The sequence below is a fragment of the Podarcis vaucheri genome (assembly GCF_965113315.1).
Source record: "Podarcis vaucheri genome assembly, chromosome: 18".
Classification (NCBI taxonomy): domain Eukaryota; kingdom Metazoa; phylum Chordata; class Lepidosauria; order Squamata; family Lacertidae; genus Podarcis; species Podarcis vaucheri.
The window spans coordinates 3,030,947-3,171,918 of NC_138756.1; the positions used below are offsets into that span (position 1 = coordinate 3,030,947).

General features: G+C 48.5%; 5 protein-coding genes and 1 long non-coding RNA gene across 13 annotated transcripts in view; 3 read left to right on the top strand and 3 right to left on the bottom strand.

Moving 5' to 3' along the window:
* DOT1L (DOT1 like histone lysine methyltransferase) overlaps positions 1–5,312 on the bottom strand; it is an 83,629-nt gene extending 78,317 nt beyond the window's left edge. For 2 of the 5 annotated variants that reach the window (XM_082206228.1, XM_082206227.1), the window contains exon 1: positions 4,948–5,311. In XM_082206228.1, coding sequence (XP_082062354.1) covers positions 4,948–5,028 — 81 coding nt within the window. In that variant the 5' untranslated portion in view covers positions 5,029–5,311. Of the gene's footprint in view, positions 1–4,947 lie in introns of all 5 variants that reach the window. The other 3 variants (XM_082206231.1, XM_082206230.1, XM_082206229.1) reach the window with 2 other exon arrangements.
* An 8,409-nt stretch (positions 5,313–13,721) lies between these two features.
* AP3D1 (adaptor related protein complex 3 subunit delta 1) lies at positions 13,722–66,924 on the top strand. 3 transcript variants are annotated; one of them, XM_082206257.1, is made up of 33 exons: positions 13,722–13,870; positions 23,631–23,726; positions 25,404–25,484; positions 27,693–27,773; positions 28,765–28,872; positions 32,331–32,460; positions 33,218–33,357; positions 34,356–34,429; positions 39,717–39,766; positions 39,874–39,923; positions 40,071–40,119; positions 40,833–40,978; positions 42,372–42,520; positions 44,018–44,248; positions 45,146–45,377; positions 46,396–46,541; positions 47,591–47,732; positions 48,618–48,689; positions 48,861–48,936; positions 49,863–50,074; positions 52,105–52,178; positions 53,145–53,168; positions 54,668–54,896; positions 55,255–55,317; positions 56,925–57,026; positions 57,717–57,863; positions 59,561–59,608; positions 59,728–59,917; positions 61,181–61,269; positions 62,332–62,417; positions 63,892–64,013; positions 64,546–64,625; positions 64,782–66,924. In XM_082206257.1, exons 1-33 carry the CDS (start codon positions 13,775–13,777, stop codon positions 64,875–64,877), a joined length of 3,711 nt encoding a protein of 1,236 aa, XP_082062383.1. In that variant the 5' UTR covers positions 13,722–13,774; the 3' UTR covers positions 64,878–66,924. The 3 variants fall into 3 exon arrangements, with proteins under 3 accessions (XP_082062383.1, XP_082062384.1, XP_082062385.1); XM_082206258.1 differs by having other exon boundaries at positions 55,258–55,317; XM_082206259.1 differs by lacking the exon at positions 53,145–53,168.
* A 1,060-nt stretch (positions 66,925–67,984) lies between these two features.
* IZUMO4 (IZUMO family member 4) lies at positions 67,985–89,768 on the bottom strand. The gene is made up of 11 exons (XM_082206708.1): positions 89,467–89,768; positions 88,759–88,839; positions 88,361–88,432; positions 85,904–85,930; positions 83,469–83,544; positions 79,181–79,228; positions 76,577–76,591; positions 75,649–75,696; positions 74,956–74,973; positions 68,948–68,970; positions 67,985–68,153 (listed from the first exon to the last, which is right to left on the bottom strand). Exons 1-11 carry the CDS (start codon positions 89,741–89,743, stop codon positions 68,053–68,055), a joined length of 786 nt encoding a protein of 261 aa, XP_082062834.1. The 5' UTR covers positions 89,744–89,768; the 3' UTR covers positions 67,985–68,052.
* A 4,440-nt stretch (positions 89,769–94,208) lies between these two features.
* Positions 94,209–106,291, top strand: MOB3A (MOB kinase activator 3A). 2 transcript variants are annotated; one of them, XM_082206761.1, is made up of 4 exons: positions 94,209–94,572; positions 98,194–98,741; positions 100,877–101,079; positions 103,753–106,291. In XM_082206761.1, the coding sequence occupies exons 2-4, from the start codon at positions 98,327–98,329 to the stop codon at positions 103,780–103,782; spliced, it is 648 nt and encodes a 215-aa protein (XP_082062887.1). In that variant the 5' UTR covers positions 94,209–94,572; positions 98,194–98,326; the 3' UTR covers positions 103,783–106,291. The 2 variants fall into 2 exon arrangements, with proteins under 2 accessions (XP_082062887.1, XP_082062886.1); XM_082206760.1 differs by lacking the exon at positions 94,209–94,572 and adding an exon at positions 94,596–94,718.
* On the bottom strand, positions 94,612–120,453 carry LOC309523114. The gene is made up of 2 exons (XR_014215263.1): positions 120,314–120,453; positions 94,612–94,732 (listed from the first exon to the last, which is right to left on the bottom strand). It is a non-coding gene; the product is annotated as an uncharacterized lncRNA (long non-coding RNA).
* Positions 120,454–134,809: 14,356 nt separating this feature from the next.
* The window catches only part of MKNK2 (MAPK interacting serine/threonine kinase 2), a 42,515-nt gene continuing 36,352 nt past the window's right edge, over positions 134,810–140,972 (top strand). The window contains exons 1-2 of the mRNA XM_082206499.1: positions 134,810–134,933; positions 136,784–136,941. Coding sequence (XP_082062625.1) covers positions 136,894–136,941 — 48 coding nt within the window. The 5' untranslated portion in view covers positions 134,810–134,933; positions 136,784–136,893. The remainder of the gene's footprint in view (positions 134,934–136,783; positions 136,942–140,972) is intronic.

Genomic DNA, 140,972 nt, shown 5'->3' on the forward strand with positions numbered 1-140,972 from the left:
ACAATTCCCATCATCCCTGACCACTGGTCCTGTTAGCTAGGGATGATGGGAGTTGTAGTCTCAAAACAGCTGGAGGGCTGAGTTTGGGGATGCCTGTTCTAGGGGACTTACACACACTTTAAAAAAAAAAGTTTAACAAAAAGAGCTTTACAGATTCTTAATTCCACCCCACAGCCAGATTTTGCTCTAAAATAAAAGTTTACATTTTAAAAAATGCATTGGGTTGGAATGTCAACAAACTGAGATGGTCTTTTGAAATGAGATTTATTACTCTGTGCAAACCAAGCTTGAAAAAACCCAGTGATGAAAAGAAACTAAGCAGAGAGGCAACTGCACTTTCGATTTCTGCGAAAGCGTTAGGAACACACACGAACACAGAGAGCTGCCCAAACAGGAAAGGGGACATTAACCACCATGCACTGCTCCCTGGGAACAGCCTAACAAGACGATCAAAAATAGCGCGCCCTCCTAAACGGGCAGGATGTTTTGGAAACCGGAGTATCCACAGCACCAAAATGACAGAAAGCCAAGGCTAACATCAGCGTGCAGCGGGGCTTGCCCTTCTCTCCTTAAAAACAAACAAACTGTCATTCCTCAACCACTCACACACTTAACAGCTGACCTGTGCAGTGCGGATCTCTTACAGCCACTCGGGTCTCCATGTGCGACCCTGCCTCATTTTAACCGCTGAAAGGCATGGAAACACAGCTGACGGAAATGCCATAGGCCACAGAAATACGGTACTCAAATAAGCTCCGTGCCAGCTAGAAGGAGGAGGAAGAGGAGGAGGAGGAGGAAGAAGAAGAGGCCCATTCTCTGGCAAGAGAATGCAAGTCCTCTGACCCAGCTGAGATGCTGAGCACAGCAGCCTTTTGAGCAGCGGTTCTCTCTTTCACGCCCACCATATTATACTTCCAAAAATGTTATTTCTCTGGGGTTAGATCCTCCCCAAACACTATTATTCATAAGAGGGAGGGAGGGGGCAGCCACATTCGTGAGATGTTTAGAATGCTACACAGATGCACCATTGCAAAAATGAAATGAGGCGTCATCGCCAGCAGGCTCCAAAATAACCAAACATGGATCACAGCGGGGAGAAATTTGCAGGCATGTCTCTTCCATGAAGGAACGGGAACTGAAGAACATTCTTTACTTAAGTCTGCGTCCCTCGTTTCGCTCCTCGTCCCCACTGCACATCTTCTTCCAACCAGTGGAAAACCCACAGGTAGAAAATGACCTTAGGGTTGCTTTTTATTCAACAACAACATCATGAGAAAGTTACAAGCATTTCCACATATCCTGTGGGATAGCCCAATCAGTAGAGCAGAGACTCTTAATCTCAGGGTTGTGGGTTTGAGCCCCTCACTGGGCAAAAAGGTTCCTGCATTGCAGGGGGTTGGACTGGATGACCCTTGTGATCCCTTTCCAACTCTACAATTCTATTATTCATCTCTCGGTCCAAAGCCACTCCAGAAAATACAGCTAATTAATTCTATTAATTTGTTTTTCTGCACTTTATCACCTCCCTAAAACAGAAGGGCCCTGTTACCTAGCGCTGAAGAAACAAAAAAGGAACCTAATCCTTTATATCAGTTTTGCACAATCCATGCAGCCACAGAGTATTAATTGTTCCTTGCAGCAGCTTATCCAAAATGAGTGACTGAGTCCAAATGTTGGGGGAAAGGAGGCATGTAACACTGGATTTGGGTTTGGACGAAGAAGAAGTCTGGAAGGGGAAACCCTTAATTATCCCGTAATAATTTAATGCTCTTGGGAAACAGATGAAACACGCCTCTCCAAGAGCACACATTACAGCAGGCAAAGGATTGCGAGGTGTGGAAGTGTCAAAGGGAGGAACAGGAGGCAAGAAAGATGTTTGGGGTGTGGACCTAGAGGAGTATCTGCAAGTGGGTGAGTCATCCACAAACAGGAAAAGTAGGATTACTTTGAAATGGCTGGCCTGGGATGCAAAGAATGTCTGGGACTCAAAAGAGTGTGTATGTGGGGGAGCAAGATAGGGTGGGGAGAGCTGAACAGAAAAGGTTGGCAAAGGACCAAGCAGGCAACAGCTCTGTGTCCTGAGCAATGGGGTCAGGACAGAGAGAGCAAAGACAGTGACAGTTGCATTCAGTGGGTCAACTGAGGATTTGGGAGGTTAAAGCAAGGAGATTACTGGGTGCAAAATAATAATAATGTTTTGGTTACACTAAGTAATGAACACACCACACCAGGATAGCATCTGACCGCAAACGGGAGGGGTTAATGAGAAGCAGGGGGGAGATTTCCAAACAATCTACACACACAAAAATATCTTATCAAAGATGATAAAGGGCAGGGAGGAGTTTCTATTTACACTAGAGGTGGCGGCAGCAGGAGGATCTCTTTATCTCTTGGGCAACTGCCCAAGCCATCCCTCCTCCTCCTGCCAGTGGTGGGCAGAGATAAAAGCAGTTGGGACAATTAATGTCAATTTTACCAGGGGGTGGGGTGGGGGACATCTCAAGGTTCCCCAGCCCTGGTGTATTATGTATTTATCAGCAACTTTACTCAAATGACTCAAACTTACAAACCTAACAGAAACACTGAAGCCAATTGCAACACACACACACACACACACACCCCACATCTATAGAAATGAAAGGCAGGTCTAGCAGATGCTGTCTCAGCAAAGGAGGCCACAAATACTTTAAATCTTGAGGGCCAAAAGCATGGGAGAAAGGGGAAAGCTTTCATGCCACACAAGCCGTATCTCATCACTGCTCCCCTACAACTGGAGTGCAGAGATATGAAACCCTCACATGTTTACAGAGTCAGCCCATGGTAAGCATAATGACTAGCAGCCAAGATGCGTTTCCCTCCAGAAACGTGTCTAATTTTCCACTTAAAAGCCATCTAAGCTAGATGTCCCTGGCAAACTGCAAGCAAGTCAGGAAGCAAGGAGCACGCACAGGAAGATGTACCAAGCTGTGTGTGGAAGGCAAGCCCGGAAGGGGAAGGGATGACAGCAAGTGGGTGCAAGGAAGTAGAGATCGGTTTGTCAGGAGTTGAGAAGCAGAAAAGGGGAGGGTGGTGTGTGTTCAGCCCCAGAGAAGCTGTTCTGCGCAGGAGATTCAAATGGAAGAGGTTTCCTTGTGGAGGATTTCTGAAGGGGGAAAAGTCAAGATCAAAACACTGGGGGAAGACATAAAAGCACACAGAACAGAGGAAAGCACTCAAGGATAAAGGACGAGTGTGGCAAAGACACCCCTGAGCCCTGTAGTCAGACTGGCTTAATTTCACATCAGGATCATCTCCAGGAAAAAGTTTTGAGAACGGGAAAGTTTAAATATTAGAGCAGGGGTGCTTGTGTGGCAGTGCGTGTGCCTCATGTCCTGCACAAAAGGCAAAATTTGCATCCATTGCTCCTCTTACTTTCACCTCTGCCCCCACCCACCCCTGGTATGTGGCCCTCGGCAGATTACAGGGAAGGTAACATGGCCCTTGGGGTGCAAACAGTTCACCACTCCACCTGGCATTATAAGGGGGGTCAAATTTTAACAGGGGAACACGTAGAATGCTGAGACAGAGTTCTGCAGGAGTGAGGAGCTGATGCAGTCCAAGTGAGACATCATGTGGATGAGAAGCTCTGGGGAGTTGAACCAATTTCTAATGCACATGTCTGTATAAAGAGTGTGAAGCGTTCGGTGTGAAGGGCGACCTTCAGAGAAAAACACTGCATGTATGACCTCCTTGCCCTTTGCATAACATTCTCTGTTTCCTCTCTAAGAAACATCCAGTTGCATCCCACATCCGTCCCCCCCCCAACGTAATACCTGCCCTGGCAGGAAGACCCCCACCCCACCAACTTAACACACACAGTTTCTGGATAGCCCCATTGTGTAATAACCCCAACCCAAATTCACCCAGAGAAGTTCCCCCATGGAAGTTCCATTTCCAAGCAGCCAAACTTCCCCCATATAACAGCCCCCCCAATGCAACCCACTCAAGAGGCAAAGCGCTCCCCATTCACATAGCCCCCCACCCCCCCATGTTTTTGCACAGTGGAGTTCCTGACATAATTTTGTCATATTCCTTCTCCCCCCCCCGCCGCTTCTTAACACTTCCAATTGCTCTCTACCTCCTCCTTATAACCAACTAAGCTGCCCTCTCCAAGTCCCCCCAAATAATAACCCCAATACCATAGCAGCCCCCAAAATCTCCCTCCCGAACTCCCAATATAGGAACCATCTCCCGCCCCAACTCGTCCCCACATAATCCTACAAACTGACACTGCGTCCCCCAACCCCCCCATACGGCAACCCCTGAACCTTATACACCCCCCTTCCCAATATAGCAACCCCTCAAAATCCGTCTCCCCAACTCCCCCATTTGTGACCCCCCAAAAAACTTACACATCCCCCAAATACCCCATATGGCAACTCCCTAAACGCTCCTCCCCACATATAACAACCCCTCAAAATCCCTCCCCCCAACTTCCCCCTACGGCAACCCCCCCTGAACTTACATATCCCCCAGATGACAACTCCCCCAAAATATCTCCCTACATAGAGCAACCCCACCCCATCAGCACAACTGCCCCCCAATGCACTCAAATCCCCAAATACCCCATATGGCAACCCCCCCGTACCCCTCCCCGCATACAGCAACCTCTCAAAAGAAAAGCAGAAAAACTCAGGTGACACAGCAGCCCATCAAATCCCCCACCCCAAATGGCAACCCCCCAAATACCCCTCCCCACAACTAGCAACCTTCCCCCCCCCACAAAAAACCCCCCACAACCAAAAGCCTCCTATAACCCCCCAGGTGACACCACAGCCGCTCGAATCCCCCCATAAAAATGCAGGAGATAGGACAGTGCCCCCCGTCCGCTCCCTCGAGCCCCCCACCCCTGCCCCCTTCGCGGGGGGGGCTCCCCTCCCTGGGCCTCCCGCCTCCCCCACCACTCACGTAGACGGGCAGGGGCCACGGGTAGACGGCCGGCTCGGCTCCCACGGGCGACTTGAGCCGCAGCTCCAGCCTCTCGCCCATGTTGGCGGCCGAAGGGGCCCCGGCGCGGCGGCGGCGTCGAGGGAGCAGGCGAGGTCAGGTCGGGGCGGCGGAGGGGGCCCAGCGGCGGCGGACCCGCACCATGCTAGACCGGCGGCGGCGGCTGAGGAGGAGCACCAGCGAGAGGCGAGGAAGGAGGGGGCGGGAGGCAGAGAGGGGAGGCCGCTCCTTCCCCTGCTCTCTATTGTCGTCGCTCGCGCCGGGCCGGGCGCCTCGTCAGCCGCACCAAGAGCGACGCGGCCGCCATTTTGGGCCGCTCGCCCCCCCCACCCTCGCACGCCCGGCGGCGTCAGGGAAGGGAGGGGCCGCGGAGGAGGGCAACGGCGGCGCAGCTAACAGGGGCGCCAAGGGAAAGCAGGCGGGCGGGAGATGCCAACCAATGTTATTTCCATAGGTTGTTTCGCTACTGTCGTGGTGGTGAGATAGGTCGCGGGCGGGCGGGAGCGCGCGCAGGGAAAGAAAGCGCGAACGCACGACAATGCACGGAGGGGCGCGCACGGGCGGGGGGCGGGACCAACCACGAAAGTGGGCGGGGCTTCTCAGCTTACCCCCAAAATTAAAAAAAAAAGTAGGCAGGCGGGTGGCCAGGAGGTGGGCGGGGCCACCCACGAGAGTGGGCGGGGTTTGTCTTCTCCCTCCCTCGACATACCCAATAAAATAGTAATGAAAAGCGCGGCGCGCGGGAAAATGTGAGGGGTCGCGCGTGCGCGCTGAGGAGAGGCACGCTTAAGGGGCGCGGGCGGCCGAAGAGAGAGAGCGCGCTTCTGAGGAGTGACACCGCGCGTGCGCGAGCGAAACCTCCCGCGCGCGCTCTCGCCTCTGCGCGTGCGTGCCTTGTCCTCAGTTGCCCTCAGCGACGGCGCTGCCTGTCAGGAGGCGTCGGGCGCGCGCCTCGCTCCAGGTGTCTCCCTCACACGCCGGGAGGGCGCGCGCGGGGGGGCGCGCTCCGAGCACAGAGGCGGAGACACGCGTTTCTTCCTCAGAGGCGGGTTCACACGAGACGGACAGAGATGCGGGTCGGGTTCAAACGAACAAAAACCCTCCTCGCAACCTCTGATAAAAATGCCTGAAGTGGTTAGGATGCATATATATAAAATGATATCAATGTATTTATTTCAGTGGGTGTCCTCCAGGGTATACTTTAACTGCATACAACCCAGAATGTGCCCCCTGAGTGCAAACCTTCTAGGATCTCATTTCATTTCCATTTTTTTAATTGAAGTTACTAGTCCTCAATACTATTTATCTATTTTATTTTAAACATTTATATACCAGCTCGCTTATATTTCCATTTATATACTAACTTAGTATATGAATAAGTTAGTAGAGGGTGAGTCCTTTAAAAGAGGCCCCATAGATACAGGGTGCACATGTTCCACAGGGCCTCTTTTAAAAGACTCACCCTGTATATAAAGATAAAGATAAAGATATAAATATGGTGGTATATGAATTATAAGCAAGTATAAACTTATATGCTAATTTAGGCCAGTTAATTTAAGCAGGCCTGATCATGAATATAGCCCAGTTATATAACATCAGGAGGTGGGGAAGTGTGGCCCCCCCAGGCCTCTCTATCTGGCCCTTGGAACTCTCTGTAAGCCACACCCCTCGCTGATCTGGCGCCACACCCGCCTTAAATGTTTCCTGCTTGGCTGGGATGGCCTTGGATTCTACTAATGCCTCTGGGTGACATCCCACCGTACAAAGGTCAAATCCACATTGCATGTGGCCCCCAGAAGCTTCCCCAGAAAGGAATTCGGCCCCCAGGCTGGAAAAGCTTCCCCATCCGTCATAATCAATATGTTACCAATATGTTAGCAAATCAATATGTTATCTGTCAAACAAGCAGATTTTTCTGGTCCTTCCGTATTCCTTTGCATGCAGATTTGTTAAATTTTGTGGGGCTGGGGGAGTGCGGGCGCACGGCTTGCAGCGGAGGGTTTGAGAGCAACGTTTTGGACGTGCGGCAGATGCTCCGTCTGCAGCTGCTGGAACAGAACATTGCAAGGGGGGCGTCTTTGGAAGGGAAAATAGCAGATCAGATTGTCTCAGCAGCTCTAGTCCAGCAGGGGGAGGAAATCTGGTTATCGGTGCTTCCAAGGTCTGCAGAGGAAAACTGCGAGGTGGGGGGTAAGGATAAGAGAAATGTGAGTTTCCAGATCCAGGAACATCACTTCATCTCCAGGAATTGGCTGCAGGTGTGGAACAGACCTGTGCATCGCCATGCGAAGCACCTTTCACTTTGAAAACGCGAAGGCGACTGGCTTGTTTCTTTTCTTTTGCAGAAGTCCATTCTGCAGCATTGCAAACACCGCTCCCTGTACCAAAATAGGCTTTTTCTATTGTAAATTTAAGTTGTGGACCACACTGAGATTTGCAGGGCAGGAGCCGCTGTTGGCATCCCTTCCCTGGAGACAAGCCAGAAAAGCTTTTGTGGGCGGAAGGAGACATGTGTGGGGACAGGCCTCACGGCCGCCAGAGCAGGAAATACTGATCAACGTGAACCAGTGGTCTGAGCCTATAGAAGGCCACTTCCTAGGTTCCTCGTTAGCCAGGCCTTTGGTTGATTAACATCTGGTGCCCTTTTAAAATGTGTTGTGGGGGACATTATTGGGTTGTTTTTGTTTTATCTTGATTGTGAATCTTGGGTTTTTATATTGTGATTTCATCCTGTGAACCGCCCTGAGACCTTCATGTATAGGGTGATATGATGATGATAATAATAATAATAATAACAACAACAATAATGTAAAGGGACCCCTGACCATTAGGTCCAGTCATGGCCGACTCTGGGGTTGCAGCGTTTGTCTCACTTAATTGGCCAAGGGAGCCGGCGTACAGCTTCTGGGTCATGTGGCCAGCAGGACTAAGCTGCTTCTGGCAAACCAGAGCAGCGCATGGAAATGCCATTTACCTTCCCGCCGGAGTGGTACCTATTTATCTACTTGCGCTTTGACGTGCTTTTGAACTGCTAGGTTGGCAGGAGCAGGGACCAAGCAACGGGAGCGCACCCCATCAGATTCAAACCACCGACCTTCTGATCAGCAAGTCCTAGGCTCTGTGGTTTAACCCACAGCACCACCCACGTCCCATAATAATAATAATAATAATAATAATAATAATAATAATAATAATAATTTCATTTAGAGCAAAGGATCCTAAATTCAGTCCTTGCCATTTCCAGACAGTGTACGGAGGGTGAATTTCTGGAAATATTCACATGCATACATATTTTAGGTGCACATATTTTCACATACAGCATCAGTCAGCAACTGGTTGCCAAGCAAGCTCTCTGAAGGGGGGAAGTCCTCAGCCAAGGAAAGCCCTCTCTGGAGCATAGCTGTCAACCTTCCCTTTTTTTGCGGGAAATTCCCTTATTCCAGCGCCGTTTCCCGCTGCTTCCTGCTGCTAACCCAGATTTTTAGATATCCCGTAGACTGTCCCCGGGACAGGTGAGGCTGCTGATCCCTTATTTTCAAATCTGAAAGTTGACAGCTATGCTCTGGAGTAATCTAGGTCACCGATTAGGGCAGCCCAGAATGCAAATCAAAAGTTATTTCTCCCCCACCTCTTTCTTGCCTCTTACAGATTCCTTCCCTGCCTGCGGCTGCACAATTGGACTGGTGGCTGTGAGGCATGTCCCCACACATGTCTACCTCCGCCCACAAAAGCTTTTCTGGCTTGTCTCCAGGGAAGGGATGCCAACAGCTGCTCCTGGCCCGCCTTGCCCGGCTGGCAGGCATGTTATCAAAACACCCCCTGCCGCCTCACCGCCGCCTTTCAAGCTGCTGCGGAGAGCCACGAAGGCTGAAATTTGGTTCCCTCCCAGTTGAACATCCTATTGCAGGGGTCAGCAACCTTTTTCAGCCGTGGGCCGGTCCACCGTCCCTCAGACCATGTGGTGGGGCAGACTATATTTTGAGGGGGGAAATGAACAATTTCCTATGCCCCACAAATAACCCAGAGATGCATTTTAAATAAAAGGACACAATCTACTCATGTAAAAACCACGCTGATTCCCAGACCGTCCACGGGCCAGATTTAGAAGGCGATTGGGCCGCATCTGGCCCACGGGCCTTAGGTTGACTACCCCTGTCCTATCACATCCCTTGGTCTGTTTTAACAGGGCGGCAACATGTGGCTTTCCTGTGGCAGAAAAGTTAACTGGACCACCCTGACACCCTGATTGACTGGACCTTTTACTGTCTGTGGTCTGTTAAGTGCTTCGCTTTCCGGGATGAAATATGGAGAGAGGTGTGTGTGCATACAGATTACACAGGAGAGCTGCCTTCTACTTGTCAGACCCGTTGCTCAATCTAGCTCAGCACGTCCTACACTGACTTGCAGCGGCTCCCCAGGGTTTCAGGACAGAAGCCATTCCCAGCCCTATCTGGAAACTGAACCTGAGGCTGGAAAGCAGGTGCAGCCTTCCCTGAAATTAGGAAGCAGCCTACAGTACAAAGGGCGACATTTACACTCAGCGCTCTGCCCACCTCTGTCTCCAACCGGTTGGCTCTCATATAGCTCAGCTGGCAGAGCATGAAACTCTTAATCTCAAGGTTGTGGGTTTGAGCCCAAGCGTTGGGCAAGATCCTCCTGCATTGCAGGGGGTTGGAGTAGATGACCCTTGTAGTCCCTTCCAACCCTACAATTCTATGTTATCCATTTGAAAGCTGTGTCTCCAACCGCACACGTGTGACCCTCAGAAGGTTCCCTGGGAAACAGTGGCGCTCAGACGCATTACTGCCTCTGACCGTGCAGCTGGAACATAGTTATTCTGGCTAGAAGCCATTGAGAAGCCTTACTTTCCCTGAATTTGTCCAGTCCTCTTTTAATGGCAAGTTGGTGGCTGTCCTTACCTTCTGCGGGAGTGAGTTCCACAATTTACCGTATTTTTCACGCCATAAGACGCACCTAGTTTTTAGATGAGGAAAACAATAAAAAGAATATTCTGAACGAAACAGTGGGTGTATGATTTTCAATAAAAAGAATATTCTGAACGAAACAGTGGATGTATGCTTCCTGCGACAGGGAGTTCCAGTTTATGCACTGTCCTTTATCTGTCCTGAATCTTCTCCTAACATTCGCACTTGGACTACTGCCATGCGCTCTACATGGGGCTCCCTTTGAAAGTGACCTTGGCTCCCAGTACTGTATGTTTCTAAGCACAATTCAGAGGGTTGGTGCTGACCTTTAAAGCCCTAAACGGCCTCTGTCCAGTATACCTGAAGGAGCGTCTCCACCTCCATCGTTCTGCCTGGACACTGAGGTCCAGCGCCGAGGGCCTTCTGGTGGTTCCCTCCCTGTGATAAGCCAAGTTACAGAGAACCAGGCAGAGGGCCTTCTTGGTGGTGGCACCCGCCCTGTGGAACGCCCTCCCAGCAGATGTCAGAGAGATAAACAACTACCTGACATTCAGAAGACATCTGAAGGCAGCCCTGTTCAGGGAAGCTTTTAATGTGTGACATTTTAGTGTATTTTTGGTCTTTTTTGGAAGCCACCCAGAGTGGCTGGGGAAACCCAGCCAGAGGGGCGGGGTACAAATAATAAATTATTATTATTATTATTATTATTATTATTATTATTATTATTCAGCTTCATTGGATGCCCACGAGTTCTAGAGTTCTGACAGGTGGGTAAAAACTTCCATCTATCCACTTTCTCAATGCCCTTTGTCATTTTCTAAACTTCTGCCATGTCTCTTATTCTCCATTTCTCTAAACTAAAGGGTAAAGGGACCCCTGACCATTAGGTCCAGTTGTGACTGACTCTGGGGTTGTGGCGCTCATCTCACTTTACTGGCCGAGGGAGCCGGCGTACAGCTTCCGGGTTGTGTGGCCAGCATGACTAAGCCGCTTCTGGCGAACCAGAGCAGCACACAGAAACACCGTTTACTTTCCCGCCGGAGCAGTACCTATTTATCTACTTGCACTTTAACATGCTTTCGAACTGCTAGGTTGGCAGGAGCAGGGACTGAGCAACAGAAACTCACCCCGTCGCAGGGATTCGAACCGCCGACCTTCTGATCGGCAAGCCCTGGGCTTTGTGGTTTAACCCACAGCGCCAGCCACGTCCCTTTCTCTAAACTAAAAGGACCTAAATTCTGCCATATTTCCTCATGGGGAGACACTCCATCTCCTGCTGCCTCCAACAGTACAGGCAAGACAGAGCCAAGACAGAGCCATTGTAGCTACTACATACTGATTTCCCTCGTGCCCATGAATATATCGGATCCACTTTTTAAGCTGCCAACCAGCGCTGCCTCCCGGGGGGAAATTCCATCATTCAAACATATACAAGTCCTTTCTTGTATCTGTATGAATCTTCCAACTTTGGGCTTCATCGAATGCATGCCCATGAGTCCTGGAGACAGGCATAAGGTTGCAACCAGCTCAGTTCTACTCAAGAGTAGACCAATCCAAAAGAATGGCTGTGAAGTTTGCAATTTCCATTAATTTCAAGGGCTGTACCGCCTGGGATGAAAGGTTGTGTTGGCCTGCCCTCTGCTGGAGGAGATGCCAAACAGGAAAGGAAGCTTAATTCTCCGAATAAAGTTTTTCCATCTCAAATTCTTCCCCTCCTCCCCAAACCTCCATTGGGTTAATTTTCCAGACCTGTTATTCTGAATTACTGTTGCAAGGCATTCTGGACGTTCTCATTTGTAATTGGAAAGGCAAGACAACAAACGTTTCAAATCAATCAGTCTTGCCAATGTGGCATGTGGGCATATAAAATGGGTATTTATTTGTTTTGATTCAACTCCGGTGATGAGTGGTGGCCCATGAAAGGCCTCAAAGTGATCTCGTGAAGAAATAATTCAAGATGTAAAAGTGATTGTGTGTATTCAAGATAATGAAGAACAATTCCATACGCTGAAAACCAAAAAAACCCACCCAGCTTTCAATGCAGAACAGACATAGAGACCCAATCTGCACTATGAACTTGTAGCAGGTATCATGTCATTAGAAACACTTACGGTTTTCCCTGAAAAGGATCCCAGATCTAAATATGTGTGTGTGTTTAGAGAGAGAAAGTTCAGTTCTTCCATTTATTGTTCCAGCCAAAGGCAATAGCAAACTTGTAGCAACAGTATTAATAAAGTAATACACAACATGCATCCACAATCTAAGGTAACATTCATGATGTAAATGAGAATAATAATAATTTTATTATTTATACCTCGCCCATCTGGCTGGGTTTTCCCCCCAGAGGCAACAACCTTAAATCTATCTTAATTTCAGATTAAACATCCACATTACTAAAACAATTAATTGTGACTTTATCTAACTACTTTTTCCAGGGTTTTTTTTCTGATGCTGCACAGAGAATCACTCTCCATGCCATGTAGCTGTTATTGTCACTCAAAAGAAGCCAAACCGACCAGTTATGAAATAAAAACACAAAAGAAAGTAGAAAGGTAGAGCTAAGTGAACATGATAAAAAAGTAGATAAAATATTTTAAAATAAAGAATGATAATAGATCCAATATTAATAGTGCTATAACAGCTTGGCATTAGCAGTAAATGATTTGGTTATATGATTAATATTAAAAAAATATTTTCAGCATTACAGTTTGCTGCTCCCCAGATAAATGTAATTATGTATTAAAAATAATAAATATAAAATCAGCAATGGTACGTTATAGTAAAGTGTTGATCATGCGCTCAGTCTTCACAGGTTATATTCATTGTTATATTGCTGTCTAAAAAAATCCTATTAATATTTTTACAAGCTTATTTATAATTATTTATAATTTAATTTCTATACCTACCTTCATCCGAAGATCACAGGGTATTTTGCAATATGAAAACACACAAATGCATACCATAATAACTAAAGCAACACCCAGTCCAGAGTTTAAAAGGCTATGGATTGTTTAATTAGTCGGATGGGAGGCGAACTTACTCTCTTTTTTGTGTGTTGATCGTTGTGAACCACTGATATTTTTATAAAATAAAAATACTCTATCCATGTAATTACTGATCAATCAGGCGTACCGCAAATATTAAAACATGCTTCTCTTACAACATGCTTATTATTATTATTATTTATAAAATAAAAATTATAAAATAAAACTATATTGTTGTTGTTGTTATTGTTAATATTATTATTATTATTATTACATAATCATTATCCTTTATAGGGCAATTACAGCCAGACATAGGAAGGTTGAGGGCGTGGCTATACCTTCCCCTGGGCGGAGCCAAGAAGGCGAGAGGGCGTGGCTCAAGCGACGCCTCGGAATCCCCTTCGGGAGCGCCACGGAGGAAGCCGAGCGGGCGAACCATAGAGGTGGCTCGTCTCGGGGGAGAACGCCCCTGTGCGGGGTGAGCTTAGAAACGCCCAACCGGACGTGACGTCCTCTCCCTCTCCTTCCCTCGCTCTCTCTATGGGCAAGGAGGACCCGCCGCCTCAACTGGCGGAGCTAGAGAAGGACGTGGAACCTGGGTGGCGCGGCGTGGTGACGCAAGCGCGCCGGAGGAGAAAGGGGGCGTGGCGCGAGCGCTCCCTCAGCTGACCGCCGGCCATTTTGTCGCCGCTCCGGCTCTTTCCCGCCGCCGCCGCCGCCCCGCGAAGCCCCCTCAGAGCAGCGCCGGCGGGGCCCGCCAGGGAGAGCGAGCGCCAGGGGCGGGAAGGAGGCATGTGAGGCGCCTTCGCCCGCCGCCTTCGCCTTCGCCTCCCTCCGCCTCTTCTCCCCCCCCCCCGCTCGCCCCTCACCGCCGCCGCCATGGCGCTGAAGATGGTGAAAGGCAGCATCGACCGCATGTTCGACAAGAACCTCCAGGACCTGGTGCGCGGCATCCGCAACCACAAGGAGGACGAGGTGAGGCGGGCGCTAGTCCTCATGGAGGAAGCCCGGGTTCCCAGGTTCCCCGCCAGTCCCTCGCGATGCTTCCCTTCGGGGCGCTAGTCCTCGTGATTCCCGAACACGAACGGAGACGAAGGGTTGGGTCTCAAACCTACAACTCCCACCCCTGCTGACTAGGGGCGGTGGGAGTTGGGAGGAAGGCTCAAGGTGCTAGTCCTCCTCGTGATTCCTGGGTTGGGAGCTCTCCTCCGTTGGGGTGGAGTGACGGCGTCCCTGCAGGGTTTGGGGGACAGGCCTCTCTCGCCCAGCCCTACCTAGCATCACCAGGAATCGAACCCAGGACCTCCTGCAAGCAGAGCATCTGCACTGCCACTGAGCTGGGGCCCGAAAGGCGTCCAGACCTCAAGAGTTGCAGACAAAAAGGCTGCTTGAAACATGAATTTTAGGGCAGTGTTCGAAATTAGCCTGGTTTTGCCAGGCTCTTTTTGCTACTGGCACAGGGTCCGGTTATGACAACGCGGAGGTTTCTGGGCAAAACCACCGTTTAAAAACCTCTGCTTTAGTCCATAGCTATTTCCATTTCCACTCTGTGCGTTTCTCTTCCTTGCATACTGGGACAAGTGGATTGTTGTAAGAGCAAGCTAGAAGCCAAGCAATGTAGCTGAGATTGTAGAATTGTAGGGTTGGAAGCGATCCCGAGGATCATTTAGCCCCAACTCCCTGGCAAACAAGACATTCTGTTGTAGCGACCGCAACATCAATTCAACGTATCATTGGGCGCCTGGCTTATATATCTCAGTTTCTAACACTGAACCTAGGCAGCTTGGTCATACAGAGTTGGACCATAGGTCTACCGGACTGACAGGAGCTCTTCAGGATTTGCGACCCACAGGAGTGCATAGGCGTTCACTGCACAGCACCCAAGTGTGCTGAGGAGCAAAGCAGAATTTCCTTTCTCAAGCTTTCAGCAGGGGGCACTCTCAGTTTCCGCAAAGACCACGTAACTGGCGGATAGGAATACCTGGTGCAGGGCACCCACCACTAGAAACTTAGATATATAACCCAGGTGCCAAATGGCTCCTTCGACCAGGGTTACAGTCACCAAAATGGAATGCCTAGTTGCCATTTTTGGAGCTTGAAAGTTGTATATTTTTCAATGCAACTTTTTGGTTCCTGAAATTCATTCTGATTGAGCAGATAGATAGAATTCTATAGGATGTGTTGCTAGTGTGCGAAAACAGTCTGGACCCAAGGATCCCCAGGCATGCACTTCCAGATGGTGGAGACGTCAGCATCTTAACTTGGTTGCAAGTAGACAATAGCCAGGTGCAAAATGTGCCTGGTGCCTGGCGAATTTCAAAGGCTGGAGGTATCCTCAGCCACCAGGAGGCTTAGCTGAGGTTGGTGTTAAGGTTCTAGTCCTTTGTGTGTGGGGGGGGGGTGTCTCCAAGCTTCAAAATCGCTCTCAACGAGATGGTTCATGGTGGTGGGGGAAAAACAAATTTTGCATGTACGCTATAAGAAGTGGGGTCCCCCAAGTAAACAAGTTTGAGGGGGACAGAACTTCATGGGGCGTGTCTCTGTTTATCACCATCAATATTTATATTTACCCTGATGTCAGTGATGGAGAACCTCTGGCCCTCCAGATGTTGCTTGACTGCAACACCCGTCAGTTGCAGCCAGTGATCAGAGACAGTGGGAGCTCTGGGCAAAAATGATCTGGAGCGATATAGGTTCCCCCTTCAGTCCAGGGCTTAAGGCAGGCCTGGAAGACCGGTGGCCCTCCAGGAGCTGTTCAACTCCCATCAGCCATTATGGTCAGGGTTGATGGGAGTTGGAGTCAGACAACAGCATCTGAAGGAACGCAGGTTCCCCATTCCTCTGCCAGAACCTGGAATAGAGAGGCAATTATGAATGCTTATGTACATCTGGAAGATCTCCCAGTGTCCCACTTATCTACAGTTATACCGACTGCTGCTCTTCAGGGTTTTAGATGGGGAAGCTGGGTCCAAGTTTTGTAGGACTATAACTTCCATGATCCTTGGCCATTGTGGCAGAGGGGTGCCGGGAATCTTGGCAAACCTGGTTGGCTGCAGGCTCCCCATACCCACCCAAACTAAAGATGGCAGAGGACCCCCCAGGACCTTCTGCAATCAAAGCATGTGCTCTACCACTGAAGCACCGCCCTTTCCCCATGACCGATCCCGCCTTACTTCCACTTTGCAAGAAAGCTTGGCGTATCTGTCGGCTGATGAGAGTAAGGACCAAGCAAATGCCTTTCGACTGCAGACCTGAAAGAGGAACTGCCACAGAATATCTGCAAGAAAACGGGTGGGCTGGGTGAAGGAAGTTGCAGGAATCACAGAATTGTAGAGCTGTGGAATTGGAAGGGACCCCAATGGTCATCTAGTCCAACCCCCCTGCAATGCAGGAATCTCAGCTAAAGCATCCATGACAAATGGCCATTTAGCTTCTGTTTAAAAACCTCCAAGGAAAGGGAGTTTAGTTGGAATCTCCTTTCTTGTTACTTGAAGCCATGGGTTCAGGTCCTACCCTCCAGAGCAGGAGAAAACAAGCTGGCTCCCTCTTCCATGTGAGAGCCCTTAAGATTCTTGAAGATGTCTATCATATCTCCTCTCAGTCTCCTCTCTTCCAGGCTAAACATCCCCGGCTCCTTCAACTGTTCCTCATAAGGGCAGCATCAGGCAGAGCCACAGTGGGGCGACTGGCCCCCTGCTCACCTGCCTCTAGGCCACGGGTCCAGCTTGTCAAAGGACTCGGGGTGGCAGACTGGGCATTGAGCTGCAGCAAGGTCTGGAAGAGGGAGGGGAGACACCAGGGCAAGGGACTTATGTAAGAATATTTGCAAGCGGGGAAGCTGAAAGAGTGCCACCCGTTTTCAGAATTGTAGCAAAACAGCGTTGTCTCCGAGGACTCTTCCATGATGAAATAAATTTTTGTTTTCAAAGTGATTCTTGGATTGCAACATCTTTTCTCTCCCCCTTACCCTGAGATCCCATTTGCTGACTAACTTTCAGGTGAAACCTTTGTCAATGCCTGATAAAAGTTCCAGGCTGCTCCTCAACTGAGAGAGTCTCCCACTTTCAACCCTCCCTTTTGATCATACCAGTTTCGTCCTATCTAGACCCATTTGGGGAGCTCTCTGTCTCAGAAGAGGAAGCCACTTGCTGCAAGAGAGCCTTTCTGGAAATCTCATTGTGTTTCTTTGGAGAGCTTTGCGGCGCTGGCCTTGAAGTGTTTGTGATGTGGTCAGAGAGTTAAAACAAGTGTCCATTGTGTGAAGGCACAGAGATAACAGATGGTTTTTTATCAGGAAGGAGGTGGCGGTCTGTAAATATATTGCTTTTTCTTCTTTTAGCTGCCCTTGACTAGATTGGGTGGTGGGTGGGGAGCTGGTCTGCAGCCCTTTAAGAAGCATACCTTTGCTATCAACATACAATTTTGAATGCATATATTAAGTTCGTAGCCTGAGCAGTCCAGCTCGCTTGTAAATAATCATGCACTTACTGCAAATTGGTGTGTGTGGCTGGGGGAGAGATTCAGGGAAGTAACCAAGAACCTCCACCCCTTTCATTTAGTTCTCCTTTCCTCATTCCTGAAATGAGATTGTGAGCTCCAGCGCAGCATGTGCCATTTTAACTTTGTTTACAGTGCTTGGATGCTAAATATTGGAGGAATTTTTATTACACATCTGCAGATAGAAAGAGGGTGTGTGGTTTTTTTCAGGCCATGAATGGCCAAACATTGGTATGGCCTGCACTTTTGTGTCCAGGTTTGGGGTCTTTGGTAAGCTGTATAAAGAATATAAGATGTTGGATTCGGCAAGTGGTCCAACTAGTCCACCAAAGCGTTCAGAATTTGCCAGGTGCATTCTGCACCTGCTAATGGCCACTTGCAACCAACTGAAGCTGCCAGGATGGCACCTGACGTTTCCACCATCTGGAGCTGCACACCTGGGGATCCTTGGAATTTGACTGTTTTCCCACACTAGCAATGCATCCTTCAGAATTCTATCCATTATATTTTATCTACACAGTCGGAATGAAGCAGGAACCAAAAAGTCATATACACAACTTTTGAGCCATCCGGCACCAAAGTGGCAGCTAGGCATTGAATTTTGGTGACTCTAAGGAGCCATTTGGTGCCTAGCTTATACAAATATCTGTGTTTCTAACACTGCTCATTTGGGGGGGGGGGTTCAGAGTGAAATCGGGAAAAGCAGCACCTACAAAAGGACACGCATCGTTGCCTCTGCTTACATGTGGGGAAAGCAATCTGCTGGTGTTAAAAAATCAACAATATTGGGAGGCTGGCGAGAGGGTGAGGTGTTTGTTTGGGGAGCGCTTTTAAGGACTCCAGGGATGATATGGCACTTCTCACGGTGCTGAGCCACCCAAGTGCTTCTGCTCAGGAAATTAGTCATCCCCTCCTTTTTTTAAAAAAAAGAAAAAGTGTTCATGTTGACTGAAGGATTGGTTCCCAGTGGCAGATAGCAGAAGGCCTGCTCTCTTGTGAGCTTTTAACTTCTGGACACGTCACTCCTAGTCCATTGGGAAGCCTCCTGAAATGGGGGGAGAGAGGAGCAACAAATTCCTGCCAATGAAGAGCAGCCGCTGGCTCAGTTTCATAGCAGAAACGCCAGGAAGGACTTTGCTGTGCTGGCCAAGGGGACAAGTGGGTTCTAGATGCAGAAGCTAGCCTCCTGTGGAAAAAATAAGCTTGACTCTGGCAGTTTGAAGCTGCAAAATGAGCTGTGTCGGGTGTGCTGGAAGCCCCCTCTAGGACTGACCAATCACAAAGTGTACCTTATGTGAAACCTCTTATACAGTGGTGCCCCGCAAGACGGAAAACCCGCTAGACGAAAGGGTTTTCCGTTTTTGAGCTGCTTCGCAAGACGATTTTCCCTATGGGCTTGCTTTGCAAGACGAAAACGTCTTGCGAGTGTTCCGATTTTTTTTCCGCTTCCCCCCCTTTTTTCTAAGCCACTAATAGCCTTTTAGCCGCTAATCCGCTAAGCCTTTAATAGCCGCTAAACTGCTCATAGCACTAAGCCGCTAATAGGGTTGCTTCGCAAGACGAAAAAACCGCTAGACGAAGAGACTCGCGGAACGGATTAATTTCGTCTTGCGAGGCACCACTGTAGCTGCAGAGACATACCATTATGAAAATGGCTATACATTATTCCCCCATTGCAGGGATAACCCTTGGGGTCCCTTCCAACTCTACAATTCTATGATTCTAAGACATGTTCCCATGCTCAAGCTGTGTGCCCAGTGTAGTCTTCCCTTGAAGTGTATGTCTAGCTTACCTGAACAAGTGGGTTCAACTTCCAAGAAAGTAGATTCTGATTCAATGCTAGGAAGCACTTTCTGGCAGTAAGAGCTGTTTGGCAGTGACATGCCCTCCCTTGAAAAGTGGACTCTCCTTCCTTGGAGGCTTTAAACAGAGGTTGGTTGGATGCCTGTCCGTCAGGGATTTTAAAGCTGTGATTCCTGCATTGCAAGGGGCTGGATTTGATGACCCTTGGAGGTCCTTCCAACACTCTTATGATTCTATGTAGGGTTGTGTTCCTTTGGGGTCATGGTGGTCATCACAGCACTTCATGCCTTAGGTGCATCTAGCCTTCACTGCCAACCATCTTGGGTTGTGGTCAGTATTAGAAATTCCCAGTATATAAGCTAGATGCCTAAAGGTAAAGAGACCGCTGACTGTTAGGTCCAGTCGTGGCCAACTCTGGGGTTGCGGCGCTCATCTTGCTTTACTGGCCAAGGGAGCCAGCGTACAGCTTCCGGGTCATGTGACCATCATGACTAAGCCGCTTCTGGCGAACCAAAGCAGCGCATGGAAACGCCATTTACCTTCCCACCGGAAGGTGGGCTTTTGAACTGCTAGGTTGGCAGGAGCAGGGCCCGAGCAACGGGAACCAAACAGCTCCTTAAACCACGGTTACAGTCGCCAAAATGGAATGTCTAGTTGCCATTTGAGAGCAAGATGGCTCTAAAGCCTTCCTTTTCAAATGACGGACTGACTGTGATTGATTCTCAGCTAAATATCTGGCTAGTTCAGAGGACAACCTTGATCTCGTTTAAGAGCTTTGAGAACTTGAAAGAAGGAAAGTCACTTGATCCAGGGGCAGTCCAGATACCCACAATCCACTCATTGCAATTAGGACAGAAGATTAAAGAGGGCCGTCGACCGCGCCCTGTGCAAAGAGCAAGAATAGACTTCCCTGTCTCTGATTCCTGTTGAAAGTGCTGGCAGTAGCTTGGCCTGGTAGCCTCTAAAATGTTCTTGCTCCATTCTGTGGTTTATGCTCCTCCGCTAGCCGGCTTGAGATCTGCCTCCTGTCCACACCCACGGAGCTCTTTTAGCAGCCTCTCCTTGCAAAGATTTAACGCAAGCCCAACATGCTCCCAGTCACAGGGTTTTGTCCCATCGTGGGAGCCAGGCGAGGCCATTATTGAAAACGGCTGCTCGAGGCAAGCAGCACTGAGGTCAGCCGCCTTCAAGGAGTTGCTAAATGTCAAGGGAAAGGTAGAGAGTCCCCATGTTAAGCCAACACATTTCAGAATTCTGGGATAGGAGCACTGGACCTGCTGAACACATACTCTGAATATGGCGCATTTGAGACTCAGACCCCTAACAGCTTCGGTTGAGGTCAGCGGGGTAAAAAATGGTCTCCTGCCTGAGTCCCTGGAGAGCTGCTGCTAGTCAGAATAGAGAATTATGAGCTAGATGAACCTGGTATAAATAAAGCCGCTTCCCAGATCTTAAGATCCACAGAAACGCCGCCCCCCTCTTTTTTGCATTTCCCATTTCAATTTGGCCACCTTACACCCAGAAGGACTGAAGCAGGAGTTGACTGACCTCATGCCATTCCTGACTGTTGGCTGTGGGGCTTGTATTCAGTCAGTGTTGGGGGGGGGGCACTGATATAATATACTGCCTACAATCAGAGATGCCCACCCACTGATCCTCTGTAGGAAACGGCATGCTCACTTGACAGCTTTGTAATCTCTGCATGGGGAGAGATCTTGTTTGAATGAGAGACAGAGCAGGAGTTACCTGCCCCAGCCCCAGGGAGGCTGTATGGCCAGACCAGTAAATCATACAGAAGTGCAGCAGGCAGCCTCGGGTTTTTTGGGGGGGGAATCCAATTCCACATGGCATAACGTGTGGGAGCAACTGGTTTCAGGATTTTACATTCAAAACAGCAGCCATGCAACAGAGTTTGCTTCCCTTTTTATATAAGGTAAAACGTAAGTCTGTCCCATCACGTGACCCCCCCTTGGGAGGATTTGTAGTGCCACATCATAACTCTGGATTTGCCTGAAGAAATGCGGCTTCAGAAGGTGAAAAATGATCTTTGTAGTTGCATGGTGCAAGAAGGGGAAGCTCTGGAAGGTGGATGGCAAGATGGTTGGTGAGCAGAGCACGCAGGGGCACAGAAGAGGGTCCGAATTAGTTATCTCACTGCCCTCCATGTGGCAAGGCAGTCCCCCAACTCCCATCAGCCCAGGCGGCCACCGTGGCCCCATGGTCAGATAACAGATGCCAAAAGCAGCAACAGATTGGCCTACTGCTTTATGCAAAATATTTTAAAAAGTCTGAATAATGGAGCATAAAACTCAGTTAAGATGAAACTAAGGTGATAACTCTTCCATTGAGCTGTCAGGGTCCCATAAGTCAGAGCTGAATTATTCTCTCCCCCCTGCCCCCCCCCAATCGCTTGTTGGCTGTGCAATGGATCTCTGAACACATTGTTAACTTGCACTAAATATTTGATGGCCATGTCGCGGCAGGAAAAGACAGATGTCATGGAATCCATCAGGCACGTATCTAATTTCCCAGGCCCCACTGCTCACTTGTGGGGAGCAGAGTGGGAAGTACCCAGGGACAAAAATGTGCCAGGTTAAAGATTTGGTAACCGGGGAAGACAAGAGAAACCAATTATCTGGCAATGTTTATTAAAAGCCACAGTACTTTCTAGAGCAGGGATGGAGAAGTTTACTTTAGAATGCGTTTCTGACTAGCCCTCAAAACTGTGCCCAGGTCATACATTTCACGGGCTGCCGCCGCCTCCCCCCCGGGCTGGGATGTTTCATTGAAATATGATGATGCTTCTTGATTGACTGGATGAAGGATAAAGAGTGTGTGTGTTAAGAAACTGGACAAAAGCACACAGATAGAATTTACATCAGTTGCCCCGCCCACCTTTAGTAGCATTGGTCATGCAAATGAGGTCGTCAAACTTGGGTCTTGTTAATCAAGGGGGAAAAGAAATTGAGGACACCAGAAGGATATGGAGCCCACATTCACATGATGTCCTGGTTGTTTCCCGCTTGGACTCCTGCAATGTTCTCTGTGTGGGGCTGCCTTTGAAGGTGACTCAGAAACTACAACTAATGCAGAGTGCGACAGCTAGACTGGGGACTGGGAGTGGCCGCTGGGACAATATAACACTGGTCCTGCAAGACCTGCATTGGCTCCCGGTACATTTCCAAGCCCAATTCAAAGTGTTGGTGCTGACCTTTAAAACCCTAAACAGCCTGGGTCCTGTATACCTGAAGAAGTATCTCCACCCCATTGTTCAGCCTGGACACTGACGTCCTCCTCTGAGGGTCTTCTGGCGGTTCCCTCACTGAGAGAAGTGAGGTTACAGGGAACCAGACAGAGGGCCTTCTTGGTGATGGCACCCGCCCTGTGGAACGCCCTCCCATCAGATGTCAAGGAAATAAATAACTACAGTCATACCTTGGTTGTCGAACGCCTTGGTACTCGTCTGTTTTGGCCCCTGAACGCAGCAAACCCAGAAGTGAGTGCTCCGGTTTGCGAACTTTTTTGGAAGCCAAGTGTCCAATGCGGCTTACGCGGCTTTCGATTGAGTGCAAGAACCTTCTGCAGCCAATCAGAAGCCTCGCCTTGGTTGTCGAACATTTTCAGAAGTCAAACGGACTTCTGGGACAGATTCCATTCGACAACCAAGGTACAACTGTATCAGACTTTTAGAAGACATCAGAAGGCAGCCCTGTATAGTGAAGTTTTTTCAATGTTTGATGTTTTAGTACGTTTTTATATATGTTGGAAGCCGCCCAGAGTAGGGCTTCCGACAGTCGGATGGGCGGGATACAAGTAATAAAATGATGATGATTGATGATGTAATCAGGACCCCACAAAACCTCCCCTTGAGGTGTGAGCTTCAGTATCGTGGCAGGAACCATGTACACAGAGGGTGATATTTTGACTCCCTTCCTAAATTATTTCCGCTTCTCTTCTGTCTCCCCTTCCCTCCCCTCCCAAATCGCACTTTGCTTTATCATGCGAAGCTGGCTTTTAGCAAGCTTAATTAACGAAGTCTAAATCAGTAACTGTGCAACACCTTTGGAGAGGGAATGTTAATTGCCTTTTGCATGCAGATCTGCTAGTGACCCACAAAGGGGAGGGGTGCCTAACATTTATATCATGTCAGCGGTGTGACCTGCCTATCCCCAGCTCCAGGTAGAGCTTGGTGTGTCCTCTTGAAGCCCTGGATAGCTGCTGCCGGTCAGTGCAGACAGTACTATGCTAGATTGACCAGTCTGGCATAAGGCAGCATCCTTTGTTTGACGTGCGCGCTTGGGGGGGCCAGACAAAACTTTCCGTGCCTAAGAACGAAATGTGTGCTGGGTACTGGATCTTTGGGGACAATCTTTCCTGAGCAAGAGATTTCCAGTGACTTCCTTAACCCGCAACTCCTTCCTCTCCATCCCTCCAGGCAAAGTACATCTCTCAGTGCATCGATGAGATCAAGCAGGAACTGAAGCAGGATAACATTGCCGTGAAAGCCAATGCCGTCTGCAAGCTCACCTACGTAAGTGTCTCCCTCACCTGTGGGTCGGGTTTCTGCCGTGTGGCCTGCGGGGCAGGCAAGTGAGCCTGTTCCGCGAGGAGCCTCCCGAGGCGAGGTGGCCCTCTTTGTTTCCGACTGCATCCCATAATTCTGTCTCCCCATAATAGAGGTGGGGAGTAAACAGAAGAAGTTCAGAATTTCCCAGTTGGATCAGGCCAGTGGCGCTTCTGGTTCTCAAAAGAAGCCAACCAGATGCTCACAACAGGCTCTGAACACAGCAGCACTTTCCCCTCCAGCAAGTGGTATCTGCTGCCTCCAGCTGCGGAACATACATTGTGTTCCTGTATCACTGTTACTTCCATGGAATGTGAGGTGGTGTCAAACTGCAAACTTGACAACTCTTAAAACCTTAGTATATACAGTGCCAAAATAAAAAAGACATTGTACAGTGGTACCTCTGGATACGAACGGGATCTGTTCCGGAGCCCCGTTCACATCCTGAAGTACAGTGGTGCCCCGCAAGACGAATGCCTCGCAAGACGGAAAACCCGCTAGACGAAAGGGTTTGCCGTTTTTGAGCTGCTTCGCAAGACGATTTTCCCTATGGGCTTGCTTTGCAAGACGAAAACGTCTTGCAAGTGTTCCGATTTTTTTTCGCTCCCCCCCCCTTTTTCTAAGCCGCTAATAGCCTTTTAGCCACTAAGCCGCTAAGCCTTTAATAGCTGCTAAACCGCTAATAGCGCTAATCTGCTAAGCCGCTAATAGGGTTGCTTCGCAAGACGAAAAAACCACTAGACGAAGAGACTCAGAGACTCGCGGAACGGATTAATTTCGTCTTGCGAGGCACCACTGTAAATGTAACACGTGACTGACGTCATTTTGAGCGCATGTGCGAGCGGCGAAACCCTCTCCGTTACTTCCGGGTCACCGCAGACCGCATCTCGAAAATATTCATCCCAAAGCTACTTCAACCTGAGGTATGACTGTATGAGGTTTGCATATACAAGCGTGTTTTCAGGCTGACCATGAAACAGATCGAAATCCGGATATCTCACTGTTGCACTTGTCATTTTCATTTTGTCATTGTACGTATTACCGTATTTACTCAAATCTAATGCTCACCTTTTTTTGGCCAAATTACGCTGTGAAAATTATGGTGCGCATTAGATTCGATGGCGCGTTAGACTTGAGTAAATACGGTAATTAAGATTTCATGTATTAGAGATTGTTGAAATGCCGCACGTTATTAATGAATTTGCATAAACTACGTACAGAATTGTCAAGTTTTTGATTTATCTCTATTCCTTGGGCGTGGCATTGAGCTTGGCACAGGGGTGTCAAATTGGGCAGGTGTAAGAAACCTCAGGCCTGTGTGCGCGCAGGCTGAATATGGCCCTCCAGTCCTCTCCATCTGGCTGTCCGTAGGTGGCTGGACGCAGAGGATTGCTGAGAGGAAACCCCCAAGGGAAGATTTCTGTATTGCAGGGGGTTGGACTAGATGACCCTTGGGGTCCCTTCCAACTCTACAGTTCTACGATCCTGTGATCCTGTACCATCAACTACTTTTGGCCTAGGGCAAAAGCGTCTTGGGTGCCACATACAAAGGCAAGAGGCCTTTTCTCCTGCTAATCATGATAATGTCCCACCCTTGCTGTCCCAAGACTCACACTCTGGCCTTTGTTCCTCCTCCCCTCACAGTTGCAAATGCTGGGCTACGACATCAGCTGGGCAGCCTTCAACATCATCGAAGTCATGAGTGCCTCAAAGTACACCTTCAAAGTAAGTGGCCTGCGTGGGAACCTGGGCTGCCAGGGGGGAAAGGCACCAGGGGGTTCCTGGCAGCTGCCGTGGAAACATATTTCCTCTAAAACGGAGGTTCCCAATCCTATTTGGCCTGCCAAATTCATTCAGAAAATGAAAAAATATATATACTCGGCGCCCCTCTGGAAACCTACTGCCTTTAAGCGAAGAAAGAGAAAGATGCAGTGACAAATTCGCGTTCTTTGATGTACAGTGGTACCTTGGGTTACAGACGCTTCAGGTTACAGACTCTGCTAACCCAGAAATAGTACCTCAGGTGAAGAACTTTGTTTCAGGATGAGAACAGAAATTGTGCGGCAGATTAAGAATGGACCTCCAGAACGAATTAAGTGCTTAACCCAAGGTTTCTCTGCATGAGAGAAACTGTCATTCCTCTTTCCTTTTAAGAAGAATGAATATTCTTTCAATGCTATAAAAATAAGGAGTTTTCAGGGCCACCTGCCTTGGAGTAGAGGCTGAGTGGTAGTATATTTCTCCTACATTAAAATGGGTGGAATGCATATCTACCATAATCCATAGTCCTTGGGAGGTTATAGCTGTGGAAATATTAGTGTTCTTCAGGGTGGATTTGATTTAAATCACGATTTGAACCACTAGTAAGTAAGACTTGATTTAAATCATTTTTTTACAGAAAGGTTTAATCTTGCTGGCATCCTCTTCATATTGAGAACCAGAGGAAGGTTTCCTTTTTGGAATCTTAAATTTTCAGTCATTTTTACAGTCACATCAGAAATGACTGATTGGTTCTACTATCAGAAATAAGCAGATCATTGTTTCTGTTTGGACAACTTTTCTGCTGTACTTGATTGGAAGGAGAAAAATAATCATTTCCTTCATAACAATTTAAACCATTTATTTTACTAAAACAATAACATAGTACATGGATCCATGGATCCATGTTTGTTAACTGATGTGGTTAAACTATTAGACATACATTGAAAGATAATCAGGGAATCCTGATCAAATTTGCAGATGACACCAAACTGGGAGTGGTGGCTAACACCCCAGAGGACAGGATCACACTTCAAAATGACCTTGACAAATTAGAGAACTGGGCAAAAACAAACAAGATGAATTTTAACAGGGAGAAATGTAAAGTATTGCACTTGGGGGGAAAAAATGAGAGGCACAAATACAAGATGGGGGACACCTGGCTTGAGAGCAGTACATGTGAAAAGGATCTAGGAGTCTTGGTTGACCACAGACTTGACATGAGCCAACAGTGTGACGTGGCAGCTAAAAAAGCCAATGCAATTCTGGGCTGCATCAATAGGAGTATAGCATCTAGATCAAGGGAAGTAATAGTGCCACTGTATTCTGCTCTGGTCAGACCTCACCTGGAGTACTGTGTCCAGTTCTGGGCACCACAGTTCAAGAAGGACACTGACAAACTGGAACGTGTCCAGAGGAGGGCAACCAAAATGGTCAAAGGCCTGGAAACGATGCCTTATGAGGAACGGCTAAGGGAGCTGGGCATGTTTAGCCTGGAGAAGAGGAGGTTCAGGGGTGATATGATAGCCATGTTCAAATATATAAAAGGATGTCACATAGAGGAGGGAGAAAGGTTGTTTTCTGCTGCTCCAGAGAAGCGGACACGGAGCAATGGATTCAAACTACAAGAAAGAAGATTCCACCTAAACATTAGGAAGAACTTCCTGACAGTAAGAGCTGTTTGACAGTGGAATTTGCTGCCAAGGAGTGTGGTGGAGTCTCCTACTTTGGAGGTCTTTAAGCAGAGGCTTGACAACCATATGTCAGGAGTGCTCTGATGGTGTTTCCTGCTTGGCAGGGGGTTGGACTCGATGGCCCTTGTGGTCTCTTCCAACTCTAGGATTCTATGATTCTATGATCACTGTATGTATATTTCTACCTACCCCCTATAAGATAGCGAAGGAAGACGTTGTTGTAAATAAGACACCTTGAGATCTTGAAATTATACAATTATTTATTAAAACCAAACATAGCAACGTTTGCATTACACCCAAAAAAGTAAGATAATTAAGGATAACATTAAAATAAAAATTATGAATAACATTAAAAATAGTCTGTGAAGGACAGATTACATCAATTTTTAAGAATGTTTTTTGACCATTCCTGTACACAGTGGCAATGATTCCCTTTCAGCCTTCAATACTGACTCTCTTTCTCTCTTTCCTAACCCTGCAGAGGATTGGGTACCTGGCAGCCTCGCAGTGCTTTCACGAAGGGACCGACGTCATCATGCTGACAACGAACCAGATCCGAAAGGTGAGTGTCGCCATTCCAGAAGAGCTGCTGCCTGTTACTAGTGTCTCCTCCTGCGAGACCACCGGCCTGTTTTCTTCCTTATGACTTAAGAAATGTAGGTCACGCCCTTCAGTTTGATTGATTGATTACATTTTACACCATCCTATACCCATAGCTCTCAGGACAGTTCACAACACAAAGTTACAATACGAAAGCACGAAATACATAATGAAAATAATTACTAATTAATTATGTGCAAACTTGCAGAACTCACACTCCCCAACAAAAGCGCCTAACCAGCCCTCCAGCCCACAAATAACAAAAATCAAATTTAACATGTAAAAACAATTTTAAACAACAGCTTTTAAAAATCTAACAGCAGCAGTCTTTAGCTACTACAGTGGTACCTCGGTTTAAGAGCAGGCCAGTTTAAGAACTCCGCAAAACTGGAAATAGTGTATTGGTTTGAGAACTTTACCTTAGTCTAAGAACAGAATCCGAACAGTGGGAAGGGCGGCGGGAGGCCTCATTAGGGAAAGCGTGCCTTGCTTTAAGAACGGTTTCAGTTTAAGAATGGACTTCTAGAACGGATTAAGTTCGTAAACCAAGGTACCACTGTACTTGCATTAGAATACAGGTCTCCCCACATGGTCCTGCTAGCTAGGGATGATGGGAGCTGCCCCAAAACATCTGGAGACCCAAGTTTCAGAAACGCTGGGTCAGAGCATTGAGCCTGGGAGAGACCAGGGTCTGACTCCCCACTCAGCCATGAACCTCACTGGGTGACCTTGGGCCCGTCACTCACTCTCAGCCTAGCCTATTGCACTGGGCTATTGTGAGGATAAAAAGGTTAGGGGAGAGCTGTGTTCTCCACTCCTTGGAGGAAAAGTGGGATATGAAGACTTCGTCTTTCTAGGTTGAACTCAACTAAGGACTCTTCTCCCTCCTCTTCCCACGCCTCTCTCCCCTCCTCACCCACCGACACTCCTTTCCATCTCCCCTCCTATTCTAGGACCTGAGTAGCCCCAACCAGTATGACACCGGCGTTGCACTGACTGGTTTGTCCTGCTTTGTGACTCCTGATCTGGCCAGAGACTTGGCCAACGACATCATGACCCTGGTGAGTTGGGCGGGGGGGGAGCGGAGCACCTGGTCTACAATGGTTGCATTGTCCGCTCTTTTTTCTGCCAAGCCATTGGGGTTTTTAAAGCTGTTCAGAAGTCCTTGTCCCACAACTGAGCTCTGTGCTTTGCTCCTCGAGTGCGTAAGAACCATCTCGAAAGCATACGGTTTCAGTCGAAATTATTCAGCCCCCATTGCAAATCTGGTTTATTATCAAAATTTACAGACTCCTTGTTTGTGAAGGGCTCTCATCTCTTAGCTTTTTGGACCATTCTCTTGACTTAGAGATATTTCTAACATGCAGCCAAATTTGACACTCAGCAAACCCCTAGGTATTTCATGTGTTCCAGCTCAAGCACGTCAGGTGTGCTTGAGACAACACCTGTTGTATTTGTAGTGTTGTGAGGGATTCTGTTCAGGGACTGAATAATAGCGAGACTGGAGAAGCCAGTATAAGTTGCATTTTCAGCTGAATTTGGGGAAACCATCGTGTTGAGCTATTTCAATTGCTTTTGTTTTATTTGCTCATTGCAAACAGCTGAAAGTCTGATAATAAACCTGATTTGCAGTGGGAGTTGAATAATTTTGATTGCAACTGTAGATGGCAACAATTGGACAAATCCCCGGAGAAAATCATCAACGTCCAGTAGCCACGATGGTTATGCTCTGCCCCCAGATTCTTCTGGATAGCAGTTTCTGGAAACTGCTGGAGAGAACTGCAATCTCATTCTTTGCTTACTAGCAGTACCTGTGAAAAGGTTGGTCGGCCACAAGCTAAACATGTGTCAAGCGTGTGATGCAGCAGCAAAAAAAGCGAACACTTTCTAGGCTGCATCAACAGAAGACTAGTGTCCACTCCGAATCTGACCGGACACAGGTTAGAGCTCAACGTCGAGCCTACCAAGTGGCGATAGCGATAGCGACGGCGAAGAAGACTTTCTTCGCCGCCTCTATTGCATCTGCAGAAAATAGTAGCAGGAGACTCTTTCAGGTGGTCCGCAATTTAACGGAACCACCTTTACCACCGGGGCCTTGTAAAGACCCCAAGATCTCCTGCAACGATTTTGCAAAGTTTTTTGCAGATAAAATCACTCATATTCGGAAGGAGCTAGACACCACCGTGGGAGCAGGGCCGGGGCGGGAGAGTGCTAGAGCCCTGTCTGGTCAAGTTGCATGGAATCAATTTCAACCCGTTACCCCCGAGGATGTGGACAGGCTGCTTGGACGCGTGAAACCAACCACCTGTCTCCTTGATCCTTGCCCATCCTGGCTAATAAAAGCAAGCCGGGAAGGGCTGGGCGATGGGCTCTGCGGGGTGGTGAATGCTTCCCTCTGTGAGGGAACATTCCCAGATCCGCTGAAAGAGGCGGTCATTAAACCGCTTCTTAAAAAACCATCTTTAGACCCGGCCAGTATGGCCAACTATCGCCCAGTCTCAAATCTGCCATTCTTGGGCAAGGTGATTGAGCGTGTGGTTGCTGAACAACTCCAGGCACGCCTGGAGGATGCGGACCATTTGGATCCCTTCCAATCAGGGTTCAGGCCTCATCATGGGACTGAAACTGCCTTGGTCGCACTGGTTGATGATCTCCGGCGAGCTAGGGACAAAGGTGAGAGTTGTTTCCTAGTTCTGCTGGATCTCTCAGCGGCCTTTGATACAATCGACCATAACATCCTTCTGGACCATCTAGAGGGGTTGGGAGCTGGGGGCACTGTTATACAGTGGTTTCGCTCCTTCCTCCTGGGCCGTGTTCAGAAAGTGGTGGTGGGGGATGAGTGTTCAGACCCTTGGGCCCTCACTTGTGGGGTGCCTCAGGGTTCCGTCCTTTCCCCCATGCTTTTTAACATCTATATGAAGCCGCTGGGAGAGATCATCAGGGGGTTTGGACTGGGTGTCCATCAATATGCAGATGATACCCAGCTCTACCTTTCTTTCAAATCAGAACCAGTGAAGGCGGTGAAGGTCCTGTGTGAGTGCCTGGAGGCGGTTGGAGGATGGATGGCGGCTAATGGATTGAAGTTGAATCCTGACAAGACAGAAGTACTGTTTTTGGGGGACAGGAGGCGGGCTGGTGTGGAGGACTCCCTGGTCCTGAATAGGGTAACTGTGCCCCTGAAGGACCAGGTGCGTAGCCTGGGAGTCATTTTGGACTCACAGCTGTCCATGGAGGCGCAGGTCAATTCTGTATCCAGGGCAGCTGTCTACCAACTCCACCTGGTACGCAGGCTGAGACCCTACCTGCCCGCGGACTGTCTGGCCAGAGTGGTGCATGCTCTAGTTATCTCCCGCTTGGACTACTGCAATGCGCTCTACGTGGGGCTACCTTTGAAGGTGACTCGGAAACTACAGCTAATCCAGAATGCGGCAGCTAGACTGGTGACTGGGGGCGGCCGCCGAGACCACATAACACCGGTCTTGAAAGACCTACATTGGCTCCCAGTACGTTTCCGAGCACAATTCAAAGTGCTGGTGTTGACCTTTAAAGCCCTAAATGGCTTCGGCCCAGTATACCTGAAGGAGCGTCTCCACCCCCATCGTTCTGCCCGGACACTGAGGTCCAGCGCCGAGGGCCTTCTGGCGGTTCCCTCATTACGAGAAGCGAAGCTACAGGGAACCAGGCAGAGGGCCTTTTCGGTGGTGGCGCCCGCCCTGTGGAATGCCCTCCCATTGGATGTCAAGGTGATGGACAACTACCTGACATTCAGAAGACATCTTAAGGCGGCCCTATTCAGGGAAGCTTTTAATGTATGATATTTTAGTGTTTTTTTGGTTTCTGTGGAAGCCGCCCAGAGTGGCTGGGGAAACCCAGCCAGATGGGCGGGGTACAAATAATATTATTATTATTATTATTATTATTATTATTATTATTATTATTATTATAATAGAACCCCTCTGTTCTGCCTTAGTCAGACCACACTTGGAATACGGTGTCCAATTCTGGGCACCACAGTTTGAGAAGGATGTGGACAAGCTGGAAGGTGTGCAGCCAGCGGTCATTCCTCCTCTGGTCACTGCCATGGATGCGCCACTTCACTTCCTGCCTCCAGGCACTGGAGCCGTCTGCAAGCGATTCCCACATGGCGGGGTTAATGTTGCCAGCCTTCAGGTCATGTTTGCAGACATCTTTGTAATGCAGCCTTGGTCTGCCGATGGGCCCAGTGCCTGGAGCCAGCTCCTGATTTAATAGTATTGTGATTTTATAATACTGCCCACGCTGGCTGGCGAAAGCTCTCTACGTTTTTAGGCAGGGGGCATTCGCATCCCTACCTGGAGATGTTGTCGGGGCTTGAACCTGGGACCTTCTGCATGCAGCTCAGCTCTATGGCTGAGCTACAGCCCTTCCCAGTGCTGCTGGTTTGCTGTGGTGCAAAAGAAGAGACCTTGATGCCCTTGTTGTGGAAAAAATGTGCGCTTATTCTCCTCTCCCTTCTTCCTCTCCCTGCCCTCCCCAACAGATGTCTCACACAAAGCCTTACATCAGGAAGAAGGCAGTGTTAATCATGTACAAAGTGTTCTTGAAATACCCGGAGTCCCTTCGCCCTGCATTCCCCCGCCTTAAGGAGAAGTTGGAAGACCCAGATCCCGGTTAGTAAGCTGGATGAAACAGGATCCAGAAGATTGCAGAGACTGTGTGTTTTGGGGGTGGGGAAGGGAAGAGAGTGGCTCCAGGTAGCCTTTCATTGGGTTGTTTTTCTTTTTATCTTGTAATGTTGTGTATTTATATTGTGCTTTTGTGCTGTAACCACCCCGAGACCTGCAGGTATAGGGCGGTATACAAATGTTAAAATAATTTTTAAAAACCCTGTGGTGGCACATAAATTGAGGGGCACAGGGCTCTCCTAAGTACTGCCAGCACCCCGAACAAACTACTTTCCCCAGGATAGCTCAGTTGATCAGAGCATGGTGCTGATCACGCCAAGGTTGCAGGTTCGATCTCTGTATGGGACAGCTGCACGTTCCTGCATTGCTGGAGGTTGAACTAGATCAGAGCTTTCCAAACTTTAAATGTTGGTGACACACTTTTCAGACATGCATCACTTTTACTAGCAACCTGGAGGTTAAGCCAACCCCTGTCCGGGAGGAGCACAGGACGTGTTCACATGACATACCTACACACTGCAGCCAACACACTAAGGAGCCATGACACAAAGATCTGGACCAGATGATCCACAGGCTCCCTTCCAACTCTGATTCTATGACTCCTTGCGGGAAGCCATGTCTCTTTAAAGTGATACCCTAGTGCTTTAAGTTTATGGAGAAGATGTGTCTTAAATCCGTCAGCCGTTTTGCTCCACAACTCACTCGGACCCCCTCTTCCCTTTATTCCTCCCCTCTCCCCCAGGTGTCCAGTCAGCCGCCGTGAACGTCATCTGCGAGCTGGCCAGGCGCAACCCGAAAAACTACCTTTCCCTTGCTCCGCTCTTTTTTAAGCTGATGACGTCGTCCACCAACAACTGGGTCCTCATTAAAATTATCAAGCTGGCAAGTACAGGCGGCTTCCTTCGCTCGTAGTGTGAAGACACACACTCTGTCACTTAAGAGGTGAAGAGTTGATGTGAAACAGAGAGGAAAGGAGGAGACACAGCAGGCAGCCTGCTTAATTGGTTTGTGCGGGGAGGTGGTGGCGAAGTGTCTTCTGATTCTCAGGCTGCAAAGGATTCTGGGAGAGGCTGAAATGTGAGCAAGAGTGTGCAGGGAAGCTGCCATATACTCTGTTGCGGCACGGATTTTATTTATTTACAGGTGACTCCAGTTGCATTACGGGTTGGGAGCACCTCTGGAGAGGGTCTCCTCGTGAGCCGGAGCAGGGCTTTGTTGATGCCTCCCATTGGGGCATCTGTTTAGCCCCTGTGAGGGCAGGATGCCTGACTACATGGGCCCCTTTGGGCCTCATCCAGCAGGACTGCTCCTATGTTCAATTTTCAAAAGGGATCAGGAAAATTAATGGAGGAGAAGGCTGTCAAAAGCAGAGGGGAAAGCGGACACAACTCTCACCAGTGTAAATTGGGCTACATTCAATTTCACGCATTCTGATGGGGCAAAAAGAACTCAAGGAGGGTGTGGTCTGGGGAGAAGCACCGCCCCCCAGGGCTGGTGGGCTGGCTGGATTAGTTAGTTAATTGCTTCCCATCTAACTGGATTGCCCCAGCCACTCTGGGCGGCTTCCAACAAATTGAAAACATCAAGCGCAGTAAAGCATCAAACATTAAAAACATCCCTATACAGGGCTGCCTTCAAGTGTCTTCCAAAAGCCAGATAGTTGTTTATTTCCTTGACATCTAACGGCAGGGTGCAACTACAAAGAAGGCCCTCTGCCTGGGTTCATGCATCCTCACGTCTTGCAGTGAGGGAACCGCTAGAAGGCCCTCGGAGCTGGACCTGAGTGTCCGGGCTGAACAATGGGGGTGGAGACGCTCCTTCAGTCCCTGCAGCTGTTGTCATCCAGCCATTCAAACATTCTCTCTCCTTTCTTCCTGCAGTTTGGTGCTCTCACTCCTTTGGAACCCAGGCTAGGGAAGAAGCTCATTGAGCCCCTCACCAACCTCATCCACAGGTGAGTGAGTCAGTTCTTTGGTGATGCTAGTCCTTACGCCGTTTGCGCAAAGCGCCTCTCGCGCCTCAGCTGCTGATAGCCAAGAATCCCAGCCCCTTGCCTTTGTGTTTCCACTCAAGCACACACTTCTGCCTCTGGGACAGGGTTGCCAGGACACTCTTCACCCCATAGCCAGCCTCCTGTCACCATTGGGGGGGCGGGGTCTTGTAAAAAGTGCAGCACGCCCTCTCCACCTTTGCCAAGGGAGCACCCCATCCGTTTTTTAAAAGGACACGTAGATCCCGTGCGAAGTGTTCCACTTAACCCTCCTTTCTCTCCCCAAACAGCCAGCGCGCCCTCTTCCAATTCCCCAAAGAGGGTAGAGTTCATGACAGCCCCTCCAAAGATAAAAAGCTAGTCCTCTTCCAAGAAATGCGCCCAAGTGGACAGTATGTATACTTCAAAGCAAAGACAAACCCACCCACCCCCAAAACTCCACCACCCCCGTGCTCTGGTCTCCTCCCTCTCTTCTTCACCCTAATTCTGCTGTAGTTGAGTAGCTGTTGGGGCCAGGGGTGGGGGTCGGGTGGGGGGCTACTGGCCGAGAAAACCCTGCGAGGTCCCAAGTTGACGCTCGAACCCTGACCGTTCTTTGATTCTGTGTTAACGGGAGCAGAGCCAGCCGACTTTGAAGATGGTGGTGGCAGGGGTTGGTCTGGAATGAGCAGCCTTCAACTTTTTCAGACCCAGACTTGCCTTTTAACCCAGATATGTTTTGAGACCAATTTATTATTATTATTAATGTGTTTAATTTGTTGGAAGCCACCCAGAGTGGTTGCGGCAACCCAGTCAGGTGGGCGGCATATAAATAATAATAATAATAATAATAATAATAATAATAATAATAATAATAGTAATTTTTTATTTTCTTTCTTTCTTTCTTTCTTTCTTTCTTTCTTTCTTTCTTTCTTTCTTTCTCTATTTGGCCATGTATTTCATATGGTCAGAGTGCTGCTGCTGCAACCCACCTTAGATTAGGCCAGTAGTGAGTACCCAGTGGTTTAGAGAAGGGGCTGTGGCTCTGTCCTACAGCCCACCCCTTTGCCCCAATTTGGCCAGTAAAGCCATTTTGCCCAAGCCACAGCCACCCACCTCGCACCGGGCACCTTATGCAATGTTAAGTGTGGAGCAGAGAAAACTCTGGCTCAATTTTTTATTATTAAAAACACACCATATTTTATTCTTATACCACCTTTTTCTCCAGTGTGGTTCTCAAATCCCTTCCCATTTTATCCTCACAACAACCCTGTAAGTAGGTTAGGCTAAGACGGTGAATGCTCCCCAAGATGAGCTTGGGGGCTGAGTGGGGGATTTGAGCCCTGGTCTCTCCCAGGTCCTAGTAACCCTTTAACTGTTATGCTGTGCCAGCTTGCCAGGGAGTGAGGGACACAGGAACCTGCTATATATGAAGCCAGACCATTAGTCCCTCCATCTGCCTGCTCTGGTTGGCAGAGGCTCCCCAGAGGGGACAGTTCCCAGTCCTACTTAGAGATGCTGGCAGAGATTGAACCTGGACGACCTGCCCACAAAACAGGTGATCTAACCATTTAGCAAGCTGGAAGGAGGTTTGAGGGCCCTGCTGACAGGGAGTGTCTGCTGAGCCCTGCAGCTCCTTGCAGAAATAGCCCTTTGAAAGCTTTGCAAGTGGCTGCCAGCTCTCACCTGTGCAGAGAAAAAAAGGTCACCTGGCTTTATTGGGAGGTCAGGGGATTGGCGGTTGAGCAGCCCCTGTCGAACTCTGCCCACAAGTGCTGGGGTAAGGATCCAGTTTGCCACCCCTGCCCTAGAAGTTAAAACAGAGCAAGGTGCATAACCCAACAATAGAACATGGTTTCAGACTGTAGTTTGTTGGCGGCAGAAACACCATAGTTAAGCACATGAACGCACACCAAGACATATTTAAACTGTAGCTGCACAAACCATGGTTTAGCATTAGGTGGGAATCAAGACATGGTTTTATACCATGGGCAATTTAATGGCTCCGCATTCTCTATGTTGCGTAAACCTAATCTCTGCTTCCCAGAGCTGTTCACTTGCTGCCTGCGGAACGGCGTCGGAAATGGGTGCCAGTTCTGCAACATGGATTAGATCAGGGGTTCCAAAATGTGAAAGAAGCAATTAAAGACCAGACCAGCATCTAGCACAGCTGACAAATCATTCTGCAGTCCAGCAAGCCCCCTCGATCCTTTTCAGGTGGGGCAGGGAGTTTGGGAACCACTTGCTTAGGTGCTGCTGCTGTTGTCTATTTTTTAAAAAAGGAGAAGTGCGTATCTAGCTAGCGCCATTTTCACTGGGTGGACCTCAGCCTGGGGGCTGCTGTGTGGGATGTGGTCCTTGAAGAGGGGGGAGAGTTGCCACCTGGGATGTTGACGCAGCAGTGGAGTGGGGTGGGTTTTTGGGGTTCGTTCCGTTTTTGCTTTTGTGCTCCTCCCACTTCTCGCACCTCACGGCGATCCCATTCCTCTCTCAAGCGTGCAAAGCTGCATAAATCCCCACGTGGTCCCCACTTCTGGATTCTCCGTAGATGCGGCCAGTTTGGGTGGCGATTGGTACCAGGCCTATGGAGCTTGCCCATCTCCCCCCCCCCCACTCCTCTAGGGTAGATTGGCTCCTCCCCTATCAGCACTATGATCCCACCCCATTAAAATAGCCGCCTTCCAGCAGGAACCAGAAGAGGGCGCTCTGCCCCTCTGTTTGTGTGTCGCTCTAGGCCTTTCTCCTTAGCTCTGTGGAAAGTATGTCGTGGCTCTTCATCCCTTGCGTTCTCCCTCACCTCTCTATGGTTTGGGGCGGGTTGTCTGTGCTGTGGATCTTGCAAATCCAGCTGTCAGAACAGCTTTGCGCTTCCTGAAACAGCCAGTCCATGTGCTGACCTGGGGAAGCAACTGACCTTCAGCCAGGGTTTTTGTTCGACCTGGTTGACAAAACACGGGGCGTTTTGATTTCTTAAATCATGATATTTAAACCTGAACAGGCACGCAGGCTGATTGCTTGTGCGAATTTGAAAAGTGTTGGTCCCCAACAAAATAGCAACCGTTTGGCTTCCAATAATATAGATCTGCAAAGATCTGCGCTGCCTGGTGACTTGTTAGTGGGGCAGATTCAAGGGGGCACATGAAACCCATCCACAACTTGGGGCTACTTCATCAGAAGGACTGGCCTTGCCCCATCGTGTTCCCACTGCTTTGGTCTGCAGAACTGACTCTTTTTTTTCCAGGGCAGCACCATGTTTGTTCCACGTTCCAATCTTTTAGCAAGACAGCATCTGCTCTCTGCCTTCATTCTATCATGCTTTAAAATGTTTCATCCTGACATGTAGTCATTACGCATCTTGGCTTTTGAAACTGTTTACATTCTTCCTTTATATTTTGCTAGTTTTATCATGTCTCTGGATTTTATAGTAGTCTTTAAGTGGTGTGCCGTATTTTTCTGTGTATAATACACCCCCTATTTTGGGGGACTCAGATTTAAGAAAATGGGGGGAGATGGTCCCATGTATAACATGGGACATTTTAAAGGGAAAAAGCCTAGTCTTATACACGAAAAAATATGGTACGTGTTTTTCTAAATAATGAACCTGTAATATTGGAAGCTGGGGAATGTGGGGTGTTCACAGGAGGGGTTGCACCTCTAGTGGGGGACACGTCATGTTCCTTCTGGGGTGCTAGGTCCATCTTTGGTCCCCCACTCTGCTCTCACCTGTGGCTCCTGGAAGCTGTCAGAAATGCAACAGCGGGTGCAATCCCGGAAATGGCTTTGACTGGCCGGCTGAACCAGGCAAGGGGAGCCGATGGGTCTCAAGCCCTCGGTGAGTTAGGAACTTCCCCTCCGTGTGAAGATAGGCTCCAGGGAAGGGAGCGGACGAGACCAAGGGCAGGTCCAGCGGTCAAGATGTCAGTTTCACAAAGTGGCTCACAATAAAAAACAATAACTGGCTCAGGACCGCAATACTGTACATTGAGTACCGCCTCTCCCTATATAAAACAACCCATTCACAAGAGCAGGGCCTTTTCTGAGTGGCTCCCCGATTGTGGAATGCTCTCCCCAGGGAGGTTTGCTTGGTCCCTTCATTATACACCTTTAGGCGCCAGGCAAAAACTCTCCTCTTCTCTTCTTTTGGCTGATTCATATTATACAGCCTTTTAAATGTGTTTGTGAGAAGGGGGAGGGCATTACTGTTTTGTTGCTTTGTTTTACATATTTTCATGTTTTTATCCTGTATTTTATTCTGTGACCTGCCCTGAGGTCTTACGATGAAGGGCGGTATGCCAATCAGATAAATAATAGAACAACACGAATGCAAAATAAATTGTATGGAATACTTAACAGATCATCAGCAAAACAATCACTATTAACAAAAGAACTTTTTTAAAAAGCTAAACAGCACAGCCACAACAAAAAAGTCGTAATATATGATTCACAAAGCACTGCAGCACTCATATTCCGCAAAACAATGCTAACAGCATTAGCAAACCAGCAGCCAAAATCACACTAAGCCCTGCTGAATTTGCGCACTCCCATGACTCACGACCTTCCACTTCATTTATCACATGTACCGTATTTTTCGCCCCATAGGGTGCACCGGCCCATAGGGCGCACCTAGTTTTTGGGGGGGGAATAAAGAAAAAAATATATCCCCCCCCCTCACCGGCACGGGGCTGGGGCGGGGGAAGCCCGAGCTTCCCCCGACCCCAGCCCCCAGAACAGGCTGCTTCGGGCGAAGTCACGCCGGGCTTCCGCGGCTTGTGGAGAGTTGCCCGAAGCCCGGAGCGCACTTCTCAGCACGCCCCAGGCTTCGGGATGCAGGCAGCTCTCCACAAGCCTTGGGAGCCCACGGGAACTCCGCGGATAGCTTCCTGAAGCCTGGAGAGCGAGAGGGGTCAGTGCGCACCGACCCCTCTCACTCTCCAGGCTTCAGCAAAAGCCTGCATTTGCCCCATAGGACGCACACACATTTCCCCTTCATTTTTGGAGGGGGAAAAGTGCGTCCTATAGGGCGAAAAATACGGTGCTTAATGCTCGTGGCAGCAACTCCTTTCTGAAGGCTGCTAGGACTGGAGTGTGGGTGGAAAAAGCCATTGCCTTGATGGCCCTAAAGTCTCGCGCTGCCTCCAAAAACAGAGGTAAAACCCGGTCAGCCGGCTAGTGGACACCCATAGCCTTTCTCCTCCATAAATGTGCAATGCTGCAGTACTTTCCTGCGAGCTTTCCAGAGTGCAATAACTCTCTCTTTCCCCCCCCCCCTCAGCACTTCCGCCATGTCGCTGCTTTACGAATGTGTGAATACAGTGATTGCAGGTAAGGAAAGACATTGCCAAGCACGCCATTATTGTTTACCCCTCCTGACTTGCGTGTTTTGCACCGTACCAATTTAAACTCCCTTTTCTCCCCCCTCCTTCCTCCAGTGTTGATCTCTCTCTCCTCGGGGATGCCCAACCACAGTGCCAGCATCCAGGTAAATTCCCATCTTGGCCTGCCAGCCCTCGCGGCAGCAGCTGAAATTTTGCTGGAGCGCAGAGTGCTTTCCTTGATTGCAGAGGGAGGTGGAAGGTGTCATCCTCTCTGCCGCTTGCAAAAAAACTTGTGCGTCATTTCTTTACAGCTCTGCGTTCAGAAGCTGAGGATACTGATAGAAGATTCGGACCAGAACTGTAAGTCTCGAGCCTGTGGGGTGGGGGGGAAGTCCTTGGCACCAGGGGCAAGGGAGGGGACACGCTTAAAATCCTGCTAAATACTAATATGAGTGAGCAGTTGCATTGGCTTAGTCATTTTATGATTGTGATTGATTGGTTGAATTTATATACCACCCTATACCCAGAGGTCTCAGGGCAGCTCACAAAATAAAATCAAAATACAAAACCACAAAATACATAATCAGAATATAAACAACAACCCAATAACCTCCCCCACCCCCACATTTAAAAAGGGTATAGGATGTCAATCAAATCAACCAAAGGTCTGGTTAAAAAGGAATGTTTTTACCTGGCACCTAAAGGTGTATAATGAAGGCACCAGGCGAACATTCCTGGGGAGAGCAGACGGTGAGCCACTGCAGAGAAGGCCCCGTTCTCATGTTGCCACCCTCCGGACCTCTCGAGGAGGGGACACACGAAGGAGGGCCTTGCGTGATGATCTCAGGGTCCGGGTGGGTTCATAAGGAAAGAGGCAGTCCTTAAGGTATTGCAGTCCTGAGCCGTTTAAGGCTTTATAGGTCTGTTGAAATCCACTGGGCTTTCCCAACTTGAGTCCGTTGATTTCGCGGAATCTGCTCTTGAGTGCAGCTCAGCTTCCCTGGCCTCCACCGCTGCCCCTGGAAATCTTATGTGGCCTTTGTGTGTGTTTGTGTCTCCTCCTCTCCACGTAGTGAAATATTTGGGGCTGCTGGCGATGTCCAAGATCCTGAAAACCCACCCCAAATCGGTCCAGTCCCACAAGGACCTCATCCTGCAGTGCTTGGATGATAAAGACGAGTCCATCCGCCTCCGGGCCTTGGATCTTCTCTATGGGATGGTACGTTCACCTGCCGCCGCAACATAACGGAGGTCTTTTAACTTTTAGAAATATAGAGAGCATACCCGAAAACCCTTAGGAGCCCTGCAGCAAGAACACTATCCTTGGAGGCAGGAGGGAGATCAAGCTGGGGAAGGTCCATGGCTCATTGGTAGGGTGCCTGCTTTGCTACTCCCAGGTAGGACTGGGCAAGAGCCCCTTCTGAAACCCCAGAGAGCTGCTGCCGGTCAGTGTCAACCGTACTGAGTTAGATGGGGCCAACTGTCTGGCTCTGCATAGGGCAGCTTCCTGCATTCCTAAAGCAAACCGTGCTTCGTGGGGTGACAGGTGTTGCACCCAGAACCCTCTCAAAAGCAATAGAAGGCAGTTGTAGAGTTGAAAGGGACCTTCAGCTTCATCCAGCCCAGCCCCCTGCAGTGCCAGAATCACGGCTCAAGAACCCCTGGCAGGTGGCCACCCAGCCTCTGCTTAAACGCCTCCAAGGAAGGAGCGTCCACCCCCTTTATACTGTTGAACTTCATTAGATTGAACTGTTTCATTAGATACTCTTTTCTTGCCATCTGAATCCATTGTCTGGGGTCCACCCCACCAGAGCAGTAGAAGACAACCTGGCTCCACCTTCCATTGAGATATTTGAAGGTGGCTCCACCTTCCATTGAGATATTTGAAGGTGGCTCCACCTTCCATTGAGATATTTGAAGGTGGCTCCATCTTCCATTGAGATACTTGAAGGTGGCTCCACCTTCCATTGAGATATTTGAAGGTGGCTCCACCTTCCATTGAGATACTTGAAGGTGGCTCCACCTTCCATTGAGATACTTGAAGGTGGCTCCACCTTCCATTGAGATACTTGAAGGTGGCTCCACCTTCCATTGAGATATTTGAAGGTGGCTCCATCTTCCATTGAGATATTTGAAGGTGGCTCCACCTTCCATTGAGATACTTGAAGGTGGCTCCATCTTCCATTGAGATATTTGAAGGTGGCCATCTTCCCACCTCTCACTTCTCCTCTTCTTTAGCCAAAACATCCCCAACTCCTTCAGCTGCTCCTCAAAAGGCTTGGTTTCCAGGCCCTTCATCATCTTGGTTGCCAGTGATGTGCAGATTAGGGGAACTAGGCTATGTTCCCAGTTAATTGTTCATGTATTAAAGCCCGGGATGCTTCTGCCTGACTTAGGGAGGTGCGATGGTCATGCACACAACATCAACATGTTGGGACATCACAACATGATGTTCACCCCCCCCAATCGCCCCCACAAGCTGGCACCATTGTTCCCCGACAAAAAACTTCACTCCGCTGTTGGTCACCCTCCTCCTACCACACTCCAGCTTGTCAATATCCTCCTTAATTTCTTGCCCCTCCCTCCCCACCAACCGCCCTCTATAATTTCAGGTGTCCAAGAAGAACTTGATGGAGATTGTGAAGAAGCTGATGATCCACGTGGACAAAGCGGAAGGGACAACCTACAGGGACGAGCTGCTGACCAAAATCATTGACATATGTAGCCAGTCCAATTACCAATACATCACCAATTTCGAATGGTCAGTATTTCTGTTTACCTACAGGGCTTCACACATTGCATCTAATACGTGGTCCTCTGTTTCATATATTACCATTTTCTTCCCGTTGCTCAAGTTTCAAATCCTGACGGCGATTTGATTATGATATTCTTCCATAAATTGCCCATTGTATCGACCTCTTATTTTCACTGTTAGCTTTGCCAGTTCCGCATAGTCCGTTAATTTTAAGAGCCGTTCATCTTTCTCTAGACTTTTCTTTCCAGTTCTGGTTGTATACGGTTCTGGCTGCTGTTTCTTGCATACATAAATAAGTTGATCAGCTTATTTATTTATTATATTTATTTATTATATTTATATTATATTTATTCGTTATATTATTTATTATATTATTATTATTATAATCAACTTATAAGTTGATTAACTTATTCTTTGTGACCTCTGACCCAATTACCCCTAGGAGAAAAGCTTCAGGTTGGGGGGATAACCAGTTTAAATATCTTTTTCATTTCGTTTTGTTTTTATTACTTTGTTTTTTAAGGAAAAAACCATAGCTCAGTGGTAGAGCAATCCACCTTGCGTGCAGGTCCCTTCCCCAGCAACTCCCGTTAGGTCTGAACTAGAAACCCTGGAGAGCCACTTTCAGTCACTGTAGACCAGGGCTTCCCAAACTTGGTTCTCCAGCTGTTTTTGGACTACAACTCCCATCATCCCTAGCCGAAGAACCAAGTTTGGAAAACCCTGCCTGTAAGGGTCAGATGGGATTACCATGAGGAATTATAAAATATATATCAAGCCATCGTGTCCACGATGAAGACATTGTGTTGACTGGGTTTGATATATTGATGATAATTTCTGATTAAATCCCATAAGATTCATGCCCTTTTGATGCCCTTTTGCCTCTGCTGCCCATTTCTCTCTCCTCACATGTCACGTACTCAGCAGTACACAGCAGTTGCTTCACCAGGCAGGCCATAAAGATAGTGGGCAAGTTTCTTTGATGTATATTAATCTTAGGATGTTAATCTTAGGGCCAGGAAACAGATCTCACATTAAGGGGATAATGGTCACTGTCCTCCTGGCTAGCCTTCTTATCATATGTATTGATTGCTTATTACCTCCGGGGTTGCCAGATGCTCTTCTTTGTAGTTCTGTTCTTTGTTTACCCCAGAAATATTTGAGCTTAATTAGTTTTAGTAGTTTAACTTGTCCCCACGTGGGTTTGTGGAAATGCTCAGAAGAAATCTGATTGGTTCTTAGGAACACTCTGTAAAAAGTTCTTTTGTGAATAAAAACTACCTGGGCCAGGAGGCTGCAGACACGGAGAGGCACAGAGAGACACGATTATACGCACCCTTCCCAGAGTCTTGCTGGTTCAAGCCTCTGTGTGCATTCTTATTAATCAGAGTTCAATCCTTCCTTTACTTTGCGAACGCAACACCTGCCGAAGACAGTCCTGAGCTTGAGGGACCCAATTGTCTGACTGGGTCTAAGGCCCTTTCCTGTTTTCTCGTGATCCAGGTACATCAGTATCCTGGTGGAGCTCACCCGCCTGGAGGGGACCCGCCACGGCCACCTCATCGCTTCCCAGATGCTTGACGTGGCCATTCGCGTCAAGGCCATCCGCAAGTTCGCCGTCTCCCAGATGGCCATGCTGTTGGACAATGCCCACCTCCTGGCCAGCAACACCCAGCGCAACGGGATCTGCGAGGTCTTGTACGCCGCGGCCTGGATCTGCGGGGAGTTCTCCGAGTAAGTTCCCAGCTGCATGGTGGCATCTGTCACGCAGGAGCTCCCAAGCGGTAGCCTGCAGACAACCAGTGGGCCTGCAAGATGGGGGTCAAGAGAGCGACAGGTTCCCCAGCCCTTTTCTAAGAAGCAGTGTCTGCTATGGGATGCTTGAGATGGAGGAGTGTCTCTGTTAAGAAGAGGCATTCCCTCCTCAGTGGGGAATGCCTCTTCTTAGACCAGGGATGGGGAACATCTGTCAGGGCCCTCCCAGATGTTGCTAGTCTCCAACAACCAACATGGCCAGTTGCCAACATCTGTAAAGACATGGTGCCGGTATCACCTGTGTGGGGAGGCAGTTCCTGTTAGGATATTTCCGTTCCACCTTAAGAGGGAGCAGGATGTTTGCGTCACAGCCTGCGTATTTCCTGTTCACAGGATGTTTCTCTTGTGTCTATGCTTTCGTTCTCTCTCTGTGTCTGAGACACTGAAGCAGGCAGTCATGTTTTCTCTTTGTTCTGACCAACGCTGAATAAACTTGTAAATAATGCTCTCCTGCGTGCATCTTTCGCTGTGTGAATTCTGCTGATAGAGCGTGCATGAGCTCTGGAATGTGGCAAGCTATTTCTGGAGCTCGTGTCGCTAATTGCTGATACTGTATCTACGGGAGATCGATGGATCGTCCGGAGGCGACGTGGAGTCATGATGGACTTTGTCTCCCTGGCAGTATCCCAACAGTTCCTTGCCCTTGGGGCCACCACCACAAAGGCTGTCTCACGAACCACCAGGGAGGCCTCGCAGCCGGGAGAGGGCCGAGTTCTCCCCTTGCTGCCTCTTGTGGTTTCCTCGCATTCCCTCCTGGAAGGAGGATTTGGGGCACCCCGCCTCTAAGCACCTTCTCCCCCTCCTCCTCCTCCTCAGGCACCTCGAGGAGCCTCACCAGACTCTCGAAGCCATGCTGCGGCCCAAGGTCACCACGCTGCCCGGCCACATCCAGGCTGTGTACGTCCAAAACATGGTGAAATTGTACGCCGCAATCCTGCAGCAGAAGGAGCAGGCTGGCGAGAAGGAGGTGGCGCAGGAGGCGACACAGATGATGATAGAGCGCCTGCCGCAGTTCGTGCAGAGTGCGGACCTCGAGGTCCAGGAAAGGGTAAGCAAAAATCCTCCCAAGATTCCATCTCTCTCTCTCTTTTTACATTATTATTTTCTATTAAATTTCTAAAATTTCACAGACTTCAAATCGAATAATTGCTTCGATTCATAAATTGTCTTCCCATCCCCAACTTCACAGTGTTTCTGTTCAAACCTTTTTCCTCAAATTAAAGTTTTCACAATAAAATAAGATCATATCTAGAACAAATGAAGTCAGAAATATCGAAAAGGAAAGGGAAAACGCAGCCCTTTTCATACCCTTTTCTATTGTGATATATCAAACTCTCATCTATTGCAGAATACCACTAATACAATTACTGTATGTTTTTCTGCTGCTGCTGCTCCTATCTAGAATCCTGCCCGCAATTTCATTTGACTATAATACTTTTTCAAATAGTGCAAGAAAGGCCTCCATTCTTCTGTAAAAGGCTCATCATTTAGATCTCTTAATATTGCTATCAGTTTTGCCATTTCTGCATAGCTTATTAATTTTAAAAACCACTCTTCCTTCGTTGGAACCTTTCTCTATTCATTTCTATGCAAATAATATTCTAGATACGTAAATAGTTTGGTCATCTTCAAAATGTCTCTCCCTATTATGCCTATAAGAAAAGCTATTATTAGGGAATAACCCATTTAAATATCATCTTCATTTCACTGTATATCATTTCCCAATAGCCTTTAACTTTTTTGCATGTCCACCACATATGAAAGAATGACCCTTCTGTCTACTTACCGTTCCCAGCACTTACCTGGCACATTTTTATACATTTTGGCTCATTTATTTGACATTAGATACCACCTGTGCAACATTTCAACCCTCTGGCTAAAATCATTGTTTCCCAAACTTGGATCTCCAGTTGTTTTCAGACCAGAATTCCCACCATTCCTATGATGGGAGTTGTAGTCCAAAACCAGCCAGAGACTCAAGTCTGGAAAACACTGGGCTAAATCAACGAGCGTCTCCCTCTCTCTTTTTCTCTCTTAACTTTAATAAATTTCTTTCCTCTCGTCAGGCCTCTTGCATCCTCCAGCTAATGAAATACATCCACAAGCTTCAGATCAAAGAGGTCCCCGTAGCCGAGGAAGTGATCGCCTTGTTTGCTGGGGAGCTCAACCCCGTCGCCCCCAAAGCCCAGAAGAAAGTGCCCATTCCAGAAGGGTAAGATTCTCTCCGCCCGGGTGACGGCATTGGATCCCGGGGTTCTGGGCCTGCAGCTTCGCCTGCCTCCCAGCCAGTCTGAGAGGAGTGAAATCGGGGGAAGGCAGAGCAAGGGGTCTTAGAAAGGGCAAGGAGGGACTCTGCGATTTCTGTGTTTGCAGCAGGGTCAGAACTGCCGCAGTGCACTGTGCATGGGGCTGCCTTTGAAGGTGGTCCAGAAACCTTGTTTGGTTCCAAGCGGGTGGGGGGAGTCTTTTGAACCTGGGTGCTGCGTTCTCTCATGGAGAAGTCAGGGGGAGGGGCAGAGGAAAAGGAAAGGGACAGTGACAGGGGGGGCAACAGATGCAATTCTTACCTTTTGTACAGTAGGTTACATTCCAGTTGCGCAAAAGGTGTGTACGCTCCCCTCTCGTTGGCTCCATAAGCACCTCTCTGTTCCCCATCCAGCTGAGCAAAGAGGCACATTAATGGCACGAGGAAACATTCCAGCTATGCAAAAGCGCTTCAGTAGGGTGCAGAGTAGCCCTGTGGGAGGGTCCTGAGTAGGGCAGGATGATATATAATCCAAAACAGTTTTGAAGTCTGTATTGTGATAGCAGTTTTGAAATTTTTGACCCGGCAATATACTGTTTAGCTGGTGATATATTTTGACATTGAAAACACCGCCTTGAGTTTCTGCAGCCCTGGAGAAATGATAATGTTGACTTGAGACTGGGTGTGGTGATGGTGATGGTGATTTGCCCACCCTTCACTCTAAGAACCCAAAGCAGGTTGCAACAATTAAGAAAATTGCTCAGAACAACCTAAAATCACAGAAACAAGATGAAGTTATAGAACTGTAGACTTGAAAAGACCACAGGTGTCATCTAGTTCAACCCCCTGCAATGCAAGAATCTTTGCCCAACATGGGGCTTGAACCCGTGGCCCTGAGATTTAAGAGTCTATTCTGTTGACGGGAAGCTATATTAATTAACTAGAATTAGTAACTTTTTGAGTAATCAATAGCAAGGGCAGCTTGGTAGTGATGCGGAGGCTCTCTCCTTTCCCAGCTTGGACCTTGATGCTTGGATCAACGAGCCTCCCTCGGACAGCGAGTCTGAGGATGAGAAGCCCCGGACCATCTTCCACGAGGAGGAACAGAGGCACACAAGGCACCGGCAGCCTGAAATGGACGAGGAGGAACTGAAGAGGGTAAGCTGGCTGCAGAACAGGGGTGTTGGAGCATTTCATGGAGTGAAAGAACTGTAGAGTTGGAAGGGACCATGAGGGCCGTCCAGGCCAACCCCCTGCAACGCAGGAATTTATTATGCCCATCATGTAGGCATTGTGCCCCTCCAGCTCACGTGAGAAGCCAGCGCTTTTAAGTGGGCCCGGAAACTGATTGGCAGCCAGCGCAGTCGGGCCAGGAGCAATGCAATGTGCTCAAACTGGTTTGTCCCAGCGAGCAACCTGGCCGCTGAATCCTGCACCACGGAAGCTGACGTTTCCGCACGGTCTTCAGAGGCAGCTCCACGTATAACATGCTGTACAGTGGTGCCTCGCAAGACGAAAAGAATCCGTTCTGTGATTCTCTTCGTCTAGCGGTTTTTTCGTCTTGTGAAGCGAGCCCATTGACGGATTAGCGCTATTAGCGGCTTTTGGCGGCTTTTAGCGGCTTATCTGCTGATCAGATCAGCTGATAAGCGGCTTAGCGGCTTAGAAAAAGGGAGGGGGAGGGAAAAAAACAGCAGGAACTCGCAAGACATTGTCGTCTTGCGAAGCAAGCCCATAGGAGATTCGTTTTGCGAAGCACCTCCAAAACGGAAAACTCTTTCGTCTAGCGAGTTTTCCGTCTTGCGAGGCATTCGTCTTGCGGGGCACCACTGTAGTAATCTAACCTGGAAGTTCCCAGAGCCTAGACAAGTTAGGCTGTCCCTGTCTGGATAGAGACACAGCTGGGCCCCCAGCCAAGGCTGATGTGGAGCGGGGTTGGGGAGGTCATTTGGGTTCTCCTTTTTTAAATAAACGAAGTGAATAAAAATGTTCCAGTAATCCTCAATTTAAACCCACCGCCATGCCCCTTGTCTCTCCCTTAAGCGCCGAGAAGTCCGGAAGCAAGAACAAGCGAACAACCCATTCTACATCAAAAGTTCTCCTTCCCCACAGAAGGTAAGCCTGTCTGGTAGTCGCAAGGGACCCACTCTAGGGTGGTGGTGAGCCCCTCTTTTAATGGCAGGGATCCTGCTGTTACTTTTGATAAGCCACACAGGGCCAATGTTGGCACATGACAAATCTTGTTTCCCCACCTGATCTTCTTCCCTCCACCCCCACCTTGTCCAGAGGTACCAAGATAGCCCCGGCGTCGAGCACATACCTGTGGTGCAAATTGACCTCTCCGTTCCTCTGAAAGTTCCTGGTAAGAGTTCTGCCAGTTTCCCAGTATTCCACACCAATGAACGGGGCCCGGTGGGTGGAGCTATTCAGATGAGCAGCCTTGATTCTCAGTGCTTCCAAATCAAGTTTTCTGTGCCCTGGTCTCTGCTTCCCATGTCAGATGCTGGGATCCCGAAAGGGCAAGTACACCTGGCTTCCATTTCTCCAGGTGCTGAAGTTGGAATAGCCACACAAAGAGGGCAGGGCTGCCTTTTGAAGTCCATTAGTTTCAAGGGGTCTGCTCTGAGTAAAATCATTAAGCATTGAAAGCTTCCCAATAGGGGGCTGCCTTCAGGTGTCTTCTGAAAGTTGTGTAGTTCTTAATCTCCTTGACATATGAGGGGAGGGCGTTCCACAGGGAGGGTGCCACCCCTAAGAAGGCCCTCTGCCTGGTTCCCTATAACCTCACTTCTCACAATGAAGGAACTGCCAGAAGGCCCTCAGAGCTGGACTGGACGTTGAGGGTGGAGACGCTCCTTCAGGTATACTGGGTCAAGGCTGTTTAGGGCTTTAAATGTCAGCACCAACACTTTGAATTGTGCTCGGAAACACACTGGGAGCCAATGTAGGTCTTTCAGGACTGGTGTTATATGGTCCCAGTCACCAATCTGGCTGCTGCATTCTGGATTAGTTGTCGTTTCCAAGTCACCTTCAAAGGTAGCTCCACAGAGAGTGCATTGTAGTAGTCCAAGCAGGACCAGAGACAGGGAGCAGGCAGGGAGGGTCTCAGATGGAACTGGTAGACAGCCACCCTGGAGACAGAATTGACCTGCTCCTCCGTGGACAGCGGTGAGTCCAAAATGACTCCCCCAGGCTGCGTACCTTGGCCAGCGTTTCCTTTCAAGGCTGGTGCTCAGCCCACTGCCCCTCTTGAGAACTCGCTCTGTCCCTCCCCGCCCATCAACGCAGGCTTGCCGGTTTCTGACCAGTACGTGAAGCTGGAAGAGGAGCGTCGGCACCAGCAGAAGCTGGAGAAGGACAAGAAGAGGAAGAAGCAGAAGAAGCAGGAGAAGGAGAAGCGGGGAAAGCACCACCGGCGCCACAACTCGCTGCACACCGAGAGCGACGAGGACATTGCGCCGGCACAACATGTGGACATCATCACGGAGGAGATGCCAGAAGTAAGCCCTGGCAGGAGGGTGCAGCTGATGGGTGGATCAAGGCACCCACCCTGTTCTTCCTGGTGTTCTCTGGCTGTGGGTGGACCGGGAACCAACCTGGTTACAAATCCTGATGGGTGGGGGTGGTGGTAGTAGTAATTAATTAATTAATTAATTAATTAATAAAAAAATTTATTGGTTTTTCACAATTTATATAGACACAAGCAATACACAATACAAACATACAAAAACATAAACAAACATGTATAATTTCAAATCCGTTTTTCTTAAACCTTACTTCACCGACTTCCCCGTACCTCCCCTTTCTGCATTCCAATTCCCAAATTTATTTCAGCAAATCCTCCCCCTTACTTTTATCTAATTTTCACTTGTTCTTTTCTTTTACTTCATCTTCCACAGCTGTAATGCCCTATTTTCTATAACTTCAACATTTTAGCACTCATTCATTTTACAGTATTTCTTAAGATAAATTTTGAATTTCTTCCAATCTTCTTCCACCGTCTCTTTCCATTGGTCTCGAATTCTGCCAGTCATCTCAGCCAGTCCCATATAGTCAATCACCTTCATCTGCCTAATTAATTACTTAATTAATTAATTATTCCCCGCCCATCTGGCCGTGCCTCCCCAGCCACTCTGGGCGGCTTCCAACAAAATATTAAAATATAGTAATGCATCAAACATTAAAAGCTTCCCTAAACAAGGCTGCCTTCAGATGTCTTCTAAAAGTCTGGTAGTTGTTCTTCTCTTTGACATCTGGTGGGAGGGCATTCCACGGGGCGGGTGCCACCACCGAGAAAGCCCTCTGCCTGGTTCCCTGTAACTTGGCTTCTCGCAGCGAGGGAACCGCCAGAAGGCCCTCGGCGCTGGACCTCAGTGTCCGGGTAGAACGATGGGGGTGGAGACGCTCCTTCAGATATACTGGGCTGAGGCCGTTTAGGGATTTAAAGGTCAGCACCAACACTTTGAATTGTGCTCGGAAATGTACTGGGAGCCAATGTAGGTCTTTCAAGACTGATGTTATGTGGTCTCAGTGGCTGCTCCCAGTCACCAGTCTGGCTGCCGCGTTCTGGATTAGTTGTAGTTTCCAGGTCACCTTCAAAGGAAGCCCCACGTAGAGCACATTGCGGGAGTCCAACCGAGAGATAACCAGAGCATGCACCACTCTGTACCCTGCCCATCTAGCCGGGTTTCTCTAGCCACTCAGGGTGGCTTACAGCACATTAAAAAACACATTAGACATTAAAAATTGCCTGGAGAACTAGTTATGGGTATGGACCCGCTGTCTGTCAAACAGCTCTTACTGTCAGGGAGTTCTTCTCAAGGTTTATTCAGAATCTTTCTTGTCACTTTCTTGTCACCATGGGCTCAAGTCCCGCCCTCCGGAGCAGGAGGAAACAAACTTGATAACCTCCTCTCTCCGTTAAATGGCCACTGCATAGATTTTAAAGGGGGTGGGCAGGCAAGGTAACAGCAGATAAAATTGGTTCTGATGGTGTGGTTTCAGGCTTGAGGTTGAGGTTGATGGGTAAAGTGGTCATAATAGCAGGTAAGGGTGCCTGGGGTGCTCACACTTTGCTAAATGCAGGTGGATCTGGGGGTGGGGGGGGAGTGCAGAAATAGAGGGGCTGTGTTCTCCCCGCACAGTTGGAGGCAGCAAGTGTTTCTGCTCCCAAGTCACTGGGAGTCACAGGGAGAGTTGCTGTTGTGCTTAGGTCCTGCTTGCGAGCTTCCCGTTGATGTTTCCGGTTGACCGCTATGAGAGCAGGTGGCTGGACTGTAGAAGGTCCCCCTTGGGCCAGATGCAGCAGGCAAATTCTTACATTCTTAATCTGGCAAATGAAATCCTCTGCAGCAGTACAGTGGCACAGTCATTATCTCTTGGTTCAGGGTGGTGGAAACATATTTCTGACTTCAAAAAAATTCTGTTGCTGTGGCAATGGAGGGTAGGTCACCAGTCCCCCCTTTCCCCTGCCCCTTGGAGGTCAGCTCCCCATTGACCTACTCCCTCTTTCTTGTGGCTTTCCCCCCAGAATGCTCTTCCCAGCGACGAGGATGACAAGGACCCCAACGACCCCTACAAGGCTCTGGACATCGACCTCGACAAGTAAGGAAAAAGCTGGGCTGGCGTTCTTCTGCTTTCCTGGCTAGTGTTAAACCTTCCTGACGTCAGCTGAGGCCTGTTGCTTTGCCACTCTCTGTGGGATGATGACGATGATAATAATAATAATAATAATAATAATAATAATAATAATAATAATAATAAATTATTTATACCCCACCCTTCCTGGTTCAGAAAACCGGGCTCAGGGCAGCTAACAACAAATTTAAAACACTTAATTGATGCAACAAAAAACAGCATCAGAGTGCAAGGAGCCTTTGGCCAGCCGGGCATTTTGCTGAACTACAACTCCCATCACCCCCAGCCATCAGCCATGCTTTTGGGGGCTGGTGGGAGTTGTAGTTCAGCAATGCCTGGAAGGCCAGAGTTTCCCTACTCTTGGTTGTAGTTCAGCAGTATTTCATTCATTTGTTTCAGGTATTTAGGTGGAGAGATGGAGATGGCTTAATATCCAGATTTCTAAGCTGTGCACATGAATTGTGGGTGTTGTTTTTTAAAAAAGAAAAGTATTATTATCGAGAATGAGAGCGATTTAAATATAGATCGCTTGTGAGTATGGCAAGCCCTCCTTTATGTCACATGCAACCTCTGGAGTGAGCGTTGTTTGGGGCAGGCACTGACCTTGTGGGCCAGATTAGACCCAGGGGTCACAGGTGTGTCCCCCGTCCCCCCGTCTTCACCTTGTGGGCTTAGCTTAGTTTAGGGGGTGAAGCCATCAATTTGGACACTTCCACTGCATTTTTTAAAAGGCTAGGTTTGCTCCTCAAGTTCTTCCAGCTCTTCTGTTTGTATGTTCTGTGAGGCATCATCAGAATTATTTTGCATTTCTCACTCTCTGTCTCTTTCCCTCCTGCTTCTTCCATTCGCACAGTTGCTGTATTCTGTCGTCATGTGTATTTTATTTTATTTTTTTCCTGTCTCCCTCTCTTTCTCTCTGTCTTTCACACACAGTCTGGTTTCAGGGAAATCGGCGAGGTAAGCGCTCCCTTCTCCCTATCTTTCTCTCTCTCTCTCCAGTGTAGGGGAAGTTGTTCTTTTTATTATTTATTAAATTTGCATATTGCCCCTTTATCCGTAGATCTCAGGGCATTCACAACATAACATTACACTGTAAAAACCATAAGTTGGCTGCTCCCTTTCTGACGTCGTAAAACCCCGACACGGCCAAGAGAGCTCCTGACCCAGCCACCCCACCCCAAATTGCAGCAGAAAAAAGAGACTCTCCGTATTTTGAGAGTCTAGTGGGGGAAATCAATTCTCTCTCTCCTCTGCCTGCATAGACCTAAATTTGCATGTTTGTGGCCTGGGACAAAAGAAACGTTTTTTAAAAATCCTATTTTTCACTAAAGCAACTTACAAAATAAAAACATGCAGTATGCAAAACTGAAAATCCAAGAACAGCATTTATGGTGCAAAGGCCTCCTGGAATAAACCTGTTTCAGCCTTGCATCTGGTGCCTGCCTGATTGCTAGTGACAGGGAGTTCCATGCTCTGAATGCCGTTTGGTCGCTTGCTTGCCTGGAGCCAACCTTCCGTTCGCCATAGGCCACCAGGAAAGCAGCTGTATGCAATCCACCTCGCTGTTAACCTGTTGCAGTGCTCCTGAAACTTACTCCAGGACAGCCTTCCGCAGCCCAGGTGCCCTTTAGATGTTCTGGAATTTCCGCCATCACGACTCCCCAACAGCCGCAGCCAGCATGGGGGCTGCTGGGACTTGTGGTCCAGAGCCGCTGGAGGGCACCAGAAAGGCAAAGACTTGTGTCGGGGAACTTCTGGTCGCCCTCAGGCCGTTTCAGAGGGTTCGTTCAGCGATGGAGCTGCGGTCAATCACAGCTTCCTGGGAGTGTAGCTGTGTGCCATGCATGAGAGTGTGTGTGGTGTTAATTCTGGCCTTGCAATGGGCACCATACAGTGGTGCCTCGCAAGACGAAAAGAATCCGTTCTGTGATTCTCTTCGTCTAGCGGTTTTTTCGTCTTGCGAAGCAAGCCCATTGACAGATTAGCGCTATTAGCGGCTTTTGGCGGCTTTTAGCGGCTTATCTGCTGATTGGATCAGCTGATAAGCGGCTTAGCGGCTTAGAAAAAGGGGGAAAGGAAAAAAAACACCAGCAGGAACTCGCAAGACATTGTCGTCTTGCGAAGCAAGCCCATAGGAAATTCGTTTTGCGAAGCACCTCCAAAACGGAAAACTCTTTCGTCTAGCGAGTTTTCCGTCTTGCGAAGCATTCGTCTTGCGGGGCACCACTGTATTACCGGCCCTGCTAGAATCTTGCTTTTGGGTTGGAAAACAGGAGGCTGGATCTCGAGATGGTGTTTTTTGCAGCCTGAGTTGAATTTGTGTATTTATTTACCCTTCACCTGAAGATCACAAGGCAGTTCACGGTGTATAAAAGCAAAAAGAGATGCAAAAATGCAAATGAAACGCGTAGTTAAAAACAAACAAACCTCCCATGTCCTTCCTTCCCACTAAAAAGGCCTTTGGCGGACAGCGAGAAGCTTCCGGTGCAGAGACACAGGAACGCCGACGACGTCAAGTCGCCCCAGGAGGCGGAAGTGCTCTCCGCAGAGAAGAAGAGCAAGCGACCAAAGAAGAAGGAGAAGAAGCACAAAGACAAGGAGCGAGAGAAAGAGAAGAGGAAGGAGCGGGAGAGGAAGATCGAGGAGGAGGAGGTGGAGGAGGAACAAGAGGAAGAGGAGAAGAAGGTAACACACTCACACACCTGTGCTCTTCTCAAGTCTGGCCTCTTCCGTTCAGAGCAGGGACGGGGAGCCCCATGGAGGGTCCGGCCATTGCACTCTGATTCCCAGCACCCAAGTCTGGTGGGAGTTATAGTTCAGCTGCTGCATTCCAGCAGGGCTCATCAGTCGCGGGTGATAGTGGGAGTTGTATTTCGAAAGCACCCAGAAATAGGCACAGGGTTTGCTGTTTTCATACACACTTTGTGTATCGGGGTGGGGTGGTAGTGACTATTATTATTTGTAAGATTTGAATAAGTTGTAAAAGAAAGTGCACTACAGGTAACCCACAGTCCTTTTTTGCTCCCATTCTCTCTCGTTCCAGCAGGAAGACATGGACTTCTGGCTTTCTGACGGTCCGCCACCTGCAGCTGCTACGGAAGCAAAGGTTAATCTCCATTGCAGAGCTTTGAAATGATATGTGTGTGTATGTGCGCGCGCATGCAAGTGTTGCAAACTCAGATATATACTTATTTTTCGCTCCGTAAGACACACCACCTAAAAAGTAAGGGGAAATGTCTGTGCATCTTATGGAGCGAATGTGTGGTCAATCGCTGGCTCCCTTTCTGGCCCCTTGCCCAGGCCTCCATTGTTGAATGTTCTGCAGACTGAAACTGTTTGTTTCCACAGTGACATGTGATTGGCTGATTAGATTATCTGTCTGGAAACTGTAGAAAGGGCTCCCTTTCCTTTCCTAAAGAAGCTGCAGAACTTTGAGCTGAACCCCATAAAAACAGGATTTTTTTCCCTTTGCAAAGTAAGCTCAACAACTTTGAGCTGATCCTCAAAAACCCGGGGCTTTTCACCTTTGCAAAAGAAGCTGCACAACTGTGAGCTGATCCGCCCCCCCCCCCAAAAAAAACCAGGGCTTTCCCCCTTTCCTCCTCTAAAAACTAGGTGCGTCTTGTGGGGCGAAAAATAAAGTAAGCCAGGCACCAAATGACTCCTTAAACCAGTGGTTTTCAACCAGTGCACCGTGGCACCCTGGGGTGCACTGAATGGTGGTCAGGGGTGCTGCAGGCAATGCTGGTCTCTGTCCCTCTTTCTTTCTTTCTTTCTTTCTTTCTTTCCTTCCTTCCTTCCTTCTTTCCTTCCGTCCCTCCTCTGATGCCCTCTTGCGTCTTCCTCCCAAAGGCTTGCATGGCTGTTCATTGCAGCAGCCCCAGCTACAGGCTCCCCAGGCAAATGGTGCCTCTGGGGCTGGCCAGGGGATGCTTCCCAGGCCACTGTGGGGCAGTGTGAGGAGACACCTCTCTTTGGGACGGGCAGCTCAGAAACCAAGGGCAGCAACTGCCCAGAGGACTCCCAGGGAGACGGGAGAAGAGAGGAAGCTGAGGGAACACTCCACAAAGGAGGGTGTTCGAAAAAAGGGTGAGAGACTGCCAGCTCGGCAGGCAAGGGGGGACATAACTGGGCTCCTGAGCCCCACAGGGGAGCCGCAGAAAGAATGGAGTTGGTCAAAATGCTGTGGACTCAAAAAGGTCGAAAACAGCTGATTTAGGCGAAGACCTTGGGACCCGTTGCTCCCATGTTTTCTCTCCCCGCCCCCAGTATCTCAGCGATAAGACTGGGATATAAGGTATCAGGCAGTATCTTAAGATCTCCTGGAGCCATGTTGTTAAGGGCCTTGTAAATTAACGCAAGAACCCTGAGCCTGGCCCGGTAAACAGGCAGCCAGTGGTCTTGGGGGAGGGATGCAGGCAGGGAGCTGCCCACAGTTTGAGGGCATGACCCATTGTAAAGTAAGACCCCTCCTTGCCCCTCTGGGAGAGCCACCTAGCTGTCCCTTAGCCCCTTGGCTTGCTTTTTGAGCATTTCCCACCAGACGTCAGTGAGATAAACTAGAACTTTTCTGAAGGTGGCCCTGCATGGGGAAGTTTTTAATGTTTGGTGTCTAACTGTGTTTCAATTTGTTGAAAGCTGCCCGGAGTGGCTGGGGCAACCCAGCCAGATGGGCAGGGTATAAATAATTTCGATCTTGCCGCCTCCCTTTAGAGCCCTTCTGAGCCGAGCGTGAACCTCGCGGGCGCTGGGGAGCCAGAGGGGGCCCAGAAGGAAGTGCGAGAAGAAGAGCTGCAGGAGGAAGAGGAAGGGAAGGTGAGTGGCCAAGTCCCTGTCCCCGACTGCCAAAAAAGGGGGGGGAGCAGGGGGGTGTCAGTTGGCTTCTTTTATTGTTTACTTGAATATTTGCGACCCATGCTTTCATAAGATATGTCAAGGCAGCGTGCAGTATGGAATACAGTATAACTGATCGTCCAGTCTGGACATGGAGGTCCAGCTCCAGGGGCCTTCTGGCAGTTCCCTCCCTGCGAGAAGTGAGGTTACAGGGAACCAGGCAGAGGGCCTTCTCGGTGGTGGCACCCGCCCCGTGGAACGCCCTCCCGTCAGATGTCAAAGAGATAAACAACTACACAACTTGAAAAACACCTGAAAGCAGCCCCATATAGGGAAGTTTTTAATGTTCGGTGTTTTATTGTGTTTTTATTATTTTGTTGGTAGCTGCCCAGAGTGGCTGGGGAGCATATAAATAATATGATTATCATTTGTTATTATTAATTAAAAACCACAATAAGACAGCAGTAGATGCTGCTTGGTTAAGGAGAAACATTTGTATTGGGAAGCGCCTGTCCCAAAAGCCGTTTTTGAGAGACTTTGGAAGGAAGTTCCCTCTATGGGCAGGGAGTTGCACAGGGCAGGGCCTGGCAGAGATCACTTGGGGTGAGCCTTGGCTTTTAATGGGCGATATGGGAGGAAGGTGCCTGACCCCTGGATTTCCCCCTGGCCCAGTCGAAATCCTCCAAGCACAAGAAGAAGAAGCACAAGAAAGAGGAGAAGTCCAAGGATAAGAAGTCGAAAAAACACCCGGGCAACAGTGGAGAGGAGCTCCCTGCAGAATCAGTGCAAAACGGGACGCTGGAGGATGAACCGTTACCGGTGAGCAAGGGTCTTATAATTGCATTTTTGGGTTTTTTCCCCTTGTTATTATTATTAACTTGTTTTTTACTGGTATTTTAAATGAATATTTTAGGCCATCTGGCAAACCACTTGAGAGGTCTTCTGCAGGATTTCCCAAACTCAGTGGGTCTACTCTGGGCAGGACTAACACTGGCTATGATTAAAAGAAATCTCTATATAGGAGTGTTTCCCGAACTTGGGTCTCCAGCTGGTTTGGGGACTACAATTCCCATCATCCTAACCACTGGCCATGAGGGGAATGAAGACTAAGAGAGCTGAGTGGGGGGTGCTGGTGTAATCTCACTGTATACCACAGGTGTCAAACACAAGGTCCGCGGGCCAAATCCGGCCCGCCAGACCTCGTCATGTGGCCCGTGGCATCAAGGGCGAGGAAGCCTTCCCTGCCAGCTTGCAGACAGGGCTCCAATCGACGCACACCGTCGGCCCTGCCTACCGGCCGGCCCCTCAACTTTCGCCTGCCTCGTGGGCCGGGCAAAGAGGCTTTCTGCTCGCTCGGTCCAGTCCGGGGCTCGCTGCGGAGGAGGCGGTCCCGCGAAGCCGAGCTCGGAGCCGGCTGCCTCCGCCCCTCGGAGCCTCCCAGGCGCGGCTGCTCGAGGGGGCGGGTCGCGCGCGCGGCAACTTTTGGAGCCTGAGGGAGCTGCGGAGGCTGGCAGGGAGCGAGAGCCACGCTTGGGACGCCGCTCGCTCGGGCCGCAAGAAGAGGCCACTGCGGTGCTGCAGCTGGCGAGGAGATGGCCGGGGGCGCGGGCGGTGGGGCCAGGGGCTGGCTGGGGTCGCCCTGGTGGGCGGGGCCGGCAGGCAGGGAAGGGAACGGCGGAGGCAAGTGGAGAGTGGGGACCCGGCGCAGGTCTTGCCGCAGGCGGTGCGCCCTGGCTGGGCTGGGAGAGGCGAAGCTGCTGCCGGTTCAGCTGCGCAGAGTGGGGTGGAGGGAGCCGGGCGAGCGGGCGGTGTGCCACACCGCAAAGCAGGGGCACCTCCCACCCCGAAGAGGACCGCGCCAGCATCTGGGCAGCTGGAGCAAAGTGGGAGCCTGCCAGCAACTTGGCTGCGGGAGCCTGGCTACGAAACACCGCCCCCCTCCCCACGCCAACACATCGGCTTTCTCCGGGCCGGAGGACTTGGCGGATAGCCCCCTCCCCAGGAGCACCTGCAGCAGCTCGGGGCCCCAGCAGGACATCCTGGCCACCCGCGCCCGCAGTGCCGCTGGGGCTCCCTTGCAAGGAAGAAACTGCTGCTGTCCAAACTGCAGCTCCGTATCCCCCGACTCCTGAGTGCGGCGGCAGGGTGGGGGGAGGCAAGATTTGCTTCTGCTCTGCTCTGTTGGGACAGGCTCCTGTCTCCTCCCCGTTGGAGCTCCAGTCTGCCTGGAAGCCCATCTCATCATCTTTTTAAAAAATCATTATTATTTCTTCTTCTATTCTTATTTAAAATCGTACTGGAATAGGTATATTAAATAGTGTATAGGTTCAAGACAACACACACCAGTGCCTAAGGAAAAATAACTTTGATAAAGTCCTACAGATACAACCGGCCCTTTGAGGGTGACCAAACTGCTGATGTGGCCCCCCGATGAATTTGAGTTTGACACCCCTGCTGTATACGTTGTACAAGTGACAATAAAGTATTTCAATTTCAATTTTCTTTCTGCCTTCCAGCCTATGTCAAGTTACGCCCTCCTTGCCGAAAACGCGTACATCAAAATGGTGAGTGGGGTTGGGTCTGCGTCTCTGTGGAGTGCAAGAGCCTTAAATGTGCCGTGGTTGAGCGATGGTCTCCAGCTCCGTTGCTGCTGCTCCCTCTTCACAAATGCCTTTTCCCGCAGACCTACGACATCCAGGGGAACCTGCAGAACGACAGCCAGGTGACCGTCTCCATCATCTTCGAGAACAAAAGCAGCAGCTTCCTGAAGAGCATGGAGCTGAACGTCCTGGACTCACTCAACACTAAAATGTTCCGGCCAGAAGGCTCCTCGATACATGACGGAATTCCTGTCCCTTTCCAGTTGCCCCCTGGTATGTCCTGTCTTTGCTGGGGGTGTGTGGGGGGGTCCAGGGTTGGCCAGAGGCGTCAAGAAAGCCTCCCTTTCCATGAAATGTTTCACGGCATCAAAGGGGTCATATCTAGATTAAGCCCAGGGGCAACCTTTCAAATTATTATTATTATTATTATTATTATTATTATTATGCCAGAAGACAATTATTAGAGGCCTTACAACTCAATAGGCTGACTTCTACCCTACCAACGGTTCAGAACCTGCTTTCGGACAGTAATGATCAAATTATTTTAATAGTGACTGAATTTTTGAGTGCTGTCCATGTAGAAAGACTGGGCCATTATAAAGAGATTTAGTGGTTGTATTATTTATGCAAATTGATTTTCTTTGGAGTTAAAGATCTGACTGGGACAAACCTTGTTATGTTGAGCTTGTATTTTGCATAATTTGTATACGGTTTCTATTTGATAATGTGTGGTTTTGCTATGCATAATAAAGGATATTTATTATTATTATTATTATTATTATTATTATTATTATTATTATTACAGTGGTGCCTCGCAAGACGAAAAGAATCCGTTCTGTGATTCTCTTCGTCTAGCGGTTTTTTCGTCTTGCAAAGCAAGCCCATTGACGGATCAGCGGCTTTTAGCGGCTTTTAGCGGCTTATCTGCTGATCGGATCAGCAGGAAAGGGGGGGGGAGGGAAAAAAACCCAGCAGGAACTCGCAAGACATTTTCGTCTTGCAAAGCAAGCCCATAGGGGAAATCGTCTTGCGAAGCAGCTCAAAAACGGAAAACCCTTTCGTCTAGCGGGTTTTCCGTCTTGCGAGGCATTTGTCTTGCGGGACACCACTGTATTATTATTATTATTATTATTATTATTATTATTATTATTATTATATTTTCACATAATAGATAGATAGAAACTTCATTTGTTTGAGCCACCAGCTATATCAATAAGATAAAATATACTGGGGAATATGTTCTGGAGGTTTACTGGAAGTTTACATTAATACAAATGACAGAATTTGATAGTAGTTGGGGGGGCAGTCTTCTCTGTAGCTGTGTGACTTTGCGGAGGGTCTTTGATGCTTTTCATTTTCATACACTTCCAAACTATGTGTTCTTAGTAGGCCTCTGTGTTGGTTTGGTAGGGCTCCCCCCGCCCCCACCAATCAATCAAGCTTGAGCCAAAATGGAAGAGAGTGAATATTTGTCAATTTATTTCTTTTTTAAAAATTTTCTCTTTCCCCTGCCCCCACTCCCTTCTCCCAATTTAGGGGTGTCCAGCGAAGCCCAGTTTGTCTTCACCTTGCAAAGTATTGTCATGGCGCAGAAACTAAAAGGAACCCTCGCATTTATCGTCAAAGTAAGGGCATCTTCCACTTTCCCAACGCTTGAATTCTGTTGTTGTTTTGTTGTTGTTGTTGTTGTTGTTGTTGTTGTTGTTGTTATTACAATTTATTGCCTGCCCTTCACCCCAAGGTCCTATGGCAGGCTGTTACAATTAAATTTTACTTACTTCCATGTTTTTAACCTGTATTTTTATACTCCGTGAACCGCCCCAAGATCTTGTGATGAAGGGTGACCTATAAATCTCACAAGTAAAATAAGAATAAATAAAGCACACCGTTAACATTAAAACTCAGTTTTGCACAGTATTTTTTTTTTTAAAGTTTGAAACAGATTAATGATGGAAGAGCCCTGAACCAATTTCCTAAATAAATAAGTCAGGGGACTTCAAGACGACGCTGAACACCCAACCCCCACCTTCATTGCTGGCCATTGGTCTTGCTGGCCACAGGGGCTCATGACAGAGTTTAGCAGCACCTGCAATATGTGGGCATCTGAGGGGGGGTGAAGGCACCGTCCTCTCTGGGGAGAAGGAGGCAGCTACAGAGACCTCATTTTTCTCCTCCTCGGCCCCTCTGCCCTCCACAAACATGTGTTTTTTACTTCTCCAGCCAAGGTTGAGTGCAGGAGGCAGACAAAGCTGGCCGGCAGCTTGCTATATAAAAATCCATTGTGCAGCTGCACTAACTAAATCTGTGGCCTGGAGGGGTTATTGCTTTTCCGTTGTGTATTTTTGTGTTTTTATGCCAGAAAACCGCCCTGGGATCCTCGGATGAAGGGCAGTATATAAAAGTAATAAATGGTGATTTTATATTAATATATTGGGTGCGGCTTTATCCCATCCTTGGGACTCTTATGGGTAGAAGGGACTGAAAAGCCAGATTTTTTTTTCCAAAGCCTCGGAGAGGAACAGCTAGGCGGGTGGCTGGAGTGAAAAATGGAGCATGCGGGAGGGTCCGTTGGGGGGCTTTTTCTGCCTCCTTCCCCGCTCCCCATGAGAAGAGGCTGTTTCAGGGATGCATTGGGGGGTGTCTTCTTCCTTTGCCCCCACTTCCCATCCTCTGTTGTTTTCTGGCAGGACGAGGAAGGCTCAACACACGAAAAGCTGGACTTCAAGTTGCATTTCAGCTGCGCCTCCTACCTTATCACGACGCCCTGTTACAGGTGAGCCCCTTCCAGCTGCCACTGTCCTCTGTCTCTCGCAGAGAAGGGCAGACCGCTGTCTTTACAAGGCTTCCTAAGTCGCCACGTCACTGGGAACGTAGCGCCTAAGCAATATTCTTGAGACTCTGGGAGCGGACAAATGAACTTCCACTGTTGGATGTAGAGATCGACCTGACATGCTTTCCCCTTGCCCTGCTTTTGAGAAAACGTTTGTAGAATCATAAATTGTGGAGTTGGAAGGGACCCCAGGGGTCATCTAGTCCAACCCCCTGCAATGCAGGAATTTCAGCTTAAGCATCCAGGACAGGTGGGCATCCAACCTCTGTTTAAAAATCACCAAGGAAGGAGAGCCCAGAGCCTCCGGAGTGAACCCTTTCCACTATCACACAGCTCTCTCTGTCAGAAACTTCTTCCTGATGTTTAATCGGAATCTCCTTTCTCGTAACTTGAAGCCACGGGTTCAAGTCCTACCCTCCAGAGCAGGGGGAAACAGGCTTATTTATGAACCATATTTCTTTGCAATGTCATTTGAATGTACAGTGGTGCCTCGAAAGATGAAAAGAATCCATTCTGTGATTCTCTTCGTCTAGCGGTTTTTTTGTCTTGCGAAGCAAGCCCATTAGCGGCTTTTAGCGGCTTATCTGCTGATCGGATCAGCTGATAAGCGGCTTAGCGGCTTAGAAAAGGGAGGGAGGGGGAAAAAACCAGCAGGAACTCGCAAGACATTGTCGTCTTGCAAAGCAAGCCCATAGGAAATTCGTTTTGCGAAGCACCTCCAAAACGGAAAACTCTTTCGTCTAGCGAGTTTTCCGTCTTGTGAGGCATTCGTCTTGCGTGGCACCACTGTACTTATTTTTCGCCCTATAGGACGCACAAAACTGAAGGGGAAATGTGTGTGCGTCCTATGGGGCGAATGCAGGCTTTCGCTGAAGCCTGGAGAGAGAGAGGGGTCGGTGCGCACCAACCCCTCTTGCTCTCCAGGCTTCAGGCTGCTATCCGCAAGCCGCGGGAGAGCTGTGCGACTTCGCGCAGCTCTCCCATGGCTTGCGGAGAGCTGCCTGCACCCAGAAGCCTGGGGCGCGCTGAGCTCAGTGCCCCCCCCAAGGCTTTGGGCTTCGCGCAGCTCTCCCACGGCTTGCGGATAGCAGCCTGTTCTGGGGTCGGGGGAAGCTCAGGCTTCCCCAGCCCTGCGCCTGGGGAGGGGGAATAATTTTTTTTTCTTTATTTCCCCCCCAAAAAACTAGGTGCACCCTATGGGGCGAAAAATACGGTACTTTGATGCTTCCCCCCTTCTTTGTGTGTCGATATGAGTGTGTGTTTGCTCGCTAGGCCTGGTGGTCCCCAAGATCATAATAAACATTAAAAAGCTTTTCCGGCCCACAGAAGTGGGCAAGCCAGAGGTGGTGTCCCGGCCCACTCCTCTTCCCCCAGCTCCCCTTGCCGCCCAATTCACCTTGATTTCTCCTCCCCCAAGTGATGCTTATGCCAAGCTGCTGGAGTCGGGGGACCTGCACGCCAGATCCTTCAAAGTCGACAGCATCACCATGCCTTTCCACCACCTCCTGGCGAAAATCTGCTTCCACCATCACTTCTCAGGTGAGCTCCTGCGGCAGTAGGTTTCCCCTCCTCAAAACAACAACAACAACAACCCAGAATAGACTGTCATCGTGGGGTTGGAGAGCTGAAAATAATGTCAATAGATTGGTTGCCAGACGTGATTTCTCCCCCCAGCTGTTGGCATTTGTTTGGGTACAAATTTGAGGGTTTCCACACCCTGCTTAAGTCCTTATGACTGGCAGGTAAGGGGGGTTGGGCTTTTTTTTGCTGCCTTTACCCGTCGTCGTCTCTCTGCATCGGGTTTGGATGCATCAGGAGTGAGCAATCCAAGGAGACTTGCCCACTCTCTGAGGAGGCCTTCCGTCGCTTCTCAGCATGAGTCCCTGCTTTGAGCTCTGCTTCTTCCCCCCAGGAGATCTAACCAGTGCCTCTTGTTGATATGGACAGAGGGAGTAAGCTCTCCTCCTCCTCCTCCTCCTCCTTCTTCACACTCCTGAAAGCTTAGCCTTGTTTTTGAGGGAGAGGACGAAGACGCCCCATCTCAAACGCCTTCTCTTTCCTTCCCCTTCAGTTGTCGAGCGAGTGGGGTCCTGCGCGTCAATGTATAGCCGTTCTATCCAGGGCCATCATGTCTGTCTGTTAGTTAAAAAGGTAAGTGTGGGGGGGGGCAGACACAGTGGGGTGATGATTGCATCCTAGGGGAGTCCCTCCACCCCCTTTGATTGTGTTGGTTGGCCAAAATCTGTGTTTGCTGTCTGATTTCTCTCTGTCCGCACCCACAAATGAAAAACCACTCTCTTTCCAAAGGGAGAGAACTCCGTCTCCGTCGATGCCAAGTGCAACGAGCCGACCTTGCTGGGCAACCTGCTGTCTGAACTCAAGGAGACCTTGTCGAAGTGCTGAGTTGCTCCCGAGAAACTGGTGCGATCCGTTCTCCTCCCCCCGAGAGAGGAGTGTCGTGAGGCTCACACAGACTGAATCCGGCCGAGCGATAAAGATTCCTCTCCCCTCCCCTCTCTCTCCCCATGCGCACGTACGGTCCTCCCCTACCTGCCCCTCCTGGGGGCAGGCATTTCCCCACTCCCACTCCGCCCTGGGATGCGGGGCGTGGGGGTGGGTGTTGTTTTTCGGTTCTGGCGGTTTACACATCCCGAAGCTGTAGTCTTTTCTCTCTCTCCCCCCTTCCCTCACATTCCATTTTGAACTTTTCGACCAGCCCTGGTGGGGAACTTCTTCTGTACCAGAGAAGTGCCCTGCCATCGTTGACGCAGCCACCCAGGAGATCCTTGCCACAGTCGATGGTCCCATGAGGTGTGGTGCTGAGCGACCCAAGAAATCGCAGGCACCGCAGCTCTTTAAATTGGATCCAATTTCACGGTTGCTCTTCTGGGTCACCACCCTCAATAGCGTGGTGGTCCACATCCAGGCTGACTGTACCTCTAATTAGTTTTGTTGTTGCTGTTGTTGGGTTGTTGTTTTTTTAAGCCCTGGCTTCCCTCCCACCTCCCACCATAAGCCAGTTGTGTTTCCCTCCCCTCTTGCCTTCCGAGGATGGGATTCATTCCCGTTCTGCGAGATAGATCAACTCCCCTTCCCGTGGGTCTTTGTGATGTCCACTTAGAGAGAGAGAGAGCAAAATCTCACATTCCTAAAGTTTTTATTTTGTTTAGAATGTAGCAAAAAGAAAACTGGAAATCCAAAGGTTCATTGTCTCTTGGTTTTGTGTGTGGATCCCCCCCCCCCACTTTATTTTTGACATTTTTATTTGGCTTACCATGTTAGGTTGACCCCTTTGGCTGCTGCTGCTCCGGCCATGGTCCTCCCGCCATGACCCCAATGACCCCTTTTCGCCCCATATTCCACCTGCTCCCATAAACTGTGCCTTGGGCTTCTGAACTCCCAGCTCAAGACGATCAGCCGCGTGACATTGGTCTGAGAAACTGGCAGACCGCACAGCTTGTGGGGCGGCTCCCTTGTGTTTTTTGGAGATTCTTGGCTGGAATCAAGACTTCTTCCCTCTAGTTTTGACAAACCTTCCCCCAAGCTCCTGTCCCGTTAAGACGGAAGTGAGCCGGCGACTTATTTATTTTGAAATCAGCTTGATCACTGTTGAGGAATATGGCACTTAGCAATTTTTTTAAAAGAACCCACCTGTTTCGCAAAATATCATTTTTCAACCTCCCCCCCCACCCCCAAATAAAGTATATTTTGTGGGATGCAGAGAGAGCGCACAGAAACAAGCATGAAAACCCTGGTCTCTGGCTCGCTTTTTGATGTACTGCTTGTTTCAAGACACGGGTGCCTCAACCTTTCTCCCCCCCTCCCCATTTAGGGGTAGGTTTGGGTTTTTTTAAATCCAAAACCACTTGCAAAATGCTTGCCGGCTTAGGGAAAGAGGGGTGCATTTTGCTCTGGCAGAACGTGATTTATCAGATGGATCCAGGTCTCCCCTCTCCCACATTATCGTCGGGGCCCATGTTGCTTGAGAAAAGTATTTAAAAAGTTCTTTGGGGCGGGGAGAAGCTCCTGGTCAGCCTTCCGTGGCTTAGTCCGGATTTTTGCGTACGCGTTGGGAGGGAGACTGCACGGCGTCTTTTAAATTTGTCTTAAAAAGGACAAAGGTTCCTTGGAATTAGTGGATTAAAAAAAGAAGTATATATATATCTATATATGTGTACATATATTCCTGGATGAAAAAAACAACCCTCACTTTAGCATGTAGATTATGTTCTCTTGCAGAAACCTTTTGGTGATTCTAGAACCTTTAAAAAACTGTATGATGTGTTATGTTTTGGGGGGGCGGGGAGGAAGAAAATCAAACTTATTTGCTATCGACATTCCCCCCTTTCCCCTGAAATCCCCGAAAGAGAAAAACGCCACAAAGCTGCTGTACCAATTTTTGTGTGTGCGTGTGTGTATGTTGAGATGATCCAATAAAACTACAAAACCAGCTGACTCGTGAAAGGTCTTTCATCTTTCCCCCCGCTTTGGAAAAGCTTCGGTTTTGGGTAAAGGTAAAGGGACCCCTGACCATTAGGTCCAGTCGTGGCCGACTCTGGGGTTGCGGTGCTCATCTCGCTTTACTGGCCGAGGGAGCCGGCAGACAGCTTCCGGGTCATGTGGCCAGCATGACTGAGCCGCTTCTGGCGAACCAGAGCAGCGCATGGAAACGCCGTTTACCTTCCCGCCAGAGTGGTACCTATTTATCTACTTGCACTTTGACGTGCTTTCGAACTGCTAGGTTGGCAGGAGCAGGGACCGAGCAACGGGAGCTCACCCCGTCATTGCGGGGATTCGAACTGCCGACCTTCTGATCGGCAAGTCCTAGGCTCAGCGGTTTAACCCACAGCACCACTCGCGTCGGTTTTGGTTACTTACCTGTAATGGTTCTAGGGCTTGCTCGTGCGTAAGCCTGTGCAAACACCTGCCTGGGTTGCCTGAGTGAACCTTTTCTGTCCGGACAGCCACTCGCCCGTGGCTGACTCAATCGCTGGCAGAATCCGTCCGTGGGCGTTTCTTAAACTTCTTCCAGTAAAGAAGCTCTTTGACGCCTAGTCTCCTCCTACTCTCTCTGCGCGAAAGCCTTCTGCGCAAGGAGGGCGTGGGCAGCGGAGGACCCCTACTCTCCCCGCTGGTCCCTGGCAAGGAGTCATGGGACCGCCTCGCTGCTTCCCCCATCTGCCCCCCTTCTCCACTGGTGCTATGCTGATTCTCTTCCCTAGAAGATGGGCTGCCTCTCCCAATCCCTGGACGCTCTCCGGAATCCCTCTGGATTTTGCTCTCTCCCTCCGGCACTGATGGCAGTTCCCTGACATTACCCATTAATTCACCATTTCGTTTTTTCTTGAGCCATCAAACCCCTTTTTCAGTTGATCCCATTTTCCCTTTCAAAAGACCCGGACCATTTCATATGTAGTTGGGAGGGATCTACCAGGTTCCTGGCTGTTTGTAAAACCAACGAGACCGTCTTTCTGATACAACCAAGCTCGACAGCAGCAAACTGCAGGGGGTCCCTCTATCCATAATTTTATTACATCAAAGTGGGCTCTCCATAGAACATTGCGGAAAAGAAAATAATTCAGCAGATCGGGGCGAGGAGCTGGAGAACGGGGGTCTCTCCCTCAAGCTCCTTCAGCGCCATCAAGTTGAGCCAGTTTTTCGAGAGGGTGCTTTCTATACCTAGGGGACACAAAGCAGTCATTAGAGACCCCCTTGTAGCTGTTGTCCCTAAAACCGGCATGCAGCACCCTTCTGACTCCACCTTTCCATCTCTGTAACATGGTGGCATAACAGATTAGGAACCTGTGGCCTCCCCAGGTGTTGGAGGACAACTCCATTCCTGATTTTTGGGCTCGCTGGATGGTGGCTGTTTGTCAGGAGTCGGCAGCCACAGAGGTTCCTACGTCCCTTCCTGAAGAAGATGCGCAATACCTCGAAAGAATGCCTCTTTAAGATGGAACCATTACAGTGGTGCCTCGCAAGACGAAAATAATCCGTTCTGTGATTCTCTTTGTCTACCGGTTTTTTCGTCTTGCGAAGCAAGCCCATTGGCGGATTAGCGGCTTTTAGCGGCTTATCTGCTGATCGGATCAGCTGATAAGCAGCTTAGCGGCTTAGAAAAAGGGGGGGGGAACCAGCAGGAACTCGCAAGACATTGTCGTCTTGCGAAGCAAGCCCATAGGAAATTCGTTCTGCGAAGCACCTCCAAAACGGAAAACTCTTTCATCTAGCGAGTTTTCCGTCTTGCGAGGCATTCGTCTTGCGGGGCACCACTGTACTCCCATCTCACATGTGGTCTGGGAGGAAGGAGGTGAGAGTCCAACAAGAGATGGGCCAGAGACATATCTCCCTTCTTGATTTAAGAAGAGGTCTTCCTTGCTAATGGAAGAGAATGCCTCTATTTCACATCAGCCCATAAGTCGTGAAGAAGCCATGCCCCCTGCAGCACCCAAGTCGAAGTTTTGGAAACTTACTCGTAAAGTTCAGGTTCTCTGGTCTGCGGAAACAGAGGAAGACACGGAGTTAAGTTCAACGCCATGTGCCAGTTGTATACATGTGTCAATAAAAAACAAAACTGCTAAAGACGCCACTGTCTCCCCTGGCCTTTATTTCAAGGAGGCCAAACCCTGAGTTAGTGCCCAGAACCCCTGGAGTCTCTCAGCACTTGGAGATTTGGGTGTGTGCAACACTGGTGTCAGAAGTGGGATTCTGCTGACCTCCTTTCCAGGGAAACTGAGCCCTGGGTAGATGCAGGAACCCCTGGAATCTCTCGCTGCTCAAGAGATTGGAGTGGCGTGTAACAATATTTATCATAGTTTCAAAGTGATTGTTTTAAGCTGTTTTTATGTACGTTAACAATCATTGCATTGCGAATCACTTCCAGATGCCTCGTGGGAAGCAATTCATTAGTGAACTGAATAAGGAAGAGCACGATTTTCTGCCTGAGTGTGCTGGGAGCTGTCTTTTTAAGAATATTAGATGGCCTATCTATTCCAGCACCCTCTTCTTGCAGTGCCCAACCAGATGCGTTTGGGAAACCCAAAGGCGTGATTCGAACACGAGCCCTCCCCTCTCTTGTGTTTTCCAGCAGTTGTTATTCGAAGCATTACTGTCTCCAGTCATGGCGGGCACAGCATAGCCACCTTGGCTAGCAGCCATCGATGGCCATGAATTTGTCTAATCCTCCTTGTCTAATTAGAGCTTGTCTAATCCAGAGTTTGTAGGGCAGCAGTTGAAGAAGGAGCAAAAAGGGTTTTCTTGTGTGTGTGTGTTTCTTGGTGGCTGATTAGCTGTTTTCCCTGTGTAAAGGTCAGAGGGGGCAGGGTTTCTGTTGAGGCAGGGGATTAGCTGTGGGAGGAGCTTATCAGAGTTTGTAGGGCAGCGGCGCGCGCCTAGCGGCGCGCACAGTTATACCCATCTTTTAGATTTAGGGGAGCTAGTCTCAAACGTTTGTTGGGGGAGACCTAGGGTTTTTTTTGTGGGGGAAGTTATTTGTCCTGTCTTCAAGCTTTTTATGATGGAGGACCTCTGTAGCCACCCCCAACAACACGATCTCATGATGGAAGGGGAGGGAACAGCTGCAGTCGCCTGCGATTCCTGCGCAATGTTTGCCATCTTGCCAAAGGTTGCAGGCAGCTTTACCTGCAGCAATTGCATGTTGATTGCCCTATTAAAAGACAAAGTCCAGCAACTGGAGGAACGTGTAGCTACGCTCCAAAGAATTAGAGAGCTGGAGCTCTTCTTGGAAGCAACAGAGCACACCGTCCCCACCAAGGAGGAGACAGGGGACTCCCCTGAGAAGGAGGCTTGTTCACCAACACAGGAGCCAGATATATGGAGAAACGTGACTCAAAGAAGTAGGAGGCCCAGGGTCCACTCTGATTGTCTAGAAATACACAATCGCTTTGAGGTCCTCTCCCCTAGCATGGAAGACGAAGAGCAGACTCCATTTGAGGATCTCTCCCTCATTACAGTCGATCAGGTATATGAAGACGAGCAGCAAAGTCAGTCCTCAGGGAATGTGCAGGTGACCTTGGAACGGACAGCTCACGGAAGAACCCCGACCAAACCCAAGAGGAGGCGTGTAGTGGTGATAGGGGATTCCCTACTGAGGGGAACAGAAGCAGTGATCTGTGGGCCTGACAAGATGTCTCGGGAAGTGTGCTGTCTCCCCGGGGCTAAGATCCAAGATGTAACTGAACGACTGCAAGGAATCATAAAACCCACTGACGAATACCCCTTCCTCTTGGTTCATGTGGGAACCAATGACACTGCAAGCAATAGCCTCCAGAAGATCAAAAGAGACTACGAGGCTCTCGGCAGGAAATTGAAGCAACTAAATGCACAAATTGTCATCTCGTCTGTCCTCCCAGTTGAACGACGTGGCCCAGGGAGAGAGGGGAAAATAGTGGAAGTGAACAGCTGGCTTCGCAAATGGTGTAAACAGGAACGGTTTGGATTCTTAGATCACGGACTGCAGTTTCTTGAAGATGGACTTCTGGCAAGCGATGGGCTGCACCTCACAATGGTTGGGAGAAATGTTTTTGCCAAAAATCTCAGAAACCTCATCAGGAGGGCTTTAAACTGACTAATGTGGGGGAGGGAGACAATGCTCCTGAAGGTAGGAGTCTATCAATTAATGAAGATGATCATCCAAATGTCATAGACCAAATGGAGCAAACAGCACGCGGACCTAGTGGTGGGAGGAAAAAATCCTTAAATAAGAGACACGGGGGAATGATTAATGGACTTCAATGTCTGTACACTAATGCGCAAAGCATGGGAAATAAACAAGATGAGCTTGAGCTCTTGGTACAGCAAACTAAATATGACATAATAGGCATCACTGAAACCTGGTGGGATAAGTCCCACGATTGGAATGTAATAATGGGGGGATACAATCTATTTCAGAGAAACAGACCAGACAAGAAAGGAGGAGGAGTGGCGTTATATGTCAGGGATGTGTATACCTGTGAAGAGATCCAAGATTTAGAACCTCAAAGCCAAAGTGAGAGCATTTGGGTCAAAATTAAGGGAGAGAAGAATAACAGAGACCTCATTGTGGGAGTTTACTATAGATCCCCAAGCCAAACGGAGGACATAGATGATGCCTTCCTGGAACAGATGGCCAAGCATGCAAAAGGAAGGGAGATAGTAGTAATGGGGGACTTCAATTACCCGGATATTTGTTGGACGTCAAACTCAGCCAAGAGCATAAGGTCAAACAGATTCCTCACTGGCCTTGCAGACAACTTCATTGTCCAGAAAGTGGGAGAAGCAACAAGAGGAACAGCCATTTTAGATCTGGTCCTAACCAATGTTGATGACCTGGTTAGTGGGGTAGATGTGGAAGGATCATTAGGCGCGAGTGATCATGCTCTTCTGAAGTTTACTATACAGCGGAAAGGAGCAGCCAAGCATACTCAATTTCTTGACTTTAAGAAAGCCGACTTCATAAAACTTAGGGAAGTGCTGGGTGAGATCCCATGGACAGCAATACTTAAAGGAAAGGGAGTTCATGATGGCTGGGAGTTTGTTAAGAGGGAGATAGTAAAAGCACAACGACAGGCAATACCAATGAGACGGAAACATGGAAGGTGCCTAAAGAAGCCAGGGTGGCTATCTAAAGAACTTTTAACTGAATTAAGATTAAAAAAGGATGTGTACAAAAAATGGAAAAGGGGGGAAACCACCAAAGAGGAATTCAAACAAATAGCCAGCACGTGTAGACACAAAGTCAGAAAAGCTAAAGCTCAGAATGAACTCAGGCTTGCTAGAGAGGTTAAAAGCAACAAAAAAGGCTTTTATGGGTATGTTCGTAGCAAAAGGAAGAACAAAGAAACTGTGGGGTCACTCAGAGGAGAAGATGGTGAAATGCAAACAGGGGACACAGAAAGGGCTGAACTACTCAATGCCTTCTTTGCCTCAGTCTTCTCCGATAAAGAAAACAATGCCCGACCTGAAGAATTTGGAGCAAATGATTCAGCAAAGGAAACACAGCCCAGAATAACTAAGGAGATAGTACAAGAATATTTGGCTAGTTTAGATGTATTCAAGTCTCCAGGGCCAGATGAACTGCATCCAAGAGTATTAAAAGAACTGGCAGATGTGATCTCAGAACCACTGGCAGTCATCTTTGAGAATTCCTGGAGAACAGGCGAAGTCCCGGCAGACTGGAGGAGGGCAAATGTTGTCCCTATTTTCAAAAAGGGGAAAAGAGAGGACCCAAATAATTACCGCCCAGTCAGTCTGACATCAATAGCAGGGAAGATTCTGGAGCAGATCATTAAGCAAACAGTCTGTGAGCACCTAGAAAGGAATGCTGTGATCACCAATAGTCAGCATGGATTTCTGAAAAATAAGTCATGTCAGACTAACCTGATCTCGTTTTTTGACAGAATTACAAGCCTGGTAGATGAAGGGAACGCAGTGGATGTAGCCTACCTTGATTTCAGCAAGGCATTTGACAAGGTGCCCCATGATATTCTTGTAAAGAAGCTGGTAAAATGCGTTCTTGACTATGCTACCACTCAGTGGATTTGTAACTGGCTGACTGACCGAACCCAAAGGGTGCTCATCAATGGTTCCTCTTCATCCTGGAGAAGAGTGACGAGTGGGGTGCCACAGGGTTCTGTCTTGGGCCCGGTCTTATTCAACATCTTTATCAACGACTTGGATGATGGACTCAAGGGCATCCTGATCAAATTTGCAGATGACACCAAACTGGGAGGGGTGGCTAACACCCCAGAGGACAGGATCACACTTCAAAACGACCTTGACAGATTAGAGAACTGGGCAAAAACAAACAAGATGAATTTTAACAGGGAGAAATGTAAAGTATTGCACTTGGGCAAAAAAAATGAGAGGCACAAATACAAGATGGGTGACACCTGGCTTGAGAGCAGTACATGTGAAAAGGATCTAGGAGTCTTGGTTGACCACAAACTTGACATGAGCCAACAGTGTGACGCAGCAGCTAAAAAAGCCAATGCAATTCTGGGCTGCATCAATAGGAGTATAGCATCTAGATCAAGGGAAGTAATAGTGCCACTGTATTCTGCTCTGGTCAGACCTCATCTGGAGTACTGTGTCCAGTTCTGGGCACCACAATTCAAGAAGGACACTGACAAACTGGAACGTGTCCAGAGGAGGGCAACCAAAATGGTCAAAGGCCTGGAAACGATGCCTTATGAGGAACGGCTAAGGGAGCTGGGCATGTTTAGCCTGGAGAAGAGGAGGTTAAGGGGTGATATGATAGCCATGTTCAAATATATAAAAGGATGTCACATAGAGGAGGGAGAAAGGTTGTTTTCTGCTGCTCCAGAGAAGCGGACACGGAGCAATGGATCCAAACTACAAGAAAGAAGATTCCACCTAAACATTAGGAAGAACTTCCTGACAGTAAGAGCTGTTCGACAGTGGAATTTGCTGCTAAGGCGTGTGGTGGAGTCTCCTACTTTGGAGGTCTTTAAGCAGAGGCTTGACAACCATATGTCAGGAGTGCTCTGATGGTGTTTCCTGCTTGGCAGGGGGTTGGACTCGATGGCCCTTGTGGTCTCTTCCAACTCTATGATTCTATGATTCCTTTAAAGCCTTCCAGTGGCAGTGAGTTCCACAGTTCAACTGTGCCGTGTGACAAAGGACTTTCATCAGTCCTGAATCCTCCAAGCTTTGTCAGATATCCAAAAGTTCAAGTGTTCTGAGAGGCAGAGAAAAACTTCCCTCTATCTGCTTTCTCCAAATGATGCGTGAACTCTCACATAACCCCTTTCTGCACTAAAGGTAAAGGTAAAGGACCCCTGACCGTTAGGTCCAGTCGTGGCTGACTCTGGGGTTGCAGCGCTCATCTTGCTTTACTGGCCGAGGGAGCCGGCATACAGCTTCCGGGTCATGTGGCCAGCATGACTAAGCCGCTTCTGGCGAACCAGAGCAGCGCATGGAAATGCCGTTTACCTTCCCGCCGGAGCGGTACCTATTTACCTACTTGCACTTTGACGTGCTTTCAAACTGCTAGGTTGGCGGGAGCTGGGACCGAAGAACGGGAACTCACCCCGTCATCGCAGGGATTCGAACCGCCGACCTTCTGATTGGCAAGTCCTAGGCTCTGTGGTTTAACCCACAGCGCCACCCGCGTCCCCTTTCTGCACTAAAAAGCACCAAATACTGCAACCTTTCTCCATCCCATTGATCCTTCAGGTTGCCCCTTTTCTGAACTTTCCCCTGCTCTACAATCTCCTTTTCAAGGAGAGGTGACCAGAACAGAACAGGGCATTCAAAACATGGCCACACCATAGACCTGCGACATTATGGGATTAGAATAAGGGCGCTGGGAATTGTCGCTTTGCAAGAGGCAAACTACAGCTGTCTTTGGGACTATCTCTGGGGAAATCCATTTTTGAAAATGTCGTGTGCCGCCACAAACACAACAACAACTTTCGGCTCAGCAACTCCCGTCCATCTTTCCTCGAGGCCGGTTGTTTACCTTGTAGATGTGCAGTGGCTGAAAGATAAAGGAGTAGGGAGAAAAATACAGAATTGTACAGTTGGAAGGGACCCCCACTTCAATGCTCTAAAAATGTTCTTGGTGGTTTCCTAAAAGACATTGATGCCGTGGGTCCCAATTCCTTTCCTTCCCCCTGCATCTGCCTCCCTCTTGTGGACCCTGTAGGTGCTGTAAGCCGTCCAGAGCGGCTTGGGAAACCCAGCCAGATAGGCGGGGTATAAATAATAATAAAAACATTATTATTATTCCAGGTTTACACCTGCTTAGCTGCTGCAATGCTGCATCAGCAGGAATTGATAGGCGTTCAAAGGGTCCCCCAGCCCCCCTGCTGAATGCAGGATGCAACATAAAATCCCACAGTAAATCTGTAAAGCACAGAGTAAAATCCTGTAAAGCACAACATCCCTGACAGGATAGCTGTCCTGTCCTCCCTTCAGCTCTGGCTCCGCTTCCTGGGACGGAACAATTATTCCAGAAAGGGGCCACTCCTCTGTAGGACTGAGTCCCTGCTATATCCTCTCGACAGATATTCATTAATTTAATCTATAAGCCTCCCCCTCTCCCACAAACTCATTCTCCCAGCCGCTGTTTCCCCACTCGCAACTGTTGCCCTAAGTTTTGTGGTGAAGTACCTCAGTTTTTCCAATGGCTTTCAAGGAAATGGGCGCCTACCTAAATCCCGGGAGTTGCTTCAGTGCCATCGACCACTCGCCTGGGTTCCTGTGAAGACAGCAGCCAGGTGTTTAAAAAATCACCTGGAAGAGTTCCCAGCTAATAAAAAAAAAAACCATACTGAAATTTTGGATTATTTGAAGGGGTGGGGAATATAACCAAATGAAATCACAAACAGGATTTGAAATTTGAGCAACGGGAAGAAAATGACAATAGATGAAATGGAGGAATCTGTCTTAGATGAAATGTGTGATACTATATTTGTGAAAGGGATTGGTATGAAAAACAGCATGGAAGAAAAGGCGGAAAGTCAAATCAAAAGAGAAATGTATAACAAATTAGAAAATTGAAATTAATTGGTTAAAGTTTTGAGAAATTAATTAAAAAATCTTAAGTAAAAAAAAGAGTTCCTAGCAAAATCATTTCTGAGGATCTTAACGCGTGCGCGCACACATATTCTGCATACATACACACAAACAAACACACACACATGACAATGTGGGTCATCTAGTCCAACCCTCTGCGATGCAGTAATCTTTTGCCCAGTGTGGGACTTGAACCCACAACCCTAAGATTAAGAGACTCGTCTTCTGCCCCAGCTCATCTTGCACCTCCAGGTGGGTCTCCCTTACGTGGAGTCAGCTGCTCAATGTTTCACTTTTGGAAACCTGGACAAAAGTGGTGTGGTGTTGTTTTTCCCCACCTAGGGGGCCAACCCAGAGCCCCCCAGCTGGTCTTTTTGGGAAACTGCTGCCCCTCTGCTGTCCGTCAGGGGGGCTCCTGCCACTGCCTTCCTCGCAAGAGTGTTGCACGGGGCGCAGCCAAGGGGGCCTTGCAGAAGGGGGCAAAATCTTCCATTTCCCACGCTCAAATTTTCGTCGCTGCAGAAAACTTTGCTCCAAAACATGCGTGAAAACGCCTGACTTACGTTGTCAAACTGTATCTGTGTGTGAGAGAGAGGGGGGGGGGAGAGAAGAGGGAAAAACAGGATATAACAGGCTTCTTTATTTCTTTATATTTCTTCAACCAAATTCTTATATCGCTGGGTTATAACAAAAACCTCTAAGTGGTGTGCAAGAAACATTAAATTTTACTGGTAGAAACAGTTTTGAAAATGGCTAAAAGCATTTGAAGGGACGCAGGTGGCGCTGTGGGTTAAACCACAGAGCCTAGGACTTGCTGATCAGAAGGTCGGCGGTTCGAATCCCCGCAATGACGGGGTGAGCTCCTGTTGCTTGGTCCCTGCTCCTGCCAACCTAGCAGTTCGAAAGCACGTCAAAGTGCAAGTAGATAAATAGGTACCGCTCCGGCGGGAAGGTAACCGGCGTTTCCGTGCGCTGCTCTGGTTTGCCAGAAGCGGCTTAGTCCTGCTGGGCACATGACCAGGAAGCTGTATGCCGGCTCCCTTGGCCAGTAAAGCGAGATGAGCGCCGCAACTCCAGAGTCGGTCATGACTGGACCTAATGGTCAGGGGTCCCTTTACCCTTTACCTTACTAAAAGCATTTGAAAGGTAATTAAAATGAGCGACAGCACTAAAAGAAGATCAAAACACATCAGTGTTTATGGGGCAACCCAGCCAGATGGGTGGGGTGATGATGATCATGATAATTAATAATAATTAATTATAATGTGTCGGGATACTCCTCCCTAAACAAATATGTTTTAAGCAGGCACCGCAAAGAGTACCACGGAAGTGCCTGCCCGATATCAAGTGGTAGTGAGTTCCAAAGTCTTGGTGCCACCACCTAATGGGAATCCTGTAGAGCCCCCACCAGCCAGTTCTTTCTAAAGGGGGGCAGGACTGCTGCGTTCTGCTTCCCCCAAACTGTCAGGGGCTTGTCGCTTGTGCGTGGACGGGGCATTGTTGACCTCCGTAAGGTGAAAGTCCGAAGGGCCAAGGTGGGGCCCTGTGGCCCTCATTATATTGCAGGGACTGCAACTTCCAGTAGCCCCAGCAGCCCACATGGCCGGGAGCTGGGAATGGCAGGAGTTGGAGCTCTGCAAAAATGAGAGTGCCACTGATCCTTGATCTAAGAAGAGGCATTTCCTTCCTTCCTTCCTTCCTTCCTTCCTTCCTTCCTTCCTTCCTTTCTTTCCTTAATTTTGTTTTTATTAAATTCAATAAAGCAGAGACTGTAGCACAAAGCAACACGCAGAACAGTAACAAGAGCAGTTCCAAAGCGGTTCCAAAAAACCCCAGCCACAATGTCTTGATTAAAACCTGAGACATTACAAAAGTTTTCCAACCGCCTGCCTGTATGAAGCAGGTGTCAGCCAAATGTCATTTTACATGGTCTTAAAACGCTGGCAGGTTCTCCACAGACAGGTTTGTGAGGCTGGTGGGAGAGCTTTATTTTCTCCCCCCCCCCCTTTCATATGAAAAGAAGGGAGACCAGGTTTTATTTTCCTTTATAACCCCATTTGCAACTCTTCCAAGCCCAGTTCGTCATTCCGAACTCATGTTATTGAACCACATCTCAAGAAGTCGCAACACCTGGGATTTCCAGGGATCTGCTATCACTAGGTGTGCAGCTACCAGTAGAAAAAGAATTTCAGTAAATCTTTATGCTGGGTGGTAGGGTCGGAATCTGGGTTTTGTGAAAACAGGGCTAAGGCTGGGCTTGGCAAGAGAGGTTGTTTAATAATTTCGGAGAGAACACCGAAGAGCCGGGTCCAAAATATATACCGTATTTTTTGCTCTATAAGACGCACCAGACCACAAGACGCACCTAGTTTTTGGAGGAGGAAAACCAGGAAAAAAAATATTCTGAATCTCAGAAGCCAGAACAGCAAGAGGGATCGCTGCGCAGTGAAAGCAACAATCCCTCTTGCTGTTCTGGCTTCTGGGATAGCTGCGCAGCCTGCATTCGCTCCATAAGACGCACACACATTTCCCCTTTTTACTTTTGCAGGAGGGAAAAAGTGAGTCTTATAGAGCAAAAAATACGGTAAATCTTTATGCTGGGTGGTGGGGTCGGAATCTGGGTTTAGTGAAAGCTAAGGCTGGTACTGGCAAAGGAGGTTGTTTAATAATTTCGGAGAGAAAACCGAAGAGCCCGGTCCAAAATATATCTACGATTTTGCATTCCCAGCAAGCATGAAGATATCTTCCAAGGGGCATTCTCCTTCCTCAGGAGGGAATGCATCTTGCGAATAGAGGCCTTCCGCCAATGATCTATGGAGGGATGCAAATTCCCCCTGCCCCTGCTGCAAGGAGGGGCATTCTCCATTCCCAGGAGGAAGCGCATTCTTCCATCATTTGCATGCAGTAGAGAATGCATCTTCTTAGACCACGGCAAACCTGTGACCCACCGGATGTTGCAACTCCAATTCCCACTTGCCCTAAGCCAGGGATGAGTCCAACAACTTGGGGGGGGGTCCCAGGAGGCCCCTCTCCCCGTCTCGCTTCGTTCACCCTGTCTCCAGAAACACAGGGACTAGAAACTTGCCCAGGGACTGCTTGCTCCCCTTTCTTGCCTCCCAAATGCCTGCCCACCACCGCTAACCCTGCACAGCCCCTGGAAAACTCACATGTATTCGTACAGGCCCTTCAAGGCGTCTTCCCAGTCTTCAGAGGACCTGGGGGGCGGAAACAGGGGACAGAAACTCGGGGTCAGAATGTGGAGTTGTGGCTGGAGAGACTTCCTGGGTGTCAGGGCCAGATGGAAGCCACTTGCCCTAAGAAACCAGTCTCCCCTGTTTTTTAATATGATTATTAGTTTCTATTATTTATTTTTATTTTTATTTTTTACCAGCAACCAAACACAAACAGTGAAACCCCCCAGGCAGCTGATACATTGGGTATGCATAATCAATAACAACATATTCAAATCAACCCTATGGACAATTTTATATACGTTAACACTCCTCCATCCACAAGGTTTATTTAAACTTTAACATTTTAATTGCCCCAAATTGTTCAAACTTACCCAAATAATTCAATATCTTCTCAAACCAATCCTCCTCTTTCTCACCGACCTCAAACCCTTTCATTCTGTGTATCTTCACAGTTAGATAGTCTAAAATTATAATATTCTTCAGTTTTTTCCTTCATTGGTTCACCCCTAGCTCTTCTGGATTTTTTCCCAATTACTCGCTATAACCTGTCTGGCTGCAGTTACCTTGCCCTTATTTTGTGTTATGAAACAAACAGATGAGGGAAAGGTACGCCCATCGTCTGCACTTCAAATTCATCGTCCTTTTTTGCAGTTTTTAATGGAAGATCAAACTAAGATCATGGCCACTGGTCCCACCACCTCCTGGCAAACAGAAGGGGAAGAAATGGAGGCAGTGAGAGATTTTACTTTCTTGGGCTCCATGATCAGTGCAGTTGGTGACAGCAGTCACGAAATTAAAAGACGCCTGCTCCTTGGGAGAAAAGCAATGACAAACCTAGACAGCATCTTAAAAAGCAGAGACATCACCTTGCCGACAAAGGTCCATATAGTTCAAGCCATAGGCGCCGACTCCATGGGGCTTGAGGGGGCCCGAGCCCCCTCAAAAATTCGTTTGGGGGGGCTCAGCCCCCCCAATAATCTCGGGCGGCGGTGGGCGCGTCCGCGGCTTTTATAGGGCGCCCGGCGCGCACCAGCTCGATAACGGGCACCCGCGCGGCGGGGGGCGCCGGGCCGGAGGAGGGGGGCGGCCGGCCTGTCTCCTTGGCAACCCCATTGAGCAGCGCCGGCTCCCCCGGAAGGGCCATCCCCCCGCGCCGCCGATCGCCAACACCGCCGACGCTGTGGCTGCCCGAGCCCGAGCCTGAGCCTGAGCCCGACCCGGAGCCCGAGCCCGACCCGGAGCCCGAACCTGAGCCTGAGCCCGACCCGGAGCCCGAGCCCGAGCCTGAGCCCGAGCCCAAGCCCGTCAGTCAGTCAGTCAGTCAGGAAGGAGAAATGGGGAGGGAGACGAGGGAGGAAAATTGCGCTCAGGGTGAAGAAAGGAGAAGGGCGAACGAGACGAGCTTCCAACCCAAAAAAGGGCTGGAAGACTGGGAGGATGCAGGATCGGGAAAGAAAGCGACGCCTTCCCCGCCCGCGACGTCGCCCGCTTGTCATTGGCAGCGCAGCGGGCGCCCAGAGGGGCTGGGCACTGGTGCAGGGCCACTCCGCAGCTGCGGAGGACAGCTGCGCGGCTAGCAAGGTGCGCCGCGTAGAGCGCGGCCCTTGTGTGGCCCGGTGGCCAGGCAAGCTCGGGCGGGGACCCCCATGCGAATCTAAGACGGGAGAAGAGGGCAGAGCAAAGGGGGTCCCTTCCCCAACCTCCGGCTCTGAGACTTCCCTGAGCCCCAGAAAAGCGAAAGGATTTTCTCTTCTTCTTTTTTTATAAATATTTTATTAAGTTTTCAAATACAAAGTTAGAAACATACACTGAAGAAAAAAGTAAAAGAACAAGAAAAAGAAGAAAAAGAAGAAAAGAAAACCAACCATTCAACACATTTTTTATATAACTAACTGGACTTCCTCGCATCTCCCTTACCCTGCATTCTTTATAATAAAGATATCAGCAAATTATTACCTTGTTTCGTACCTTATTTTGTACTTTTCAAATACTATACCTCTAAATTTAACATACTTTTCATCAGTTACTTATATCTTAAATTAAACATAGTATTACCTTAGATTTTGACCTTTTCTTACTTAAAATATAATTTCCTGTTTCCCAAATCTAATTGCTGAAGCTATAGTTTCCGAATCGTGTAAATTTTTAACATTCATACAACTTATATTGTTTTTGTAAATAGTCCTTAAATTTTTTCCAGTCCTCTTCCGTTGTTTCTTCTCATAAATCTCGGATTCTGCCAGTCATTTCAGCCAGTTCCATGTAGTTCATCAATTGCGTCTGCCACTCTTCCAGTGTGGGCAAATCTTGTGTCTTCCAATATTTTGCGATAAGTATTCTTGCTGCTGTAGTTGCATACATAAAGAAAGTTCTATCCTTCTTTAACACTTTCTGGCCAACAATGCCCAAGAGGAAGGCCTCTGGTTTCTTGGGAAAGATATACTTAAATACCTTTTTTAACTCATTATAGATCAATTCCCAGAAGGCCTTAACTTTTGGACAAGTCCACCAGAGGTGAAAGAATGTCCCTTCAGCCTCCTTACATTTCCAACATTTATTATCAGACAGGTGATATATTTTTGCAAGCTTGACTGGGGTCATGTACCACCTATAAATCATTTTCATAATATTTTCCTTCAAGGCATTACATGCCGTGAATTTCATACCGGTGGTCCATAACCTTTCCCAGTCCTCAAACATGATGTTATACCCAATATCCTGAGCCCATTTTATCATGGCTGATTTGACTGTCTCATCCTGAGTGATTTTCTCTTCAACCTGCCCTCCATCCTCTTGCAGAAAACTCTTTGCCTGCCCTGCCCGTATCTCGTTTTTGCTTTTTAATTCCACACACGCACCCTTCGGACTTCGTGGCAATCGGGCGCGTGGGTGCGTTTCCTAAGAGAGTGAGGACCCCCGCCTCCTCCCCACCTGCTCCCTCGCCAGCCAGCCAGCCGCGCGCCCTAGCCGGAGAGCCCCGGCCGTCCCCGTCGCGCAATCGGCTGGATCTCCCTTCAGCAGGCCGTGCTCACAACTCGGCCCAGGGACCCCCCAGCAGCGGATCTCCGGCTCAGCTGAAGAATCCGGCAACAAGCCCCCTCCTCCCCAATCGCTCCGCCGAAATACGCTCCAAAACCCCCCAGATAGGCCGCCGGCCGCCAAGTCTAGTGACGCCCTGAGCGAGGGTCTCTCCCCAACACCGCCACCTCGAACTGCGTTCTCCCGGCTACCCGAGCGAACCAGCGGCAGGACCCCGGTATGGGCCCCCCCAATATTTTTTATAAGTTGGCGCCCCTGGTTCAAGCTATGGTTTTCCCAGTAGTGATGTATGGAAGTGAGAGCTGGACCATAAAGAAGGCTGATTGCTGAAGAATGGATGCTTTTGAATTCTGGTGCTGGAGGAGACTCTTGAGAGTCCCATGGACTGCAAGAAGACCAAACCTCTCCATTCTGAAGGAAATCAGCCCTGAGTGCTCACTGGAAGGACAGATCGTGAAGCTGAGGCTCCAAGACTTTGGCCACCTCATGAGAAGAGTAGACTCCCTGGAAAAGACCCTGATGTTGGGAAAGATGGAGGGCAGAAGGAGAAGGGGACGACGGAGGACGAGATGGTGGGACGGTGTTCTAACTGCTGGAAGTGTAAACAAGCAAATTGGTTCCCCTCCCCCCATATGTAGGTGCTGGAGTTGTAAGAAAGCCGAGGGTATTTTGGGATAGGATGTATGATGAGATAAAAAAGATGCGGAAAGTGATAATACAAAAAAAAAGTGAAGCTTTTCTCTTAGGGATTATAGGGACAGAAGTTTCAAAAAGGATGATTAAGCTGTTTATGTAAGTCAAGAGAGCAGCTAGGTTTTCTTAATGCACAAAAATTGAAGGAAAAAGCTCCCGCCAAAGAAGAATGGATAAGGAAATCAGTTTTGTTGAATTAATCAAACTCAATTGTTCTAATTGGATTTTGAATAAATGTACAATTTAATTGTTTCTGATTTAGAGTTTCATTGTGTTATTATCTTCCTTGCAAACTGCTATTCTGAATACAGCTTTCCCCCTGGGAATGAGTTGGTGGAACGAGTGGGGACGTACTCCCCACACTCCCGCCAAAAAATAATGTTTGGGAACCTCTGACTTAGATTTCACACAGTGGAGAATAAGTGCAGGAAAGGGCCCGGAAGCTTTTCTGCTATGGGAATCAACCTCCCCCAAATGCCATTTGTAACTGTATTTTTTCTAATGTGGGAATGAGAGAAAGAATTCTTACTCGCAATTATATCCAAAGCAAGCTGGCTTGGTGGTGTTGCATGTCACACAAGAAACGGCTTCGTATTGCTTTATTCCTGTAAAACAAAAACAGGAAAACAGAAGACATCAAATATGGCAGCCAGATTGGTGACTGGGACCATATACAGTGGTGCCCTGCAAGACGAATGCCTCGCAAGACGGAAAACCCGCTAGACGAAAGGGTTTTCCGTTTTGGAGGTGCTTCGCAAAACGAATTTCCAATGGGCTTGCTTCGCAAGGCGAAAATGTTTTGTGTGTTCCTGCGGGGTTTTTTTTCCTTCCCCCCCTTTTTCCCAAGCAGCTAAGCCGCTCATCAGCTGATCCTAAGACGCTTAACAGCTGATCCGCTAAACCACTAAACCGCTTACCAGCTGATCCGCTAAGCCGCTAAACCGCTTATCAGCTGATCCGCTAATCCGCTAAGCCACTTACTAGCTGATCTGCTAAGCCGCTAATAGCGCTAATCCACTAATCCGCTAATGGGCTTGCTTCGCAAGACAAAAAACCGCAAGACGAAGAGATTCGCGGAACGGATTCTTTTAGTCTTGCGAGGCACCACTGTAACACCAGTCCTGAAAGACCAGGCATAGGCAAACTCGGCCCTCCAGATGTTTTGGGACTACAACTCCCATCATCCCTAGCTAACAGGACCAGTGGTCAGAGATGATGTGAGTAGTAGTCCCAAAACATCTGGAAGGCCGAGTTTGCCTATGCCTGTGAAAGACCTACATTGGCTCCCAGTGCGTTTCTGGGCATGATTCACAGCGTCGGTGCTGACCTTTAAAGCCCTAAATGGCCTCGGCCCAGTATCCCTGAAGGAGCATCTCCACCTCCATCACTCAGCCCAGACACTGAGGTCCAGCTCCGAGGGGCTTTTGGTGGTTTCCTCACTGTGAGAAGTGAGATTATGGAGAACCAGGCAGAGGGACTTCTCGGTGATGGCACCCTCTCTGCGGAACACCCTCCCATCAGATGTCAAGGAGATAAGCAACTATACAATTTTAGGGGACATCTGAAGGCAGCCCTGTATCAGGAACAGATAGGTAGCCGTGTTGGTCTGCCATAGTCAAAATAAAAAAAATTCCTTCCAGTAGCACCTTAAAGACCAACTAAGTTAGTTCTTGGTATGAGCTTTCGTGTGCATGTATCTGAAGAAGTGTGCATGCACACGAAAGCTCATACCAAGAACTAACTTAGTTGGTCTTTAAAGTGCTACTGGAAGGAATTTTTTTTATTTTGACTGTATCAGGAAGTTTTTAATGCTTGATGTTTTATTATGTTTTCATATGTGTTGGAAGCTGCCCAGAGTGGCTGGGGAAACCCATCCCAGTGGGCGGGTTATAAACAAGATGGTGTTATGTGGTCCCAGCAGCTCCTCCCCGTCACCAGTCTAGCAGCCGCATTCTGGATCAGTTGTAATAAAGCACTAGAACCTGCAGTGCAGACGTCTTTGACATCCTCCTTTGGTATCCCTGCGCCGGCCACTCCTGCAAGCCCTCCTTTGGGCAGGTAGATCAGGACAGGAGCCTGACAGCAGGTGGCGCCAGAGCTCATGACAAGCAGAGAGGGCTCTGTTTGGTTTTGTCCCTGTTCTCCTCCTCCCTCCCTGCTGTTCTAGGAGGGCAACACTGAGACCGAGGAGGAGGAGGAGGAGGAGGAGGAGGAGGAGGAAGATGGGAGGCAGGTGGCTGGCTGGTTGAGGCTGGTGGCGCAGCATCTTCCAGTGCCACGCATGGACCCATTTCCTCTGCATCAGAGATTAAAACACCAGAGCATCATTTGCGATGCAAAGTCCAAACCCACGTTTTGAGGAGTGGGGCAGTTTTTTCCAGCTGAGGGGCTGCCTTCCTTTGCATTCCATCACCCAGGGGCCACTAGCCTTTAAAGGTAAAGGGACCCCTGACCGTTAGGTCCAGTCGTGGCCGACTCTGGGGTTGCGGCGCTCATCTCGCTTTATTGTTCGAGGGAGCCGGCGTACAGCTTCCAGGTCATGTGGCCAGCAGGACTAAGCCGCTTCTGGCGAACCAGAGCAGCGCACGGAAACACCGTTTACCTTCCCGCCAGAGCGGTACCTATTTATCTACTTGCACTTTGACGTGCTTCCGAACTGCTAGGTTGGCAGGAGCAGGGACTGAGCAACGGGAGCTCACCCTGTCGTGGGGATTTGAACCGCTGACCTTCTGATCGGCAAGTCCTAGACTCTGTGGTTTAACCCACAGCGCCACCCATGTCCCTATATAAACCACTCCTACCTGCAGATAACCATTCAATCATGGATGTTGGCAAACCCACAGGCTCACGTCTTGACCCCACAAAAGTCAGAGGGTCTCAACACACGCTCCCCTCTCTCCGTTCAGGCACACAAAAGGCATGGCCGTGATTCAAGATGGCACCTCCCCACAAAAGGCCACTTACCACAATGGCGTTCACACTTCACTCTACCTAAGGAAAGGCGAGAGAGAGAGAAAGTGAGTCGGTTTTTAGGCAGCGAGGTTCCCTCTCAAGAGTAATTGAAATTGCAGTTGATTAACTGGTTGCAGTTGATTAACTGGTTGCATTCAACCAACTTAACAGTGCTGGAGCTGAGATTCCTGGCATCGCAGGGGGTTGGACTAGATGACCAGTGGGGTCCCTTTCCAACTCTTCAATGCTATGATTCATTTCCTGCAAGGCGTTCCCAGAAGTTATGCATCCCCTCTTGATCTCAGCTTCTGCGCTTCTAATGGTATTGTGTCATTATTATTTTTTGTCATTGATAATTTTGAAAAGCAAGCAAACCGCCCCAAACCAAGGAGAAATGCAGAAATGCATAAACTACTCGAAAAGAAACCCCCTCCCAAAAAAACAAGGAAAACACTGAAAAACAAATTCACTAATAACCCCCCGACACAAATTTATTCCTCTTAATTATTTGCACGAATGGATGAGGAGTAGGGTTATTATGAAACTATGCTGAAATGCATTCCCACAAGATTTGTGACAAGGTCTTCTGGAATTATATATATAATGAGTTTTTTAAAATGTTCAGGTACCTGAAGAGACCTGAAGCATTTCTATTAGGAATGGTTGGACTGGAAATACCAAAAATAGATTAAAATTTTACTCGCCCAAAAATGGAAACAGCAGGAGCTACAATAGAAGAATGGCAGGCGAAGGTAATGGAGTATGCGGAAGTGGAAAGGCTGATCGGACGCATCCAGAACCAGGGTGATCAAGCGTTCCAGAAAGAATGGACTAAATTTACACTATACCTAGAGACTCATTGTACACCTATAAAGACACTAGCAGGACCGAGATAAGACTCGCTTTGTGAGAAGAATCAACATTCTATTGAAGACAAAAGTGAATGTTAAGACCTGATAAATATAGGAGGGAGATGTTATAAATGTGCAAAATACAATGTAGCAGAAGGAAACCAGAAAAAGGACGGAGGGAAGTCGAAAGCTCTGCAAGAGCAAATGATATAATGGTTGTTATGTAATGGTATCATATACAGTAATTGTTAAAATTTGGAAAATTAATAAAAATTATACAGAAAGAAAAATGTTTCCCACAAGCTGCCAATTTAGAAGGGTTCTTCCCACCGGCTTCCATATTAGAAGAGGGATTCCCAAGAGCTGAACTTTTCGATGAGACATTCCCACAAGCCATTATGGTAGAATAGGCACTTCCTTCAGCTGCCTGTTTGAAGAGGCATCCCTCTTTGTTGTGCCAATTCACTTGCTCAAAAAAATTTAAAATCGAACATCAAATTGATTCTAATTTAATACAAATTTACACGCCGACTCCCACAGCCTTGATGTTTCCCTACCCAGCCTTATTTGCTACTCAATATTACATGCATTTCCAAAGTAATAATAAAAATTAATAATAATAATAATAAATTTTATTTATACCCCGCCCTCACTGGCCAGAGCCGGGCTCAGGGTGGCTAACACCAATAAAATTACAGGAAAAACATAATAAGGAAAAAAACCCAATTTAAAATACAGGTTAAAATGCAATTTAAAATGCAGCCTCATTTTAAAGGCAGCCCACCACGTTGGGGCCAGTACTGAAAAGGCCCTGGCCCTAGTTGAGACCAATCTTGTGACTTGGGACTCTAGGGTGTTGCTATTTATGGACCTTGAGGCTCTCCGTGGGGCATACCGGGAGAGGCAGTCCCGTAGGTACGAGGGTCCTAGGCTGTGAAGGGCTTTAAAGGTCAAAATCAGCACCTTAAATCTGACCCTATACTCCACCGGGAGCCAGTGCAGCTTGAAAAGCACTGGGTGAATATGCTCCCATGGCAGGGACCCTGTGAGGAGCCTCGCTGCAGCATTCTGCACCCGCTGGAGTTTCTGGGTCAGCTTCAAGGGCAGCCCCGCATAGAGCGAATTACAGTAGTCAAGCCTGGAGGTGACCGTCGCATGGATCACTGTGGCCAGGGCGGGGCGGGAAAGGTAAGGGACCAACTGCTTAATATGGTACCAACTGCTTTAGTACCATGCAAAAATAGAATTAACACGCTTTAGCATTTTATCCAGAGGCGATGGATTCCTGTTGCCCACCATTTTGAAAGAGGCATTCCCACACAGTGGCGTAGCATGGGTTGTCAGCACCCGGGGCAAGGCAAGTAATTTGCGCCCCCTAACCCGTGGATTTGCGCCCCCTAACCCTAACCCCCAGATGTTTCACCCGGTGCGGCCGGGCCCCCCTGCACCCCCCACGCTCCGCCACTGTTCCCACAAGCCGGCCTGCGAGAGGGGCTTCTGCGTGAAAGAGCCATCTTGCTTTCTTAACATGCCTCTTTTTAACTAAGCCCTGCTCCGAAACACGGGTATGTATAATCCAGGAAAGAAACGCCAAACGACGGAAGGAGGGAACACTCACTTTCGATGATGGCATTCCGTAGCAATTTGACTTGTTCCTCGAAAATGGAGCGCAGGATTTCCGGAAGGACACCTTTGGGGGGGGGAGAAGAGAGAGCGAGAGAGGCCCAGCAGCATGTGTGTGTTTTTTTTTAAACTTGGTAGAGCATGAATCTTCATCTCAGGGTTGTGAATTCGAGCCCCACATTGGGCAAAAGATTCGTGCATCGTAGGGGGTTGGACTAGATACCTCTGGGGGTCCCCTTCCGACTCTACAGTTCTGTGATTAGGAACACCTGCAGACTTTTGCAGAGGAATCGCAGCCCCGGGCGATTCTAGTTGCCATAAATGGTCATCCCAATCCAGGCAAACAGATAAAGGCAGACCCTTTCTATATAATCTAAATTTATATTTATTTACCTGGCTTGTAAGTGTTGCCTTTGAATAGGGTGTCCAGTTTCCCATAGACGACTGTAGCTATTGCCTGGAGTTTCTCCATCGCTGTGCAAGATGGGGAGAGATGGGAAAAGACAGGATGTGGGGAGAGAGCATACAAAAAATCGTAAGCCCCCCCTGGAAGCTGCAGTCCACATGGACCTTAAATGCAAGGCTGCGCTCCTAACAGGTCACGAGTTTTTGGCAAAGGGACATTTCGATTTTATAAAAAAGAATAACCTGGTTTTTAGTCACCGCCACACCTTGTGGAAGGGAGTTCCACAGGTGAACCCTGTGCAGGAAAGCCTTGTCTTCCTTTGTCTAAGTGGCAGGTGGGGGGAAACCTATTTGTTTAAGCTCAAGGGCCACGTTTCCGTCAAGCTGGCCTTCCCAGGGCCGCATTTCAGGGGCAACAGTGGGCGGTGCAAGGGATGTAAGAAGGCTGCGGACCCAGCTGGGCGAATGAGGGCCCGGGGCCAGGGGGAGTGGCCTGTGGAGATTTCCAGGGGCCAGGTGGAGAGGTCTCGAGGGCCACACTGGCACACAAGCCTGAATTTCCCCATCTTTGACATGGGGCCCGTCCATGGGGAGAGAGGGGGTGTTATTGCTTAGGAGGTGCTATGACCCGAGGGCCACATCGGGAGGTTTGGAGGGCCACATCCGGCACCCTGGGAGTCAGGGGAGGCGACTCACGGATCTCGGCCGGGACCCCCAGGTTGAGTTCCGCCAGGGTGTCCTGTGCCCAGCCCCGCAGCCTCCGCCCGGCAGCCGGGACGTCCCCCAGCCCCCAGGACTTGCGGCTCAAGTGGGGGGCGTAGGAGGCGAAGCGGAGGGCGAAATTGGGGTCGCACTGCAGGCAGAGCCAGGAGGGGCCCGGCCCCAGGATCAGAACTGCCACCAAGGCCAGGCATGGGGTCCGCCAACCCATCTCCCATTCCTGGCATCTCCAGGGCATCAGACAATGGGGCATTCTGGCTTCCAGGGAACGTTCCGGAACAGCCCCGGTGGTTCTAGATCGTTCCAGAGCGCGTTCCGGTTCTCCTGAGGGCAGCGTTGCCGCCTACTCCCATAACAGCCTCTTAATTACCCCGTGTGGGTCGGAGAGATGGTATTGCCATCTTCCAATGCGCCCCCTAGTGGCCCCCCGAGGGCAGCGTTGCCAACTCTCCCCTCTCCCCGCTGCTCTTAAGCGCTCTTGTGGCAGGGAGTTCCACAAGTTAGTCTGGCTAACTTTCCTCTTTTTAAAAAAAAATTTAAATATTTCCTTGTGTTAGAAACAGACAAATAAGCACGGAAAGGTACAAACAGGGGAAAAGAGAGGGGACAGCTATTTTCCAATGAAAGTGCGGTTTGTATAAGTTTCAAATAAATAAAGAAACATGCAAAATGGGAGCTTTTTACAATTGATTTAAAAAGACAACCAAATGAACCGGACTCTTTGGCAGGTTTTGAATAAACATACACAAATTTATTGGTTGAGAACATGGTAGACAGATAATATGTAAGGAAATGTATAGTTTTATAACATGCAGAGAATAATATGTGCTGAGAAAACAGAGCGAGGAGCTGAGGGAAGTCTGGGAGGGTTTGAAGGGGGGAATAATGAATATGATATGTTTTGATAATTTGTTATGTTGAAATTGTTAATAAAAAATTAAAAAGAAAAATGCAGATAGACTGCCCCTGGTTGGGATGCTTCACACTGACTATAGTCCTGGTCACCCTTGGTAGATTTCATGCTTTTTTGTGAATTTGCCTTAGTCCTTTTCCACTAGGAACTGCCAGACGCTTATTTTTATTAATATTATTATTAGAGATATTTTTTAATTGATTTTTCACAGATTGGCCAGTTTACTTATATTTCAACATACGTTTTTCTTAAAAAATTGACTCCCCACCCTTATTTCCAGGATATTTTCATTCCCTAACTTCTGAAGCAATTCCTCCTCCTTAGTAACTAATTATTCTGGCTGCTGTTGTTGCAGACATAATTAGTTTAATCATCTTTTTGGGGGGGAACTACCACCCTAGGAGAAAAGCTGCAGGACTTTTGGGAACAACCAACTGGAACATTTTCTTCAACTCGTTATCTATCTTCCCCCCCAAAGCCTTTAGCTTTTATATACTTCCACCACATTTGACAAAAAAGGACGCTCTTGTTGCAGTGAGTTCCACAGGCGAACCAGGTGAGAGGAGGTGTCGCCTTTCCAGCCACCAGCCTCCCCTTCCTGCAAATATGGAGATGAAGCAATTGCAGAGGACGGCCAAGACTTTTCAGCTTGAAAAACTTCCCCACCCAAAAATAATATTATGGTTTTTAAAATAATATTTATAAATAAATATTATGTTTTTGTACGTGCTGGAAGCCACCCAGAGTAGCTGGGGAATCCCAGCCAGATGCGCGGGCCATAAATTATTATTAGGATGGGGATGCCCTGCAATTTCAACGGGTCTACTCTCGAGTAGGACCACGCCTGGATCGGGACCCGGAAGGGGTGGTGCCGCTCACCCCCGATCCTGCCTCCGGGGTGGAGTAACGTGCGGAGAGTTTCCCTCTTTTCCAGCGATCCGGGAACGTGTCTGGGTGGGAGACTGACCTTGACACGCGTTTTGGGGAGCCCCCCCCCCGGAAAGCAGGTAAGGCGCACGTGAGGATGCGGGGATGCGCGCCCGCCTCCCCTTTTAAAATCGGCAGTCGAATTTGCATTGCAGCTTTGATCCCCTTTGCAAAAAATAAAAGTCTGTCTGATGTTGCAATGCATTGCAGATTTCCGGTGTTCCGCGCCCCGGAAACGCCTGCTTCCTCTCTTACTCGCGAGTAGGGACGAGGTTAGGGCCTCTACCCTGTAAGATCATTTGGGGGCGATTAACTTTCCTCCCCCCCCCAGCGATCCTCTCCTGTTTTTCCCACGGTGGGTTGCCAACTAACGGGGAAGAGGAACAGCTGGTATTTAAGACGACCACCAATTTTTGACTAAATAAAGTTAGCAGAAAACATCCTTTTATTTTTAATTTTAATTTTTTTTATTAACAATTCCAACATAACACAATATCAAAACATATTATATTCATTATTTTTCCCCTCCCCAGCTCCTCTCTCTGATTTCTCAACACCTCTTGTTCTCTGCGTACTGTAAAATTGTATAAATCCTTATATTATCTGTTTACTATGTTAGCAATCAATAGGTTTGTGTATGTTTATTCAAAACCTGCCAAAGAGTCCAATTCATTTTGTTGTCTTTTTAAATACTTTGTAAAAAGTTCCCATTCTTCTTTGAAGTCACAGTTGTCCTTATCTCACAGGTTATATGTCAGTTTCGCCAGTTCTGCATAATCCATCAATTTCTCTTGCCTCTGTTCTTTCGTCGGGATTTCCTCATTCTTCCATCCTTGCGCTATCAAGACTCTTGCCGCCATTGTCACATACATAAATAAGTTCTTTAATTTCCTTGGCAGGTCTTTTCCTACAATCCCTAACAAGAATGCTTCTGGTTTTTTTTACAAATGTCATTTTAAACATTTTCTTCAATTCATTATATATCATTTCCCAATTTTTTAAAAAAATTCTCTACATTCCCACCACATAGGATAAAAGGCCCTTTCCTTTTCAGAAAACATTGTTTTATACACGGGAAAAGACGGCAATTCCAGAGACTTTCTGCTCCAAGCAATTCCCACCCTCTTTGATAACTGTTATTTGCAAAACGATATCAAAATATAAATAAAAAATAACCCACCCCCCTCCGTAAAGTGCCGGTTAGGGACTTGGGGGCATCTTAATTTTTTTCAGAAGCTTGTCAGATTCATTTGAATTCCACCGCTTCCCCCCATTTGATCTGGATTATTATTATTATTAATAATAATAATTAAATTTTATTTATATCCCGCCCTCCCCAGCCAAGCCGGGCTCACCTTGTAATTGTTATTCCAAAATCTTATAAATGCAGCAAAATGTGAATTGCAGGGGGCTACGAGAATTTTAAAACATCAATGTTATTAAAGGTTTTCAACCTAATATACCATAAAATTCAAGCTAAACTAAAGAGAATAATGATTAAAAAAATCAAACAGGAAAAACTAAATTCTCTCTTCCTATGGGACTCTCCATATGGGGTTCAAAGAACTCCGCACATGGTATCTTGTCCCTTATGACAGAGCTGCAAAGTTTGCCCGTGTTCTTCAGCCCATTCCGCAGATGGGGAAGACCGAGGCCGAGAGCAGGGCGGTTGGTGTGGCTTGCCTTTCGCATGCCTCATGTCAGAGGCGGCATTCGAACTCTGGGCTCCCTGCTTTGCAGCTGTGTCTCAGGGTGGGGGGCTGCGGTTCGGTGGGGAAGGGATTTCAGCCGAAAATATTCACGATCTGGAAACTCAAAACGAGGAACTGGCAGATCAAAACCAGCATTTGGAGGCCAGTTGCTGGAAAGATGCAGGAAATGGATTTTCCTGGCAATCTTCCCGTTGTAAGCATGCAGAAAGAATTTCCTGCCAGGGGGAATTCCTCATTTCAAAGAACTATGAATAATTGGGATTCTGGCTTCCTGAAAGTCCTGGGTTTTTTGTTTTTTTTAATCATCAGTGAGTCTTTTTCATTTGGAAGTTTAGAGGGTTCTCTCCCCACACACCCCTTTATATTATTTATTGGCGTCAAAATGAAGGGTAGGCAAACGTGTGTGCTTTTATTTGAAATGCATCCCTGGGTTATTTGCAGGGCGTAGAAATTCGTTCATTTCCCCCCTTCAAAATATAGTCTGGCCCCTTCAGAATATAGTCTGAAAACGTTTGTTGACCCCTGAGATAGATAGATAGATAGATAGATAGATAGATAGATAGATAGATAGATAGATAGATGATAGATAGATGATAGATAGATAGATAGATAGATAGATAGATAGATAGATAGATAGATAGATAGATACACACACACACACACACACACACACACACCCTCGGCCGAATCATAAGTTAATGGACTATGCGGAAATGGCAAAATTGACAGCAAAAATAAAGCGATAAAAGAGACAAATGTATCTTTAACCCAATGTATTATTGCAGGCTTTTTTTTTAAACCATTCAAGCAGCGTAGGCTTCACCATTTCTCCAGTGAAAAGACGGGACGTCCTTTTCAATAATAATAAGTACCAGACTTTTAGAAGACATCTGAAGGCAGCCCTGTTTAGGGAAGCTTTTAATGTTTAATAGACTATTGTATTTTAATATTCTTTTGGAAGCCACCCAGAGTGGCTGGGGAAGCCCAGCCAGATGGGAGGGGTATGAATAAATTATTATTATTATTATTATTATTATTATTATTATTATTATTACAGCACCCATCTGACTGGGCTGTCCCAGCCACTCTGGCCGACTCTCAACATATAAAATATTATGATAAAACATGAACGTATCATTCAGTCTAGGTCTTGTGCATAGATTTTTACAAAACATGAAAAATTTCACCCCAGAACCATTTCCACCGACCCCTGAGAGTGTCAGTTCCAACCACTTTGGAAAGCCCAGATCAGTTGAACGGGGGGGGGGGCTTTCTCCTGGCTCCCCTCCAAAAAACGTCATTTTCGTATAAATAATGTCGCCCTTGGGTTTTTTAAAAAGAAGAAGAAAAGGGGGAAAAAACCCTCTTGCACGAGCGTCGTTTTCCCTAAAAGGAAGTGAGTTCAGCAGGCGTTACTCATCAGGGTTCTGAATCTTCCTCAAGCAGAGAGGTTTCCCGTGTTTTGGGTCAGGATCCGAGCGAGCGACTTGCAATCCAAGCTCCGTAGGGTGACCTCAGGATCCTGTTCCGGTGCGTTTACTTAAAATATCCACCTTTTTCTGTCTCCCCCCCCCTCCCTTCTTCTTATAATTCAAAAAAGCAGGCAGCGACGAGGAGACCCATCGCCAATTCCGCCTGGAGGCTGTGCATTTTGTTCCGGTCGGAAAGTGGTGCCGGTAAGAACATGAACCTGGGTTTAATAAATAATAATAATAATAATAATGTTATTTATAAATAACAAAACAAATATTCCTTGAAATGCGGGAATCGTGGCTGAGTACCTTTCGATGGGATATGTATGGGTAAAATAAAGAGGGTTTTTTTGATCCGTTGCTTCCTGGCTGCCTCTCAACTTCCTCGTGTTGTGGGGATTAAATTGAGATCTTGGGGGGGGGGCTGTGAATACAATAAATAAATATTGATTTATTGATTTGTTTCTGGGATCTTTTATAAAAGGCGGTATATAAACAGAACTATTGTTGTTGTTAATACTCCTCAGAGTAGACCCGTTGAAATAAATGGATCTGTGTATTATTTCACAAAATTTGTATACCACATAAGAACCTCTAAGAAGTTTAATGACAATAGGAAATGTTTGAATTGTCATTTTTTTAAGGGGGGGCAGTTAAAAGCAGTTATGTGGAAATATTCAAAGGATGGTGGAAATAAACACATGTAACTTCTACTTGGCTAAACAAAAATGTTTTAAGCAGGGACAAAAGTTAGACTTTCCCCCTTTTTGTAAAGACTTTATATTTCATTTTATAGTGTATGGAGGATCAAAGTTGGTCTGGTCCATGTGGATTCCAAAAGCAGACTTACATGAATATTGTGCAACAAAAAATAAAACGCTGTCCTCCAGTAAAATGACTTGAGAAGGACTGTGAAAAACATTGTTTTCTAGGTCCCTGACTTTTTAAAAATAAAAATATGCATTTCATTGAGTCATAGAATCATAGAATTGTGGAGTTGCAAGGGAACCCCAGGGGTCATCCAGCCCAACCCCCTGCAAGGCAGGGATCTCAGCTAAAGCATCCATGGCAGATGTCCACCCAACCTCTGCTTAGAAACCTTCCCCTGTTGAACAGCTCTTATTGTCAGAAAGTTTCTACCATGTTTAGTCGGAGTCTCCATTCTATAACTTGAAGCCATGGGTTCGAGTCCTACCCTCCGGAGCAGGAGAAAACTAGCTTGTTCCACCTTCCTTGTCACAGCCTTTGAGATACTTGAAGGTGGCTCTCATATCTGCTCTCAGTCTCCTCTTTTCCAGCCTAAACATGCCCAGCAACTTCAACCGTTCCTCATCAGGCCTGGATCCCAGACCTGTAAAATTTATTCCAGCTTTTTTATTACAAGCACAGTGTATACTGTCTCCTTCTGTCTGCCTTCTAAAAAGTTTGATGCTAAAGCTTTGCCAAAGAGGAAGAGGTTTCCCTGTATTTAAGAATCTGAACCTCCCCACACAGGGGCAGTCTACCCCTGAATTAGCAACTGCTGCAGATATGCAGATGACACAACCTTGATGGCAGAAAGTGAGGAGGAATTAAAGAACCTTTTAATGAGGGTGAAAGAGGAGAGCGCAAAATATGGTTTGAAGCTCAACATCAAAAAAACTAGGATCATGGCCACTGGTCCCATCACCTCCTGGCAAATGGAAGGGGAAGAAATGGAGGCAGTGAGAGGTTTTACTTTCTTGGGCTCCATGATCATTGCAGATGGTGACAGCAGCCACGAAATTAAAAGACGCCTGCTTCTTGGGAGAAAGGCGATGGCAAACCTAGACAGCATCTTAAAAAGCAGAGACATCACCTTGCCGACAAAGGTCCGTATAGTAAAAGCTCTGGTTTTCCCAGTAGTGATGTATGGAAGTGAGAGCTGGACCATAAAGCAGGCTGATCGCCGAAGAATTGAAGCTTTTGAATTATGGTGCTGGAGGAGACTCTTGAGAGTCCCATGGACTGCAAGAAGATCAAACCTCTCCATTCTGAAGGGAATCAGCCCTGAGTGCTCACTGGAAGGACAGATCCTGAAGCTGAGGCTCCAAGACTTTGGCCACCTCATGAGAAGAGAAGACTCCCTGGAAAAGACCCTGATGTGGGGAAAGATGGAGGGCGCAAGGAGAAGGGGACGACGGAGGACGAGATGGTGGGACAGTGTTCTCGAAGCTACCAGCATGAGTTTGACCCAACTGCGGGAGGCAGTGGAAGACAGGAGTGCCTGGCGTGCTCTGGTCCAGGGGGTCACGAAGAGGCGGACATGACTAAACGGCTGAACAAGGACAAGCGGACAGGGAAAGGCTGGTGCATTTGTGGTGGGCTTCCCTGCAGGCCTCTTGCTGACCCTTGTCAGAAACAGGATCCTGGGTTCAATGGGCCTCTGGGTCTGAGTCAGGCAAGGAGAGTTTGGGGGGCAGCGTAAGAGGGGGCAGATGCCTGACTTGGAGGAAGTGGATTGAGAAAAAGGCCTCCTCTCTCCCTCTTCTAACATTGGATCTTGCAGACATCCAAGGAAGCTGATCGTGGGAAGATTCCAGGCAGACTTTTCCCAATAAACTGCGGAACTCCCTCCCACAGGGTTTAAAAGAGGAATGGGGAAATTCATGGAGGAAGAGTGGGCTGTCGATGGCAACTAGCAACCAGCTTATTCCAAGCAGACCCCCCCTTTTTTTTTTTACAGGAAAAACCCCTCTCTCCAGGGTGGTCCAAAAAATTCTATATGCTTTACTTGAGATTCCTGCATTGCATGGGGGGTTGGACTAGATGACCCTCGGGTCCCTTCCGACTCTACGATTCCGAAGCTTTGAAGCAATATCTTCTAGTTGGTGCTTTTGTGTTGTTTTGAGAGACAGCTTCTCTCTCGCTCTCTCTTTCTGCACTTCCTGCTTTCTTCACCAAAACTGACATGTGTCTGCACACAGGATGTGGCTTTTCAGCGAAGCTCGAACTCGGTTCTTCATAAATGGGGCTTGCACCGCTGCAGGAGGACGTTCGGATCCTGCCCTCCCTCTCCCCGCCCTCGGCTTCCTCTCTCAACTTCCCTTCATGGGACATCTCTCTTCTTTAGAGACACCCCAGTGGCCTTGATTCCTGTCCTTAAAGAACCATTTCTCTCTCACACACACACACACACATTGCATGTTTTTAACAGTGAACAAGGAGGCAGTTAATTCAGTAGGAGGTGCCTTCATTCCCCCCCTTTATATTTTATTAAATTTCCAGAAATTTCACACATGCATTCCAATACATATTAATTTTTTCTTCCCACTCCACTTTCCGTGGTGTTTTTTTTTTTTTAATCTCCCCTTTGCTGTACCCTATTTTCTCTCTCTTATAACATTAGAGATCCCAGCCCCCAGGGAGATTAGACTGGCCTTGACCAGAGCCAGGGCCTTTTCGGCCGTGGCCCCGGCCTGGTGGAACGCTCTCTCGCAAGAGACCAGGGCCCTGTGGGATTTGACATCTTTCCACCGGGTCTTTGGTTGGGGTTCAGTTTGATTCTTTTCTTTTTGTATAAGAATAAGCATTAAAGAGGCTATCGCAAGGCACATATCGCAGCTAAGGAATCCCTGACCGGTGCCCCACCCCAAAAAACCCCTCTGTTTTAAAAAGAAAAAGCATTATATAAAAACCATGTCTATCCATTCTGCTGCAGGTTGAAGAGCCTTTATACGACCGGCGGAACTCCTTGGCACTTTAAAACCCGTTCGTTCGAAAAACTCCTCTGTTGCAGTGGCAAATCTCTCGGCTATCAGTAACTTTTGGGGGGCAGCCGAGTCAAGCAGGAGATGTCTAACCCTCTGCGGCAAGTTTTCAACAAGGACCGCACGTTCCGCCCCAAGAAGAAATTCGAACCCGGAACGCAGCGCTTCGAGCTGCACAAAATGGCGCAGGCGTCTCTCAACGCCGGGCTGGACTTGAAGGTGGCCGTGCAGCTGCCGCCGGGCGAGGAGCTGAACGACTGGGTGGCCGTCCACGTGGTGGACTTCTTCAACCGCATCAACCTCATCTATGGGACCATCGCCGACTCCTGCACGGAGCAGAGCTGCCCCGTGATGTCCGGGGGTCCGAAATACGAGTACCGGTGGCAGGACGAGAAGTCCCGCAAGCCCACTGCCCTCTCCGCCCCGCAGTACATGGACCTGTTGATGGACTGGATTGAAGTGCAGATCAACAATGAGGACCTTTTCCCCACCAACGTCGGTGAGTCCGTTTCCGGTATTTGCCGCGGGGGGTGAGGGTGGGGCAACCGGACGTCAGCCAGCAGCGTGGTGCAGCTGCGCAAAAAGGCGCATGGGATTCTAGGCTGCATTAATCCAGAATGCGGCAGCTAGACTGGTGACTGGGAGTGGCCGCTGAGACCGCATAACACCGGTCCTGAAAGACCTGCATTGGCTCCCAGTACGTTTCCAAGCACAATTCAAAGTGTTGGTGTTGACCTTGAAAGCCCTAAATGGCCCAGTATACCTGAAGGAGCGTCTCCAACCCCATCGTTCAGCCCGGACACCAAGGTCCAGCGCCAAGGGCCTTCTGGCGGTTCCCACCCTGCAAGAAGTGAGGTTACAGAGAACCAGGCAGAGGACCTTCTCGGTGGTGGCGCCCGCCCTGTGGAACGCCCTCCCACCGGATGTCCAAGAGAACAACAACTACCAGGCTTTTAGAAGACATCTGAAGGCAGCCCTGTTTAGGGAAGCTTTTAATGTTTAACAGACTAGTGCACTTTAATACTTTGTTGGATGCCGCCCAGAGTGGCTGGGGAAACCCAGCCAGATGGGCGGGGTATAAATAATAAATATATTATTATTGTTATTATTATTATAACAACCTTGCATTCCCAAGTCACGGGAAGGTGGTGGTTCAGTTTTTGCCCTTTGCCAGACAGATTCTCTGTCGTGGGGTGCTTTGGACCCAGAGGAAGTGTGGGGGGAACCAGCTGGGGAACCCCCACGGGAAGAAGGCTCAGAGCCCGTGGAGGGGTGGTGGAATGGCAATGAGTGGTCAGAGGGAGAAGAGGAAGAGGACTGGGAGGTGGAGGTGTCGGAGGCTGAAGAGGTAACAGGGTTTAGTGAGCGGGGAGAGTCTGTGGCAGAGAGCAGTCCAGAATTGGAGGCAGGAGCTGAAGCAGGAGAGGAGGGAGGCCAAGAGGCAGAGATGAGTCCGCTTGGTGAAGAGTCACGGGGGTCTCCCCCTCCTGTTGCAACCAGCTCCCCTCCCTGCTAGTCTCCCAGAACCAGGAGAGGCATGAAAAGGGCGGAGGAGAGGTTGGTTTTGCGCAGGCGCAGTCTCTGATTGCTTTGGGGAAACCCATGAGGGGAGGAGACCTAGGCAGCTGTCATGGACTGGCTGGATGCAGAAAGGTGGTGGGAGGAACCTGCTGGGGGAAACCCCAAGGGAAGTCCGGAATCAGAGGTGGAAACTGAAGCAGGAAAGGAGGGAGGCAGAGATGAGTCCAGCTGGGGAAGAGTCATGGAGGTCTCCCCCTCCCGCTGTGTCAAGCTCCCCTCTCCGCTGGTCTCCCAGAACCAGGAGAGGCATGAAAAGGGCGGAGGAGAGGTTGGTTACACACAGGAGCAGTCTCCGATTGTTTGGAGAAAGCCCTGGGGAGGAGGGGGTTGAGACAGCTGTGGGAAGGCAGGGACTTCCAGTCTTGGCAACTGATCCATTGGAGAAACCAGCCAAGTCTCAGGGCAGAGTCTGTATACAAGGTCCAGTCCAGTCCTAAGGTCAGGTGTATCTCAGTTCACGTAGTTGGACCATCCGGGGGTCAAGAAAGCCGTGAGTCTCAAGAAGCAGCAAGGTCTGGTCAGGAAGGACAAATGTTTGTTTCCAGCAACTCACTGAGGCTGGAAGCCCTGCTTAAGAAACTGGAGTCAGCTGGTTCACATCAGGAGCAAGAAGGCTGATCAGTAGGGGGCTGGATGGACCCAACAGTCTGACTTGATAGGAAGCAAGCTTGCTACTTAAATCAGCTGTATACCGTATTTTTCGCTCTATAAGACGCACCAGACCACAAGACACACCTAGTTTTTGGAGGAGGAAAACAAGGGAAAAAATATTCTGAATCTCACTCCATAAGATGCAAACACATTTCCCCTTACTTTTTAAGAGGGAAAAAGTGAGTCTTATAGAGCAAAAAATGCGGTATTTGGAACGAGGAGGACTAGAAACTTTTTTATTAGAGGGAAGGCCATAGCTCAGCCGTAGATGTCCAAAAGGCTCCTGGAGGGCTGCTGCCGGCCAGTGTGGACAGTATTGACCTTAGACAGGGGCAGTGTGTGTGTGTTGGGCATCTCCGCTGCCCGTCGTGACCTGGGCATCATGTGCGTTTCTCGCACCAGGTACCCCGTTCCAGAAGAACTTCCTCAAGTCCGTCAAGAAGATCCTCTCGCGGCTCTTCCGAGTCTTCGTCCACGTCTACATCCACCACTTTGACCGCATCGCCCAGATGGGCTCCGAAGCCCACGTCAACACCTGCTACAAGCACTTTTACTATTTTGTGACGGAGTTTGGCCTCATTGACACCAAGGAGCTGGAGCCACTGGTGAGTGCCCCGCCGGGCTGAGCCCCTTGCCCTGGGACCAGGCTGCCTCTGGGGAAGAGGCTTGCCAATCTCTTCTTAATACAGTGGGCGCTCAAGTTGCGTACGTGATCCGTGGAGGAGGCACGTTCGCAACCCGCAGTGTTCACAACCCGCAGCGCCTCGCCTGCGCACGCACGGGTTGCAGTTTGGCACTTCTGTGCATGCACAACGTGCCATTTAGCACTTCGCATGCGCGAGCCCTGAAACCCAGAAGTAACCCGTTCTGGTACCTCCGTGTTTTGGTGCATCCGTAACCCGAAAACGCGCAACCTGAGGCATCTGTAACCCGAGGTATTACTGTATTTACCGTATTTTTCGCCCTATAAGACGCACTTTTCCCCCTCCAAAAATGAAGGGGAAATGTGTGTGCATCTTATGGGGCGAATGCAGGCTTTCGCTGAAGCCTGGAGAGTGAGGGGGGTCGGTGCGCACTGACCCCTCTCACTCTCCAGGCTTCAGGAAGCTATCCGCTAGCCGTGGGAGACCCAGCTCTCCCAGGGCTAGCGGAGAGCTTGCCTGCACCCAGAAGCTTGGGGCGCGTTGAGCTCCGCACGCCCCAAGCTTCGGGCTTAGTGCAGCGCACCTGGGGGGGAAAGATTTTTCCCCCCCTTTTATTTCCCCCCCAAAAAACTAGGTGCATCCTATGGGCCGGTGCGTCCTATGGGGCGAAAAATACGGTATATGTACAAAACCTGGGCGCGGGTGGCGCTGTGGGTTAAACCACAGAGCCTAGGACTTGCCGATCAGAAGGTTGGCGGTTCAAAGCCCCGTGATGCCATTTAGCACTTCGCATGCGCGAGCCCTGAAACCCAGAAGTAACCCGTTCTGGTACCTCCGTGTTTTGGTGCGTCCGTAACCCGAAAACGCGCAACCTGAGGCATCTGTAACCCGAGGTATTACTGTATTTACCGTATTTTTCGCCCTATAAGACGCACTTTTCCCCCTCCAAAAATGAAGGGGAAATGTGTGTGCATCTTATGGGGCGAATGCAGGCTTTCGCTGAAGCCTGGAGAGTGAGGGGGGTCGGTGCGCACTGACCCCTCTCACTCTCCAGGCTTCAGGAAGCTATCCGCTAGCCGTGGGAGACCCAGCTCTCCCAGGGCTAGCGGAGAGCTTGCCTGCACCCAGAAGCTTGGGGCGCGTTGAGCTCCGCACGCCCCAAGCTTCGGGCTTAGTGCAGCGCACCTGGGGGGGAAAGATTTTTCCCCCCCTTTTATTTCCCCCCCAAAAAACTAGGTGCATCCTATGGGCCGGTGCGTCCTATGGGGCGAAAAATACGGTATATGTACAAAACCTGGGCGCGGGTGGCGCTGTGGGTTAAACCACAGAGCCTAGGACTTGCCGATCAGAAGGTTGGCGGTTCAAAGCCCCGTGATGGGGTGAGCTCCCGTTGCTCAGTCCCTGCTCCTGCCCACCTAGCAGTTCGGAAGCACGTCAAAGTGCAAGTAGATAAATAGGTACCGCTCTGGCGGGAAGGTAAACAGCGTTTCCATGCACTGCTCTGGTTCGCCAGAAGCGGCTTAGTCATGCTGGCCACATGACCTGGAAGCTGAACGCTGGCTCCCTCGGCCAGTAAAGCGAGATGAGCGCCACAACCCCAGAGTCGGCCACGACTGGACCTATTGGTCGGGGTCCCTTTACCTTTACCTTTATGTACAAAACCCGCAAGGCGATGGCATAAAATACAGCCCTCCTGCGTTCTCAGGGGTTGAGCTGGATGATCTTTGGTGTTCCCTTCCAGCGCCACAGTTCTATGAGCCTGTGGCTTTCAGTGATATTTATATACCGCTTGATGTGCAGAATCACTTAGCCGCTTGCGCTGAGGTCATTTTGGGGGAAAAGAGGAAGAGCAAGGCTAAGCCTCATTTGGAAATTGTCATTAGTAATATTGGAAACAGAAATTCAGCCCCGTCGAGCGAGGAGGGACCACGAGGGTCACGTAGCCCAACCCCCTGCCACGCAGGAATCTTTTTGCTCAACGTGAGACTCGAACCCACAGCCCTGAGATTAAAAGCCTCATGCTCTACTGACTGAGCTACCCCACGTATTATTATTATGACCATCAACATTTTTATAGCATTCATATACTGCCTGGTGTGTGCAAAATTCCAAAGTCATTCCCATAAGACATAATAAGATGATTTGAAAAAGGAAATGGCAACGCCAAGTAATATTTGGAAATCATTTTTATTATTACCATCATCTTCATTATTACTGATACTGTTATTATTATTATATTTATATGCTGTTAACCTACCTTGCCTAAAAGACCTTGCTGCTTTTTAAAAAAAAAATAGTGGTGCCCTGAACCTTATTTTACCTTTTTGCTGTGCAATGTTAATAATAATAATAATAATAATAATAATAATAATAATAATAATAATAATAATAAAAAATTTATTTATACCCCACCCTCCCCAGCCAAGGCCAGGCTCAGGGCGGCTAACAAGCAATAATAAAAACAAGTTGAATGAATACAACTTAAAAAACCAGATTAAAATACAACATTGAAACATTGAAACATTAAAATGCAGCCAAGCTGATATAGACATAGATAGATATTCCTTCTTTCTCACAGTTTCGAACGGCAGAAAAGCACTCAGTTCTTTCCCCCTTCCCTCTTTTATTTGACAGAAGGAAATGACCTCGAGGATTTGCCACTGACGCCCTGCAGGGAGCGATTCCCCGGCCAGATACGAGCCTCTCCTGGGACTGCGGAACTCTCCTCCACTAGGGAGGGCAAGCGGAATCTGGAGCCCCTTCCTTCCCTCTTTAAAGAAAATAATATATTGTTTTATAAAACAAAGCCAAAGAAGGGGGAGGGGGAGAGAGAGAGAGTTATCCTATGACGACTACTAAAAACTGTTTTATACAATGATTTTCCTTGTTAGAGAGAGTGCGTGTATGTTGCGTGTGTGCCTGTATGTATTATAATCAGGGATAGAATCATAGAACCCGAGAATCCTGAGGGTCATCTAGTCCAACCCTCTGCAATGCAAGACTCTTTTTGCCCAATGTGGGATTCGAACCCACAACATGAGTCTCATGTTGTCCCTATCTTTTAAAAAAGGGGGGGAGAAGACCCAGGTAACTACTGACTGGTGAGCTTGGCATCGATACCAGGAAAGGTCCTAGAATCTTTCAACTTGTTTTTATTATTGCTGGTAAGCCGCTCTGAGCCCGGCCTTGGCTGGGGAGGGCGGGATATAAATAAAAATTATTATTATTATTATTATTATTAGAACAGGTAATTCAAGAGGTGGTTTCTGTGAGCATTTAGAAAAAGGAGTCTAGAGTTCAGATCAGGGGAAGGCATAGCGCTGCACTATTCTGCCTTGGTCAGACCACATCTGGAGTCCTGTGTCCAGTTCTGGAAGGATGTGGACAAGCTGGAACATGTGCAGAGGAGGGCGACCAGAATCATCAAGGGTCTGGAAAGGAAGCCTGATGAGGAACGGTTGAAGGAGCTGGGGACGTTTAGCCTAGGAGAGAGAATGAGAGGAGACATGAGAGCCATCTTCAAATATCTCAAGGGCTGTCACATGGAAGAGGGAGCAAACTTGTTTTCTCCTGCTCTGGAGGGCAGGACTCGAACCCATGACTTCAAAATGTTCAGGGATGCAGGAGAGGATATATTGTTTGATTATAGCCTTGTGTTAACAAGTTGACAATTTTAGCAGAGTAACATTCCCATTTTTCAACTCACAGTGGATGCGTTTGCTCAGGCTCGCTAAAGCCTCTATAATACAGTGGTACCTCAGGTTACATATGCTTCAGGTTACATACGCTTCAGGTTACAGACTCCACTAACTCAGAAATAGTGCTTCAGGTTAAGAACTTTGCTTCAGGATGAGAACGGAAATCGTGCTCTGGCGGCGCGGTGGCAGCAGGAGGCCCCATTAGCTAAGGTGGTGCTTCAGGTTAAGAACAGTTTCAGGTTAAGAATGGACCTCCGGAACGAATTAAGTACTTAACCCAAGGTACCACTGTAACTGTTCTGGTATTTCCCCCTTATTCCCTCATAAAAGATAAGACAGGACACAGTCTTCTATAAAAGTAGAAAAAGAGTTTACTCACTCACATTCTGTTCACAATCGGATCCCAGAAGGCAGACTTAGCTTAGAAAAGTTACATACACCTGGAAACTATCTCCTAAGGAGACAGTCCCTCTGTCCTCTCTTGGCTGGAGGCCAAGAGAGCATCTTTGGCTAAGCAGATGTTGCTTCTTTGATGCATGTAGTCACAGAGAGAGAGATGGCTGCCCTGCCCTGTGCTTTTGTCATTACCTGCACAGGTGAGGCCACACCCACCTCAAGTCACATGCAGAGGAAGTCTGTCCCAGCCCAAAAGGAAACAGGACGTTTACCTGCTGGCTGGACAAACATTCCTCCCCAGGTGTAAACATGTTCACTCTAGGAATGTTGTACTTGACTGCTCTTGTGTTTCACATCCCACAAGAAGAAGGTTGTGGCCTCTCCTTCCTTGGAGGTTTTTAAGCAGAGGTTGGACGGCCATCTGCCATGGATGCTTGAACTGAGATCCTTGCATTGCAGGGGGTTGGGCTGGATGACCCTCAGGGGTCCCTTCTGATTCTAGGATTCTGTGTTGAACTTCAGGCCACGGCCCTCACAGACGCCACTTGACCTGAGTGTTTCTTCCTGGCTGGCCCTTCCTTTCCCTTGCCCAGGCGGGGGGTGGAGAGGAGCACCCATTTGAGTGTGTGCAAAAACTGGCCCACCCATGGGATCCCCTCCCACTTTGACCAGCGGAACTGGCACTGCCACAGGTGCTGCCCAATAATTGTAAGAAATCACTCCCGAGCGCACGCTTTGGAACTCCCTGCCACTTGATATTGGGCATGTGCCTCCGCCCTACCTGTTCCAGCTCCTGCTAAAAAAATTCTTGCTTCAGAAGACGATGTGAGTTTTAATCAGTTTTTAGGACTCTCTCGGACTTGTGATTTGGGGGGGTAGGGTTGAAAGGAGTCTCTGCCTGCCATTAAACCTCTGTGGGGTTTTTTGTAAGTGTTTTGGGGACTGGATCCTATGGGGAAGTATTTCGCTTGGGCGAAATCTGCCTGTACTTTTACGTGTAGAACTCTGTTCAAACCACTAGCTGGAAATACATGTATTTTTTAAAGAAAATAATAATAATAAACTTTTCTAGCACTGCCTCCGTTTGATAATCTACTCTCCCACCGTAAAGTGTTGTGATTTTGAAGGGATCCTGGTGGGATTTTATTATTATTTTTTAGCAATTTCGGGACACAACAAGTCCTGTCCCAAGACTTCTGAAGCATGTCCTCTTGGATTGGCTGGGTTGGCAAGGGAACCTCGGATGTGGCCCTCAGAACCCCCGGTCTGGCCCTCAGAACACTTCTCAGACCACACTCCCTTTCCCCCCATAAATTAAAACACATCAAACATTAAAAACCTTCCCCATATGTTTAATACAAATATCTTCATATGCCCGTTTAACATATTTATTGCAAGCCATTTCTTGTGTTTTAACAAATTTTATGTACATTCCTCAAATACATTTTTGCCTGCGTGACCATACACGATCTAATGCAAAAGTTTTTGTCCGTGTTGTGAAATCGCTTCAGAGGAAGCAATTCATAAATTAATAATAACATGACTATGTGATCTGTATGCATACATTACCCTAAATCAGGGGTTAGCAAACTTTTTCAGCAGGGGGCCGGTCGCCACTGCCCCTCAGAACTTGTGGAGGGTTAGACTAGATTTTGAAGGGGGAAAATGAACAAATTCCTATGCCCCACAAATTACCCAGATATACATTTTAAATAAAAGGACACATTCTACTCATGTAAAAACACGCTGATTCCCGGACCGTCCGGGGGTCGGATTGAGAAGGCGATTGGGCCAGATCCAGCCCCTGGGCCTTAGGTTGCCTACCCATGCCCTAAATACCTGTTTTTATGGACACAACCTTTCGTGGGAGAGATGCTCCGCAAAATTCAGAGAAGTGGGAACGCCCAAAGAACGGTTCTGGCAGCTGTGAATCAAGCCCCTTCTGCACAGAGTATTACTCTGCTTTGAAAAGTCTGGGGTTCCTCCCCAAAGCATCCTGGGGAACTGTAGTTTGTTGCGGGCGCTGAGAGTTGTTGTTGTTGTTTGTTGTTGTTTAGTCGCTTAGTCATGTCCGACTCTTCGAGACCCCCTGGACCAGAGCACACCAGGCACTCCTGTCTTCCACTGCCTCCCGCAGTTTGGTCAAACTCATGCTGGTAGCTTCGAGAACACTGTCCCACCATCTCATCCTCTGTCGTCCCCTTCTCCTTGTGCCCTCCATCTTCAGTCTTTTCCAGGGAGTCTTCTCTTCTCCTGAGGTGGCCAAAGTATTGGAGTCTCGGCTTCAGGATCTGTCCTTCCAGTGAGCACTCAGGGCTGATTTCCTTCAGAATGGAGAGGTTTGTTCTTCTTGCAGTCCATGGGACTCTCAAGAGTCTCCTCCAGCACCAGAATTCAAAAGCATCCATTCTTCGGCGATCAGCCTTCTTTATGGTCCAGCTCTCACTTCCATACATCACTACTGGGGAAACCACAGCTTTAACTATACAGACCTTTGTCAGCAAGGTGATGTCTCTGCTTTTTAAGATGCTGTCCAGGTTTGTCATTGCTTTTCTCCCAAGAAGCAGGCGTCTTTTAATTTCGTGACTGCTGTCACCATCTGCAGTGGTCATGGAGCCCAAGAAAGTAAAATCTCTCACTGCCTCCATTTCTTCCCCTTCTGTTTGCCAGGAGGTGATGGGACCAATGGCCGTGATCTTAGTTTTTTGATGTTGAGAGTTGTTAGGAGACCTCTATTCCCCTTCTCGGAACTTCGCTTCCTGGTTTAACAGCTAATACTTCTTCCCAGGGAACTCTGGAGATTGCAGTTCCCTGAGGGGAGCAAGGAGAAGGGAGGGAATTTATTGACACCTCTCAGCGCCCTGAACTACAGATTCTTTGTGGAGGAAGACACAAGTACGGTGTGGAACTGCCATGAAATGCACTAGGAGCCAACGTTGTGCTTCCATTCCTGATTGAAACTGGATTCTTGACTGCCATGGGATTTGACTGTTGACAGCCACATGCTCTTAACTTTCTCTGAAATATCTTTCCTCCTCCTCTCCCTTGCCCTCCCGTCGTCCTCGTATGCCTTCCCGGACTGAGGGATATTCCAGAGGGGAGTTCCCAGAAGCCTATCAAAATGTGCCAACAAACTTGGATGCTGAAAATCTCTCGATTTCCGTGTGTGCTGGCAAGAAGGGACTTTGGGGTGGTAGGAAAGTCCCTTAAAAAAAAAGAGAGATCAACTGCAAGGACCATTTCCTGGATTGTGAATGTGCTTGTTTAAATATACTTCTAATAGAATTATGGGGTGGTGGTTGCTTTTTTGGAGGGGACTGAGTTTTGCTGTTTCTCAAAGCAGATGCAATGAATCTGTGTCCCTCGCTCACCTTTCTGCAGACAGGTGAGAGATGTGAGCCTGTGATAAGAATTTTAAGGTCTTAGATATATAATAAATGTGCCAACCAAGCACATACATGGATCAACACCGGAGGACCGACCTGGAACCATTTTTGATTCCCAAACTGTCCCAAACTGACCAAATGTTTTCTCAGAGGAAAATGGAAAAGGTCAGAGGAAAATGGAAAAGCCTCCCCATCGTCTTCTCATTCACAAATTCTGTCTTAAGGGCATGCCTGTCTGTGTTTGAATAGGGTGAGCCTGTGACCTGGCTCAGGAACTAAGGATTTATCATTACAAAAGACTGGCCAGGCTCCCCAGGGCATCCAATCAAGTGACCATTAACAGGTAACCTGCCAGACAGGAGATAAACAATGCACTCAGATTTCTGTTGTAGACCGCCCTTTCTGTGATGTTGGTATGATGTATCTGGGGGGCGGTCTTAGGTTACATCCCTTCTGTGATGTATGTATGATGTATGGAGGGCTGGTCTGGAGCTCCAGGGCAGGGAATTTAAAATGTCTATATAAGGGCAGGCACACCTTTGTTCTGGGTACCTCCTCCCTCCTGCGTGTGGTGAGTGAGGACCCTGTTGCAACAGATCAATAAAGACCAGGCTTCCTAGCTGCTTTGCTTCTCAATATTCTCTGGTTGGCCTCTGTTATTTTCTCCTACCAATAGGGAACCTATGTAAGGACTCTGTATGGGCTCTTGGATACCCCATAAGGGAAAAAAGGGCAAATTTTTGTTTACAACAAGCCTGTCTTGCAAAGGAAGAGCCTGCTGGGTCCGTTGTTGTTGAAATTTAAATAATATTCTTTTTTTAAAATATTTTATTAATTTTTCATTAATGACATTCCAGTTAATAAAATATCAACTTCATATCCGAAGAAAAAAGAAAGAAATTAGAAGCCAATTATACATTCTGAATTAATTAATTTAATGGGACTTCCCATGTTCTGGCTGGTCCGGATAAAGTCTTTTATTTTGGTTCCTGTGTTTTCTCTGTTGTTTATTCTCAATATCATAGTTCCGATTTTAATCCCTTCTTATCCTCACAGTCCCTGGTATGGGACTTTTCCATCGTGCTTAACGAATCCATATTATGTTGGCATGCAAGAGGAAATTTTATTCTTCTTGTTGTTATTCTTCAATTGTTTTTCGGCACAGTCCCCCAAACTGGGGACCCCCACAGTCATATCTAACATTCTCAGCTGTCTTCCAGATTTCTCTCATTTAATGAAATTTAAAGTTTGTTTAATGAAGTTTCGGGGTCTTTTAGCGAACTGGTATTTCCAAGTCCAAAAGTCTCCCGTAGAAGCAATGCAATGGTTCCTCTACAATCCAAGCGTTGCTCCCTCTGGGCCCTAGAGAGAGCTTGCACCAATCAGAGATTCACCATCACTTTGTTATCAATCCATATACGACGTATGTTGTTGTTTAGTCGCTTAGTCGTGTCCGACTCTTTGTGACCCCCTGGACCAGAGCAGGCCAGGCACTCCTGTCTTCCACTGCCTCCTGCAGTTTGGTCAAACTCATGCTGGTAGCTTCAAGAACACTGTCCAGCCATCTCGTCCTCTGTCGTCCCCTTCTCCTTGTGCCCTCCATCTTTCCCAACACCAGGGTCTTTTCCAGGGAGTCTTCTCTTCTCCTGAGGTGGCCAAAGTCTTGCAGCCTCAGCTTCAGGATCTGTCCTTCCAGTGAGCACTCAGGGCTGATTTCCTTCAGAATGGAGAGGTCTGATCTTCTTGCAGTCCATGGGACTCCCCAGAGTCTCCTCCAGCACCAGAATTCAAAAGCATCAATGCTTTGGCAATCAGCCTTCTTTATGGTCCAGCTCTCACTTCCATACATCACTACTGGGAAAACCATAGCTTGAACTATACGTATAGGGAAATTTAAATAATATTCTGTTCCCACAGTGGCTACTCTTTGGAACTCAGGGATGTCCAGTGCAGCTGAATGTGGGGCGATTTGGGACCTATCCAAAAATTACCCTTTTCGGTTAGACTGCGGAACTCATTGCCACAGGGGGCAGCTTGGATGGTTTGAAAAAATGACTGGATGGATTTAGGGGGGGGGGGTAAATAGCCACTGATGGCTACTAGCTGTAAGGCTACATGGTCGGGGCAGTTGCTGGCATCTGTCTGTCTTGAGAAACAATGGAGTGTACCTCAGGGGGTGCAGAATCACAGCTCCCACTTTGGCTGCAGAAATGAATCCCTCTCTCTGGGTGCTCTGTCTCCCCCTCAATTCATTTACGGCTGTTCTTTATACTTAACGTTACAATATATGAGATAAAAGCCACCTAGCAAATGAAAAACCTCAAGAATCAGGAAGGTAGGAAAGCCGCTCTGTGACATCACAGCAGCTCAACCAACGAGGAGAGGCCTGCTTGGTGTCTAGCCAATCACAATGCAAAATTTCTAGCCTCCCAGAGTACTCATGTTTCACCTCAAGAGGGTGCTGTTTTCTAATCCTCAAACGAAGATGAAACTGGCTAAGAGATTTAAGGAGGAATCCTGAATTAAAAATAAAAACACACTTTTTGCTGCCTTTTTGAAAATGCAGGTGTGAAGATTGCATGACTTGCAAGGGGAAGATTTTGTCCTGCTCGTTGCAGTGAAAGAACAAAAGCAAAGATCAAGACCATAATTCAGAGGTTTTCTTTCTTTCTTGTAGGATGCAGCGTCAGGAAAAGGGAATAAGAACCTGTTTATGTAGGCAAAGCTTTCAAAACACACTTTCCTTCTGCTGCCTTTGAGAAAACACCTTCGCAGAAACCCACGTGAGATTTGAAACACCAGGGAAATCCATTTGCAAACCCTTCCAGTGTCCCTATTTTCCAGGGACAGGCCTGGGTTTACAGAATCTGTCCCGGTTTCTGATTTGATCCCAAAATGTCCTGCTTTTCCTTAGGACGTCCCTATTTTCATCGGAGAAATGTTGGAGGGTGTGGAGTTATGCGACCCCCGAGACAAGGAGATAAATAACTAGACAACCTTTAGAAGACACCTGAAGGCAGACCTGGATAGGGAAGTTTTAAGATGTTTAATATTTTGTTATGTTGGAAGTGAAATAAAAAAATAAAGGTCATATATATATATATATATATATATATATATATATATATATATATTGTTCATAAATGTACCAAGCAAGCACATACATATATGTGTGGACCACATGTCTGGAGCAGCACAGGAGGACTGCCCTGAAACCCTTTTCACTCCCAAACTGACCAAATGTTTTCTCTGCAAGGTCAAAGGAAAATGGAAAAGCCTCCCCATTGTCTTTTCCTTCACACATCCTGTCTTAAGGGTATGTCTGTGTATGAATAGGGTGTGAGCCTGTGACCTGGCCCAGGAACTAAGTATCTATCATTACAAAAGACTGGCCAGGCTCCCCAGGGTATCCAATCAAGTGAGCATTAACAGTTAACCTGCCAGACAGGAGGTAAACAACGCACTCAGATTTCTGTTGTAGACCGCCCTTTCTGTGATGTAGGTATGATGTATCTGGGGGTGGTCTTGGACTCCAGGGCGGGCAATTTAAAATGTCTATATAAGGGTGGGCACACCTTTGTTCTGGGTTCCTCCTCCTTACCTGCGTGTGAGGGGAGCACCCTGTTGCAACAGTTCAATAAAGTCCAGGCTTACTAGCTGCTTTGCTTCTCAATATTCTCTGGTTGGCCTCTGTTATTTTCTCCTACCGATAGGGAACCTATGTAAGGACTCTATATGGGCTCTTGGATACCCCATGAGGAAAGAAGGGCAGATTTTGTTTATTACAGAAGCCTCCCAAAGTGGCTGGGGGAACCCAGTCAGATCAGCAGGGTAATTATTGTTGTTGTTGTTGTTGAATAGGACGTCCCTATTTTCATAGGGAGAAATGTTGGAAGGTATGCATTTGTCCCGGTCACGCCAAGTGACTAGGCTGGCAGGGAGAAAGGAGCCCCGAATCCATGGGCAGTATCCGGCTTCCTCATCCGCACATGAGCGCGCACAGCCTGTCCAGCAATGAAGTTCGAACTCTGTGTAGTCACTGGATTCTTTGAGGGTGGGGGTGCGGGGGGGGAGTGAACAGCTGGGGAGGGAAGGGTGGTGCCAACTTGAACAAAATAATGGGAGGGAGCCAAGTACTGTAACCCCTGCGCTGCATAATCGATTGCATGGCACCGTGCACTCACACCATTTGAATGGCAATGCCCGTCAACTTGGGGGCGGGGGGTTATGTCCTCCTCAAGACCCCTTGTCCCCTAGGAGTTGGCTCATATGACGGTGAATACCCCCTCCTGCCACCCCCTCCAAAAAAACCTCTTACACCGATGCAGCAATTAAGACTTGACAGCTAATCAATCAATCAATCAATCAGTCAATTTGTATTGGCAGAAAGAGAAAACAGGCACATGTTGGTCGAAAGCTAAGATTGCCATCTGTTTGCAAAACAATACGTGTGTCGATGTGTGTATATCTCAGTTCTGTCCTGGGTTCAACTCTCGGCCTTCCCAAAGAATGTTCCTATTTTTGACAGCCGTGTGCTATTTTGGGGGGAGAGGGGCTGCTGGACGCAGGCCCCAGAGTCTTGTTACGGGACTATCCGAGTGGCTGACCCCTTGGTGTGGGTTACCTTGACCTGGGTGACAGGAGAGAAGCCCCCCCCCTTTCCCCATCTCTATGTGGGGCTTATTCCCATGTAAGGGCTCTGACCCGGGTTACTGGCACCGTTTCATGTGAACTCTGCGCCGTGTTTCGCCCTGGGACCGGGCTTCCTAGAACCAGGGGGGCAGGCCTCCCTTCTCGGAAGAAACAGGAGCCTTGCATGTGCGGTTTGTTGTCGTTGGCCGGACCAGTCGCTTGGCACTCGGACGGAGGCCTTGCAGGCAGCTTGTTATGTCTGGTGGCTCCGCTCTTGAGATGAAGGAGACGGTGGTCAAATGCAGGGATTCAGATTCAGACTGCATTTAAGAGCAGATCTAGCTGACTTGCAGGACACGGGTGGCGCTGTGGGTTAAACCACAGAGCCTAGGATTTGCCAATCAGAAGGTCAGTGGTTCAAATCCCTGCGACGGGGTGAGCTCCCGTTGCTCGGTCCCTGCTCCTGCCAACCTAGCAGTTCGAAAGCACGTCAAAGTGCAAGTAGATAAATAGTTACCACTCCGGTGGGAAGGTAAACGGCGTTTCCGTGCGCTGCTCTGGTTCGCCAGAAGTGGCTTAGTCATGCTGGCCACATGACCCGGAAGCTGTACGCCGGCTCCCTTGGCCAGTAAAGCGAGATGAGCGCCGCAACCCCAGAGTCAGATACAACTGGACCTAATGGTCAGGGGTCCCTTTACCTATTTAGCTGACTTGCACATTCCCACTCTGAGGATTGGGGTGTATGGGGTCTTACAGGAGGGTGTAATAAATGAAAATCTGCCCTTATTCCCTTATGGGGGACACAAGAGCCCTTATAGAGTCCTTTGCAGGTTCTCCATCGGTAGGAGAAAATAACAGAGGCCAACCAGAGAATATTGAGAAGCAAAGCAGCTCGTAAGCCTGATATTTATTGAGCTGTTGCAACAGGGTCTTCACTCCCCACACGCAGGAGGGAGGAGGAACCGAGAACCAAGGTGTGCCCGCCCTTATATAGACATTTTAATTGCCCGCCCTGGAGTCCAAGACCACCCCCAGATACATCATACCTACATCACAGAAAGGGCGGTCTACAACAGAAATCTGAGTGCGTTGTTTACCTCCTGTCTGGCAGGTTACCTGTTAATGCTCACTTGATTGGATACCCTGGGGAGCCTGGCCAGTCTTTTGTAATGACAAATACTTAGTTCCTGGGCCAGGTCACAGGCTCACCCTATTCATACACAGACATACCCTTCAGACAGGATTTGTGAAGGAAAAGACAACGGGGAGGCTTTTCCATTTTCCTTGACCTTGCAGAGAAATCATTTGGTCAGTTTGGGAGTCAAAATGGTTTTGGGGCTGTTTTCCTGGGCTGCTTCAGACATGTGGTTTATATATTTATGTGTTTGCTTGGTACATTTATGAACATTTATTATATATATAAGACCTTATTTTTTCCCCCAAGGGGGAGCACCCTTGAGGGGAACACATGGTGCTCTTTGGAATCAAAGAATCACAATTCCACATATTTTGAATCCCTTGTTTTAGCTGGGCTTTCCAGTGTTTCTGAGTACTCCCAATTGTGCCCATTTTCCAGGTTTACAGAACCCCAGATTTACAGAAGCTGTTCTGATTTGATCCCTGAATGTCCTGCTTTTCCTTAGGACGTCCCTGTTTTCACCCAAGAAATGTTGGAGGGTATGTCCATTCCTCCTTTGTTGAGATTTCTGGTGTTTTCCATTTTTGTGAGTACAAAAACCATTTTAGCAACTTTTTAAGAGACCTCTTTTTCAATCTCTATAAGAACGCAATGCAGCCAAATTTCAAACGGGTTTTGACTTATGAGCAACGGGGGGGGGGGGACAGAAGAGATTGCAATGTAGGTTTTAGGTAAATAGATAAGGTTAAAGGATTGGACAGGCCGCAGGGAGGAGAAAGACCATCACGGATGTAACGATGGGAAGTAGCCAAGAAAAATAAATAGATTTTGGTGAAAATTGTATGTTATGTGATCTTAATGTCAATACCAACTAAAATAATAAACGTATTTTCAGAAAGACTCTATACAATGCTTTGAGAGAGAAATGTATGGGACAGGGTTATAAGGAGAGAGCTGGGGTGAGGTCTGGCTACAAGGCTGCTATTTACTCGCTGAGGAGACATGGAATCAAAGAACGGTAGAGTTGGAGGGGGACCCCAGGGGTCATCTAGTCCAACCCGCTGCAAGGCAGGAATCAAGATGGGAGCTGTCCCAGGTGGGAACTGGGAAGACGTGGATCTCTGTTTGTGAATTGAAGATTACGATAGAAGGTTGATAAAATATACAAACCACGTCATAGTGGTGGTGCCCTTGGCGCCCAGTGTGGGAGACGTGGTCACACTGCCCTGATCCCACCTCTCTTCTAGGAAACCCTGGAACACGGAAGGGAAGTTCTCCCTCTGCCAACATCATGACCCAGACAGCGGCAGATCACCTGTGTTGCAAAACAGCAGACTTCACAATGCCGTTGTCCGAATCGCGTTTGCCTGCCAGTTCTCCTGTGCTGTTCTTATTACATCAGGCCCTTCTTCGGACCCATGAGGACTAGGAACCTAGGAGGACCATACTACTGTGGCCGGGTACTTGCTCTGCACACAGAAGGTGCCAGGTTCAACCCCTAATCATCTCTAGGGAGCCCTGGGGGTGTCCCCTGTCTGGAAACCCACTGCCAGTTGGCGCTTCCCAAACTTCGGACTCCAGCTGTTGTTGGACTACAACTCCCACCATCCCTAGCTAGCAGGACCAGTGCTCAGGGATGATGGGAATTGTAGTCCATAAGCAGCTGGAGATATAAGTTTGGAAAACCCCAGTGCAGATATTTTCTGAGCTGGCTGGGCCATCTGACTCCCTTTAACACTGTTTTTCTTGCTCCTGTTTAAACCAGACTTCTAATCAGAAACATGAGGACTGGATCCTTGAGTTTATTTTGAAGGAAAGGAAACATAGCTCAGCTACAGGACACCTGCTCTATAAGCAGAAGGTTGCAAGTTCAATGTCTGGCGTCTCCATGAAGGCCAGGAAAGACTCCTTGCCTAAATGGTTCCTCTTCATCCTGGAGAAGAGTGACTAGTGGGGTGCCACAGGGTTCTGTCTTGGGCCGGGTCTTATTCAACATCTTTATCAACGACTTGGATGATGGACTCAAGGGCATCCTGATCAAATTTGCAGATGACACCAAACTGGGAGGGGTGGCTAACACCCCAGAGGACAGGATCACACTTCAAAACGACCTTGACAGATTAGAGAACTGGGCAAAAACAAACAAGATGAATTTTAACAGGGAGAAATGTAAAGTATTGCACTTGGGCAAAAAAAATGAGTCTTGGTTGACCACAAACTTGACATGAGCCAACAGTGTGACGCGGCAGCTAAAAAAGCCAATGCAATTCTGGGCTGCATCAATAGGAGTATAGCATCTAGATCAAGGGACGTAATAGTGCCACTGTCTTCTGCTCTGGTCAGACCTCACCTGGAGTACTGTGTCCAGTTCTGGGCACCACAGTTCAAGAAGGACACTGACAACCTGGAACATGTCCAGAGGAGGGCAACCAAAATGGTCAAAGGCCTGGAAACGATGCCTTATGAGGAACGGCTAAGGGAGCTGGGCATGTTTAGCCTGGAGAAGAGGAGGTTCAGGGGTGATATGATAGCCATGTTCAAATATATAAAAGGATGTCACATAGAGGAGGGAGAAAGGTTGTTTTCTGCTGCTCCAGAGAAGCGGACACGGAGCAATGGATCCAAACTACAAGAAAGAAGATTCCACCTAAACATTAGGAAGAACTTCCTGACAGTAAGAGCTGTTTGACAGTGGAATTTGCTGCCAAGGAGTGTGGTGGAGTCTCCTCCTTTGGAGGTCTTTAAGCAGAGGCTTGACAACCATATGTCAGGAGTGCTCTGGTGGTGTTTCCTGCTTGGCAGGGGGTTGGACTCGATGGCCCTTGTGGTCTCTTCCAACTCTAGGATTCTATGAAATAATGATAATAATAATGTCGTTATTTGTACCCTGTCCATCTGACTGGCTTGGCCCAGCTACTCTGGGAGGCTTCCAGTACATTCAAAAACATAAAACAGGAAGCTCAATCAGTAGAGCATGGAACTCAGGGACACGGGTTTGAGCCCCACAAGTTTCCTGCATGGCGGGGGTTGGACTAGATGACCCTCGGGGTCCCTTCCAATCTTATAATTCTATTTTTCCATGTACAGGGCCGCCTTCAGATGTCTTCTAAGTGTCAGGTAGGTAGTTACCGTATTTTTCACTCTATAAGACGCACCAGACCACAAGACGCACCTAGTTTTTGGAGGAGGAAAACAAGAAAAAAAAATTCTGAATCCCAGAAGCCAGAATAGCAAGAGGGATCGTGGCGCAGTGAAAGCAGCAATCCCTCTTGCTGTTCTGGCTTCTGGGATAGTTGCGCAGCCTGCATTCGCTCCATAAGACGCACACACATTTCCCCTTACTTTTTAGGAGGGAAAAGGTGAGTCTTATAGAGCAAAAAATACGGTATCTCCTTGACTTCTGACGGGAGGACGTTCTACAGGGCGGTTGCCACCACTGAGAAGGCCCTCTGCCTGATTCTCTTTAACCTCGGTTCTTGCAGTGAGGGGACTGCCAGAAGACCCTCAGAGGAGGACCTCAGTGTCTGGGCTGAACGATGGGGGTGGAAAGGCTCCTTCAGGCATACTGGGCCAAGGCTGTTTAGGGTTTTAAAGGTCAGTACCAACACTTTAAGGGACACAGGTGGCGTTGTGGGTTAAACCACTGAGCCTAGGACTTGCCGATCAGAAGGTCAGCCGTTCGAATCCCTGCAACGGGGTGACCTCCCGTTGCTCAGTCCCTGCTCCTGCCAACCTAGCAGTTTGAAAGCACGTCAAAGTGCAAGTAGATAAATAGGTACCGCTCTGGCGGGAACGTAAATGGCATTTCCGTGCGCTGCTCTGGTTTGCCAGAAGCGGCTTAGTCATGCTGGCCACATGACCCAGAAGCTGTATGCGCCAGTAATGAGCGCCGCAATCCCAGAGTCGTTCACAACTGGACCTAATGGTCAGGGGTCCCTTTACCTTCACCTTTACCAACACTTTGAATTGTTCTTGGAAACATACTGGGAGCCAACGTAGGTCTTTCAGAACCGGTGTTATATGGTCCTGGAGGCCACTCCCAGTCACCAGTCTAGCTGCTGCATCCTGGGTTAGTTGTAGTTTCTGAGTCATCTTCAAAGGCAGCCCTACAGAGAGTGCATTGCAGAAGTCCAAGCGGCAGATAACCAGAGCATAGGCCACTCTGGCGAGACAGGGCACAAGCAGCCAGGGTCTCAGATGGATCTGGTAGGCAGCTTCCTTGCACGCAGAATTGACCTGCGCCTCCATGGACAGCGGTGAGCCCCAAATGAACCCTGGAGAGCTGTTGCCAGCCAGTGAGAATAATACAGAGCCAGCAAGACCCGTGGCCTGGCTTGCTGGCAGGTTGCTTCCTCCTTAAGCCAGCTCTTTGGACCCCATGAGGACTAGCACGATAGTCATCACATGGACAGCCCAGTGTTCCGACTCGGGATAAGACAGCTTCATGTGCAGGAGAGTCTCTAGCGATGCGCAAGAGCAGTTTAGGAGGAGACGACCCGTGATACGAGCATAGGGGCGGTGTTAGAAGCCCTCCTGTTTTTACCTGCGATGTGCTGCCATGGAGATGACTCGCCCTGTCTCCCTTTTGCCTCCCTTGTCGATGTGTTCTGTGCAACATCCTTGTCTACTGTCCAAACCCCGGCCATGTCCGACAGCTGTCTCTCGGTCACCGGACACTAGGAACAGCGTGTGGCCGGTCAGGATTTGGCCGGAGGCTGAGCTGGGGGGGGGAGAGGGAGGCCAGGGAGTGCAGAAGTCCCCATTTCGCAACCCTTTCCCGGTTCTTAGAATTGTAGGGTTGGGAGGGACCTCTGAGGGCCATCAAGTCCAACCCTGTGCAAGACCTGACAAGAAAAAATAAAGTATTTATTTATGTACGCGACAACGGCGGCAAGAGTCTTAATAGCACAAGGATGGAAGAACGAGGAAATCCTGACAAAAGAACAGTGGCAAGAGAAACTGATGGACTATGCAGAATTGGCGAAATTGACGTACAAACTGCGAGACAAGGACAACTGTGGCTTTAAAGAAGAATGGGAACTTTTTGCAAACTGCTTAAAAAAAACAGCAAAATGAATTGGACTCCTTGGCAGGTTTTGAATAAACATACACACATTTATTGATTGTTAACATAATAGACAGATAATTTAAGGATCTTTACAATTTTACAATATGCAGAGAATAACATGTGTTGAAAAAACCAGAGAGAGAGTTGCTGAGGGAAGTCTTGGGGCGGGGAGGGAGGGGGGTTTCTTCTGGGGAGGGGGGAGGGAAAAATGGGGGGGGGGAATGTTTTGATAATTTGTTATGTTTAAATTCTTAATAAAAAATATGTTTTTTTTAAAAAAAGTCCAATGCTGTGCACTTCAGGAATCCCAACTGAACCATCCCTGATAGGTGGCGATTAGGTTTATAACTTTTTTACAACCTCACGTTCCTGTAGTTTAGCTAGATGAACTTTTGCCTAAAAGCAAACTCTTTTGCAAAAAACAAACAAAGTCACCCCGAAAACAATAAATCAAATTTTGTCTATGTAACTGTATAACATATTACGTCATATGCATTATGGCGCAGGAAAAAATGAGATTGCAAACTTTCCAGTGCTTGTACATCACACATCTCTTCTTATTGCTTAGAATAAATCGAGGTTGCAGTTGGTCTTGGTTTCTGCTGCAAGCACCAAAAAGTTCCCACATCACTTTGGTTGCGCGTTCTGCTCATGGATCCCCAAAATAATTTAAAGGGGGGAAATTGGATGTCCATTTCCAAAATATAAGATAAAAAAAAAATTACCGGTAAATAAAACCTACATACAGCAACAGTGGCAAATGGCTTTAGATACCTATTAGGTCCATAAATTAACTTATAGCATATATTCAACACAAAAAAACAGCAACAATTTGTTGTTGACAAAGGACAGCTGGACATAGAAAGGGCCCCATTACCTTCAGTAGCTTAGGGCCTTATCAAACCTAAATCCAGCCCTGCTCCTTCTTCCAGGTGTTAAGAGAGATTCTCCAACGCTTTTGAAAGTTCTCCTACGGCTGTAAAAGTTCTAAACAGTTCCATCAAGTTTTCAAAAATACTGATAACTTTATGAGTAGTAATGTGACATATGTGGTGATTCCAATTTTTCATTTCAGGGTGACCTTGTTTCACAGTCCCTGTTTTTGAGTGTTTCTAAGCAAAAGTTTATCCCCTGAGGATACAGGAAATCATTTTTGGGGAGAAAAGTAAAAAAGTTCTAACCCTAATCCCTACTCGTTCAATGTGGTTGTTTTCTAGTTTTGTTTCTCTTTAATTTTTCTCCTGCTATTAGGTCTTCTCTGTTTTATACATACAACGAAATGAGTTTAAAAATCTTCACACACCCCCCAAAAAAACCCCAAGCAAAAACAACCGTGATTATTATTCTGTTGACAAATATGCTTAACTCTGACCCTGAAGAGGAAGAAGGGAACGTCTTCCTATTGGTGCAAAGCGGTGGGACGAGATGACAAATCGCTTCCCATAATTGGTGCCAGTTTGCTCCCGCCCACAATGCTTGAAAAACAAAATAATGCACAACTTAGGAGCACTGCCTTGTCTCTGGGCGTCTTTTCTCCCTGCTCCACCCCCCAACCCACCCCCTTTGGCAGGCCTGCCAGGGGTGTGGGGTGGGGCATGCGCCTCGCGCATACCAGCAAGCAAACGCCAGCAATTTCTGCTCCTCTAATCCGAGTGACTTTCGCCCTGCTGAAATTCCCACAAAGGTCACCGCGAAGTCAGGGGACTTTTTTGCTCTCGCACGGCGCATGGGTGCGCATGTCTGCGCATGGTGCGCCTGTGGAAAAAGCACAGAGGAGGCCTGGGGAGCGGCCTAGGGAGCTTAGCGTCTCTCTCCTCCTCCCCCCGCAAGCTGTGGTGTTTCCCTCCAGGACGTTCTGTTTTCTTCCTCGGATCATGTGCTCAGAGCTGCCAGGTTCCTCACGATTGATGGCTTGTTTGGCCTGGTTCTGGGAGCCGGGCCAAGTCTTGAGGACAGGATCCCTCCTGCGTCTTCAAAAGCTCTGGCTCCCCAACAGCGTGACCTTGGCATGGGAGCCTGGGGGCTTGGCCAACAACACAGAAGCCCCCCCCTCACCCCACCTGCGCACCTGGCCAGCGGTTGTCACAAGTCCCCTCAAACTTCCTCTGTCCTCTCCTCTCTCTTTTTTACTTATGGGGTAGGTCAGCCCCTTCCCCAGAGCGCTTCTCTTCCACCGCCAAGTGGCGCCCTCAGGCAGGCAGCTGCCCCTTTCGGTTCTGCTCAGTTTCTCATTCCCTCAGCCCCCCCAATCTCAAAAGTTCAGTTTGCCACATTTCTGCACCAGATTGCAATGGTTTTTAATTCCAAGGAGCATCTCCCGCCACATTTCTGCCATTATTATCTCTCCTATAGAAACACAAACGTAATGCTGTCGTCACGCAGCTCCCATGGGAGGATTTGTAGGGCCTCATCACGGTCCTGGATGGGGGGCAAGTCCTGGGGTTGGTGAGAAGAGGTGCAGACTCTCGGATGTGTGCATGTGTCTATGAGCTGTGTGTGTTTGCTTATAAAGAGTCAGGGGTTCTTTTCTTGTGATTCCTGCATTGTGGGGGGTTAGATTAGATGACCCTTGGCGTTCCCTCCAACTTTACACTTTCATGACTCCTCTTGCTCTCGCTCTCTCTCCTGCAGTTAAATATTGCATTTTAAAATGTGTATACGACATATACATCTGTATAGCGAATGTACAGTGGTACCTCGCAAGACGAATGCCTCGCAAGACGAAAGGGTTTTTGGTTTTTTGAGTTGCTTCGCAAGACGATTTTCCCTATGGGCTTGCTTCACAAGACGGAAACGCCTTGCAAGTTTGTTTCCTTTTTCTTAAAACCGTTAATACAGTTGCGACTTGACTTCGAGGAGCAACTCATAGCACGCGGTGTGGTAGCTTTTTTGAGGTTTTTGACGACTTTGGTGATTTTTGAAGCTTTCCCAAAACTTTCCCGACACCGTGCTTCGCAAGACGGAAAAAAAACGCAAGACAAAAAAACTCGCGGAACGAATTAATTTCGTCTTGCGAGGCACCACTGTAATATATAATCACATTACACACACATTTTTAAAAGGGCAGTTCTATGTAAAACACACACATATTTTAGAAGACACTTTCCCAAAATAGGATGCTTTTTTTAAAACAAGCAAAGGATGCAGTCTTGTATGTTCCTTTCATTATCTACACATTTCTGTTCACTTTTCGGGGGGGTTGGAGACCTCCTTTGCAAAATTCAGATGCGGCACGGATTTCGAAGGCTAGTTGTGTGTTTCAGTTCTCGCGCTATTTGGGAAAATTGGGAACAAGGTCGGTCTGTTTCCAAATGCAAACTGCGCCCGAATGTCGCCCCCTTCCCTGGAACCCCACACAGCTGATCCAAAGGGAAATTCTGCGCCTCCACGGTGGAAAAGCTCATGCTGAAATTGTCTGGCAACGGCAGAAAACTTTAGAAACAATACTTGGGGTATTCTTCGTAGCTAGTACCGTATTTTTCGCTCTATAACACGCACTCGACCGTAACACGCATGTAGTTTTTAGAGGAGGAAAATCCGTAGGCATGCCACCTGTAGGCATTCCCTCCATAACACGCACAGACATTTCCCCTTACTTTTTAGGAGGAAAAAAGTGAGTGTTATGGTGCCAAAAATACTGTAGTCGTCAAAAGCCTTTCGCTCCTCCGCGCGTGTGTCCGATCCGTTTTTGAAGCTGTCCAAGTTGATGGCCCTAACTGCCTGCAGTGGGAGGGAGTTCCGCAGTTTAACTCTGTTGAATCTCTCAATGTTCAGCTTCATTGCATGCCCACGGTCTAGCGTTATAAGAGAGGGTGGGTGGGAATCTTTTAGGAACGCTGTAAGAATTATTGGGTTAACTCCAGGGGAATAGGCGCGCACGCACACAAACAGAGAGAAACGTGGTCTGCAACACATATTTGTTTACCCTGAGAGGCCAGTACAGCTGCAGATAAGCAGGGTGGAGCCAGCGTGGATATATGTAGATAATCCAGCCTTGCAATTTGCCCGCTCGCCTCGGGTGAACCAAGGAGGCTGCAGGCGAGGGCTGGAGTCCCAAAAACTTCCCTCCAGGGTTTTCCTGTTTGGGGAGGCCGGGACCTTTTTGCATGCAAAAACAGACACACTCCAGCACGGACCTGCGGCTGCCCTCCCCTTAAAGCCAGATTCTAGTCCTCAACGGCTCAAAATCAAAAGCGGTTTAAATAAGAGTGAAGGATGGGTTGCGGGTTCGAACCCCACATGGGGCAAAAGTGTGCCGCCTTGCAGGGGGGTGGACGAGATGCCCTCAGGGTCCCTTCCAGCTCTACAATTCTAGGCTCCTACAGAGACACAGAAGGCAGATTTCTTTGGCATTCTCTTGAAGGCCAGCCTGCCTAGCTAGCTAGCAAGCGAGGGTCTCATTTTTTCAGGCGATCTTCCAGCGGTTTTTAGGAAGGTCAGGCCCATTCCAGGCCTCCAGAGTTTTCTCGGAAACCTGGGACGGTCTCCCGGCCTGCGTAGCAGACAGATTCTGGAGGAAAACATGTTTTGCTGGGCTGGAAGGGGATTGTCCAGTGGGCTGGGAGGGGAGGAAACCAATGAGGGAGAGAGGGAGGGAGGGAGGCGTCAGCAATTTCCTTGGGCTCATAAGCTCTTGGGGTCCCTCCCCTGGCAACTCTCCCCTAGGAGAGGACTTTTGGAGGAGAAACACTGGCGGGGGGGGGCAGGTCTCCTCTCCAGTTTTGCATCCTGCTCCATTCCTGGATATTGCACAACCGGCGTCTTGTGCAACCAGGCCTGCAAGTGTGCGTAGTTGCCAACTGCTTCTCCCTGGCAGGGCTCTTCTGGCTTTAAGAGCCCCAGGCGAGACTTTCCACCAGGTGCCGTTTCCTTGCCTCTGATCCATTCCGCAACCGGCTAGATCCCGAAGCTGTCATGAGCGCAGCAACCACAATATTGGGTGGGTGAAGAATTTGTGCATTCTGCTTGCAGGCCCTGCCAGTATCCCTATTTTTCTGAGTTGTCAGAAGCCCTATCCTGGTTTCTGATTTGATCCCAGAATGTTAAGGCAACCTTAACAAAAAGTGCAACATTCTGGGATCAAATAAAGGGACCCCTGGTCATTAGGTCCAGTCGTGGCCGACTCTGGGGTTGCGGCGCTCATCTCGCTTTATTGGCCAAGGGAGCCGGCGTACAGCTTCCGGGTTGTGTGGCCAGCATGACTAGTGAAACCAGAGCAGCGCACGGAAACGTTGTTTACCTTCCCGCCGGAGTGGTACCTATTTATCTACTTGCACTTTGACGTGCTTTCGAACTGCTAGGTTGGCAGGAGCAGGGACCGAGCAACGGGAGCTCACCCCGTCGCAGGGATTCGAACCGCCGACCTTCTGATCGGCAAGTCCTAGGCTCTGTGGTTTAACCCAGAGCACCACCCGCGTCCCTATTTTCATCAGAGAAATGTTGGAGGGCGTGTGTTTGGAGGCTGGAGACCCTCTGCCCCCTTCTCGTGATCGGCTTTTGAGCTGGTTCCTATTTTTTAAAAATGGATAGGTTCTCACAAGAAGCAGAAAATTTGCAAGTGAAACTGCCTCTCCCCTCTTGAAGGAACAAAGGCGATTTGCAAGGCAGACTTGGACTGCAAGAAAACAACAGCTGCTTGCCCCTTGGGTAGCGACAGAGCCCATTGCAACCAAGAGTGCATCTGCCCATGTGCAGAAAGCCGAGGGCTACACGTAAGGGGTCTCTCTTGGCCCTAACTGGGGATCCTGGGGATTGGCCCCAGAGCCTCCTGCCTCCAAAGCAGCTGCTCTACTGTTGAGTTACGGTATATTATCGTTTCCCTAAAGGTGACGCAAGGTTGTAGTCCTCATGACGGCAAACAAAGCTCCGATTTCCTTAGGAACCTATGAAGCTGAGACCTTATCTGCACCGTCGAGGGCATTTTGGGAGATGATATATGAGGAGATAAAAAAGACATTTAAGATTACTATACCAAAAAACAACAATCCCTGGAGCTTTGCTTTTAGGGATTATAGGGACAGAAGTTACCCCAAAAAGACAATTAAGACAATTAAGTTGTTTACAACTGCAGCTAAGATTCTCTACACACACAAAAATGGGAAGAAGCAAAAATGCTGGATAAGGAAGGTGGTGGATTATGCCAAATGGGCAAAGTCAGCAGCTAAAATAAGGTTTTTGTGGAAAAGGGGAAACCCTTTTTCGAATTATTTAAAGAAATATTATTACATGACAAACACAGGAGCAGGATTCAAACCCTGAGCAACAGGGGGGTTTAAAGATTACAGTTGTTTTGTCGAGGTTTGGGAGACAGAAAATAGGGAGCAACGGAAGGAGAGAAACAGGAATTTCATAGAATCATAGAATCATAGAATCATAGAGTTGGAAGAGACCACAAGGGCCATCGAGTCCAACCCCCTGCCAAGCAGGAAACACCATCAGAGCACTCCTGACATATGGTTGTCAAGCCTCTGCTTAAAGACCTCCAAAGAAGGAGACGCCACCACACTCCTTGGCAGCAAATTCCACTGTCGAACAGCTCTTACTGTCAGGAAGTTCTTCCTAATGTTTAGGTGGAATCTTCTTTCTTGTAGTTTGGATCCATTGCTCCGTGTCCGCTTCTCTGGAGCAGCAGAAAACAACCTTTCTCCCTCCTCTATGTGACATCCTTTTATATATTTGAACATGGCTATCATATCACCCCTTAACCTCCTCTTCTCCAGGCTAAACATGCCCAGCTCCCTTAGCCGTTCCTCATAAGGCATCGTTTCCAGGCCTTTGACCATTTTGGTTGCCCTCCTCTGGACACGTTCCAGTTTGTCAGTGTCCTTCTTGAACTGTGGTGCCCAGAACTGGACACAGTACTCCAGGTGTGGTCTGACCAGAGCAGAATACAGTGGCACTATTACTTCCCTTGATCTAGATGCTATACTCCTATTGATGCAGCCCAGAATTGCATTGGCTTTTTTAGCTGCCGCGTCACACTGTTGGCTCATGTCAAGTTTGTGGTCAACCAAGACTCCTAGATCCTTTTCACATGTACTGCTCTCAAGCCAGGTGTCACCCATCTTGTATTTGTGCCTCTCATTTTTTTTGCCCAAGTGTAATACTTTACATTTCTCCCTGTTAAAATTCATCTTGTTTATTTTTGCCCAGTTCTCTAATCTGTCAAGGTCGTTTTGAAGTGTGATCCTGTCCTCTGGGGTGTTAGCCACCCCTCCCAGTTTGGTGTCATCTGCAAATTTGATCAGGATGCCCTTGAGTCCATCATCCAAGTCGTTGATAAAGATGTTGAATAAGACCGGGCCCAAGACAGAACCCTGTGGCACCCCACTAGTCACTCTTCTCCAGGATGAAGAGGAACCATTGATGAGCACCCTTTGGGTTCGGTCAGTCAGCCAGTTACAAATCCACTGAGTGGTAGCATAGTCAAGACCGCATTTTACCAGCTTCTTTACAAGAATATCATGGGGCACCTTGTCAAATGCCTTGCTGAAATCAAGGTAGGCTACATCCACTGCGTTCCCTTCATCTACCAGGCTTGTAATTCTGTCAAAAAACGAGATCAGGTTAGTCTGACATGACTTATTTTTCAGAAATCCATGCTGACTATTGGTGATCACAGCATTCCTTTCTAGGTGCTCACAGACTGTTTGCTTAATGATCTGCTCCAGAATCTTCCCTGCTATTGATGTCAGACTGACTGGGCGGTAATTATTTGGGAAATTATGTCGTGGGAAAGGAGGTGGGAAGTTGATTAAAAAGAGCTTTTATTGTGTATTGAAATGTATGTGTGATTTTATCATATGTGGTGGGAATGTAAGAAAACAAAGAACTTCTGGGAAATGATATATAATGAGATGAAAAAGATGTTGAAATATACATTTTTTTAAAAAACCAGAAGCATTTCTACTTGGTATTATAGGTCAGGATATTAATAGACAAGATGTTAAATTGTTTTTATATGTAACAACAGCAGCAAGAGCATTGTTAGCCCAGAAATGGATGCAAGAAGAAATTACGACGAAAGAAGAATGGCAGACAAAATTAATGGACTATGCAGAATTGGACAAAATGACAGGAAGGATTCGAAACCTGCGGGACCAGGGATTCACAGAAGATTGGAAGAAATATACAAATTATTTGAAGAGAACTGTAATCAACAAATTACTCTAGTAAGACTACAAGAAGTTTTGCAAGGAGAAATATATGAAGTGCTACAAAGTAGATAAAGAATAGAGAGATTGGTTATGAGTTTTAAATGTAACAGGGAAAATAAGAAATGTATACTAAGAGATTAGATTGGAAAATTTTCAGACTGGACTGGTGGAAGTCAAAATACTGAATAAGATGTAAAAATGTGTTTAATTAATGGTATGTTAAAAAAACTAAATATATATATATATATATATATATTTGCTTTCGTAGATTTTCACGGGTATAGGAATGCAGGTTTTGGTGTCTTCGGGTGTCTTCCCGTGTAAGAGTCGGGGTGTCTGTGCGACGTTTCGACGAGGTCTCACTCGTCATCTTCAGGCTGGTTATATATATATATATGAAATGTACGTGTGAAATTTTGGAAAACTTAATAGAAGAGGGGGAGGGGGAGGGTTGCCTGCATTGATTGACAAGAGGCTCTTGTCAATCAATCAAGGAGCCAGCTCCTTCTGCAAGCCGAGCAGCTGTTCTGCTTATCGGGGTTATTAGGGAGTCAGGCGCACCTCGTCTCGTGGTAACCTTGCGGTTATGTAATCCCTGGCAAGAGCTCTGCAACTGTTTTTCTGTGCTGATAACGCCCTTCCCCTTCGCTCCGCAGAGTCCAGGGACCTGCCTTACCCTCCAGAGGAAGAGGAGAGACCTGCCCAGGCGGCAGCAAAGGGGGACTCCGGTTTCTAGTCCTCTCTGTTTCTCGCTTTCTCGCTCAGCTGTCTCTTTAAACAGCAGCTAAATGCAGGAAAACAGGGTCCGTAATGCACTAGGGACGGGTTGTGGGGCTAGGGTCCAGGGTTCGGCACCCGGGGGAAAACTTGCTGTCTGAAACCACACAAAGCTGCTGCCAACCTGTGCAGGCAGAACTATTACTACTCTACTACTAATAATAATAATTTATTGTTTATACCCCGCCCATCTGGCTGGGCTTCCCCACGAACTCTGGGCAGCTTCCAACAAAATATTAAAATACAGTAATGCATCAAACATTAAAAGCTTCCCTAAACAGGGCTGCCTTCAGATGTCGTCTAAAAGTCTGGTACAGTGGTACCTCTGGATGCGAACGGGATCCGTTCCAGAGCCCCGTTCGCATCCTGAGTAGAACGTAACACGCGACTGCAAGTCTGCGCATGCTTCCGTGCATGTGCATGACATCATTTTGAGCATCTGCGCATGCGCGAGCGGCGAAACACAGAAGTAACGCATTCTGTTACTTCCGGGTCACCGCGGAGCGTAACCTGAAAACGCTCAACCTGAAGCATATTTAACCCGAGGTATGACTGTTGTTGTTCTCTTAGACATCTGGTGGGAGGGAGTTCCACAGGGCGGGCGCCACCACCAAGAAGGCCCTCTGCCTGATTCGCTGTAACCTCTCTTCTCGCAGGGAGGGAACCGCCAGAAGGCCCTCGGATCTGGACCTCTGTGTCTGGGCAGAACAATGGGGGTGGAGGCGCTCCTTCAGGTATACTGGGCTGAGGCCATTTTGGGCTTCAAAGGTCAGCACCAACACCTTGAATTGTGCTCGGAAACGTACTGGGAGCCAATGCAGGTCTTTCAAGACTGGTGTTATGTGGTCTCGGTGGCCACTCCCAGTAGTAGTATGAATGGTCTCCCTCGGCAGGTGACGGCCTCTCTTTCCTTGGAGGTTTCAAAGCAGAGGTTGGATGGCATTATCTGTCACAGATGCTTTAGTTGAAATTCTTGCACTGCAGGGGGTTGGGCTGGATGACCCTTTAGGGTCCCTTCCAATGCTATGATTCTGTTATTGTATGAAAAATTATATCTATATATAATAAAGATAAGGCCTGCAAGAACACCTGGGAATGTTATTTAGGTCACTCTGCCAAGCAGAGGGCAATTTAGGCAGCAATAAAACTCAAGAGAGCCACGGGGAGCCAACCTGCTCTGCCACACCTCAGCCTGGGCGCTGCTGCCAAGGTGGCCCCGTTCACCTCCGATCTGCAACCGCCCTCCACATTAACAATCGCCGAACCTTGGAGCACGAGAAGGAGGCAGGGAGTAGGGCAGCCAATTAGAGAGGAGCTGGGGCTGGGGCGGCGAAAGAAGAGGCCTCCCGTTGCTTCCCTGCACGATGCCCCGTTCTGGGCGCTCAGCGAGATGGTGCTGAGAGAGAGGCAGCCCACTCAGCCCTTTGCAGGCTCATCTTCTTACTTAGGTTTGCATCCCCATCATGAAATGATGCCTAACTATTTTTATAATTTAAAAGTATGGAAAAATTTGGAATTAGTTTCTACAAAATTTAGTAAGTTATTCATATTTACACACCTATTAGGATAATAATAGGGGCGCAGGTGGCGCTGTGGGTTAAACCACAGAGCCTAGGGCTTGCCGATCAGAAGGTCAGCGGTTCGAATCCCCATGACGGAGTGAGCTCTCGTTGCTCGGTCCCTGCTCCTGCCAACCTAGCAGTTTGAAAGCATGTCAAGTGCAAGTAGATAAATAGGTACCGCTCTGGTGGGAAGGTAAACGGTGTTTCCATGCACTGCTCTGGTTCGCCAGAAGTGGCTTAGTCCTGCTGGCCACATGACCCGGAAGCTGTACGCCAGCTCCCTTGGCCAGTAAAGCGAGATGAGCGCCGCAACCCCAGAATCGGTCATGACTGGACCTAATGGTCAGGGGTCCCTTTACCTTTACCTAAATTAAAATATATCTAATTGCTGTAGACTTCTCTTTGCTGTATATAAATACAACGCAATTAGAAATTTTATATTAAAAATGTTATATTATAAATAATATTATAAATTCCCCTATACTCCCCACTCCCCTTCACCCATGTATGATATCAGTTTTTTGTTTTTTGTTTAACTTCTTCCGTCTTGTGTTTCTCTCACAGGTAAACTTCTTAAGGGGTTCATATACTAATAGGAACACCTCAGACTTGACCCAGTAGCAAATCGGCCACTGGTTATGGCTCTGAAGGCCAGGGCGTCAGGTGAATTTCCTTACCAAAACCCCGCTTTTAACAAAGCTCCCTATCTGCGGAATTAAATGACAACAGTGCCATTGAGAGTCCGTGCTTCTGAATTTTGTCTTGAATCCTAGAATTGCAGAGTTGGAAGGGACCCCAGGGGTCATCTAGTCCAACCCGCTGCAAGGCAGGAATTTCAGCTAAACCTGTGGCAGTCGGCCGCCCAACTTCTGCTTAAAAACCTCCCGGGAAGGAGAGTCCACCACCTTCCATCCCCCGGTCAAACAGCTCTCACTGCCAGCAAGTTTTTCTTGACGTTGAGTCGGAATCTCCTTTCTCGTCGCTTGAAGCCATGGATTCGAGTCCTACCCTCCAGAGGAGGAGAAAGCAAGCTTCTCTCTTTACTTGCTTTTTCTTTCTCTATCCCCCTCCCCCTTTTTTTGTTCTTTTAAAGTCTTTGTTTGGTTAAAAACAGGGGAGAAAGATATAAAGCTTTGTATTTTCCTCTATAAACCTCAATGATATTTATTTATTTTTAAACCAAGCATGTCTCTTTAAGAATCTCTTTGGGGTGAGGGGGGGGGTGGCCTTTAAAAACAGCAAATCTCTCTGGTCTTACAAAGCCAAGCCCTGCTCTCCCCAGGAAAGGATTTGGAGAGTCACCTGATGGCAGAAGGGACAGACAATGCTTTGGCACATGAGACATGGACAGGAATGAGTCTGTACGTGATTACAGACAGGGAGGGAAGTTTCACTGGAGGGGAGACAAATTGCTTGCACAATCTTAGCAGGCCTTGCAGCAGGTCGGAGCTGCTTGGAACTGCTTCGGGTGTCCATGACAAGCTTTTTTTCACTTCCCAAGCTTTTGCTTGTGTGTTAAAACTGGAAGGAGTTGCACGAAGAACAGGGATTCGGGCAGGGGGGCAACAGGGAGGCATCTCCCTGGGGATACGACTTAGTTCCCTGTTGGGACCGGCTGACTCAATCCAAATATGTAGTCTGGTGGGCAAACTATTGTGTGTGCATGTGCGCTGAATCATATAATGGCAGAGTTGGAAGGAACCCTCAGGGTCATCCAGTCCAACCCCTCTGCGATGCAGAAAGTGGGGGGGGGAGTTTAATGAAGTTATAAGCCCCACCTCCCAATCTCCCTGCCCAGTTACCCCACTCCACCTAGCCTCCTAAAGATGCTTGCTAAGAGAGGTACCCCCAAAATAAGCAAGCCAGGCTCCCTGCAGTTTAGGCAAGACCAGGGCAGTGACTCACACAGAGAGAGAACGGGCTGCCTCATCCTTCCTGCACATCTCTGGATTTGGAGCAGTTTGGAGCCCTGTGCAATTGTGCCCGGTGCAAAAGTGTGGCAAAACCGGTTCTCCCACTCCGATGAATGATTCCAAGGATGCACACGAGAGCATCGTGCAGGGATGCAACAGGCAAACTCACTTTCCAGAGACAGATAGGTGCATTGCATACCTATAAGGAGAAGAATCAGGCTATGGCTGCACAATCAGCTTTTGAGCCCAGCCCCTCATTATCGACCCTTGGACAGCTAACTTTCATTTTGTTGCCAGCAGTGGGGTTAACCTCTGAGAATGCACAGAGCTCCACACCCTCCAACATTTCTCTGATGATAATAGGGACATCCTGTTTAATAACAATAATAATAGCAATAGGGACGCTGGTGGCGCTGTGGGTTAAACCGTTGAGCCTAGGGCTTGCCGATCAGAAGGTCGGCAGTTTGAATCCCTGCAATGACGGGGTGAGCTCCCGTTGCTCGGTCCCTGCTCCTGCCAACCTAGAAGTTTGAAAGCACATCAAAGTGGAAGTAGATAAGTAGGTACCACTCCGGCGGGGAGGTAAATGGCGTTTCCGGGTGCTGCTCTGGTTCGCCAGAAGCGGCTTAGTCCTGCTGGCCACATGACCCGGAAGCTGGACACCAGCTCCCTTGGCCAGTAAAGCGAAATGAGCGCCACTACCCCAGAGTCGGCCACGACTGGACCTAATGGTCAGGGATCCCTTTACCTTTAATAATAATAATAATAATAATAATAATAATAATAATAATAATGCTCCAGTCACTCTGACAATAAAAACATAACATAACATCTTCGAAAGGGTGTATATTCCTCCAATGAAAATAGGGACGTCCTAAGGAAAATCAGAAACTGGGACGGCTTCTGAAAACCCGGGACTGTCCCTGGAAAATAGGGACACTTGGAGGGCCGGTCAACCCCTTCTTGATAGGCGTGGGCCTTTTAAAATGACAACAATGTGAAGTTTAAGGGGAAATAATAGTCTCTGAGCATGCACAGAGTGATTCCCGTTTGCAAAAAGAAACTGGTTTTTAGAAGCTGTCTTAACCGATCACGGAGGAACGGCTGGTGGGGCTCGACAGAGCCTTTTCTGTGGTGGCTCCCATACTGCAGAATCCCTCTCCGGAGAAGTTAAACTGGCTCCCTCTTCGCTCTCCTTCCAGCGACAGGCCAAGACCTTGCTTGGAGAGGCCTTTGGACAATGGCGATTACTGGGCTGCTGGGCAGGGCAAACGGGATTTTAATTTCTGGTTTCAAATGTGCTGCGTTGCGCTTTAATTATTGTTTTTCATTAACCTGCCCTTGTCACTTTGCATTTCCGAACGATGCTTTTCAAACGCTGCATGCCTCCTCGAATCCCAAGGTGGGGGAGAGAGGGAGGCGTTACAGATCCCGGGAAGGGACCCCAGGGGTCATCTAGACCAACCCGCCGCAATCCAGGAATGCCGTGGGATAAGGATTGGGGTCGCATCTGTCTTTGGCGAACGTGGTAGATGAATCGCGGCGTATTTCGCACCCTCGACACTCCTGGGTTGATTTAGAGGCTGGATTGGGCGATCTGGTCATGCAATAAATTATTATTATTATTATTATTAACAATGGGCATGTGAAATTGCACATACGCATTTGACTGCTTGCACACCCTGTCACAACTGGCAGTGTGGAAAAGTGATGCCAGGATGGGGTTGGGCAGGGGGACGGATTCTGCAATGTGGGCTCTGGTCTCCAGGAGGAAAAAAAGGGCTAGTTTTTGCAGAGGTCACCCATAAAAGAATGAGGTTTGCAGGCTTTGTATTTGTGCATGTTTAGAAATACCCACTGAAAAGATGGTAAAAGTTGGGGGTGAGGAAGGCAGCAGGGAGGGACTAATCCAGGCACCGCTTTCCTAGAGGAGACCGCAGGAGCAGAAAACTCTCTGCACATGTTTAGATGTGCACTCTACTTCCTCTCTTCTGCCGCAGAGGCACTCCCTTCCTAGGGGAGACAGCAGCAGCAGAAAACACTCTGCACATGCTTTCAGGTACTCTTTAACCTCCTTCTCCGGCCACAGAGGCACTCTGCCCATGCCCAGGGGCATGCTTCCCTAGGGAAGACAGCAGAGCAGAAAACTCTCTGCACATGTTTAGATGCACACTCTGCCTTTACTCTCCTTCTGCAGAGGCACTCTGCACATGCCCAGAGGCACTCCCTTCCTAGGGGAGACGGCAAGAGCAGAAAACACTCTGCACATGCTTTCAGGTACTCTTTACCCTCCTTCTCCGGCCACAGAGGCACTCTGCCCATGCCCAGGGGCACCCCTTTCCTAGAGGAGACAGCAGGAGCAAAAAACTCTCTGTGCATGTTTAGAGGCATGCACTGTCTTCTATCCCCTTCACAGAGGCACTCTGCACATGCCCAGAGGCACTCCCTTCCCAGGGGAGACGGCAAGAGCCGAAAACTCTCTGCACATGCTTTCAGGTACTCTTTCCCCTCTCTCGCCTGCCATGCCCAGAGGCAGCACATGCTTTCAGGTACTCTTTACCCTCCCTCTCCTGCCACAGAGGCACTCTGCCCATGCCCAGGGGCACTCCCTTCCTAGAGGAGACAGCAGAGCAGAAAACTCTCTGCACATGTTTAGATGCACACTCTGCCTTTACTCTCCTGCCACAGAGGCACTCTGTCCATGCCCAGAGGCACCCCTTTCCTAGAGGAGACAGCAAGAGCAGAAAACACTCTGCACATGCTTTCAGGTACTCTTTCCCCTCTCTCGCCTGCCATGCCCAGAGGCAGCAGGAGGAGCAAACTCTCTGCCCATGTGCAGAGGCCCTCTCTGCCTCTCGCCGCTCCCCGCTGGCCTCTGCCGGCTGCTGCCCTTCCCTTCCCTTCCCTTCCCTTCCCTTCCCGGCCGGCGGAGGCGGAGGCAGGGGCGGGCCAGTGGGGCTCAGCTGATGCAAGCGGGGGCCGCCGCCTATATAAGGCTCCGCGCGGCGCCTGCTCCGGACCTCCCTCCCCGAGCCCGGCTGTGCCTTTTCCATCTACAGTGGCGCCAGCGCTGCGGAGCCCGAGCCTCGGTAAGGGGGAGCGCGGGCCGGGCGGGAGGGCTGCCGAGGGCCGGATCACATCCCCCCCCCCGCTTGTCCCCATCCCCCGGCGCTTTTGCAAAGCCGCGTCCGTTGCATTTTTGCAAAAACCAGAGACGACTGGATCTCCGTAGTTCTGCAATGGAAATGGGGGGGGGGGGAGAGAATGGTTGGGGAGAAGACTTCAGATGGGGGTGTGTGAATGCCCCCCCCAGCAAATAAATAAAGCAGGCCGGGAGTATTGCATTCCCCCCCCTTGTTTGCAAACTCATTGCATGGCGCGCGCAGCTGAATCCGTCTTGTGTGTGTGTGTTTTTAAGGGGGGGAGGGGTTTTGCAGTGGGAGGGGCTGGGGAGGCAGCCCTTCACCCCCCAATATCCCCCTTTCTCTCTTTTTTTACCGTGTTTTGGTGCCCCCCCTTATTTTTGCAAATGGGGTGTGCGTGAAAATCTTTTTCCTTTTTGCAAACCTGGTAGCATTGAAAAGGGCCGGATTGTGTTGTTGTTGTTGTTGTGTTGCAATCCTGGGGAGGTGTGTTTGCGGGGGGGGGGAGGAAGCTTTGCGGGGGCGTATCCGTTTCACGCCCCCCCCAGTGGATTCTTTTTCTCCTCCCCCCTTTTACCTTCTTCCTGAATGCAATAATAGAAAATGAACTCAACGCGAATGATCACGCCCCCCTCCCTTGCTATCCAGGATGTAGGGTTTTTTTTCTTGGGGGGGGGGTGACTTAGGAAATAGTCCACCCCTCCTGGAAAAAGGGGGTGTGTATTTTTGCTGTTACCCCCCCGCCCTCCAATTGCAGATTTTCAGAATAAAGTCCAGCGAGCGTTGGCTTTATTATGATTTTACTGCAAATCTGCGAGTTTCCTTCTCTGAAAGTCTATTTTATCTGCCCCACAAGATCGGCTGCAAAATATGATACCTGGTTTTTGTGGCTCGACGGGATGGGGGAGGAAAATATTAAAATTTTGTGTTGCTGGGGGGGGGGGATATAACATTCCTCTCCTCCCAGTTCTCAGCTGCATCTAACTGCAACCACTGTTTAGATCTATGGGCATGACCACTGATTTCAGTGGGTCTACTTGTGAGTAGGCCTTGAGCTGGCTGCATAATCCCTGCTTTGCAAAAGGCCTGTGTGTGTGTGTGTTTGTGTGTGTTGCCCACCCCCTTTGTACACACCCCCTTTTCCCTTCCTTCCCCGGGGCCTGTACTTCCAACATCTGCCTTCGCTCCAAGAATTTTGTCCCCCCCCTTCCTTTGAAAATAAAATAAAATAAAGCAAAACCTCTTTCAAATAATAAACAAGGAATGTTCTTCCTAAGCTTTGCATTGCATCACAAAGGGACGAAAATCTGGTGCAACACAGAGAGAGAGGGAGATGGAGATATTTTTGTAGTAAAGGCCTTGTGTCGAAGAGGTTGGGAACTGAATCTTAAATGCACAAACTATTATTACTGTGATTATGACGATGATTATGATTATTAAATACGAGGATTCCTGTGCAAAAGGGCCTCTGTTGTCAGAGAAAAATACTTGCTCCCCCCCCGAAACCCCCACTTCTTTGTGTGTTTGTTTGCAAAATCTCCGCTTGCAATTTTCTATATTTCGGGACGCACTATGTTCCTGTGTTGTGTGTCATTTGCAAACCGCCGTTCTCATTTCTCTATCCTTTTTTCCAGGAGTCTGGTGCTTTGCTTTTAAATTTCCTTTGTCAAAAATGAGATCCCCCCCCCCAAAAAAACACCCAACAGCTATTTTATGGTTATGCACCCAGTGGCTGAGTCTTGAACTTTTTTAAAAATAAAAATAAATCCTTTCTCCTCTTTTCTCTCCTTTTACAGGGTCTCCATCGGCAGACCCGGACTAGCTTCACCCCAATTTTTTTTCCTTCTCCGCCCCCTTTTCTTTTCTTTACTCCCCCCTCTTCATTTACATCTTCAAAACCTCCAAAATGGTGCAGAAAAAAACAGAACTCAAAGGTTTCCACCGTTCCTTCAAGGTAAGATAGATTTAAACTATTAATATTTAACGGAAGTCGTGTTGCGGAGTTGATGTGTCTGGGTTTTATTAATGCCTTCTGAAAGTTGCTTCCGTTTTCTGTTTTTCCCTTTTAAAAAAAAGTTGCGTTTTTGCAATGTAGTCCCAAGAATATGTACGTATAAAGAAGCCCCACTGAATTCAATAGGGCTTACTCCCAGGTAACTGGGCCTAGGCTTGCAATGCCTTTGTTGCTCATTGGTAAAAAAAATTGTGGAGAGACTTATGTTGGGAATCAAAATATGTGCTGTGAAACTGTTTGCACTGAAACTTTTGGAGCACGTATATCCATTATAAAAAGGCTTAATTTTTTTTAAAGGTGCATGCAAGCTTCTGAGCCACACAAGACTCCTAGTCAGGAGAGCTGATTCGGGATCCTGTGTGGCACAGGTGGTCTTCCTCAGAGTAGTGGAAAATACTTCCTTAGTAGGCCTAACCCCGAAACTTTTGCTGCTGCAGATATAATAGTAGCATATAATTATAATATAATATAATAATCCTAGAGATGCTGAGGATTTGACCACCTCCTCCCTGCCCTCCGCCCCACCAAAAAGCGAGTTTTTGACCTTGTCCATCAAATTATAGAGGGCCATCAGGACTGGAGGGTCTCTGCCCCGAGGAGATTACAATCAAAGGGGGGAAATAGGCACGGGGACGTAGCAGGTGGTTGGGGCCCGAGAGGAATAATACCTTTATTGTCAACGTCCAACCTGAAATCAACCGACATAATAATGATTAAAAGGAACCCGACATAATACCGATTAAAAATAATAATAATTATTATTTACGACACCTTGCCGTAGGGTTTGCCTTGGTGGGTGTGCGTTGTCTGAAGCAATGCTTTAGCAACAAGTTGTGTTGCAGTTTCGGGCGTCTGCATGGAGCGCTGTACATTTTTACTTTTCTGAGTTGTGTGCGAGATTAATTTGCTGCCGGTTCGGCCTCCTGGAGGAGAAGCCTTTGGCGCTTGCAAGCTCTCTTGAAAGAGAGAGACGGGTGCTTGCATTTAATGAAGGCTTGCTTGCCGTTCCGCTGGCGCCCTGACATGCAATGGTGCTGGGGTTCTTGTGTCTGTGTGTGTGTTTTGCTGAATGAGCAAAAAGAGGGTTGTGTCTGTTCCTTTGGCCGGAACGTGTGTTTAGGGAGACGGCCAGGGCCCGACTTCTGTGTTGTGCAAGTGCGTCAGGGAATCCTGTGTGTAGGCGCCGCCTCGACTTCCGTGATTTATGAGCCGATGGCAGTTCCCCAAAACCCTTTGGCAGGCTGGCTTGGTGGCAACATGACCTCTCTGCTCTCCATAGGCAGGTTTCTAGTCCCCATGGAGGCAGCGATATCGCCTGTACGCTTTCTGCAATCCCTGTTGATCCTCAGGTGCTCTCTGCTAGTTGCAGCCAGGTTTCTAGTCCTCATGGAGGCCAAGATGTTGTTGCTACAGGTGTGTGCGTTTGTGTGGCAATGGTTGCTTGTGCCCTGCCTCCTCTTGAATAGAACCTGGTTGGACGCCTCCCAGGTTGAATAAATGAGGCCAAATTGGATAATGCCGTGCAAGTGTTTTGTTGTTGTAATTTGCACAAAACAGGGTTATGTCTGGTGTGAGTCAGGATCCCGCGATGTGGCTGCAATTGTCTGAACTGCTGCGTGGCAGGTGACCTTTAGCTTGTGAAATGACGGGTTCCTGCCACTCCAGAGGGGACCCTGCGTAGCTCCGTTGGTTAGAGCCTGGTGCTGATATTGCCAAGGTTGCGGGTTCCGTCCCCGTCAGGGACAACTGCAGGGCTGCACTCAATTTCAAGCAAAACACCCGGAAAACACTCCCAATATTTTAGCCTTTCTTGAACAGACCAAAGGAGGGAGGAGTCCTGGGGCCAGACAGGTTTCCACGCCTGTCTCTACTGTCTTGTACCCATTTCACAGGCGGGATAGCCGAGTCCTGGTTAGTCGTTTGGCCCGGCAGATTAATTCCTCCCTGCAGGGCTGCCAACCCTGCGCTCAGAGTCATGGGGCTTGTCCCGTGATGCGCCGCCTCCCTCCCTGTCTGGTTGCCGAGGGCTCTCCCTAATTATGGGATGCCGGCGTCCTGGTTGGCAGAGGCTGGGAGCCACGCGGGAGGGCCGGTCCTCTGCGGCTCGGAGCCAGACCGGTTGGGCAGGTCGGAAGAGAAGCTGGGACTCCCTCTGGGGGAAAGAATCGTAAGAGTTAGAAGGGGTTCCTGAGGGTCATCCAGTCCAACCCCCTGCAATGCAGGAATCTTTTGCCCAGCGTGGATCTCGAACCCGCGACCCTGGGGTTTCATTGCAGTTCAGGCCTGGGCTGGATTTGCCAGGAGAACATTGGAAAGACTGCAGGATGAGACCTGGCCTAGCACCATCCTGTTCTCCCAGTGGCCAAATTACCCCCAAGAACCTAGGGATCAAGGTAGACTGCCGCTGGACAGGGAGGTTCCATAGGAACATAAGAAGAGCTTGGCTGCAGGATCCGGCCAAGTGACCCACCTAGCCCAGCTTCTGTTCTCACTGCGGCTCACCGGATGCCCCCATGGATCTGAGCAAAAGAGCAACTCTCCCATCCTGCAGATCCGTCTCCTTTAGGAGGTTGTGGCCTCTCCTTCCTTGGAGGTCTTCAAGCCAAGGTTGGGTGGCCATCTGTCCTGGGAGCTTGAGCTGAGATCCCTGCTTTTGCAGCGGGTTGGGCTGGATGACCTTGAGGGTTCCCTTCTAAGATTCCATGCTTTCCAGCAACTGGTCTTCAGAAGCACTTCTAGCCTTCCTTGCTAGTAGCCCTGTCTGCCGTGAAGTTGCCTCATCCTGTTTTTTTAACCCTTCTGGGTTGGTGGGCATGACTGGCTCCTGTAGCAAGGAGTTCCATAGTTTTAACGGCCCACAAGAAGGGATTTCCTCCGTTCGTCCCAGATCTCCCGACTGTCCAGCTTTGTTGGGACGTCCGTAAGCGTCTGTGAGAGAGGGAGAAAAGCTTTTCACTCTTTTTTCCCACAGTGGACGTAATCGTACAAACGTATGCTTGCTCCCCTCTTCTCCAAATTAAAAGGTTGCACGATTTTTTGCAGCTGGAATAATCCTGCAAACGTTGCAGACGAGTAGCCGTGTGGGTCAAGACAACACAGCCATGGGGGGCCTCTGGTTCTCTGGTCATCTTGGCTGGGCTCCAGCTCCCAGTCGCCACCATAGCCTGATGGTCAGGGATGATGGGATTTGTAGTTCTGCAAAACCCCGCGGTTCCCTTGGCCTAGAGCTGTTTCTGTACTGGGGTGGCAAGGTTCCCTATTTACTGCATTTGTAGCCCACCTTCTTTGTCCACTGAGCTCAAAGTGGCGTCATTCCTGGTTCTGTTCAATTAATCACCCCAGCGACCTTGCAGGGTCGGCCAGCCTAGCCAGAGCGGCGATTCCGACAAGAAAAGTGACCTTCCCAAAGGGTTTTGCTCTGTCCTTTCTCCTGCAAGAGACCTGCCTTCTTCAGTCCTTTGCAGGTAGCAGAGTCGGGAGAGTTGAGTTTATGGCTCGATGGGGATTCGAACTCAGATCTTGCCTGCTACAGCTGTGAGATGCCAGTTTTAAAACGGTGCTCCGACTTCCAGAGTGAATCTGTGTGGCGTCAGGGTCAGGCACCGAGGAGTCTGCGACTCCAAACCCTCACTGGCTGATCTCTGGAATATCTCTCGCTCAACTTCAGCCTGCTTCGCAAGGTTGTTGTGAAGATTAAACAGGAAGCTTCCTTGCTGGTCCATGTAGCTCAGTATTAACGGCAACCAACTGGCAGAGCCTATCCGGGGCCTCCTAGTCAGAGATGCTGAGGACTGAGCCCAGGCTTTCTGCGTGCAAATCTTCCCTGCATCGCAGCGGGTTGGGATAGATGACCCCCTGGTGTCCCTCAAAAATCTACGCTTCTAGGATAACTATGGGGTGAGAGAGGGAACCTTTTTGTGGGGTCCATCGGCCGCCTCCACCCATGCCTCCAAATCCCCTATGTTCTTAAC

Excerpts from the sequence above, each read along its gene's own strand:
- AP3D1 (XM_082206257.1), top strand. The coding sequence starts at position 13,775 with ATGGCGCTGAAGATGGTGAAAGGCAGCATCGACCGCATGTTCGACAAG. Across the intron at positions 28,873-32,330 it reads CCAACGACATCATGACCCTG|ATGTCTCACACAAAGCCTTA; the intron begins GTGAGTTGGGCG and ends CCTCCCCAACAG. Across the intron at positions 39,924-40,070 it reads ACCACAGTGCCAGCATCCAG|CTCTGCGTTCAGAAGCTGAG; the intron begins GTAAATTCCCAT and ends ATTTCTTTACAG.
- IZUMO4 (XM_082206708.1), bottom strand. The coding sequence starts at position 89,743 with ATGCCCCATTGTCTGATGCCCTGGAGATGCCAGGAATGGGAGATGGGT. Across the intron at positions 88,840-89,466 it reads GGGGGTCCCGGCCGAGATCC|CGATGGAGAAACTCCAGGCA; the intron begins GTGAGTCGCCTC and ends CATCTTGCACAG. Across the intron at positions 79,229-83,468 it reads TGCTTTGGATATAATTGCGA|GTCCTCTGAAGACTGGGAAG; the intron begins GTAAGAATTCTT and ends TCCGCCCCCCAG.
- MOB3A (XM_082206761.1), top strand. The coding sequence starts at position 98,327 with ATGTCTAACCCTCTGCGGCAAGTTTTCAACAAGGACCGCACGTTCCGC. Across the intron at positions 98,742-100,876 it reads CCTTTTCCCCACCAACGTCG|GTACCCCGTTCCAGAAGAAC; the intron begins GTGAGTCCGTTT and ends TTCTCGCACCAG. Across the intron at positions 101,080-103,752 it reads CCAAGGAGCTGGAGCCACTG|AAGGAAATGACCTCGAGGAT; the intron begins GTGAGTGCCCCG and ends TTTATTTGACAG.